This window comes from Periophthalmus magnuspinnatus, chromosome 24, assembly GCF_009829125.3.
Source record: "Periophthalmus magnuspinnatus isolate fPerMag1 chromosome 24, fPerMag1.2.pri, whole genome shotgun sequence".
Lineage (NCBI taxonomy): Eukaryota > Metazoa > Chordata > Actinopteri > Gobiiformes > Gobiidae > Periophthalmus > Periophthalmus magnuspinnatus.
In genome coordinates this window covers 676229-820407 of record NC_047149.1, presented here as the reverse complement: position 1 = coordinate 820407, position 144179 = coordinate 676229, and the positions used below count along the sequence as shown (strand labels likewise).

Genomic DNA, 144179 nt, shown 5'->3' with positions numbered 1-144179 from the left:
TTCCAGTACCTTGGAGCGGACAAGATCTGGAACGAAGAGTGTACGAGGTGGGCCATTATCTAGGTCAGGATGGGTGCGTTGGGCCTCCTGGACTAGGTGCAGGTGTCCGAGCGGACACCTGCGACAACACATGTAGGGGGAATGATGCATTCTGGAGCGGCGATGGGGTCCTCCTGGGAGAAGTGACGTGAAAGGGCATCTGGTTTGACATTACGGGATCTCGGGCGATAGGTGAGGATGAAATTGAATCTGCTAAAGAATAAAGACCAGCGGGCTTAATGGGAATTGAGGCATTTGGCAGTTTGGATGTAGGACAGGTTTTTATGGTCAGTCCAAACCAGAAAGAGATGCTCCTCCCCCTCCAACCAGTGACGCCATCCCTCCAGAGCGAGCTTGACGGCCAGCAGCTCCCGGTTCCCCACATCATAGTTGCTCTCCGCTGGGGACAGACAGGGAGAGAAAAAGGCACAGGGAAACAATCGGTTGTGAGGTTCAAACCTTTGGGAGAGGACAGCTCCAACACCGATGTCTGATGCGTCAACCTCCACGATGAAATTGGGTCTGGTGTAGGATTGGGCTAAGGTGAATAGGTCCTTCAACTTGTCGAAGGCGCACTGGGCTTCGGGGGTCCAGTTGAACAGTGTGGTGGGAGAAGTGAGTTTAATGAGAGGTGCAACAACATGCCTAAAGTCTTGGATGAACCACCTGTAAAAATCCAAATGACATGACTAGGTACTCGAAGTGTCCTAAGGGGGTCTTGAAAGCGGTCCTCCATTCGTCCCCCTCCCGTATGCACACCAGGTGATTACACTCGAGCAGGGTCCGGATAGTTTGTTTGTGTTGACTAATTAGTTTCCTGTGATGCAAAAATGCCCGGTGAAGTGTTTGATCCGGCCCCAAATCTGATTGGTCCATTGTGGCCAGTTTGTAACGACAGGCAAGGGGGACCAAAAAACAGAGCTCAGGAAATACTTTAACAGTGTTTATTTACAACAGAAGTGCAAAACGAAGGTAGATCAAACGTTGAATCAGGCAGAGTGCTGTGGTCCAAGGTGAGAGCGTGAGGAGCAGGGTCTGAGACAGGGCAGACAGTACCGGTGAGCAAGAGCAGGGTCAGAAACGGGAAGGCAGAGCAGGTCCAGGGAGCAGGATCTGGTGAGAACAGAGCAGGTCCAGGGAGCAGGATCTGGTGAGAGGGGAGCAAGTCCAGGGAGCAGGATTTGGTGAGGAGGAAGAATATCCAGGAAGTAAAATCCATAGAGCGCAAAAACAAGAACAGAGCCAAGCAAGGAGTACCACAAAGATGGGCGCTGGGTGTCGGGTCCTGGCTCCTCTTATCCTTCCCAGGTGTGGTTGATTGGTGATTAGCCCCAGGTGGGCACGGGAGGAGCCAAAAATCTCCGCCCAGCTTCAGGCTCAGACACAGGAGGGAGTGGGGAGGTGCAAAAAGGGGCAGGGCCGGCAAGGATCATGACATCAGCATTGTAACTGTTATCAGTAAAGCTTTATTTCATTTGTACATCTTTACTTCATATCTGGGGAGACAGTCAGGTCAACACGATTACCTCAAAAAAAAAGAAAAAAAAAAGGCTCATTTTGTGTCTGCTCTCTACCTGCTGACCAATGTAACATTCAAGTAGAGGTCACCACTGCACTGAGGCTTCATCTATACCCTGTTGTGTATATAATTGTATATAATTGTATACTGCAGCCTCTCTCAGCTGTGTGCTCTGATGTTACACAATAGTCCAGTCATGTCCGAGCCTTTGATTTGAATGGCTGAGTTGTGTGGTATGTCAAGCTCATTATTCCGAAGCGGGATGTCCTGGATGGAGACATCTCATTAAGGACAGGGGGCTTTTGGGGGAAAGGCGAACGGGTGCTATGTTTGGGGGCATCAATTGTTCCTAGCCTCATTACTGCACACAAAGGACGCAGAGACATCCTCGAGCAGGCAGTGTCCCCTGTGTCCCCAGCAAACTTTAGTGTGTAGGCAACAGTGAGAGCACACAGGAGCAGGAGACATGGACATGGAGACAGACGGTCTGAATACAGCACTGTCGAGGAGAGGAAGCTATGACGACGCAGTGGTGTCTCTGCGACCTGTAAGTATTCACCATCATAAAGGAACCCTATGTAACATTTGGATTTAAAATTTCGTAAATGTAGCCTGACTATGTCCCTAGATATAAGGTAAACATGTTTTACTCATAACAATCATAGTGCTGATTTATTCTTAATTACAAGATGACCATATTGTCTATATTATAATTTGGTGTATAAGTTCAAGATGATTATGTGATCAGAAACCAGAATGAGCCTCATTTGACTCTCATTTATGTTGCCAGTTTCAGCGCTGAAATCCAGTTGATTTAAACCTAAAATGCCTCTCTCTGATGTGAATGGTCACTACCTAAACCCACCTGCAGGCCATCAGGACTTTAAAGTGATGTGGGAAATATCAAAGCCAAATTGGCCAAATGCTTGTTCATTAAAAAAAATGACAGTCACAACAATGTTTGGAACTGGAAATTGTATGTATGTATGCATGCATGCATGCATGTATGTATGTATGTATGTATGTATGTATGTATGTATGTATGTATGTATGTATGTATGTATGTATGTATGTATGTATGTATGTATGTATGTATGTATGTATGTATGTATGTACGTACGTACGTACGTACGTACGTACGTACGTACGTACGTACGTACGTACGTACGTACGTACGTACGTACGTACGCACGCACGCACGCACGCACGCACGCACGCACGCACGCACGCACGCACGCACGCACGCACGCACGCACGCACGCACGCACGCACGTCCGTCCGTCCTGTGTCAGGGCAGGGCATTCCCTGTAGAATGTCTTTTCTTCTATATTTAGTGTAGAGAGTGTGGTTAGCAATGCTAGCTACATGCAGACTCCATGGATAGAGAAAACTACTTAGTTATTCAAAATCCCAAAATGTTAAGTTAAAAATTTAAGATAAGTTTAAATGTTTAAAAACTGCTCAGTGTGCCAGCCAGTCAGCCTCAAGAGCAGCCAACCACGAACATGGCAACCATGGAAAATGAGGGCAAAACATTTGAAATCAAATTGCCTTTAGCCTTTATGCTACTTTTAGTGGTTAAATGGTACAACAATGACATGATTGAGCATTGACAGGCTCGTACTTAAAAAAATACTTTAGCCGAGTCTTCTCAGAGACTCTCAAAGATCTGTATGTTATTTCCATCTGAAGAGTCTCTTTAGAGTATTCATACGATTATGACACACTCACTTTGTAGGTAATCCCATCAGAAAGAACTAACTTGTAACACAAGGTCATTCAGTGTGTCAGTAGTAGCCAACATGTATATTTTGTTAAATGCAGCACTCTTTGGACATAGTTTCATTCACTCGTTGAACACATCAATCCTCAACACCTCTTACATAATCATTGTACTTGAAAGGATGTAAAGTAACTAATTATAAATACTCATATTACTTTAATTGAGTAGATGTTTCAGGTAACTTTGAGATAACTGTACCTTTTTGATTAGATTTAAAATTTTATTTGTACTCAAGCAAGAATAATGTTAGCTCAAAAGTATTTCTCAGAGTTTGTATATATGAACTTGCCTCAAAGTCCATTCAGCTGACAATAATTTCACCTTTTAGTTTTACTGATAGAGAAGACATTGAACTTTGTTCCACATTTGTTTTTGGTTCGATAGGCCGTGCCATTATAAACATAGTTCTTTTAATATTCATTTTCTGTAATTGTGTGCTACTGCTCACACTGTTATTTAACTATTGGCTTTAAGGCATTGACCTGCTCTCACTGTACTATTATGTTGTCTAACTGTATTGTTTTTAGGTACACAATTTTAATGTCTGTCCAACAGATGAAAAATGATCTTTTGGCTAATTCTGGTACATTTACAGTATTGGTGATTAATGTGCACTATTCCCAACAAATAAATAAAATCAAATAAAAAATAATTACAGATAAGATAGATAAGAAGATAAGATATTAACCATACCCCAGGACAGGAGCATTTGCAGTCTGCTGTGATGCCATGTGCAGCTCACTCAGCACTCTTTAGAGGTGACGGACAATACATCTTTCTGTTTTTTTATTTTTTTGCAGCACTTTCGAAACTTGGTTCAGAGGCGGCGCTCGGCTCCATCTCTGGTCTTTGGGAAGACTTTGGGAATGTCCTGGTCCCCAATAAGGTTTGTGCATTATACTCTAAGCAAGAAGTGGAATCACATGTGGACTGTTCGTCTTCTGCTATAGCAGTGTTCAGTATCCACTGAGCTATAATAAGGGACTTGAGGAATTCTTGCCATGAAAACCTATAGTTCCTGCTGTGAGTGTAGAATTCTATTCAAGAAAGCATACAAACTAAGAGGGAGGTGGACTTTTAATTTGAATTTTTGCTTTATTACTTTAATAATTGGTCTTTGTTATATCTGCACTTCATCTATTGCCCACATTCTACCAAACCCAAATCTCAAAAAACAAAACAAAACAAAACCAACAACCAAAAAAACGTAGTTCATAAATCATTCTTTTATAGTAATGGGCATGAAGCAAACTATTATCATTGATTGTGTCCATATGGTGTACTGACACACAAACTAGTACACAAACTGACACAAACATTCTGCTTTCGAGTCACAAGATGGCCGGTGCATTTGCCTTGATAATAGAACCCCCAAGCTGCATGACAACCTAAAATCTGCTGACTATTGCTTGCTAGCTGTTCACTGTAATGTTATGGGAGAGCAGTGGTGGAAGGTGACAAACTACAAGTAGTAAAGTACAGATACCTGCTCTACTCCACTATATTTTTGAACAAGACTTAAAAGTAAAAAGTAGTGCAATGGATTAGTGTGACTGAGATGTTCTCACTGCACGAGTGAACACTTTAGCTGTAAAAAGAACTTTAATCTACCATTTTTATTTGCAGCTGATTGAGTCAGAAAATGAAATTATAATGTCACTCACAAATATAAGATTCAGTGCAGTCAGCTTCAGTCCAAGATGTGGAGACGCTGGTGTGGTCATCTTTTAAAAACATACATATTGTTTGTAATTTCACTGTTCTTATTTTTACCATGTTTGTGTCAAGATCCTGACTAAAGTTTTTAAGTTCAAGTTTTGACTTTTAGAAAATTTAAATAAATACACACAATTCGTGAGAAATTGATTTGTATTTCAACTGGTTACCAAACCAATCAATATCACATTTAACACTTTAATAAATGAACAACAATTGAATAAAAGACTTAAATACTACTTAGAAACTTTTACTTAAGTAGATTTTTTCATGTGATACTTTTACCTTTGCCTCTGTATCTATATCAAAACTGAGAACTGGTACTGTTCATCCACAACTGTTGTAGAGAGACTTGTTTAAGAGTACAAAATCAGTTGAACTGATGTAGTTCCAACTAAGTTAATTATTTATGGCCATAAAGCAGTGGTTCTTAACCTGGGTTCGATCGAACCCTAGGGGTTTGGTGAGTCAGTTTCAGGGGTTTGGCGGAGGTCAAGACACACACCTGACTCATATGATTCGTGGACTGCAAGCGCAAGACAAATGCACCCTTCTGTGTGCCTATCGAAGTACCTGCCCAACTTAAATGAGCCGTTCGAACGGCATAAAAACATAAAACGACATAAAAACGAAGAAAAGGAACAGACTTTGCTGTGAAAATGACATGAGAGTGGCCAAGGGGAAGCCATGTTCTGAACTGGTCTCTCAAAGGCAACAGCAGAAGTCACTGATTTGCAGTAAATATTCATTATTATTGTAGCGTGATGGAAATTAGGTGATGGGTGTGTGTTAAAATGTTAAAAATAATAAATAGCATAAATACAATAAGTTCATTATTGAAATACATAAGGTTAAAAATTAAAATGATTTCAGTGTGGTAGTATTAAAAAAGGTCCAGTGTTTGTGAAAAGGTGTGTATGTATTTGTTGTGAGTTCATGCATTGTACTGGTTTTATTCTTTGAACACAGTGATGTTAATGCATGGTTCATTTTGTGCACCAGTAAAACATACATGTGTCTTGAATTTGAAAAAAAATATATTTTATTTTTCAATAAACAAGGGTTTGGTGAATGTGCATATGAAACTTGTGGGGTTCAGTACCTCCAACAAGGTTAAGAACCACTGCCATAAAGTCTAACTTGAGCAGCAGGGCTTCAAACATAGCACTGCCTCCATCACACCCCTGGGTTGTAGGTTGTAGGCGGGGTTAAGCCTGCATCTCGATCACATCAGAACACGTGATCTTCTTAGAACCTGAGGATGACCTGTGCAAACAGTGCAGCCGATGGTCCAGATAAACAGTTTGACGTCTGAGTCAAACTATAGGGCATAAATGGTGCATAAATGGTGCATGCTGGCTCTCCATAGAAGCATATAATTATGTTGTTGGGTACATACTTCCCAGAAAGAGCACTCACTGCAATTCAGCTTCCCTTCATAGATTGCCTCAATATAGATTCAATAAAACATTTAGGTTTTCTGCCCTGCAGTTACTTTCAATATTCTTTTTATGTGAATCAGTCATTAAAGCAGACCAACCACAATGACAACAAACTAAAGGAATTATAGTATTTATTAGTATTTATTATTTGAAGAAAGAAAGATTACATTTATTACATTTATTATACACTCCAACTTCTTTTTCTGTTAAATAGAAGCCAACATATTATTCCACCATTTTTGGGTAGTTTTAGTATTTGTTTAATCTAAAAACCTCTTCTCTTAGCATGGTCCAAATCTTCACCAGTGAGCCTTGCTTGAATAAATGACACCAATATGAACAGTTTTGCATTTAATCGCTCATTTTCATATCATATCTTAAAATATGTTATAGTGTGTGTTTAATTAATTCCGATTATTTCACAAGTTACCAGTGAGTAAACATGTCTAATGTATTTAGGCTATCTTAATCCCACTAATGTCTAAATTCCGACATTTACTTTTTAAAAATAAACCTAAATAAACATGTTACTAAATTGCGTGTGCATGTAGCATGGGGGGCACACATGTTTCTGGCCCTATGCACCTCCCTTGTGGTGAAGGACCTTATCAGCCCCTCTCCCTCAGTGCTTAACTGGTTTAGATGACACTCCCCTTCGCAATAACGTGCAAAACCAACTGTTAGGGCATAAGGAAGAGAGAAGGGAGTCGTTTGGAAAAGGCCCCTCATCTCCGTCTCTGGATGCTCTAAGTAAAGTGTCCATGTCCTCTCTCTAAACGTATACACTGGTGTCTAAACATGACTCAATCTTCAATCAAAATGACCACGTCTGGTCAGCTGGTTGGAAATGTCAGAGCCAGTAGTGACACAGATTAAGACAATATGGAGCTGCAGGGGACTTTGGACGCTGTGGCTGACATTTCCCACAGAGGATTATGTGTATCAGAGGGTTGTGTCTGATGGACGAGCCACACTCACATACAACATACTTCAGAGAGCCCCTGCTTGTTTGCGTGTGTGTCCACTACAGTACAGGAAGAAAAGACATGCTTTAAGACCTTATTAGTGGTTCTCTAACTTCATTATTATATATATAATTGTCTAATGGGACCTAGGTTTGAACATGGAATGGTGATTCAAAATAAAATATGCATCATTCGTTTTGGTCTTGTAAATGGACTGGCTTGCATTGGAATATCTATATCAAGCATAATTAGTTACATAAGCAGAACAGATATGGTGGAAATATCTGCAGTCACATATGGGTAATCCCAGTTTCTCCAGTGAAATTACATTGTGTTCCACTTGTTAACACATTTTAAAGTGCTAGAATATTTGTGAAAGAATGTTACAATTTGTTTTGGACATGTTAAGATCTCCATTGTTTTAACAGACTCACGTTTGTGTACCCGCCACTATGATAGCGGCCAGCTAGAGGTATTGGATTGTATGTGAAGTTGGAGCCCTCTGACCATCTCCCGGGTTTGTGAGTAGAAATTACCAGTTCAAGCCATGAGCCATGTTTAACCCGGAGGTGTGAAATATCCCATTTACCATTTGCCTGGAACGTACTAAAAGTCCTTATTTCTTCCTTATGTTTGTGTCGATGCAACTCTGAACATTTGGACCTAAACAACTCAAACAACTTATGTGACCTTGCAAATAATTAAAATCAATTTGATTAGATATCGATGCATGGCAGTGTAGTCTCTGGTTGACCATCTGTGTGTGTTGCAGGGAGGAGTCATCTTGCTGGGTGACTACAGACCAGAGCCCCTTTGTCCTGGGTCTGATGGAGGAGAACGGGCCACTGCTTTTGGAGCAAAAGCTCCAGGTGACAGAAGGCTCCAAGACCAGGGAGCGACACCTCTTCCTCTTCAGAGATGTGCTTGTATTTGCCAAACTCAAGTAAGAAACGCACCAACAAAGAAGGACAAAACTTTAAACATGCTTTAGGTCATCTTAAGATATGTTTTTCACATTTTCTTACTTAAAATAATGTCTGCATCTGGAAAATATATAAACTACACCTCCAGTTCCAATGAGACATGTAGGTACTGGAGCTCACTCTGCAGTCAGCAACGGGAATGAACAATGGCAAATTAAACAAATGAAGTGCTTTTCCCACGTGAACGCTATGCCAATAGAGCTGTGTGTGCTGTGAACACAATTTGACTGTAAAATGAGTCTAGTGATGGTTTATGGTCTTAAAAACTGCATAGAGTTTTATCCGTGACACAATTAAATGGGCAAAATGTAAACTGAGCATTTTTGAGATCTCAGAGAAGACGATTTTGGATTAATTGATTAATGAAACTGTCAATGACACAAAAATACAACTCCAGGTTTTTTTTTGGATGAGGGTTTAACCAAGTATAACACGTTTAAACCTCAAAACAGTGAATTTTGCATAATATGTGTTTAAATTTAGAATCCCTTAGGGATATTATAGGGTGTTTCCATGGCCATGTTTTCACAAATTTCCAATATTTTGATATTGGATTGACCTCTCTCTTGACAATGAGCTCTGTATTCATCCAGTCCATGCTCCCCTGAAAACAGTGGATGAGGTAGTTTGTTGGGGGACCGGACGCTGTTCTGAGGTCATAAATGGACAAACCGTTTCTGTCATGGCAGCTCCAAACTGTGCAGTGATCGGCTGTCTGCAGGCAGCATGGAACCTGGGAGCACAAAAGTGCATTGTTTCTTAGGCCTTACACATTTATATCTACTCAAAAAGACTGCCCAAAAATATATAACTTTAAAGTCTGCCAGCAATTATTTATTTATGTATTTAGAATGGCTTTTAACACTTAGTGGCCCTGTGACACTTTCTTTATTTTAATGGTGTAATGTGCTCTGTTGATTTGTATGATGTTTATTGTTTTTATTCGTGTTTTTAATGTTGTACAGCACTTTGGTCAACTTTGGTTGTTGGAAGGTGCTATAGAAATAAAGTTTGATTGCTTGATTGAGCAATGCCCCGGAATAGCACAAGGTCTAAACATGAATTGGCTGTGGTTTTATCCTTCATTATTACTCCCAGACATAACGCCTATAGATGCACTTCAGTGTAAACCTGTTTTTTTTAATTGGAAACAAAAAGAGGAAGGCAAACTGAAAGCAGCTTAGTGACGGTTGAGGGGACCGCAGGGAATCTCCGGTTTCATTACACGTGACATATACTCAAAATGATCAAATGTTACTTTTTAGCCAACTATGGGTAAGGAGATTTAGGGAAATGACCACACGTACACTACACCCCTGAAAGTCTTTTAGGACCTGCTGTAGATTGTGACAAGAGCAGTCTGAGTGGTTTTCTGAAGAAGTGAGACCAAAAGAGCGTGGCTACTCGGGTTTAAAGGAGGGGATAGAGATTCCTTCCCGAAAGGAAGAAATGTGTTGAATTCAAGTTTAGACCATAGTCAATATGATGATTTTCAGACCTCTTTACTGTACTGCTTTGTGTATACATGTGTATGTGTGTGTATATATATATATATTTTATATATATATATATATATATATATATATACATATATATATATATATAGGTCAATTGTCCAATTCCAATAAACATTTAAACTGTTATGCAATAGAAAATGTAGCAAATCACTTTGTGGGACCCGTCTCGATGTACTCTGTTAATATCTAATGATGTTCAGAAAGCACATTTACACAGAAATGACCTTCTCCATGGGAGTAAATGCATTGCTAAGCTTTATGGCCCTAATGACTAATGAGACATGGCGTCACTGTTCTTACACAACGTGTCCACACTAATCTGAGCATTTATACTCACTATGTTACTTCCAAGAAAATCCTCTAAATTGCAGAGGATCCTCTAAATTGCAGAGGATCAAAACTCAGAGTGCACTAAACCAAATTCAAATTACCTTTGCCCCAAAACCACTCTTCTCCCAGTCTACAGCAGCTCAAAGAACTGAACAGGTGTGAACGGGAGACTATGAGACATTCAGGGGCGTCTAGTAATATAGCATTATCACTAAAACTTTGGTCAGCTATTGTTGCTAATAAAAGCACTAATATATATAAATATATAACCATACTTTTGTCAGAAGTAGATTTGCTCTCCACAACACAAATAAGATCACTGAAGCTTCTAGAATGTTTCATGTAAAACTATGAAGACAACATGTGCTAGTTCATGATGTAGGGACTGTAGTTTGTCATGGCTACTCAAGTGAACAAGTGAATACATGTCCAAAAGACATGTCTGATACTTTCCTGACTGTTTCTTATCTCGTGCAGTTGAAAGCCTCTCCTGGTGTGTCTAATTGGACTGCACTGTGACACGCAATGGGCATCCAAGTTTCGGCTCCTCCAGACAAGTTATTGGTATTGGCATCTGGGAGATTCAAACTACAGCTATACACACAGTACTCAGCCGTAGTTCCATGGTTTACATGCATTTTGATAAATCAGTTTAAATTAGACTAGGCCTCATCCGGTTTTCCTGCTGTTCATGTAAACAAAGTGACTGAGGAGACAACAATAGGTTTCATTTTCATATAGATCTGCCATCATTATGTGTGCTGGCAGATGAGTATACACTTGGGACTGGTCAAATTTTAATCAAGACTGAGATTCAGTAATTTCTAATTGCCAATGACATTCTTGGCTTTTCAAAAAATCGAGAGGTCTACAGCTAATCCTTTATCAGTAAAAGCATGTAGTTTGGAACAGAGTTCATACAAAAGTTTTGATAGCAATGATTAAAAAGCCTGTCAATATATATTTGTTTTATAGAATTGCTTTTTCAGGTCATAATGTTTTTCCCAAATTCTCATTGGTAGAGCTTAGCAGACCTATACATATTCCTCTCTGCACTCAGGTCGACAGCAAGTTACCGTCTGAAACACAGAGTGAACCTGGAGGAGGCGTGGCTGTTTGGCTTTGATTCAGAGCTGGAGGAGGAGCTTCCTTCAGACCTGGACTCAGACCTGGACTTGGGCCTGAGCCTGGTCCTGGCCTGGGACCTTGCCGTCTGCCTGCTGACCTTCGGGTGAGTGTGTCTCCTGAGTGAGCTGGTTTTGGTGAAGTCAGTGGTTGTGAAACACTACATCTAGCCCTCTATTGATCTTATCCAATATTGCCAACTTTAGTGTCTAAATACTACTAAAGCACACTTTGGTTGTGTTTTTTTATGTTTTGTGTTGAGATTGCAAGATTACTCAGACTTACATGGTTGACATTTAAAACATGGTAGAAAGAAATACACCCTCTAAAATTGACCTTTTATTTCATCAAGCACAACAAATCCTGCATACACTAGTGATCTTTAGAAACTGGAGCTGGAAGTTAGATATTGAGCGATAGCCTTGACTGATAAGCCTACCACTCAAATGTACAGAAACAACAACCATTTGTCTGCACTGTCTACAAATGTCATGATTCATGTTTTTATTTTGCCTCCTTATTTAAAATGAATGGCACAGAATGTTTATACCAGTATCCTGCTATGTTCACATTTCTAAACACGTCACTCTTGGAAGGGTTTATAGAGTTGTCGTTGACTCGACCAAATGTAAAAAAATCACCCTGACCTCTCTGTGACAAACAAGTAACTATCTCTTCTGTCATGATCTTGTGGTTATCATGTGCCTCTTTCACTTATTGATAGTAACATAGTTTTGTACATGTCATGTGATGTGTGTCGAAAAAAACACAAGTTCCTGAAAACAAAGACTATAGCAATAGAAAGAAGGCAGTTTTTTTTTATCTGATACCTCACATTGGTGAGATACCTGTCTCTACACATTTATAGACCTTTGCTCTAGATTTGCTTTCACAACAAAGATCATATCTATCTGAAACCAAGTCTAGTTTCCAGTGACCTACATTTTGCATTATATAACCTTGTGAGTTCTTGTGTGAACATTTTAGTTACTTTGTGGAGACATTTTGAACATTTAATCATCCCTCCAAAATATGTTGACAAAGAAACAAAATTGGCTAAACCAGCATGAGAAAGTATGTCTACTACTGGGTTTCAGATGACGTCACATCGTTCTATAGGCCAATAATATGAAATACCGATCATAGAATGTATAGTGAAGTGGACTAACAGAATGTGTAAATGAGCAAATGGCAAGCCTAACAGCAGCAGTTACTGAGAAAAGGGGGACTGTAGGCATGGCCTGTTCCTAATGCTAGAGAAACCTTGGAGAAAGTAAGCTCGTCATTGGTCATTGGTTATTAATGTTCATATCTTGATTTATAGACAAATTGGCCAAATAAAAATACCAGGATCATGTAGAGCGGGTTAATACAAACAAGAGCAAATGAGTCTGACAGCAGCAGTTACAGAGAGAGGGACCACAGTTTTTCAATAGAAAGTGAATTGAAGCTGAAGTCAGTGGGGTGATGATTTTATACTCCCATCTGGGAGTATAAAATCATCACATTGTACAGTGTGAAAACCACTGCTAACTCTGAGCTTTATTTAACATAATTTGACTCTAAAGACCTGACTTAGTTGAAATTACAACAGGTGAAAATGACATTGGTTGCTTCCAGTGACAAATATCACGTCTTTAGGGTTGAATAATGGCACCACTTTCTTAGAGTATTGTGAAAAAAGTTTGTTTTGTTTATTTATACTGATAGAAGATGTTGAACCTTGTGTCAGTTTTCATTTCATGTGGATAGGTTCAGTTTTGTTTCATTTTTAAGATCCCTGTTAGTGCTCAATAACTGGTTGCTATTCTTCTTCTTCTTCTTTTTAGTCAAAACACAAACACTTGTAACTACAGCGATATTAATTAAAAAAACAGGTCAATAAATCTGCAAATATCTGGTTTGAGAATCATGAAAAATTATATTAAAAGTTGCTCTATGAAGATTTTTTATTGCTCAAAAATCCATTCCTTAGACTGCATTACCATATTTTGGTACACTGGAATCAAGTCAAAATATGCATAATAATGAAGAAAAAAAACGGGGTTGTCAGTGTGTTTCTGTAACCAAGATGTGAAGTTATATATATAGTTATATATGCCACATATAAGTCACATAGAAGTCATTTGAGTACAAGTCGCACCCCCAGGCAAACTATGAAAAGAAAAAAAAAGTGTGAATTATAGTCTGGAAAGTACGATACTTATGTATAGGTTGTCAGATCTGACCTATGCCTTACATGCTTGTCTCTATGGAGATCCAATAGCCATACGGCGGTACATTCGGCAAAGCAATAATAATTCCATGAAGAAAAGCAGATAGTGGACCTTCCAGGAGAAAAGTTCCATAGTGCACCTTTAACATTATGTGTCATCAACTACCAATAGTTTGCAGCTGATGTCCTCAACAGTCCCTGGGAATGTGAGACTAACTAGAGGCTCTACTCTGCTTGAAGCTCTGTTAGACTTTAATCTTTTTTTTTACACAGTTTGATCAGGAAGAGTTGACTTAGTTTGATCTACAAAAGGTGTGCTGATTACTGCTGTTAAATGTCTCTCACACATTAAATACAGTCACAAGTTAGGTAGCATTTATCAACTTTTAGCTCACCTATTTTAGTGAAAATGAAACACTTAAACAGGACCATGAACGCTCGGATTGATCATAGGCTCTTGAAAATATGTTGTTTAAATACATTTTGTATTTTTCTTGTTCTTGTTTCTTGAGCGTCACCACGCTGCTGAACATTCCACCATAGACACACATTTAGAACACTCCCGTAATGTCACTGCAAGGCATCAATATTTTGGACTAAATCTGTATCTGACCAAAGCCAAAATGAGCCACTCTGATTGACGCGTACAGTAAGAGCATCTAAACGTCTCACTTTCCACTGACGGCGCACATGCTGAAACCAGGAAGTGGTTTGGGGCGTGCCGTGATGTCACTTCCTGTCCCCATGACTGAATGACACTTTCCTAAATGTTATGTAAAAGTGGGCTGGTGGAACACGTTCACTTGAAGCAGGTGGACGCGTTTTTACTGCTGTGGACTAACTCGGACCATGCTCTTGTTGCAGCTCACCTGATCACAAAAAACACTGGTCCAACACTCTCCACAGGTAAGAAGACAGATTCATGAATTTGAAAGTTAAAATTGCCGATAGAAAAGCAGTTTTAAGATAACTGATTTATATTTTAAGTGGAATACTTATTCCATTGGTAATGTTCTTAAAAGATAATTACACTGAATTTAAACTATTGTAACATTTAAGATTGCTGTGATTAGACACAATTATGACAGAATATATGGTGCTTTTCATAGTAGTAAATCTACATACAGCTTTTGAGAGGTAACAGTAGTAGTGCTAAAACCAGTAGTAGGAGCAGCATTAGAAGTAGTAGTAGTAGTAGTAGTAGTAGTAGTAGTAGTAGTAGTAGTAGTAGTAGTAGTAGTAGTAGTAGTAGTAGTAGTAGTAGTAGTAGTAGTAGTAGTAGTAGTAGTAGTAGTAGTAGAAACAGTAGTAGTAGTAGTAGTAGTAGTAGTAGTAGAAGAAACAGTAGTGTGATAGTAGAAGTAGTAGTAGTAGAAGCAGTTGATGATACCAGAAGCAGTAGTAGTAGTAGAAGCAGTTGATGATACCAGAAGCAGTAGTAGTAGTAGAAGCAGTTGATGATACCAGAAGCAGTAGTAGTAGTAGTAGAAGCAGTTGATGATACCAGAAGCAGTAGTAGTAGTAGTAGAAGCAGTTGATGATACCAGAAGCAGTAGTAGTAGTAGTAGAAGCAGTTGATGATACCAGAAGCAGTAGTAGTAGTAGAAGCAGTTGATGATACCAGAAGCAGTAGTAGTAGTAGAAGCAGTTGATGATACCAGAAGCAGTAGTAGTAGTAGAAGCAGTTGATGATACCAGAAGCAGTAGTAGTAGTAGAAGCAGTTGATGATACCAGAAGCAGTAGTAGTAGTAGAAGCAGTTGATGATACCAGAAGCAGTAGTAGCTGAAACAGCAGTCGAAGTAGTACTAGAAGCAGTAGCAAAGGCAGTATTCAAACCAGTAGTAGTAAATGTAGAACCAGTAGTAGTAGTAGAAGTAGAAGCAGTAATGTAATAGTAGAAATAGTAATAAAAGCAGTATTAGAAGCAGCAGTAGTAGGAGTCGAAGTAGTAGTAGCAGTGGAAGCAGCAGTAGTAGAAACCGTATCAGAAGCAGTAGTAGCAGCAGCAGCAGCAGCAGCAGCAGTAGTAATAGCAGTAGTAGTAGAAACAGTAGTGTAGCAGTAGTAGTAGTAGAAGCATTAGTAGTAGTAGTAGTAGAAACAGTGGAGTACTAGAAGCAGCAGTAGTAGCAGTAGTAGAAACAGTGGAGTACTACAAGCAGCAGTAGTAGCAGTAGTAGCAGTAGTAGTAGAGACAGCAGCAGTAATAGTAGTAGAAGCAGTAGTATAGTAGTACTTATAGTGTTTATTTTGAGACAGTTTGACAGTCTAAACTTGTGAAATGTAGTTTTTATTGGTACATGGTTGTGCGTTCACAGTGGTGGGTTATACATGACCTGTTGAGTGGGCCTGAAAGGGCAGGTGCTGAGCTGTGACTTGGTACGGTAAATTCCCCACTGCAGCATTTGTTTGTGAGGTGGTTTTCAGTGGGCTGCAGGTGACAGGCTGCAGGGGATTGGAAAGTACAAGGGCACACAACAAAGAGCAGCCAAACACCACTCATTTACACAGTGGGCTTAGGTGCAAGGTGAAATATTCAGTTATGTCAGAATTAACAGTAATAACTTTGACTCATCAATTTGGGTCACAAGGTTAATCCAAATCTTATCAAAATCATAATTGCAAAAGGCTGCAGTTTTTGAAGAACCACAGACAACAAACTCCACAAACAACGAAGTCTCTTGTCTTTTTTCTGCATAAAAACATCTAAACCTGTAGTTTAGATCTGTACAAACATGTTCTGAAAAGTGATTCTCGTATTAGTATGTCAGTCCAGATTTCAGTGGTTTTGCCAGTTCTTCTGTACATGTTTAAAATGTGAACTTTGAAGAGAATCCTATTATTACTGCTGGTCCAAAAAATCAAATTAGATATTTTTTCACAAATTGTTCAGCTCTATCATGAAGAATGTATAATAATTTGCCTCATAGCATAATAGCCTAAGTCATTTTTCAAAGTTTTTGGGAAATTCCAACTTACTCTTTCAATAAGATGACTGAGAACGGAGCCAATGACACCTGTAAATGTAGTACGGTCTGGAGAAGAGAATGTACTAACACTACTACTACTACCACTACTACCAATAATAATAATGCATTCAGTTTGTTTTGTGCATTTTGGACACTCAAAGAAATTATTTTATTTATTCATGAAACCAGCAAAACCAATGCTATTCATGTATTAGTTTTAAAAGCCTTTATTTGTCTAAGCTAAATCATAAGCACTAATGTCACAAACACTTTAGGGGCGAATTCTGCTCTTGACATAAACATTGTTGGTAGAGCGGTCTGATCCACTGACTTACAGGTTGGCGGTGTGATTCCAGCTCCCACAGATGAATGCTGTAGTTGTGTCCTTGGGCAAGACAGTTAACCCTCCATGCATGTGTGAATGTGTGTGTGAATTGGTGAGTGGTTCTTTGATATGAAGTGCTTTGAGTGCCTTGAACGTAGAAAAGCAATATATAAAAATGTGACAATGATCATAGGGTCATCTTGTCTAAAAGTGTTCTTTCACTGTTATTTCATTGTTATAGGAACATCTGTGACGCTAAAGCTCATGCTGGTGGAGAGTGCACTCTCTCAGACGGCCACATGAAGGTGTTGACAGGAAACATCGCAGTAAGTGATCACAATGCACTCTGTACAACCACAAGTAGCACCATGCACTCATGCACCCAACCAAGGAACCTTCCACATAAACAACCAACATCATCGTTCAACCACCCGCCCAAACACTAACATCAAGTAATTATATATTTTTTCTGTTTTTCTAATTACGTTGCTTGGTGTGATCTTGTCTATGGTAACTATTTGAAGAAAAGCTAAAAAAGAAAAGTTGAAAATTTCAAGAGTTCAAAAATGTCATCAACACACCATGTGATAACATGTCATCAACACACAAAACTCTTTCCAAAATGTTATTTTTGCTCAAACACACACTTTTGACAGTTTGAACCTTAATTCAACAAAATAAAGCTATTTTCCTATATTTTTATTTGTCAACTCATAATTATTGTATAAAAGAGATGAGCTTGATGGCTCTTGTTTACAGTATGGTTGCTAAGTAACAGTTACGCTCTACTTATGACACATCTGCTCGTCATGTCCAAACAGGAAGGACAATTATAACCAAATGAGTCAAAACTAGCAAGAATATTATCAAAATGTAAATGTAATCATGTTAACTATGTTTTGATAAAGATTTTAAGATGTTACGATTTGATGTTAAGATTTTACACAATATGCACCCTTTAAGATCACAAGTAGAAGGACAGAGTAGTGGTCCAAGAGCCTGGCACCTGGAGAGGAAAGGCCACGCAAAAGACAAAAATGAAATCATATCTAAGGGAGCGATTAACCAAATAATTTGTATATCTACAGGTAAAATCTCTAAGCGGAGGGGGCATGGAACATCTCATTGAACTACCAGTCAATGTAAGTGCCCTGGTGACCCCAGACACTGTGACCCTGGTGGAAATAGATTAAAGGTGTTTCACACATGATAGTACTCAGGTATACTCAGGTATGTTCAGGTATGTTCAGGTATACTCAGGTATGTTCAGGTATGTTCAGGTATGTTCAGGTATACTCAGGTATGTTCAGGTATGTTCAGGTATACTCAGGTATGTTCAGGTATACTCAGGTATACTCAGGTATGTTCAGGTATACTCAGGTATGTTCAGGTATACTCAGGTATACTCAGGTATACTCAGGTATACTCAGGTATGTTCAGGTATACTCAGGTATGTTCAGGAATACTCAGGTATGTTCAGGTATGTTGTTTAACATTTTGCTTAAACGCAGCAATAACCAATCAGAGAACTGTTACAGAACATGGTTACTGCACAACTGTTCAGTCCCGGAGTTTCATTAGACTCATACAGTGGTGGCACAGTAGCCAAAAATTGTCCTAAAGCAAAAATACTTAGTCCATCCATCCATTTTCTTCTGCGGGGGCAGCAGTCTAAGCAGGGACTCCCAAACTTCCCTCACCCCAGACATGTCCTCCAGCTCCTCCGGTGGGATCCCAAGGCGTTCCCAGGCCAGCTGAGAGACATAGTCCCTCCAGCGTGTCCTGGGTCTTCCCCGGGGCCTCCTCCTGGTGGGACATGCCCAGAACACCTCCCTAGGGAGGCGTCCAGGAGGCATCCTGAGCAGATGCCCGAGCCACCTCAACTGGTTCCTCTCAACGTGTAGGAGCAGTGGCTCTACTCCGAGCTCCTCCCGTGTGACTGAGCTCCTCACCCTATCCCTAAGGGTGCGCCCGGCCCCTCTGCGGAGGAAACCCATTTCGGCCGCTTGTATCCGCGACCTTGTCCTTTCGGTCATTACCCAGAGCTCATGACCATAGGTGAGGGTAGGAATGTAGATTGACCTTCTTCACCACAATGGACCGATACAGCGACCGCATCACTGCACCGATCCGCCTGTCAATCTCACGCTCCATCCTTCCCTCACTCGTGAACAAGACCCCGAGATACTTGAACTCCTCCACTTGGGACAGAGACTCACCACCCACCCGAAGAGGGCAAACCACCTTTTTCCGGTCGAGAACCATGGCCTCGGATTTGGAGGAGCTGATTCTCATCCCAGCCGCTTCACACTCGGCTGCAAACCGCCCCAGTGCCTGCTGCAGGTCCTGGCTCAATGAAGCCATCAGGACAACATCATCCGCAAATAGCAGAGATGAAATCCTGTGGTTCCCGAACCAGACCCCCTCCGGCCCCTGGCTGCACCTAGAAATTCTGTCCATAAATATAATGAACAGAACCGGTGACAAAGGGCAGCCCTGGCGGAGTCCAACATGCACCGGGAACAGGTCTGACTTACTGCCAGCAATGCGAACACAGCTCCTGCTCCGGTCATACAGGGACCGGACAGCCCTTAGCAAAGGGCCCCGGACCCCATACTCCCAGAGCACCCCCCAAAGGACACTACGAGGGACACGGTCGAATGCCTTCTCCAGATCCACAAAACACATGTGGACTGGTTGGGCATACTCCCATGAGCCCTCGAGGACCCGATGGTGAGTATATAGCTGGTCCAGTGTTCCACGACCAGGACGAAAACCACACTGCTCCTCCTGAATCCGAGGTTCGACTATCGGTTGGATTCTCCTCTCCAGTACCCTGGAATAGACCTTACTGGGAAGGCTGAAGAGTGTGATTCCCCTGTAATTGGAACACACCCTCCGGTCCCCCTTCTTATACAGAGGGACCACCACCCCGGTCTGCCATTCCAGTGGTACTGTCCCCGACTGCCACGCGATGTTGCAGAGACGTGTCAGCCAAGACAGTCCCACAACATCCAGAGACTTGAGGTACTCGGGACGGATCTCGTCCACCCCCGGAGCCTTGCCACCGAGGAGCTTGTTAACCACCTCGGTGACTTCAGCCAGGGTGATGGACGAGTCCGCCTCCGGGTCCCCAGTCTCTGCTTCCTCCTCGGAAGACATGACGGGGGGATTGAGGAGATCCTCAAAGTATTCCTTCCACCGCCCGACAACATCCCCAGTTGAGGTCAGCAGCCCTCCACCCGCACTGTAAACAGTGTTGGTGAAGCACTGCTTCCCCCTCCTGAGGCGTTGGACAGTTTGCCAGAATTTCTTTGAGGCCGTCCGATAGTCCTCCTCCATAGCCTCCCTGAACTCCTCCCAACCCCGAGATTTTGCCTCTGCAACCGCACGAGCCGCGGCACGCTTGGCCCGCCTGTACTCATCAGCTGCCTCAGGAGTCCCACGAGCCAACAAGGCTTGATAGGACTCCTTCTTCAGCTTGACGGCATCCCTTACTTCCGGTGTCCACCACCGGGTTCGGGGATTGCCGCAGCGACAAGCACCGCAGACCTTACGACCACAGCCACGAGCGGCCACATTTACAATAGAGGTGGAGAACATGGCCCACTCAGAGTCCATGTCTCCAACCTCCCCCGGGATCAGGGAGAAGCTCTCCCGGAGGTGTGAGTTGAAGACCCCTCTGACAGAAGGCCTTCATAACAGACCCTTACAATACGCTTGGGTCTGCCAGGTCCGTCCGGCTTCCTCCTCCGCCAGCGGATCCAACTCACCACCAGGTGGTGATCGGTTGACAGCTCAGCCCCTCTCTTCACCCGAGTGTCCAAGACACGCGGTCCGAGGTCAGATGACACGACAACAAAGTCGATCATTGACCTCCGACCTAGAGTGTCCCGGTGCCACGTGCACCGATGGACACCCTTGTGCTCGAACATGATGTTTGTTATGGACAAACTGTGACTAGCACAAAAGTCCAATAACAAAACACCACTCGGGTTCAGATCGGGGAGACCGTTCCTCCCAATCACGCCCCTCCAAGTGTCACTGTCATTACCCACATGGGCATTGAAGTCCCCGGTCGGTGCACTGTCTAGTACCCCTCCCAGGGTCTCCAAGAAGGCCGGGTACTCTGCACTGCTGTTTGGCCCGTAGGCCGACACAACAGTGAGAGACCTGTCCCTGACCCGAAGGTGCAGGGACGCGACCCTCTCGTTCACCGGAGTGAACCCCAACACAAAACGGCTGAGCTGTGGGGCAATGAGCAAGCCCACACCAGCTCGCCGCCGCTCCCCGCGGGCAACACCAGAGAAATGGAGAGTCCAACCCCTCTCAAGAAGTTGGGTTCCAGAGCCCAAACTGTGCGTGGAGGCGAGGCCGACTATATCTAGTCGGTAACGATCAACCTCCCGCACAAGCTCTGGCTCCTTCCCCCCCAGCGAGGTGACATTCCACGTCCCCAGAGCCAGTCTCCATGTCCATAGATCCGGTCGTCGAGGCCGCCGCCTTCGACTGCTGCCCAGATCTTCATGCACCGGCCCCTTACGGATCCTCTTGCAGGTGATGGGTCCACATGAGGACGGCCCCACGTCAGTCCTTCGGGCTAAGCCCGGCCGGGCCCCGTGAGGAAAGGCCCGGCCACCAGGTGCTCGCTGTCGAGCACCCACCCCAGGCCTGGCTCCAGAGTGGGGCAACGTAACTGGCCTTGATTTAATTTTCTTCATAAGGGGCTTCTGAACCGCTCTTCGTCTGTCCCGTCTCCCTGGACCTGTTTGCCATGGGTGACCCTACCAGGGGCATGAAGTCCCCGACAACATAACTCCCAGGATCATTCGGGCACTCAAACCCCTCCACCACGTTAAGGTGGCGGTTCAGGGAGAGGGAAAAAAAAAAAACTCAAAATAATTTTACTCAAGTATAAGTACAAAGTAGCGGCTCAACAAACTACTCAAGTAAGAGAAAAACGTATTTGGAAAACTACTACTCAAGAAGGAGTAACTTAAAGAGTAACTGTTAAAGAATGCACCAAAATGTGCTATTTTTAAAGGATGGACACACAAATAAGACAAACTAATTCACATCTGAAGGAGCCACAAATGCAAATGTTCAGATCACTTCATACTGTTACATGAAGCTTTTGTCGCTTGTAGATTTACTTACCATAGAGTCAGATCTGTGGAGAGGTGACCCTGCTCTCAATAAGGAGGCATATTTCATAAGTTAGGACTATTTTTGAGCAATATAATACTTCATTATAATTGTACTGCAGGTATAATGCTTAATGCCATGTAGAATATTCCAGGTGAAACAACAGTGGCGTAGAAAAAAAACACATCATTTTGAGAGGTTAAAAATATTCTCTACTTCTACTTGTGCTTGTGCAGTCCTTCTGAGCAGTTGTGCTTGTTGTCTTTGGTTTCCAGGGCACCACAGGCATCACAAAATTGGCGCCCAATGTGACAACAGAGGAGAAGCTGAATGGTGAGTGTCGGGGGTGGGGCGGCCCAGTGGCAAACGGAAATGCTTAGATCAGAGAGGGAACTGACTCTTCACACTTACAAATGCCATTTGAAAAACACTGTAGTACATGAAATACATCCAAATACATTGCACCTATTAGTTAAAGTGATAGTATGCAACTTTGTGGGGGTGGAAAGTCAACTGATTCCATAAAGTTAAAGTCATACCGCAAAACATTCTCCATGGAGACAGATACGTGTTAGACCACACTGTGCGATATTATAGCCAAATGAACATTTCCATGGCAACAAGCAGGAGGAGGCCCTTCTCCAGAACAAATAAGAGTCAAATTTGTGGAGATACAAGCCTGCTCAGAGAAAGGACGCATGTTTTTATATGATTTTTACTGCAACAAAAACATCCATCATGAGAAAAACATGCTTTTATTTTAGTCTATTTTTTTCACAAAAAAGTTACATACTGAGGCTTTAATGCCTCAAAATTCAGACCTCTGTGCAGCATCTATGAAATGAGAGTCACATGATTTATTCACAATACCATTTTCTGACACCATTTTATCTTTTTTTTTTCAGACTCATCTCTGGTAAATTAAACTGCAGTTTTTACATTTCTTACTGCTCCCAAAACACAGATAAGCCTTCACCTTAACTTTATCTCACCTGTGGGGACACACCCACCGTAACTGGCTGCAGGTGGATATGGGACAAAACAATTGTGATTAACGATAATATCATGATAATTGTTAAAGTTGCTAAAATGGATATGAACTGTTAGAGAATTGTACTTTGTTATAAGTGAAAACAACCAGGCCTGTCACGATCACATATTTTGACATTCGATATATTGCTGAAGTAAATATAGACAAAAACAGCTTAAATCTTATCATAGAGCCAAACAATCACCAAAAATGCCCCAGTAGTGTAAAGAAAATGTACACACGATATATATTGACCCCAAAATACTGAAGAAACTTCCATATATTGAATGATAAGTCGATATAGTAACTATTGTGACACGCCTAAAAACAGCAATGCTCCAGAAGAGATCATCAGGGAGAAATTGCTTTTTTCTGCACATTCTGGTGATATAATGGTGATTATCTTTGTTGCCAATCATCACAATTATATAAAATGTTCCCCAAAGGTTATGGATTATTGCCTGTCCTTATGGATTATTGCCTGTCCTTTTTATCATTATAAACTCTATTATTGTTTATTGTCCCATCATGAGGTGCAGGGAGAGTGCTTACCACCTGTGCCACTGTTCATGTGCTGTAGTCCAGTATTGATCTTTATTATATTAATGATCATTTTGGCTGCACAGAGAACCGCTGGAGGGGCGTGGTGAGGAGACTGAAGAGTGGCTCTAGCTTCATCTACAAAAAGAAACAGCTGTTTGGGAGACCTCTGAGTAAACTGTGCCCTGGAGAAGGCTGCCTACCCAAAGCCATACTGGTAAGTGTGCATGTGGGTGTACTGTAACTAACAGCGAGCATGACCAGTCTCTGTGACCAGAACTACCATTACGACTGCTATCTCTATCACAGGATATCTTGGTGTTGCTGAGAAAGCGAGGCCCATCCACTGAAGGTGCATTTCGAAAATCCTGCAACAACAAGAAGATGCAGGAGGTCCGGGAGCAGCTGGAGAGTGGGGCAGACGTGCTGCTGGGGGAGCAGCCTGTGGTCCTGCTCGTGGGCTTACTCAAAGTATGTCACAGAGGACACACAGAACAAGCCATGACTAATAAGAGCTATAACGCTGATCATGGCTTGAAACTTTTGAAAATGAAACATTTATAGTGTTATTTTAGTTATGACGACCAGTTTAGACATGTTTAATAAATAATAATAACAATACCTTAGCTGTAATACAATTTCAATGGGAGAGTTATAGTTTCACAGACTGTGGGAAAAAAAACAAAAAACAGGGCTGTTTTGGTGCCAGACAACCACAAAACACTCGTTAGAACATTACCATGTGTAGCACTGTTTTGTAGATTGTTAACGTTAGCGATTAGCAGAGAACCAAACATACAGCAGACAACCTTGCAATAAACATTTCTTAAATCTTATCTCAGGCTCAACAATAATGCATAATAATGCAATGCATAATGCAGAAATTTGTTTGACTACAAAAATGTTTGTTTTGTTTCATCAAACAAAAATCCTGCATGCATGAGTGAACTTAAAAACTATAGCTGGAAGTTAGATATTAGCTAGTATTACTCACAGGCAAATGTAACAAACATGTAAACAACAACAATTTTTCTAAGCTGTCACAAAGCTCAAAATGCATGTGTGTATATTTGAATGTCTTATTCAAGTAAACAGGACAGAATGCTCATATCAGCACCATGCTGTGTGACATGTACTGGAGGAGTGATAATGGAGGAGTAAAAAAATACTGTTCAGTGTATGTGGCCTTGTTACTGTTGTACTTAGCTTGTGTACCTTGTGTTGCAGAGCTTTCTGAAGGAGCTGCCGGGCAGCCTCCTGGACACTCAGCTGTATGAGAGGTGGATGAGATCCTTCAACCAGGAGGAGCCCCAGCAGAGAGCCGAGGAGCTCAAGAGGTCTGTCACTTCTCAGAAAACACACTGGAACTGAATATAGATCTAATCAAAAAGGCTATTCGTGTTTTTGCTACTAAATGGTGTAAAGTGTGTTTTATTCAGTTAGAAAAGAAATTCCTTGAAAAACATGCATTCTTACTGTGAGTGAGGTCAGCTCTACAAGTGTGACTGGAAACTTGGCCTGGAGTTGTCACCGGCTTGTCTTAGTGACGATAGATACATTAAATGACATACTGTGAAACCTTCCAGGCAAATTAATAAAATCTCAATTGGGCTGGTTGGAAAGTTACATAGGGCTGCTTTAAAGCATAATTTTGAAAATGTTTTACTTCCAAAAACAGCTTTCACAAATCTTACATTTTACCTGTACTTAACAGAACTCTCATGTGAAAAAAGTGTAAAATACAACAGCTTTACACTATAATATTATTATTAGGCCCGAGCCTGGGACAACGTCCTGCTGAGGGACTCATTAAAACCGCGTCCGAAACCCTGAAAATGGCAAAAATCAAGAAGTACACACGCCCCGACATGGCAGTGAGTGGTGTCAAAACTTAGAACTCGACGAGCTCTAATTGTCACAATAAGACCCCGAGAAAAAATAACGAAAGATGACTTGGTAGCGCCACCTCAAACTTTGATTTTCATGGGGCCAAAGGGAGCCCGACTCGGAAAAAGTCAGCGTAAAAATCTGAAACTCACATCAAAAAATAGAACATGTCGGGACATGACAAAAATTATATTATGGCCCCGCCCTAAAATGTACAGGAAGTTGGCCATATTGGATCAAAACCGGGGATTACAAAAGTGCACACCCTCGCATTCAGGTCATCTCCTCGCACAGTTTTCATCACAAACACTTCAAATTTGGCCAAATTCCACTAAACACATGTGTGATTAAAGATTATCAATTACATTTTGATTATGACTTTGGGTGTGGTCAGCGTGAATTTTCAACCAAATTGCAATTTCTGGAAAATTTCAATAAAATATTTCTCTTCCACACATTTTTTTTGGGAAAACGCTAATACAGCGTTTATGCACATTTATGAGCTGAACGCAATGATATGCAAATCAAGGCACTCTCTCACAAAATGGCTCTCTAGCGCCCTCTTCAAATTTAATTTTCAAAAATTCGTAGAAGACAATCGATTTGTCGTGGACGTGTGAAAAAATTCACAGGGGCCTTATTTGTGATGGGGCACAATGTGAGAAAGTCACATGACTGTAGCTGTTATGGTTTAGGAGAAAAATAATGGGTGGAAAAAAAAAAATCCATTATTATTCTTCTTATTATTATTTTGGTGGCCGGATTAAAGCCACTTTTGACCCACTGAATGTTAACGAAAAGTCAATTTTATTGCACCCAAAATTCAAGACTGGTGTAAATTATTTTTTTTACCTGTATTTGTTAAAATATTGAAAAATGACACAGACATTTGAAATTTGGCACATATATCATCCTTGACATACTGATCAAAAAAGTCAATGAGATCATACCTCTATGTGCAACTACATTACCGTGGTAACATAATAAATGTGTCATTGAAATGAATAGGGTTCAGAGGAATGGTCTTTGTTGTTGACTAAATAGATGTTCTACACTAATCCAACTATGGCCTAAAATTCAAGATTGGCAAAAAGTTTTGTATTTTCATGTGCTAAAAAATTAATGTTGCAAAATGAGTCAATACCATCACCTCAAAGATCAAAATACATTACGTCAATGAGAGATCTTTTTCATCGTAGACAAATGAAATGTGGTACAAACATAGAACATGTCAAGACAAGTAAAAAATTATATTATGACCCCACCCTAAACCCTACAGGAAGTCGGCCATTGTGGGCGGAACCCCATTTTTTCAAAATTTTAACTCTCACATTTGAATTTTTTGCGCCTCAGATTTTCATTCAAGAAACTTGCAAATTGGTCAAAATGAACTAGACTCATGTGGGAATATAGGCTACTCTCCTGAATTTTTTTAAGTCATAAAATGTGGATGTGGCCAGCCTTCAAAGAAAAAAGAAGTTTTTTGAAGTTTTAAATGACTCGGCATTAATATACGTTTTGTTCAAAATCTTGATCTGAGTGCATAGATATGCAATTTACATATGTCAAACTTTACATTACTCCACAGCGCCCCCTTGAACTTATTAATGGTACGCAAAAAAATTGCTTTCTCACAAACATTTGAAATTTGGCATGGGCATCCCTATTCCCATACTGAACAAAAAATCCAAAAAGAACATACCTCTATTTTCAAAGGTGTTGCCATGGCAACGTCTGACATTTCCCATTGAAATACATGGGTTTTGTTTAACTGGGATGAAAAATGATTACTTGTTTCATAGAGCATTGAAATTTAATTTTTTATATTCCGCTCATCATACTGAACAAAAAAGCCAATGAAGACATACCTCTATTTCCAACCGTGCAGGCGTGATAATGTCATAAATGGTCTCATTGGAATGAATGGAGTAGTATTACTGAGACACTGAGTTTGGGGGGAGGAGCGATGTAAGCGGGAACGAAACGCAGGATCTTCGCGGTGGCGTGTACCCAGCGGTCGCAAGGGGTGGCGAGGGCCTTTATCACTGTTTGCAGTTTTAATTATTATTATTATTATTATTATTATTATTACATTTATTTAAGATTTTTTTTTTTAATCTAAACAAAATCTTATACTGCTCCACATGTAAACAGAACACCAAATACTTTCCCCCTTTTGTTTTATGTTTAGCTTTTTGAATTCAGGGTACTTTCCCCTTGAGAAAATTTTTTCATTGTTCCACCCACTTGTTCTACCAAACAGAGGATTCATACTGACTTGATAATTGTGGCAGAAAATGTACTTTGACATTTCCGAAGTGCTCCATCTTTGCAGACTGACCATCACCACTTCTCCATCTGGTTTGCCCCAAAGAGGAAGTCGGAGTTTGCAGTAGGCTCATTTCTGTTCTGCTTTTTCCTTCCTCTTTTTTCAGAGTATTGGAAGATCTGCCCAGACCAAACGTTGTGCTGCTCCAGTACCTCCTCTGTGTCCTATACCACATCCAGCAGAACTCCCACTCAAACAAGATGAGCGCCCCCAACCTGGCCGTGTGCATAGGCCCCACACTGCTGTGGTCGGCTGGCACACCCCTGGATGAACAGCCAGACCGCATGAAGGAGGTAGAGAACATAATTTAGTAAAAAAAAAAAAAAAAAAAACACCAAGACATTTCAGCTCCCATCCAGAAGCTGTTTTCAGTTTAATGGTACTGGTTTGAAACACTAAGATTTATACTCCTCTGAGGCAGACCTATAACGGAAAATCGGCTTTTTGGAGCTTTTAACCCTGTTATAGTTGTTGTACTCACCCGAAGTTATATTTAGAGTGATTCGTGCAATCTTGAATCGCTTATTTTCAAGAAGCCATTTTGTTGATCAACTCCTGTTTTTTGTGCTTTCTTCGTTCTCCAATTTTATTTTAATCACTGTTACATGTAGGAGTCAGGATCATCACGTAGTTATTTTGGTACAAATGTGAGTGAGTTTTTATTACCTAAATACATGTATCAAAAATACATCGTCAAAATACTAATATCGAGGAGCTGTATTGCTTACTCTTTCACGTAGAACTACTTCAAAAGAATACACGGTGGTAGCCTTGATGATCTTGTAACTTTGGCTTCAAGTTACATAACGTTAGTGAGATCGTGAAAAGTGTGTACATGTACGATTTTTTGTTTTGTCTTTATATGTCAGGGGCTGTGTACAAATTAAGTGGTTTTACCAAAAGAAAAGGTGATCTGTACCAGATTTAGCTACTGCTACTTTCCATCTGAAGTCTCTGGGCACACTGAAAGTACACAATGGCACTAACTCAGTATTAACGGGCCATATTACACTGTTTTCTGATCTATGATCAAATATTTCCTCATCACAAACAGATCTGGAGTTGTGTTTTGTTTCATACACACATGTTTAACACACAAACCCTGTATGAGGGAACAGCATTAGAACATGGCTTGAAGCTCACAAGAATACATTTTGTGTAATATAGGACCTTCAAGATTAGCAATAAAATACAATAAATTCCTACAAATACCTGCTTTTTTATGGATGCTGGACTAGATAAGTTCCAATAAGTTACCTTTAAATGCATTCTTAAGCACATACAGAGAACAAAAGCAGTGGGGTTTAGGGGACTTAGACACTGCGGTTGACCTCAGGCACAGTTTCATAGAGAGGCAGCAAATCTCTGTTCAGATATGAGTGTGTGTGATGTGGATAAACACAACAACACTTGAGATACTTTGAGCACAGCAGGACATACATCTATACGAGTCAGAAGAATACTCTGCATTCATTTCTGAACAACAAACTAACAAATAAGGATATTTCTTACAAAAATAGCCAATGCCATGTTGTGGGACATTGCAGGCAAAGAAACAACACCCTGGATGCAGGCAGTCTCAGAGCCTTCATGAGAAAAGTGACATAGTGACCCTTTAATGATGAGTAGATTCCATGGGACTGACCTTCTGCTCTGCTCTTCTTTTGCTTCAGGTGGCAGATCTGACACAGTTCTTGATTGAGCACTGGGAGATTGTTGGAGACAACATTCCACATCTATTGGACACAGATGAAGGTATTTTGGATGTTTAACTGTAGTAATAAATGTGTGCATGCAATAAACAAAACAAACAAACAAAAAGTCTAATGCCATTCTGTGGAACATTCCTGGGAGACAAGCAGGTGGCAGATCCTTCTCCAAAAAAAAGTTACACACTGCACCTTTAAAGCAGACCTGTTCTGCAAATTTGACATTTCAGAGGTTTTAACCATTAACCAGCTTTTTACCATTTGCACTCTCAAAGCTTTATTTGGAGTGATTTGTGCACATTTGAGCAACCTTTAATCACTTATTTTTCAAGGCTTTTTTTTTTTTTTTTTAGAATATTGCGATTTAAAATGTCCAAATTATGATGAGTGTCATAGATTAAAACTATACAGTATAGCAAACATGAGCACAATGGGCCTTCTTTAAAATCTTCTTTAAAAATTGTCCCATTCCTTTCTGCATACACAGTCACTAATGTATTATAATGTTCCTCAGATTCTGCGTCCTCTCAACATCACGACTCGGCCTATGACAGCACAGACCCTGATGGAGACATAGAGCAGGCTGACAGTACCACAGGAGACAGTGAAAGCCCCCGGAACTTCTCCTCTCTCTCCAACATCACTCAGGAATCGTCCTCTCCTCTGACTTGCAAAGCATCCGTCACCCGCCGCTGCTCTGAACCCATCCTCTGCCTGTCTGCAGACTCACCCGGGCTCCGATGGCATGCCTGGAGTCGTGATGACTGCTCCATGGCCACTCGCTTCTTCCGTGAGCAACCACTGATAAAGCAATCCTCCGACGATGCCATTTTGAGCCGCAGGATAAACCCCTCTTTCTCCCAAGACAACATGGAAGCCTTGCTTTGCCATTCGACCAATCGCACCCGAGAGTGCTCCTGCTCCTCCCTGGACAGTGCCGCGTCCAACCAATCGGAAGGCTCAGTTTTTACAAGCTCGCCTATGGGGTCCCCGACTTGTCTGAGAAAACCAAGCTCCACACAATTCAACCAGGAAAAGCTAGAGGATAAAAAACGCTCCATGAAAGTCCTCCTCAGAGCCAGGAGTTTTAATCGGATCAGTCTGAAGAGGGCAGATCTGCAAAGCGAAAGTACGTACCCATGTGAGACACTCCAAGAGGACTTACAGAGTGAAGCTACATCCCCTAAACCTCGTCCACTCTCAGCCATAGAAGTATTCAAACACATAGACAGCCGTCTATTGTGCGAGCCCCCATCTTACCAACAAGCAGTTCAAAACATAGGGCTACCCCCCGAGTACAGAGCCATGACAGTTCAGGATGCCATTCAGCTGGACAGAAGGTCGCGCCCATCGTCGGTCAACTACGACTGGCCGACAGCCGGGCATGTGGTGAGGGAGAGGGTGGGCATGGACGTGGGACTGGAGAGGGTGGAGAGGGTGGAGAGGGTGGACAGGAGACCCAGAGCTATGTCAGAATCTGTACCAGCAGGGCGTTCAGATGCACTGCTCCGGAGATGCAGCCATCCCCTCTTCGAAGAATTTTCGTATGCAAAGGAGTCCTACGTTTGAGCAAAAGTTTGGACAGAATGTGAAATCAGCTGAAACAAATATGGAACATATTAGTTTTTTCTTGTGTCCAAATATTATTATTGCACTTCAGCTCAAATGAAGGCAGTGTCAGCTGTGGTACAAAGACTGAACTCTAGACCAAACTAGGACAGACCTAGACTGAATCCAGTCTAAACCAAGACTTAGCCAGGTCTAAACCATGGCTTAAGCTCACACATCCTTACACATTTTACTATTCCTTGCATTGTTCTGACAGACTGACAGATAAGTGCATACATTTGCTCTATGCTGCAAAAAAGAGAAATCTCTGTAAATTAAAATGTCTTAAAATCAGAATATTAATCAGGTGTTGAGTAGTTTTTAGAGATATAGATTGTATAAATAAGCTCTATGCACAGCAGCATGCTAGTAAGCCCACTGTGTCTCAAAGCTAACAGTCACTTTTATTAAAATAAAAAAAACATAAAATAAATCTATTAAAATTCAATTAATTAATGATTAATTAAAATAAAGATTGTACAATTATTGTTATATGTGGAATACTTCAGTTTGTGGTGCTGTTTTAATACTTATTTTCGTATTCACGTATTCACGTATTCATTTTATTTGTAAAGTGTTTCACATGTTGTCAGTGACCTGTCCACTGTCTGACCCTAATCCCCTAACCTCTGACCCCTGACCCCTAACCCACCTGCAGCTCCCTGTCCACTGTCTGACCCTAACCTCCTAACCTCTGACCCCTGACCCCTAGCCCACCTGCAGCTCCCTCTCCACTGCCTCATCTTTAAATATTTATTTATTTTAGCGTGACTCTACAAAAACCTCATAGAGATACAATCGGACAGGAAGTAGTGATGCTAACAGTGAGGTTAGCGGGCGCTGTGTGCAAAGAGCCTATTGATTGAGAATTATAGTAATGTGAAATCCTGTAAAATGTTCCTTTTTGCTCTGTTTTTGGACCTCATATGTCTTGTGTGGTCTCTAAGCTATGGCCATTATATGCTATTGTACAGTTTGTGTTTTCATTTCTTTGTAAATAGCACACTTTTTCTCCTCACTACACTCAGGCACTTTGACACATTTGTTTTGCCATGCTTGAATAAAGTCCAGTAGAAGTAACTATGCTTGTGTCATTTGTCATGCACATGCCATTCTGAACACGGGGAAGCAGGAAAAGAAAGCAATAAAACAGCTCCATTTTGCTGTGGGTTCAGGGCCGTGATGTGGAGTCAGTTTGAGTTGAGTGTTTTCAATTGCATGTGTTGCATAACAGCAGAGGGCCTATAGACAGCACACAGTGTTCTGACAGACAGACAGAGGAAACCAAATCACATGCTTTTTCTCTGAATTGCACTTCCTTCATGCCACCTCTCCTTCCTCTGTGCACAACGTTCACAGTCTCTTTCCTCTTTAAGAATGGCACGTCTTGATAAATCCAAATTGCATAAATAAATAAACTCTTATGCCCTGTAGGTCTGTCACAATAACACATTTTAAAAATTGATATATTGCTGAAGTAAATATAGATGATAAACGATAATATTGAAACAAATTTATGCCAGTGACACAAAAACCCAAGAGCAGATTTTTACCACACACCATTCTAAATGCACAGAATTGTTTAAAAAAACATTAGCTGCAATAAATAATAATGTAGTACTTTTTTACATCTGTAATTAGTTACTGAAGTTATTACTGTATTTTCCGGACTATAAGTCGCACTTCTTGTTCATAGTTTGTCCGAGGGTGCGACTTATACTCAGATGCGACTTATGTGTAAAATGATTAAAATATATAATTTCACATCATAGTTATTGCCACACTGACAACTGCGCGTGGGCACTCTAGGCTTGTGTACCAATATGACAGCCATGCAGAAGAGGGGCTTCATCTACTTCTGGAGCAGGGGGAGTTGTTCACAAGCAACACTGAGGATGAAGAATTCAATGGATTTAGTGATTTGGAGTGAGATCGAGAGTAAACTTGTTAGCTTGTTTTTATGCTTTAGTTATGTGATTAACTGTTAATATCTTACGTTACCATACCAGACCCGTATTCAGTTCTGTCTGTGCTTCATGTAGCTGAATAAATGTGTTATGTAACGGTTGATTATACATGTTACAGTTCACGTGTTTGAACAATAGATGGTGCTGGTGTTTTTATCACCAGTAAGAAAATTGACTTGACTCATTTTCTTTTGTACATTTTAAATCTAATTTCCCCTTATTTATTTCCCCTTCATTTATAAGACCATAAAGATAATATTTTTTCATTTGGAACAATATTGTAAATGTTTAATTTAAGGTCATGAAAACTACACTACCATTTCAGCCTTTACGCTAATGTAAAGTCTTACCTGACAGAGCACTATTTAAGAAACAATTAAAAAGGATAATATATAATTTTGGGTTCACCAGTTTGTTTACTACCAGGCCAAAGTGGTATGTATATTTTCCATGTGTTCATGTGCAGTTTTGTGTGTAGATATAATATGAGTCAGAGCTTATGTTATATTTGATGTTTTTGCTAGTTCTACAGTGTGAACTGTGATGAAGAAGTAAGACCACAGTAAACATCAGTGAAGAGACCTCTTGTGTGTCTCGTGTTTGTGGACAAGGCCACATATATTATGTTAGCATAGTTGTCTGATTAACTGTTAATATCTCACATAAACATACCGGACACGTGTTCAGTTCGTTATCTATGTTGTTATGTTAGCATGCTGTACTGCTTTTCAGCCTGTTGTTCTCTATTTTATGGTTATTATTAACTTGCATTTAAAATTAAAATGTCTGTTCTTGGTCTCGGATTTTGTAAAAATGAATTCTCCAAAAAATGTGACTTATATGTTTTTTTCTTCATTATTACACATTTTTATGCTGGTGCAACTTAGGCCGTAAAATACGGTAATTCAACCTTTTACGGTTCATTTATAACCAAATATTCCCCAACATATATGAAAACATATGCACGATAAATATTCACCTAAAAATATATTGTTCCACCTATCATATATAGATCGATAAGACAATATAGTGATAGTCGTGACAGGCCTCATGCCCTGCTGGGTCCTTTCACACCATTTCACACAAGTTTCAAGTTTCACACTTGAATTAGCCGACAATACTTAGAGATTTTTTTTAGGTATCTGTACTTAAGTCAGTTTTAAAGTGGATACTTTTTAATTTTACTTTACTAAATTTGAGAGCCGGTATCTGTATTTTGTACTCCAGTTCCACTGGACTAAAAACTTTTTTTTTTTTTTTTATTTTTTATATATTGCTGTTTGAGAGTTGCTGAAAAGGCTTTATTTTTTATCAACTTCATAATTTGAGCAAACAAAAATGTACAAAAAAAACAACAACCCAAAAAACAAACACCCAGAAAATGACAATGGACTCATGAACTAAATTCAGCACAAGTCACTACATTTGAATCTTTATTATAGATCTCAAAATCAGCAACAAATACTTTTGCTTTTTACTCTTTAAGCACATTTTCAATTTCCTTCTTTAATATTTTTACATAAATATTTTTCAAGTGATATCGTTACTTTTACTTGAGTATTTTTTGCTCTTGTATCCATACTTTTATCTAGGTAACAAAATCCACCACTGGCAGGTTTTATGTTTTTTTTTTTCCCTGCCAGATGGGTAGAAACCCCTTTGCTGGAACATATTATATTGTATATTACATTATGGTGTTGGGCATGGAGAAGCTGAAAAGACTGGTGCTTCTACTGCTGCAGTGACTTGAAATATAGCAAGACAAGTGAAGCTCTCAGAGAAGACATCCTGCACACATAAACAATGGTCAAAGCAAAACCAGATGAGATGAGGCCAGGTCGGGGAAAGGATATTGGCACCACAGTGACATTTAATATACTATACTAAATAATATAAAATCATTCACACAAGGAGGATAATCTTTTCACAATATGTGCCTCTTCTCACATCGATCTGTTGTTGACCAAAGACCTCAGTAATCATTTGTTGCTCTTAAAGTTACTTTAAGGCAGGGTTATTAAGCTGGGATCCTTCCATATCTTAGGGTTATGGAATGTCATTTCATAAACACAAAGTCAGGGGCACAAACACATTTTATTAGTCCAAAGAGGAGGCTGGCAATATATTTCTTCACAGTTCAATGATCTTTGCTATTGCAACACTCCTATATCCTGATAGAAATGCATGGATATTTGTGTTTTGGAGGATTTCTGTCAAAACCATAGACTGTTAATATAGATGGACATAGCCAATCTTTTAGCTGCCACATTCCAAATAGGAAGTGAGCATGGGTGTGCATCTGACTCCATCAACTCTGGCTCCAGTTCCCGTTACATTGAAAAGCTGTCACCCTTCTCTCCAAAACTGCTGCTGTCAGACTCGTTATTTTTACTCTACATGATCCTGCTGTTTTATTTAGCTATTGTGTCTGTAAATCAAGATATGAACATGAAAAACAGACAAATCAGGTGCCTTCTTGAAGTCCCTCCTGCTAGAAAGCAGAAAGTCTACAGGAGGTCCATCACCTAGGGAGATGTACCGAAATAAAGATATTATGATCCCATGAATTTTCTGATTAAATCAGTATCTAACTTCCAGATTTATTAAGCAAAATGGACCAAATTTAACCACATCATAGCTCTTTCCCTTCTCATTAACTCTGTCAAAGTTGTATTTGGAGTGATCCATGCATCTTTGAGCAATCTTTAATTGTATTTTCAAGACGCCATATTGCTGTTCAACTTCAGTTTTCACGGCTCTTATTTCGTTCTTTTTAATTTTCTTAATGAGTGAAACACGTAGAATTCAGCAGCATTGCTTAGTCATTGGAGATGTCGACTCTTTGTAGTGACTCTTTGTTAAAATATCAAAAGTCAGCACAAAAAATCCAAATTATAACATAATGGTCCATGGGTGTCATAGATCGTAACTATACAGCACACACACACAATAGGGCTGATTTAAAGTAGTATTAGTGATGAAATCCAGTTTTTGTGCTTCAGTATATTTTTATTGTTTATGTTATACAGTCACATGTCATACAGCCTGGACGCCTCCCTAGGGAGGTGTTCTGGGCATGTCCCACCGGGAGGAGGCCCCAGGGAAGACCCAGGACACGCTGGAGGGACTATGACTCTCGGCTGGCCTGGGAACGCCTTGGGGTACCACCGGAGGAGCTGGAGGACGTGTCCGGGGTGAGGGAAGTCTGGGAGTCCCTGCTTAGACTGCTGCCCCCGCGACCCGGCCACGGATAAGTGGAAGAAAATGGATGGATGGATGTTATACAGTGGGGCAAAAAAGTATTTAGTCAGCCACAAATTGTGCAAGTTCTCCCACCTAAAAAGATGAGAGAGGCCTGTAATTTTCAACTATGAGAGACAGAATGGGGGGAGAGAATCCAGGAAATCACATTGTCTGATTTTTAATGAATTAATTGGTAAATTCCTTGGTAAAAAATTATTTGGTCACCTACAAACAAGCAAGATTTCTGGCTCTAACAGACCTGTAACTTCTTCTTTAAGAGGCTCCTCGACTCATTACCTGTATTAATGGCACCTGTTTGAACTTGTTATCAGTATAAAAGACACCTGTCCACAACCTCAAACAGTCAGACTCCAAACTTCACTATGGACAAGACCAAAGAGCTGTCAAAGAAACCACAAACAAAACTGTAGACCTGCACCAGGCTGGAAAGACTGAATCTGCAATAGGTAAGCAGCCTGGTGTGAAGAAATTAACTGTGGGAGCAATTATTAGAAAATGGAAGACAAGACCCCTGATAATCTCCCTCAATCTGGGGCTCCACGCAAGATCTCACCCCATGGGGTCAAAATTATCACAAGAACAGTGAGAAAAAATCCCAGAACCACACGGGGTGAATGACCTGCAGAGAGCTGGGACCAAAATAACAAAAGCACCATCAGTAACACACTAGGCTGCCAGGGACCCAAATCCTGCAGTGCCTGACATGTCTCCCCACTCTAATGTAACATCTCTGTAAAGTGACTTAAGTATTGCACATACGTGTAGATGAATGACACATGTTCAGTGTTAACAGTGTTCATTGTACAGTCTGACAGCAGCAGGAAGGAAAGACCTGTGAAACCTCTCCTTCACACAGCGAGGGTGAATCAGTCTGTCACTGAAGCTGCTCTCCAGGGCAGACAGAGCGTCCTGCAGGGGGGTGAGACTCATGGCGGGATTTTTATTTTTTTTCTCATTCTGTCTCTCATAGTTGAAGTGTACCTATGATGAAAATTACAAGCCTCTCATCTTTTTAAGTAGACAACTTGCACAATTGGTGGCAGACTAAATACTTTTTTGTGCCACTGTATATGTTTATAATGTGGTCCTTAGCACTGAAGGGTATATCAAGTAATAAAGCTTCTTCTGCATATATATATATATATATATATATATATATATATATATATATATATATATATATATATATATATATAATCAAAACACTGAATTCATATTTTTGTTTAAATAAAGCTTGTCAGGTGCATTACATGTACATATGTTGGCTTAAACACGGTTTCAATACTTTAGCACTGAATTAATTTATTCCCTTTAAAGGCAGGATTGTGTGTTCTGAATAATGTGAGGTAGTTGGGTGCTTTGCAGAAACTCCTTTTTACAGAGATAACGCAGCTATAGGAGACTCAAGGCCAAAAAACAGACTGGTACAGTTGGGGATGTCTGAGAGAAGTGAACGAGGCCGGAAGGAGAAACCAAGGCGTCAACCTTTTTCAACATAATATTTGCATATTCATGTTGTATTTTAAATTTGGGTCAAGGGAAAGGTAGGCAGTCAGAGCACCTGGCTTAAGTCCTGCATACGTAGACTGTTAGGGACACCAGTCTGACCCCAGAGCTCTGTATTAGGATTGTATTTGTTAGGAGAATACATTTTTGTGATTTGAACCGATCGAATCCATGCGTAATTTTTGATAGAACATGCCTAACAGCATTTATACCAATTTCAGCACTAACTTTATCCCTTTGTTATTAGATTGTAATGTGTGAGCTACTGCATGCCCGGAACACCTCGCTAGGGAGGCATCCAGGAGGCATCCTGAACAGATGCACGAGCCACCTCAACTGGCTCCTCTTGACGTGTAGGAGTAGCAGCTCTACTCCGAGCTCCTCCTATGTGACCGAGCTCCTCACCCTATCCCTAATGGTGTGCCTGGCCACGCTACGGAGGAAACCCATTTCGGCCGCTTGTATCCGTGATCTTGTCCTTTCGGTCATTACCCAGAGTTCATGACCATAGGTGAGGGTAGGAACGTAGATTGACCGGTAAATCAAGAGCTTTGCCTTTCAACTCAGCTCCTTTTTTACCACAATGGACCGATACAGCGACCTTATCACTGCAGACACTGCATCCTTCCCTCACTCAAGACCCTGAGATACTTCAACTCCTCCACTTGAGGCAGAGACTCACCACCCACCCAAAGAGGGCAAGCCACCTTTTTCCGGTCGAGAACCATGGCCTCAGATTTGGAGGAGCTGATTCTCATCTCAGCCGCTTCACACTCGGCTGCAAACCGTGCCAGTGCCTGCAGCAGGTCCTGAAGCCATCATCGAGCCAGGACCTGCAAACAGCAGAGATGAAATCCTGTGGTTCCCAAACCAGACCCCCTCCAGTCCCTGGCTGAGCCTAGAAATTCTGTCCATAAATATAATGAACAGAACTGGTGACAAAGAGCAGCCCTGGTGGAATCCAACATGCACAGGGAACAGGTCTGACCCCATACTCAAAACATATGTGGACTGGTTGGGTAAACTCCCATGAACCCTCGAGGACCCGATGGAGAGTGTACAGCTGGTCCAGTGTTCCACGACCAGGATGAAAACCACACTGCTCCTCCTGAATCCGAGGTTGTGTTGTTGTTTTTTTTCTGTATATTTTGTTTGGTTCAAGCCAGGACTCAGAACCTTCAGGCAGGATGGATGCCACCATGAACATGTTTGTACTTTTTACTTTTTACTTTTCAGTCCAGTTAAAAATGTAGAGTAGAAAAACGGAGCACTGTTCTCAGATGTAGAGTAGTTATCTATTGTAACATTTGCTGAAGTAAAGTACAGGTACCACCTATAAACACATTTAAGTACAGTATGTTAGAGAAATTTCATTTCTGTGGTATATTGGTTTCTCTCACAGTACTTTTACTTTGGTACTTTGTTAATTTCTACCACTGTAGTCTGTGCAACCTCATCTGGAACTGATGTTAGCTCACTACCTACTGGCAGTAGTAGGAAATACCATGAAAAAACCCACAGCTCGACATTAAGCGATGTGGCCCAGCATGCTAATATAAGAACATACACTCACCTAAAGGATTATTAGGAACTCCTGTTCAATTTCTTCTTAATGCAATTATCTAATCAACCAATCACATGGCAGTTGTTTCAATGCATTTAGGGATATGGTCCTGGTCAAGACAATCTCCTGAACTCCAAACTGAATGTCAGAATGGGAAAGAAAGGTGATTTAAGCAATTTTGAGCATGGCATGGTTGTTGGTGCCAGACCTGAGTATTTCACAATCTGCTCAGTTACTGGGATTTTCACGCACAACCATTTCTAGGGTTTACAAAGAATGGTGTGAAAAGGGAAAAACATCCAGTATGCAGCAGTCCTGTGGGCGAAAAGGCCTTGTTGATGCTAGAGGTCAGAGGAGAATGGGCCGAGTGATTCAAACTGATAGAAGAGCAACTTTGACTGAAATAACCACTCGTTACAACCGAGGAATACAGCAAAGCATTTGTGAAGCCACAACATGCACAACCTTGAGGCGGATGGGCTACAACAGCAGAAGACCCCACCGGGTACCACTCATCTCCACTACAAATAGGAAAAAGAGGCTACAATTTTCACGAGCTCACCAAAATTGTACAGTTGAAGACTGGAAAAATGTTGCCTGGTCTGATGATTCTCGATTTCTGTTGAGACATTCAAATGGTAGAGTCAGAATTTGGCGCAAACAGAATGAGAACATGGATCCATCATGCCTTGTTACCACTGTGCAGGCTGGTGGTGGTGGTGTAAAGGTGTGGGAGATGTTTTCTTGGCACACTTTAGGTCCCTTAGTGCCAAATGGGCATCGTTTAAATGCCACGGGCTACCGGAACATTGTTTCTGACCATGTCCATCCCTTCATGACCACCATGTTCCCAACCTCTGATGCTTCCAGCAGGACCATGTCATAAAGCTTGAATCATTTCAAATTGGTTTCTTGAACATGACAATGAGTTCACTGTACTACAATGGCCCCCACAGTCACCAGATCTCAACCCGAAAGAGCATCTTTGGGATGTGGTGGAATGGGAGCTTCGTGCCCTGGATGTGCATCCCACAAATCTCCATCAACTGCAAGATGCTCCTATCAATATGGGCCAACAATTCTAAAGAATGAATCAGCACCTTGTTGAATCAATGCCATGTAGAATTAAGGCAGTTCTGAAGGCGAAAGGGGGTCAAAAACCGTAACAGTATGGTGTTCCTAATAATCCGTCAGGTGAGTGTATAATGGACTTAATTTAATGTTACAATCCTGGGAATCCTTAAAAAGGATTTATGAAAGGATTCTGTCAGCAGGATTCTCTCTCTGTCCTTTAGTCATTATTTTAGGTTCAATAAGGCAAGGCAAGGCAAGTTTATTTGTATAGCACAATTCGTACACAAGGTAATTCAAAGTGCTTTACAGAATAAGAAAGACATTAAAATCACATATCTGTCACGATGCCTGTTTTGCCTGTCCTCCTGTGTCCTCTCCCCCTCCCCTACCTGTCTGCCTGGAGCTGGGAGGAGTCCCTGACTCCTCCTGCACGCACCTGGAGCGCATCACCGCAATCACCGTCACCTGCTGTCGAGTATTTGAGGGCTCGGCAGACTACACTCGGAGCCAGATTGTCCGCGTGTAAACATGCCTGTTCTCCCGCTTGTTCCTGCTCCTGCCTCTGCGCGCCAGCTCCGGTAAAGTTTTTTTTATTTATTTATTTATTTATTTAAAAAAGGGGACAATGCACATTAATAAACATTACAAAAAAAAATAATGTAAATGTGCCCGAGTTAGCTGACTAGAGCTAATTTTCATCAGTTGTCCCCAGGCCAGATGTATCAAGGCAACCTACAATTAAGAAAACATTTCAACATTCAAAGATAAGAATTAAACATAATGAAAGACAATATAATGTGGACAAATTAAAAATATATACAATTACAAATACCTATTTACAATTAATGCTCACAGGACTGAGTTTCCACAAGCCATTTTTTGGCATTCTTTTTAAATGAAAAGAATGATGGAGACACTCTAATGGCTTCGGGCTCTGTGTTCCACTGCTGGGAGGCTTTGACTGAGAAAACCGCCTGACTAAAGGCTGATCTTCTGTGAGGAATAACACAGTCTGCCCTCGCTGCTCCTCTGGTCACTCGGCCCTCACTAGATCTAAACTTTACGAAATCACCCAGTGACGGTGGGGCAGTGCCATGTTTGATTTTATAGACCAAACAGATGTTTTTAAATTTAACCAAATGATTCCAATTTAGCAAATTGTATTTTTGTAGAATGTGACAGTGATGATATCTGTAATGTTTTTTATCCAATGCATACACTCACCTACGTTCACCCTTTGTCTTCGCCTCCTGTCCCGTCTGGGTTCCCGGCTCGTCTCCCGTCCTCTGCCTTGGCTCTCACCTGTTGGATTATTCCTGCTCGGCCTCTCCTGGTCCTGTTCCAGGTCCCGTCGTGTCCCGGTTCTGGCTATCTCCGCTCCTGCTCCGGTTCTGGTCTGTCCTACCTTGTCCCATCCTGCACCCGCCCGCTCTGCCTCCTGCACCTTGCCCCCAGTTGTGACTATTACTACTGACTTTGAATCCCGCACCTTGTAAATAAAACACTGTAAATCTGTCTCGAGATCTGCATCCTTTGGTCCGCACCTACACCCATCGTTACGACAAAATCAAAACATAAATAATCACCCAATCTGCAACTCTCTCACCCACTCGTTTGCACCCTTTAAAAACTCCCTCTCACACTCTTTAAACACTGTCTTGCTCAGTTTAAGAACTTTCCCATTACTATACAAAACTTTCCTGTCACTTCTCAAATACTTTCCTGTCACTTTACAATGTCTAATCAAAGTTCGTCAGTCCATGTTTCTTTTGTCATCATAAAATTACCATTAAAGGAGAAGAGTGCAGAATAAAAACCTTTCAGTCGTATGCACAGCTAAACAGAACCGTTTTGAGCCTGGATTTAAACATTGTCAAAGTAGAGGCCTGTCTCACATCTTCAGGAAGACTGTTCCAAGTTTTAGCTGCATAAAACTGAAACGCTGATTCCCCATGTTTAGTCCTGACTCTGGGCACCAAGCAGGAGGCCGGTCCCTGAAGTCCTCAAATTGCGAGATGGTTCATATGGCACCAAACATGTCAAAGATATACTTTGGACCTAGGCCATGGAGAGACTTATACACAAGCAGAGCTGCTTTAAAGTCTGTTCTTTGAGCTACAGGAAGCCAATGCAGAGACCTGAGCACAGGACTTATGTGCTCGTACTTCCTGGTTCTAGTCAGGACCCAAGCAGCAGCATTCTGGATGTACTGCAGCTGTGTTAAGGCTCGTTTGGAGAGGCCAGTGAGCAGGCTGTTACAGTAGTCTAACCTACTGGAGACAAATGCATGGACAAGTCTCTCTAAGTCTGGCTTTGACAGTATACCTTTGATTTTTGCAATGTTCTTTAGGTGGTAAAAAGTTGTTATTGATTTGATGTGGCTGTTAAAGTTTAAGTCTGAGTCCATTGTTACCCCTAGATTTCTAGCCTGATTTGAAGGTTTTAGAGAGAGAGACTGGAGGTGACTGCTGACACTTTCTCTATGTTTCTGTGGGCCAAAGATGATGACTTCAGTCTTGTCTGAGTTTAGCTGGAGAAAGTTGTTTTGCATCCACACACTGATCTGTTGGATGCAGTGGCAGAGTGAATCCACTGGTCCATATTCACCTGCTGCTAGTGAGACATAGATCTGAGTGTCATCTGCATAGTTGTGGTAAGACACATTATTGCTGCGTATTAACTGGCCTAACGGCAGCATGTAGAGATTGAACAGCAGGGGTCCCAGGATTGAACCCTGGGGCACCCCACAGGTCAGGGACATTTTATCTGATATACATTTTCCAATTTCAACAAAGTACTCCCTGTTTTCTAAATAGGACTTGAACCAGTTTAGTGCCGTACCAGAGATGCCCACCCAGTCCCCTAGTCTCTGTAAGAGGATCCCATGATCAACAGTGTCAAAAGCAGCACTCAGATCTAACAGGATCAAGACTGAGACTTTGCCTGCATCAGTGTTCAGGCGGATGTCATTTGTCACCTTGATAAGAGCAGTCTCAGTGCTGTGGTGGGGTCTAAAACCTGATTGGAAAACATCAAAGGAGTTGTTCATTTCGAGGAAGTTAATAAGCTGTTGGTAAACAACTTTTTCAAGGACTTTGCCTAAGAACGGCAGATTTGAGATCGGTCGATAATTGTTCAATATTGTGGCATCAAGACTGCTCTTCTTTAGGAGAGGCTTGATAACCGCAGTTTTCAAAGCACTTGGGAATGTTCCAGATTGAAGTGACATATTAACTATGTGAGTGAGTGGTGACAGCAAACTGTTGAGCACAGACTTTAAAAAATTTAGTGGGTAACACATCGAGGCAGCATGTAGATGAACTCAGACTGGTGACAATCTCTTGGACAGTTTTATCAGTTACAGGTGCAAAGTGAGTCAGCTCTAAGTGTCTAGGTGGGTGCAGGGTTGTTATTTGCGTTGTGGAATTTATGGCATTTTTAATACCCTGAACCTTGTCATTAAAGAATACTGCAAACTCATTGCACTTAGATGTAGAAATTAGTTCTAACGGCAGTGGAGCTGGGGGGTTTGTTAATCTGTTTACCGTTGCAAACAGGATACGAGAGTTGTTACTACAACTTCCAATAATGTCAGAAAAATACCTTTGCCTTGTTCTACATAAACTGTGGTTGTACATGTGCATCTTTTCTCTGTAAATTTCATAATGAACCTGGAGCTTTGACTTGTGCCATTCCCGCTCGGCCCTCCGGCACTCCCTTTTCTGTGCCCTGACCGAGTCATCATTCCTCCATGGCGCTTTCTGCTTATCTTTAACCATTTTAACCTTCATCGGGGCAATGGTGTCCAGAACATTCAAAACACTCGAAGTTACAGAGTTCAACAAATCATCAACATCAGAACATGAGGCATTTTCAAAGTGTATCATTTCCATGAACAGTACACCTGTTTTATCATTTATGTGTCGCCTTCGAACAACTGCAGGACCAGCCGCTGGTTTGGGAATAACAGACAGGTCAAAGAAGACACAGAAATGATCAGACAGAGCAACATCCACCACATTGACATTTGAAATATTTACTCCTTTTGTAATGAGCAGGTCCAGAGTGTGTCCTCTGTTGTGGGTGGGCTCACTGACATGCTGAGTCAGACCAAAGGTTTCAAGGACAGAACTGAGCTCTTTAGCGTTTCTGTCAAACACATTATCCACATGTACATTAAAATCACCTGTAATGACTAAACCATCAAAGTCAGTGCATACGACTGAAAGCATCTCAGTAAAATCATCAATAAAACTCAGACAGTGCTGGGGAGGTTTGTATATGACTAAGTAGAGTATGGAGGGGGATTGTTTTAGCTCCATTTTGAATGAAACATACTCAAAAGATGAAAACACTCCAAATGACAATCTGTGAGTAACTAAATTATCTCTAAAAAATGCACACACACCTCCACCCTTTTTGTTTACTCGTGTTTCAGATTCAAATTTGAAGTTGGGTGGAGTTGATTCCACTAGAATTGCATTACCTGTGTTTTTGTCAAGCCATGTTTCGGTTATAAACATAAAGTCAAGACTAAAAGAAGAAATAAAATCATGAATTAAAAAGGACTTGTTACATAAAGATCTGACATTGAGCACAGCAAGTTTCAGATTAGTTTCAGTAGGACTGGATGTTATCTTCTTACAGGGAATGTGAACTAAATGTCTCTGATTGGACAGTCTAACTGTCCTTCTGTTAATCAGTCTATGTGGTGTAACTGTAGATATAGCTCCATCACAGGGCCTCAGCATGATATTATCTTTATCATGACTGTATGTCCTGAGACAGCAGAGGCCCTGTGTGTCCTAGCTCTTGTTGATAACAGCTCTGGGGGAAGGCAGGGAAGGGCGAGGAGGGGGGAGTTTGGGTGAGGGACCAGGTGAATGAGCAGGGGGAGTTTGGGTGAGGGACCAGGTGAGGGCCGAGGAGGCAGAGCAGGGGGGAGTTTGAGTGAAAGACGAGGGGGGATAGGTGGGTATGGGGAAGAGTTCAACATAGTTGATACCAGAACTCTTGATCGCTCTATATTAGGTGTGAGAGGAGCCATCTTAATTCCTGATCTGATGAGACTTTCTAGATGGTTGGGAAGGGCCATAGGTGAAGGTGGGGAGGAAAAGGAGAGTGAGGAGTCCCTAGAGGGAGTAGATGTAGCAAAGGGGACCCAGGGCTGGTCTGTGGGCAGGGGAGGTGATGTGGGTGCTGTTGTGACTGAAACCTCTGCTGGGGCTGTCACAGACAGGTTCAAGGCCTGTGATGTGGGCCCTGAGGGAAGTGACGCTGGAGATGCATCCTTCACTTTTGAAGGTGGTGGTGATGCTGATTTGTTCTCTTGGGGAGGTGCTGCTGCTGCTGAATCCTTCGCTGGGGGAGATGGTTGTGCTGCTGGTGGTGACTCCTTCGCTGGGGGAGGTGGTGGTTGTAGTTGTGGTGCTGCTGGTGGTGCTGACACATTGGCTCGGTCTGTGGTTGGTGCAGCAGGAATGCTTCTCTCATTCCTCTTTTCTCTCACTGGCCCAGGACCCTGTCCAGGCCGGTTTCTCAGAGCGTGGAGGAGGTTATCCGTCAACACTCTTACTCCACCTCTGCTCAGGTGCGGGCCATTTCCCTTGAACAGGTCCTCTCGTTTCCAGAATAGATCAAAGTTCTCAATGTAGTGCAGTCCTCTGGCTGCACATTCGTTGAACAGCCATGTGTTCAGCTGAAGCAGCCGGGTAAATTTGTTTATCTTCCTTCTGTCTATGGTAGGAAGAGGTCCACTGATGAAAGTCTTAACCTCCACTTTATCAAGCTCCTCAAATAATTCAATGAAATGCTTTTTCAAGATTTCAGTCTCATTCATTCTGGTGTCAACTGCACCCACGTGCACAATCAGCTGTTTAGCTCCTTGGTGTGTTGACAAAACTTTTGGGAGGAGTTTTGTAATCTCAGAGACAGTGTGACTGGGGTACGAGCAAGTTTGGATTCCTCTGTGAGTCACATCTCTGATAGCACCGTCTCCTAGCAGCAGCGTATCTCTGACCTTGACGTTTGGCACAGACCGCCTGTCTGCCGTCGCTCTTTTGCCAACTTCATTGCTCTTGTTTTTCGACAAAAATCAATTTTCTGTTTGTATATTAACATCAACATCAGTCTGTGACAGTGGTAAAAATCTGTTTGTAAGTTGTATTTTGGGTGATGTAACTATATTAACATTGCCTCTTATCACTTGTCGCGTTGGCTTGAAATTCTTGTCTTTACAAAGTTTTGGAAAAGACACCGTATCACTCAGGTTTAAGTTGAAAGTATCAGTTTTTTCACTCTCTTCTCTGAAAGTAACTGTAGGCTGCTTACCACTGGAGGTCACAGGGAGTGTTCGGTGAAGTCCTTTTTCAGATTCTAAAACAAATATCCGTGCTTGTAGCTCAATAATTTGTTGTTGATAGTTCCGACAGCGTTCGCAGAAAGAATTTCTTTTGTTTCTTCCTGCGGACATGTTGGTGGCTCGTCAAAAATTTTGTTAAAAAAAAGTGAAAATGGTTTAAAAATCTTGGTTTACTTAAGAGAAAATCATAACTAAACAAATCTCCCAGCAATGGAAGAGGTAAAATTATTTAAAAAGCAAAGTAAGGAGGAAGCAGCAGGAGCAAGAAAGGTTTGCGTCTGCACTCTTCAGAAGCGGGACAAAATACCTAGACAACCACATTGCAAATAAAAAATAATAACCAGTGTCTAAGCCTAAAACGACACTCCAGTGTTAGGACTAGCCCCCCCCCCTTCCACGTTTTAAGTCTGGTCTTAGGCACGACAAGCTGGAGGTAAACAGGTAAACCTATGAAATGAATGTTAGTCAATCTAATGTTACAAAAGCAACTGTAACATTTATGTGAATTTCTTCTATGAATGGCACTGGATGTACTGTGGCTTGCAAAAGTATTCATTCCCCCTGGAACTTTTTCACATACTGTCACATCACAACCACAAATTTAAATACATTGTCTTAGCATTTTATGTGAATGAGCAACACAAAATGGCAAACAATTGTGAAGTGTAAGGAAATATTTTACAAGATTTCCAATTTTTAAAAAAATAAAAACTTTTTCTTGAATGCAAACAATTGTTTTTAGAAGTTGCCTGATGATTTTGGAAAGATAGAAGAAAGAAAAAGAAAGATTGAGTCCACCTGTGTGTAATCTTGTCTCAGTATAAATGCAGCTGTGCTGTGAAGGACACACAAGTTTGTTAAGAGAGTGTTGGGGAGCAAACCACAAAATGAAGTCAAAGGAGCACACCAAACAGATGGGAAGATGGATGGAGCTAAATACAGGGCAATCTTGGAAGAAAACCTGTTGGAGTCTGCAAAAGACTTGAGACTGGGGCAGAGGTTCACCTTCCAGCAGGACAACGGTCCTAAACATAAAAGTGACAATGGAATGGTTTAAAGCAAAACATATCCATGTGTTAGAATGACCCAGTCAATGTCTGGACCTAAATCCAATTGAGAATCTGTGGCAAGATCTGAAAACTGCAGTTCACAAACGGTCTCCATCGAATCTGACAGAGCTTGAACTGTTTTGCCAGGAAGAATGGGCAAAAATTTCAGTCTGTAGGTGTGCAAAGCTGGTGGAGACATACCCCAAAAGACTTGCAGCTGTAATTGCAGCAAAAGGCAGTTCCACAAAGTATTGACTTAGGGAGGCTGAATACTTTTGCACGCTGCACTTATTCAGCAAATGAAATGCTAATAAAAAAATATTTAAATGTGTGGTTGTGACTTGACTAAATTTGAAAATGTTCCAGGGGGATGAATACTTTTGCAAGCCACTATATCTATATAGTGAGAAAGTATGTGCGCGGAGTTCTGCATGTGTCTGTGAGCCACTCTGCGTTCCTCTTCACTCTGATCATGGGTTGCGGTGCCAAACTCATTGTTTTTGTTTAAACTGTCAGAAGGTATCACCACACACAAGCTCATTAGACTCATTCATGCTTACATAAGCCCTTTCCAACAATAGCTGTGTTCCCACAATCTTTTTTCGTGGCAGCCTGTGTGCAAGACAAATCTAATTTAAGACAAAAAAAATAAAATAAAAAATCTTGATTTGGTCCTGGTTTTCATCACCTAACCTAAGTCCTGGAGCATACAGGTCCTGGACAAATGGAAGGCTGCAGCAAAATGTCTGTGAAGATTTAATATTACTTAATATTACTTTCAAGACTGTTCCAAAGACTGACTCCCTTGATTGAAATACATCTTTCCTTTAGTTTTGTTCTAAACTCTGGCTTAGAAAATAAATCAGTTCCTCTTAATTGATATCTACTTTCTCTCTTAATAAATCTATTTTGCAACTTCTCTGGTAATACTTTTAGATGAGCTTTATACATGGTTTTGAGAATGCTATATTCCACCAATTCGTAAAATTTCAACATTTCTAACTGAATAAAAATTGGATTTGTATGTGCTCTATAACCACTTCCATTGATAATTCTAATAGCACGCTTCTGTAAAAGAAAAACTGGTTCAATGTATGTTTTACAAGCACTTCCCCACACTATGCAATATGTCAAATATGGAACAATCAATGTGTTATACAATAAGAACAATGCATCTTTGTTGAGAGACTCTTTCACCTTGTGTAATACAGCAATGGTTTGTGATACTTTTGATCTTACTTGCTCTATGTGGGATTTCCACGTCAGCTGCTCATCAATAATAACTCCTAAAAAATGAAATGTACTTGTTCTTTCTATCTCTAATCCTTGTGTGAATAATCTTACCTCTGGATCTATCTTTTTACCACTAAAGACCATAAATTTTGTTTTACTAATGTTTATAGATAATTTGTTAGCATTGAACCATTTTAATATTTTTTGAAACTCATCTTCTACATTTTTTATAACCTCATTTATGTTTTTTCCTGAGTAAAATAATGTGGTATCATCAGCAAACAAGATACAATTTAGTAATTTTGATACAGACATAATATCATTCACATAAAGGAGAAAAAGTACTGGCCCCAAGACCGAACCTTGGGGTACCCCACACGTTACTTGACGGTATTCTGATTTTATGTTGTTGATTTCTACAAATTGATAACGGTAACTTGTGACCCATTTGTGTGGTACACCTCGTATACCGTACTTATATCATTTCTGTAATATTATTTCATGATCTAGAGTATCAAATGCTTTTTGAAGATCGACAAAGATACTAACTAAATATTGTTTCTTGTCCATGGCATTGGTGATTTCTTCAGCCAGGTCCATTAATGCTGTGGCGGTTGAATGATTGGAATGAAATCCGTATTGGCTCTTACTTAAAATTTTGTATTTTTCAATAAATGTATTTAATCTGCTAACAAATAGTTTCTCTAAAATTTTTGAGAATTGCGAAAGCAGTGATACAGGTCTATAATTTGAGAAATCATTTTTATTTCCCTTTTTAAAAAGTGGAATAACTCTGGCCACTTTCATGTGATCTGGAAATATTCCTGTGCTGAATGAAAGATTACATATATATGTGAAAGGCTCAATAACAACGTTTATCACTTTCTTGATCAATAACATATTAATATCAGTATAATCATTAGATTTTTTATTTGGACAATTTTGAACACTTTTCAAGGCTTCATTTGCCTGCACGCTCTCCAAAAACATACTGTTTACGTTATCAGCTATGTTCACGACAATAATGCACCATTTATTAAGTGAAAAGGCTAGTGGTAGGCTTTGGTGTCTGGCCAGAATAGACTCACAATCAAAGAGTCTGAAGACCCCTGGCACCTCTTCCAGCACTATGGCACTGCACACCGTTTGGTCTGAGCTCCTCCTCCTACTTCGAATTGTTTGGAATTCGTGCAGCCTCTGCACCAGAACTGCACTGTGTGCAGTGTGAGCACAGGGTCAGCCTCTGTCTTTACCAGGTTATCAGGTGGACCATGGACGTCATACAATATGCATAAATGCCCAGGGGGCGGCATTCAGAACATCCATCCATCCATCCATTTTCTTCCGCTTATCCGGGGCCGGGTCGCGGGGGCAGCAGTCTAAGCAGGGACTCCCAGACTTCCCTCACCCCGGACACGTCCTCCAGCTCCTCCGGTGGGACCCGAAGGCGTTCCCAGGCCAGCCAAGAGACATAGTCCCTCCAGCGTGTCCTGGGTCTTCCCCGGGGCCTCCTCCCGGTGGGACATGCCCAGAACACCTCCCTAGGGAGGCGTCCAGGAGGCATCCTGAGCAGATGCCCGAGCCACCTCAGCTGGTTCCTCTCGACGTGTAGGAGCAGCGGCTCTACTCCGAGCTCCTCCCGTGTGACCGAGCTCCTCACCCTATCCCTAAGGGTGCGCCCGGCCACTCTGCGGAGGAAGCCCATTTCAGCCGCTTGTATCCGCGATCTTGTCCTTTCGGTCATTACCCAAAGCTCATGACCATAGGTGAGGGTAGGAACGTAGACTGACCGGTAAATCGAGAGCTTCGCCTTCCGGCTCAGCTCCTTCTTTACCACAACGGACCAATACAGCGACCGCATCACTGCAGACGCTGCACCGATCCGCCTGTCAATCTCCCGCTCCATCCTTCCCTCACTCGTGAACAAGACCCCGAGATACTTGAAGTCCTCCACTTGGGGCAGAGACTCACCACCCACCCGGAGAGAGCAAACCATCTTTTTCCGGTCGAGAACCATGGCCTCGGATTTGGAGGAGCTGATTCTCATCCCAGCCGCTTCACACTCGGCTGAAAACCGCCCCAGTGCCTGCTGCAGGTCCTGGCTCAAAGAAGCCATCAGGACAACATTATCTGCAAACAGCAGAGATGAAATCCTGTGGTTCCCAAACCAGGCCCCCTCCGGCCCCTGGCTGCGCCTAGAAATTCTGTCCATAAATATAATGAACAGAACCGGTGACAAAGGGCAGCCCTGGCGGAGTCCAACATGCACTGGGAACAGGTCTGACTTACTGCCGGCAATGCGAACACAGCTCCTGCTCCGGTCATACAGGGACCGGACAGCCCTTAGCAAAGAGCCCCAGATCCCATACTCCCAGAGCACCCCCCAAAGGACACCACGAGGGACACGGTTGAATGCCTTCTCCAGATCCACAAAACACATGTGGACTGGTTGGGCATACTCCCATGAGCCCTCGAGGACCCGATGGAGAGTGTAGAGCTGGTCCAGTGTTCCACGACCAGGACGAAAACCACACTGCTCCTCCTGAATCCGAGGTTCGACTATCGGTCGGATTCTCCTCTCCAGTACCCTGGAATAGACCTTACCGGGAAGGCTGAGGAGTGTGATTCCCCTGTAATTGGAACACACCCTCCGGTCCCCCTTCTTATACAGAGGGACCACCACCCCGGTCTGCCATTCCACAGGTACTGTCCCCGACTGTCAGAACATGGAAAAAAGAAACAGAGGACAGAATGTGAGAAGAGAACAGTAAAAATGTGCAAACAAAAAATAAAACACAAAGCTGAACAACAGCAACTCAAATCAGCCATTTCTGCCCATTGTAAAAGAGAGAACCCCATTCTGGACTGGGACGGAGCATCACAGGGACAGAGGACCACAAACAGCTGAATATTCTCTGAGACATGATGATACAATCCATCTATAATGGCTCTATAAAAGATATTATACAATTTTATTTTCCTCTGGAAATAACTTAGCCAAATAGTTTGCTGGTCCTGCCCAGATTTGCTAAAACTCATCTTACAGTTCAATCACATGTGGATTGATAGATCAGGTCCTAAGAGCACAGGCTACATACATCTCCTTTAAATTTTACATTTTTAGATCTGTCTGTCTCACATGAAGTTCATCTGTTAAAGATCCTATATCACACAAAACTGAACTTTTAGCCATGTTAGAATATTGTTTACAACAGAGTTGTGTTTTTTTATTCACACATGTTAGTAATCCTAACAGTATTAGTCCTGCAGTATTAGTTGCTTTGTTCCACCTTGTGATGTCATGAAGTGGCAGTTTTCAAGTGAACAGCTCCTTTTAGCTTTAGGTCAGTAGATTGGCAATTCCAGGGCTGAAATGAAATAATTTTTGTGATGTTATATAAAGTTTAAAAACACAGTGTAGCATTTCTTGTTTTACTAAACGACACCACAAGGAAGAACATTGTGTTTTAATTTGAGAGTAGAACTTTGTAGGGTTTATGTGTTAAATATGTATGAATAAAACAAGACAAAACTCCAGGTAGGTATTTGCTGAGGAAACAGCATTAGTGGTTGTATGATGGAAGTGACATGTTTGCGTCATGTGAGCTGTTCATGACAAATGGGTTCAAATGAGCCAGAATGTGCTCAATGTTGTGCAAAAGAACAGTTCTATTATTTGCATTGCGTGTATGTGCATGTACAGTGAGGCTGAGCATTGACGCTGTCTTCAGAGGCCAGACTGCAGCGATGCTATTTGCTGTATCTTGATCATATTATAAAGCGTCAGAACTGATTTTGTGTGGGTGACAAAGACATATAGGCTTTAGACCAGGTGTGTCAAACACATTTTCACCGAGGCCCACATCATTTTTTACTTTTTAATTAACTGTTTCTGTATTTTTTACTTATTCAAGTTACAAATATTAAATATGCATTTGCCTAGATGTTAAAAAATGGCTATGTAACTGGGAATCTCCTGATAAAATGACACTTTACGACGATCATACCTTTTAATTTACCCTCTCGAGGGCCACATAAAATGATGTGGAGGGCCACATTTGGCTCACGGGCCTTGAGTTTGACACATGTGCTTTAGACAGTAGCCTGAACACATGCAACATCTACACCCGGGGGAAAAACATCTTAACACCTAAAATTGTGTTTCAGTTGCTATGGAAGCAGTGTATCTAGTTTTTTTTTTTTTGTTTTTTTGTTTTTTTTACCTTGGTTTCAGAGTAATGAAGAATTAGCACCATTGCAATAGCAATTAGCAATACAAAACAAGATCTATTTTTTGCATTGTTTCCAAATGTACCCAAAATGTTGCCCATAATTGGAACCTGAAACGCATGAATATGAGCTGATAGGACGTTTTGTGTAGAGTTGAGTCTAGTTTATTGGAGCAAACAGACATTACTGCTAGGTTTAGGTTTTAGTTTGACCTAGACAGTCCCAGGTTTGACCCCTGTGTCCCCTGACCCAGACCCATCCAAAGGAAATTATTTGTCCCAGTTTTATACAAGAAATATCCCAGATGTCCCTATTTTTGACCAATCTGGTCCCACCAACAGTAAAATGAGTAATTGTAATTTGCTTAGCTAAATCACAGAAAACTGTGCATGAGCATTAGGCAAAAAAAATGCACAGATGTTCCTAAGGTTATACAGTGACCCACAAGTGAGTCGAGAATAGACAATGTCACGGCTCTTTTCACGGTTTTATTTAGACCAACCATCCAAACCCGGGGGTGTCCCAGAATAAAATTTTTAAAAACATATGATCATGGAAAATGTTTAGCTATAAATTGTTAATTATTAATATGGAAACAGTCCAAATGTCCACACAATGCCTGATGTGAAGACAGAGGTGCTACCCTGTGTCGGCCCAAGCTGCCAGCCTCTCTGCTATTTGATTTTCACTTGGGCAATTCTTTGGTTCGAACATCACAACAAATCATTTAGAGCAGTAATTTTGGACAAAGATTCAGGAAGTCTTAGTGAAGGCCATTGTGTGGGGAGAATCACTTCAAACTGTACTGCCTGATAAGTGGACACCATTTTGAGCACCAACAATTCAGAAAAGATTTGTGCTTATGTCACACTCTCAAAGCAAGGCTTGAAAGGAAAATAAAAAATAAATAAATTATGAAGCTGATTATTTTTGGTAACTCTATAATCATTATATTTCTCCAGCCACACCACTTAAGTGGCATACTGTGCTTTTGTCTGTTGTTACACTCTATGACACACAGGGATCATTGTGCTGTATTTGGGCATTTTGAATTGCAATAATTATCTTCCCCAGGGCCTCCTTCCGGTAGGACATGCCCAGAACCCTCCTTAGGGAGGCGTCCAGGAGGCATCCTGAGCAGATGCCCGAGCCACCTCAGCTGCCTCCTCTCGACGTATAGGAGCAGCGGCTCCACCTGTGTGACTGAGTTCCTCACCCTATCTCTAAGGGAGCACCCAGCCATTCTGAGGAGGAAATCCATTTTGGCCAATTGTATCTGCGATTTCGTCCTTTCGGTCATTACCCAGAGCTCATGACCATAGGTGAGGGTAGGAATGTAGATTGACCAGTAAACTGAGAGCTTTGCCTTTCGACTCAGCTCCTTCTTTACCACAACGGACCGATACAGCAACGGCATCACTGCAGACGCTGCACCGATCCACCTGTCAATCTCACACTCCATCCTTCCCTCACTCATGAACAAGACCCCGAGATACTTAAACTCCTCCACTTGAGACCGGGACTCACCACCCACCCGGAGAGGGCAAGCCACCTTTTTCCAATCAAGAACCATGGCCTCGGATTTGGAGGAGCTGATTCTCATCCCAGCCACTTCACACTCGGCTGCAAACCGCCCCAGTGCCTGCTGCAGGTCCTGGCTTGAAGAAGCCATCAGAACAACATCATCTGCAAACAGCAGAGATGAAATCCTGTGGTTCCCAAACCAGACCCCCTCCGACCCCTGGCTGCACCTAGAAATATTGTAAATATAATGAATGAACTGGTTACAAAGGGCAGTCCTGGCGGAGTCCAACATGCACCGGGAACAGGTCTGACTTACTACCGGCAATGCGAACACAGCTTCTGCGCCAGTCATACAGGGACCGGACAGCCCTTAGCAAAGAGCCCCGGACCCCATACTCCTGGAGCACGCCCCAAAAGACCCCAGGAGGGACACGGTCGATTGCCTTCTCCAGATCCACAAAACACATGTGAACTGGTTGAGCAAACTCCCATGAGCCCTCGAGCACCCGATGGAGATTATAGAGCTGGTCCAGTGTTCCATGACCAGGACGAAAACCACACTGCTCCTCCTGGATCCGAAGTTTGACTATTGGTCGGATTCTCCTCTCCAGTACCCTGGAATAGACCTTACTGGGAAGGCTGAGGAGTGTGATTCCCCTATAATTGGAACACACCCTCTGATCCCCCTTCTTATACACAGGGACCACCACCCCGGTCTGCCAGTCCAGAGGTAAAGTCCCCGACTGCCAAGCGATGTTGTAGAGATGTGTCAGCCAAGACAGCCCCACAACATCCAGAGACTTGAGATACTCATCCACCCCTGGACCCTTGCCACCAAGGAGCTTGCTAACCACCTCGGTGACATCAGCCAGGTTGAAGGACGAGTCCGCCCCTGGGTTCACAGTCTCTGCTTCCTCCTTGGAAGACGTGACAGTGGTATTGAGAAAATCCTCAAAGTATTCCTTCCGACGCCCGACAACATCCCCAGTCGAAGTCAGCAGCTCTCCACCCGCACTGTAAACAGTGCTGGTGAAGCATTGCTTCCCCCTCCTAAGACGTCGGACGGTTTGTCAGAATTTCTTTGAGGCCGTCCGATAGTCCTCCTCCATGGCCTCCCCAAACTCCTCCTCACGAGTTTTTGCCTCTGTAACAGCACGAGCCGTGGCATACTTGGCCCACTAGTACTCATCAGCTGCCTCAGGAGTCCCACAAGCCAACAGTGTTCAATAGAACTTCTTCAGCCTCACGGCATCCCTTACTTCTGGTATCCACCACCGGGTTCGGGGATTGCCGCCACGACAAGCACCGCAGACCTTACGACCACCATATCCCCAGCCTCCCCTGGGATCAGGGAGAAGCTCAGAGGGCTCCATCAGACATTCCCAGCAGACCGTCAGGATAGTCTTGGGCCTCCCAGGTCTATCGAGCTTCGTCCTCCGACAGCGGTTCCAACTCACAACCAGGTGGTGATTGGTTGACAGCTCTGCCCCTCTCACATTCAACCGAGTGTCAAAGACAGGAGGCAGGAGGCAGGAGGCAGGAGGTCAAATGACACGACAACAAAGTCAATCATCGACCTCCGACCTGTCCGCCCTGGTGCCACGTGCACTGATGAACACCCTTGTGCTCGAACATGGTGTTTGTTATGGACAAACTGTGACTAGCACTGAAGTCCAATAACAAAACACCGCTCGGGTTCAGATCAGGGAGGCCATTCTTCCCAATCACGCCCCTCCAGGTCACTGTCATTACCCACATGGGCATTGAAGTCCCCGGTCGGGGACTACCTCTCCCAGGGACTCCAAGAAGGCCTGTGGGGCAGTGAGCCCACACCAGCTCGCCGACTCTCCCCGTGGGCAATGCCAGAGAAATGGAGAGTCCAGCCACTCTCAAGGAGTTGGGTTCCAGAGCCCAAGCTGTGCGTGGAGGTGAGGCGCTCAACCTCCCGCACAGGCTCATTCCCCCCAGCAAGGTGACATTCCATGTCCTCAGAGCTTGTCTCCATGTCCGAAGATCCGGTCGTCGAGACCCCCGCCTTCGACTGCTGCCCAGATCTCTCTGCACCTTACGGATCCTCCCACGGGTGGTGGGTCCACGTGAGGACAGCTCCACGTCACTCCTTCGGGCTGGGCCCCATGGGGAAAAGCCTGGCCACCAAGCGCTCACTCTCAAACACCCACTCCAGCCCTGGCTCCAGGGTGGGGCCAGGGTGGGGCCAGGGCGGGGCCAGGGTGGGGCCCCGGTGATGCCGGTCCGGGCGACATAACAAACCTTGTTTTTCTCATCATAAAGGACTTCTGAATTGCTCTTAGTCTGACCCATCTCCTTGGACCTATTTGCCATGGGTGACCCTACCAGGGGCATGAAGCCCCTGACAACCTAGCTTCCAAGATCATTCGAGTGCTCAAACCCCTCCACCATGTTCAGGTGGTTCTCCTATTTTAAGAAATTAAAATAGGAGAACAAAGTATATTAAGAGCAATAGGCGTGAACCGTGATGGTGAAAATGGGGGTAGATCAGAGCAATGACATCTTGAACACGGGAGAATAAAGAATAGAAATAACACTCCAATAAAATGTGAAGGGCAAACAACTCTAGAAAGGATAAAAGCTGTAAAAAGACAACTCTGCAAAATAGGTCTCTTTTATCTATATTGAACAATACAACCCAATAGAACTTTATGATGTGATTTGAAACTTAGTCCTTCACCTCCTAGAACTTACCACACAATACTGCACAGAAAATACTACAATATAATACATTACTACAAGCTAATAAGAAAACATGACATATTCTTTAATGTGAAATCTGGGAACTCTGGGAATGGTTACATTACATAATACCTGTTCAATAGACGTCAGCTCACTAAGATATCTGATTTAGGCTTTATATATTCAGGAAAAGGCTGGATGGTGACTTTGTAGAATACAAGTATTTAAAAATACAGTTCAGAATAAAAAGGCTATTTTGAAAAAAAGCAAGGAGGTCTGGAAAAACCCCCAAAACAAACCAAAAATACTGTATGCAAAGTAGACTTTTTGTACTTTTAACTATGTTATTAGGCCCGAGCCTGGGACTCCGTCCCGGCGAGGGACTCATTAAAACCGCGTCCGGAGCATGGAAAATGGCAAAAATCAAGTAGTAAACACGCCCCGACATGGCAGTGAGTGGTGTTAAAAATTAGAACTCGACGAGCTCTAATTGTCACAAAAGACCCCGAGAAAAAATATCGAAAGACGACTCGGTAGCGCCACCTCAAACTTTGATTTTCATGGGGCCAATGGGAGCCCGACTCAGAAAAAAGTCAACTTAAAAATCTGAAACTCACATTAAAAAATAGTACATGTCGGGACATGACAAAAAATGATATTATGGCCCCACCCTAAAATGTACAGGAAGTCGGCCATATTGGATCAAACCCGGGAACGACAAAAGTGCACACCCTCACATTCAGGACATTTTCTCGCACAGTTTTCATCAGAAACACTTCAAATTTGGCCAAATCCCACTAAACCCATGTGTGATTAAAGATTATCAATTACATTTTGATTATGACTTTGGGTGTGGTCAGGGTGAATTTTCAACAAAATCGCAAATTTTGGAATATTTCCAAAAAATATTTCTCTTTCACACATTTTTTGTTGGGAAAATGCTAATACAGCATTTATGCACATTTATGAGCTGAACGCAATGATATGCAAATCAAGGCACTCTCTCACAAAATGGCTCTCTAGCGCCCTCTTCAAATTTCATTTTCAAAAATTCATAGAAGACAATCGATTTGTAGTGGACGTGTGAAAAAATTCACAGGGGCCTTATTTGTGACGGGGCACAATGTGAGAAAGTGACATGACTGTAGCTGTTATGGTTTGGGTGGAAAATGCGTTCCATTATTATTATTATTTTGCTCGCGACATTAAATTCACTTTTGACCCCCTGAACGTTAACGAAAAGTCAATTTTATTGGACCAAAAATTCAAGGTCGGTGAAAAATTTATTATTTTTGTGTTCAAAAAAATTAATGTTTCAAAATAACTCAATAGCGCCACCTCAAAATTTGAAATACATTGCGGCAATGAGAGACCTTTTTCATCGTAGACAAATGAAATTTGGTACAAACATAGAACATGTCAAGACAAGTATAAAATTATATTATGACCCCACCCTAAACCCTACAGGAAGTCGGCCATTGTGGGCGGAACCCCATTTTTTCAAAATTTTACCTCTCACATTTGGATTTTTTGCGCCGTGGATTTTCATTCAAGAAACTTGCAAATTGGTCAAAATGAACTAGACCCATGTGGGATTATAGGGAACTGACTTGAATTTTTCTACATCATAAAATGTGGGTGTGGCCAGCCTGCAAAGAAAAAAGAAATATTTTGACGTGTTAAAGTGAGCATAACTCACACATGCAGTATCCTATTTCCCGGCATTAATATACATTTTGTTTAAAATCTTTATCTGAGTGAATAGATATGCAATTTACAGATATCAAATATTACATTGCTCCACAGCGCCCCCTTGAAAATTTTAAATGTCATGTAAAAAAATTACTTTGACACAAACATTTGAAATTTGGCATGAACATCCCAATTCCTATACTGAACAAAAAAGTCAATGACACCATACCTCTATTTTCAAAGGTGTTGCCATGGCAACGTCTGACATTTCTCATTGAAATACATGGGCTTTGGTTAACTGGGATGAAAAATAATTAATTTGTCATAGACTATTGAAATTTGGTACACATATTCCTCTCATCATACTGAACAAAAAAGCCAAGGAAGACATACCTTTATTTCCAACCGTACAGGCGTGACAATGTCATAAATGCTCTCATTGGAATGAATGGAGTAGTATTACTCAGTCGCTGATTTTTGGGGGAGGAGCGATGTAAGTGGGAACGAAAGGCAGGATCTCCGCGGTGGTGTGTACCCCGCGGTCGCAAGGGGTGGCGAGGGCCTTTATCACTGCTTGCAGTTTTAATTATTATTATTATTATTACCCGAATCACACAGCCAGGATAACCAAGGAGTGGCTCCGTAAGAAGTATATCAAGGTTCTGGAATGGCCTAGCCGGTCTCCAGACCTAAACCCAATAGAAAATCTTTGGAGGGAGCTCAAACTTCGTGTTTCTCAGCGACAGCCCAGAAACCTGACTGATCTAGAAAAGATCTGTGTGGAGGAGTGCGCCAAAATCCCTCCTGCAGTGTGTGCAAACCTGGTGAAAAACTACAGCAAATGTTTGACCTCTGTAATTTCAAACAAAGGCTACTATACCAAATATTAACATTGATTTTCTCAGATGCTCAAATACTTGTTTGCAGCAGTAACATACAAATAAATTATTTTAAAAATGTGATTTTTTTTTAGATTATGTCTCTCACAGTGGACATGCACCTAAGATGAAAAATTTAGACCCCTCCATCACAGGGTGTTCAAATACTTATTTGCCTCACTGTATGCAAAATAGACTTTTTGGACTTTTTAACTTTTAATGCTATTATTATTATTATTATTATTATTATTATTATTATTATTATTATTATTATTAGTATTATTATTATTATTTCATGGCAGTTATACAACTGCCAAATCTGTATCAACAGTACCACATTTCCCAAGACTGATGGCCTCTGAGATCCCGTACAGCTGAAGCTGAGCTGAACAGGGTCTGTGCTGCCAGATAAGAAAGTATCCCTCAGCTTTTGAGAGGTGTTCCCTTTACTTTAAGGAATGACAAGTTGTTTGTGTTTGCTGTGCTATAGTTTTTTGGACTGCACTCTAAGACACAAACAGATGATGCCTTTAACATAGAAGGTCTCCTTTTTCCAGAAAGTGCTTCTTTACTCTTATGTATATTCTGAAAAGTTGAAGGCAATTGGTGCTTTTTAATATGGTTACACTGACACCTACTGTATGATATAGGTAATGCATACCTCAATTTGGAATGATTTTTTTTTTTTTTTTCCTGAAACAAGTGCTAAAGTTGTGAGGACACTGGAGACTGGCTCTTGTTCTGGAGCTGATGTGGCTTTGTATTTGGTGCAGAATAATTTGCATATGGCATCACACAGTAAACAGTTCATTGAGACAACTGTAGAGGTAAATTTAGAAGTGTTTTGCATATCCCTAAGGCTGTTTAGAGGCTGTGAATTATGAAAGAGATGTAATAGCCCTACTCCCATGGTCAATGACATTCCAGCCTCTCTATGATGTCATTTTAGCAGATTTGAACCTACTCTAGGACAATCTTTTGGATAATATTCTTTAAAAAATGGACTCTTCTGAATGTTAAACCATGTTCTAATGCTGTTCTTCCTCAAAAACAGACCTGGAGATGTATTTCATTCACACATGTTTGAGTAACACTTAATTATTAGTCTGTCTACATCTCAAAGCTCAAAATGATCTGTTCCACCTTGTGATGTCATCAAGTGGTAGTTTTCAAGTTAACGGCTCCTTTTACCTTTACTTCAGTAGATTTCCAGGGCTGAAATGATCCAAATGATTCTAGTGAAGGTGTGTGGAGTTTAAAACACAGAGGAGTACCATGTGTGAATGAAAGAAAAACACAACACCAGGTCTGTTTGTGACACGGAAACTACATTAAAACATAGATCAGAGAAGAGTGTAATATGGGCCCTTCTTAGTTCTTAGTTCTGCTGTTTGAGTCTGTAGAAATGTGACGCTACTATTAACTATCCCATACAAACATTCGGTGATATTTAACCCAGAGAGCATTTTTTTGTGTTACATAATGAGTTAAAATTCCACAGATATAACTCCATGTCCTCTTGCTCTGATATGCCCTTCATACTGCACCTCAGATTGTTACTGTTTAATATAAAAGTGCCTCAGGATGTGGAGCAGTCCCCACCTTGTGATGTCATGAAGTGGTAGTTTTCAATTTAACAGGCCTTTTATCTTTAGTTCAGTAGAGATCGGTAATTCTAAGGCTGAAATTATCCAAATGATTCTAGTGAAAGTTTGTGGAGTTTAAAAACACAGTGGAGCACTTCCTGTATTACCACATGATGACATCACAAGGAACAGAGTGTTTTCCTTTTAAGAGCCTAAATCTGCAGAGTTTGTATGTTAAACATGTGTGAATGGAACAAAACCCAACTCAAGGTCTGTTTGTGATGAGGAAACAACATTAGAACAGATCAGAAAACAGTGGGATATGGGCCCTTTAAATAAATACATATAAATTGTAATAAATTGTAAATTGTAATTATGATTCTAGATTTTCTCTTTTGTGGCTTTTTGGTGGTGCATTTTACATTACATTTTTATAATATTAATCCTGTAATAGTCACACAACTTTTGAAATAAATAGAAGTATTCATATTGCTGTTTCAATCTGTTAATACTGAGTGAGAAGGACAAAACTCATGCAGTGGCCAGTCAGTCATTACACACATTAACCATCTGCATTTTCACATGTTCTCACCTGCCTTCACTTGAGCTGTCTCACCTTTAAGCAGATTACAATCTCATGACATCACATGAAACGTTTTTGTGTCTGTATCTCATGTGATGTGGAGAGTGACAGTGGAACTTTTACACCGGGCTGTTGGATTGTCGCGGTGGCACGGTAGCGCTCCCTTTGAGGTCCGTACCTCTCATATATACGGCTCTATTTTAATCCCTTCCCTCCTATTGGCCAGTGGCACCTCAGGACCCACCCATTGGGATTCAAACTTCCTCTTCATACTGGACACATGTGGCACGTCCCATCCCCGCTCGCCTCCGCAATCCTCCACTTCTCTGTTGCCAGTCACATCCAAGACAGCGACACGGCTCGTTCTTACTGTCTCTGTCCTCAGATCAGCGCGCACCTCTGTCATTACGCGCCCTCAGTGCGCTGGGGGAGGACACACACTGATGTTTAAGTGTTTACACAAGTGCACTCATGAAATACACTGTAGACTAGTGCATTTAGAGTCACGGGACAATTACACAGCGCATGGATCACTGAGGAGTAAAACGTGAACAAGCCTGTTGCTCTTCACTGAAATGACAGTGCGGGATGTCCTACAATCATACAGTCATGAATATGGAGGGCTGTCTGTTCCACAGCATTCACACAGGACAGACATGTGTCTAAGAGTTGTTTTGTTTCAGTGGAAAGGAGGAGAATGCCTGTTTGCTGCTGTCTATGACCCGCGCTCACAGAAGGATTCTGTCCGAATACAGTCATCATTTCGGTATTGAGTTTGAAACGCATATGCTGGGGTGATGGGACCCTCCTCCATTTTAGCCCTGACCCGTTAAAACAGCGCCCCCGGGTGAGCACGCAGCGCACTGGCCGCGGGCTCTGCGCCATGTTGGGCTGTAAAGAGGGAGGGGGATGTGCGTGTAGAGCGTCTCTGTCACATCACACGAAGTCTCCGGAGTCCGGTAAGACACACACCTGCTCTGCACACCAACTTTAAGTTTAAGTGAACAGCACAGACTTTACGCGGACTTTTAGATGAAAAGGGGGAGGCAAATGTCTCAACAGGTGTCTCTGAGATTAGGATGGAGAAGCGCACGGACAGAGGGGCTGAAGCGCCGCTAAAGATGTACCTGAACAAGTGTTGTGTCTATATATGGCGCTCTTAGGTTTGTCCAGAGACACAGTGGAAGAACTGGTTTGTTGGATGACAGTTCCTGCCGCTGTGGGCGTGGAGCCGCGCCAGAAGTGCGTAAAAAGCGGTTATTATTTCTTCACAGGAAAATATAAGGAATTGACGTCCATTATTAAAAACATGAAGTCATATTGCGCTTTTAGTCAGTCAGTGGTAATTGTTCTGCAGAGGGCAAAGACTCTCAGTAAAGTGGCTGTGGGTGTGGGTTTGTTTGCAGATAAAGGCGTATGTGGAGAGTCTGAGACAGTGGAGGGTGTAGCACAGGGTGAGGTGCCGTTTCTAACCTGCTGCACGTCTGTGGATGGTGACTGGATCCAAGCAACAGCGCGAGCCTTATAAACATACAGCACTTCCTCTCTGGGATTTCAGCTTAAAATAGTTTTAATTTATTTACTGTCAAAATATGGATACCCGGATATCAATCAAAGTATCTGAACAAGATATCCTTTTCATTTGAACAAGGATGGAACAAGATGATTTTGGCTGTTTAATTATAGAATACTCTCGAGCAATATCAGAACTAGTATAAGATGACAGGATTATATGAAAGAAACTACTATAAAACAGACAAAAACTACATTCTAAATAGTCTAAAAGTGTTTTTAAATTTTTGGTACTGCATCAAAATCAATATGGAGTATCAAGCTTTTCACTTTAAAATGTTAGTATTGTGACAACACTAGTAGCCACAGCTGCCCAGTGGTACAAATACCTACATGTGGCTGCCCATAGCCGTGTGCAGGATAAGCCCGGATCTGGTCAAATCCGATGGAACATGGTGCACCCTTATTACACGGAGGGATCGGAAAGCTCATGAGATACAACTGAGTAGGTCGCTGGGAGCAACAACAATGGCTGTGACAGTGGCCTTAGATTATGTGAAAGAGCCCACCTGAGAGCAGTGAACACAGCAGTGAACACAGCAGTGAACACAGCAGTGAACACAGCAGTGAACACAGCAGTGAACACAGCAGTGAACACAGCAGTGAACACAGCAGTGAACACAGCAGTGAACACGCAGGTGACTGATCTGAGTCCTGCTGTGATCAGAAATGTGCTCGGCTGCTGCATCCTCCTCCCATCTCCTCAAAGTGCAGGTCTGCTTTAGATCTGTACAAAGTCAAGTCCAATATAGACGTCTATTAGTACATGAATAACATAGCTCTTTGCACAACTTTTGCTAGTTGTTGGCATTACCCTGATGACAAAACTCCGCTCTGCTGTCTGAAAGCTGTGAAAAGTGCTTATAAACTCATTGGGGTGAATAATTAGGTTCTTTGTTAAAGGGCCCATATTACGCTGTTTTCTGATCCATGTTATAATGTTGTTTCCTCATCACAAACAGACATGGATGTTTTCTTAAACTGAAAACACTCTGTTCTACCTTATGATGTCATCATGTGGTAATATAGGAAGTGCTCCACTGTGTTTTTAAACTCTGTACACCTTCACTAGAATCATTTGGATGATCAGCCCTGGAATTGCCAATTTCTACTAAACTAAAGGTAAAAGGAACTTGAAAACTACCACTTGATGACATCGCAAGGTGCAACAGAGCATTCTGAGCTTTGGCGATGTAGACAAACTAATAATAAAAGATTGCTCAAACATGTGTGAATGAAACAAAACACAACTTCAGGTCTGTTTTTGAGGAGATGATAACATTATAACATGGATTAAAGCTCACAACAGTCCATTCTGTGTAATATAGAACCTGTATGGTCCAGTAAATATTTTTATTGATTAACTAAATAATTTTTACATCCCTGCCCAAATATGATGTATCTTGCTGCTTTTACACATCTCTATCAATTTTTCTAACACATTCACAAGTTTGATAGCCAACCTTCTACTGCTGCAAGATTAATCACAATTGAGTCAAAATGGGAATTTGAATCAAAATCGCAATTTGAATCGATGCAGTTATCAAACTGCTAATGTTGCTGTTTTTTAAGTACCATCATTTACTCCACAAACAACAAAATGATTCTGCACCCTGTAGTTAAGCTCTGTAGAAACATCTTCTTGTATTAGTTTGTCAGTTCATTTTTTTCTCAATTCTTCTGGTTTAAAATGCAAACTTTGAACAAAACCCTATGATTAAAACAGATCACAAATCTAATCACAATCACAATACTTGTCAGAAACATCACAATTAGATCTTTTCCCCCCCAAATCATTCAGACCTACAGCCTTCTCTTTTTCAGTTTGGGCTTTTATTTTGAAGGCGCCCTGCTCTCTCTTCTGGTTTGCTCTTGCTCAGTCAGTGGTGATTCATCCCAGTGACTCCTCTTGTGGTTGACTTTAAGTGCAGGCGCAGTGGCTGAAACTCGTTTCTCTTCTTTATGTGAGCACAGGAGGAGCAGAGAACGCACCGCTCTCACCTCACCCGAAACTCCACCGCTCCCCAACCACAGCCAGGGCCAGGACAAATACAAAATGCCCAAACCCGTAAGTCCACTTAAGTCCATCTCCTTTCTTAAAATGTTCAATTCTTGTGTGTGTGTGTGTATGTTTTAAATAGATCTACTTTTTGTGTATGTGATTTAATTCAGATTATAATTATAAGTCATTTCTTCTGTTAAAATCATCACAGAAGTTCAAAATCAGAGATAGTCAATATGTGTGAGAAACAGCAATGTTTATAAAACAGAAGATGTGAGTAAATATTATGAAATTTTGTATTTAGGGATCTTTGGAACAGTCTCTTCTACTGTAAAAAAAAAGCATAACACTGAGCAGTCATGAACCTTAAGTTTTAATTTGTTTGCCATTGAACATCAGTTACTGTACGTGTGGGGGTTGTCAAAAGTATTGAAATTGAAAACTAGATAGTCATTTGGGCAGGTATTGATACTAAAAAAGTCCTATTCACAGGACAGAAACAAACCTCTCTGTATGTTTCACAAGTACAAGACACATAGACTAGTATTCACCCATGAACCTACTGCACACTGAGGGATTACACACATATAACACACATGCCAACATAAAAGAAAGTCATATTATTTCAAAACTGAAACTTATTATCATTGTGGTATTGAAATCGATATTGAGTATCAAGTTTCCTTAATATTGAAATTTTAGTATTGTTCCAACACAAGTTGTATGAATAATAACTGCTTTCAAAATGACATTTTGACAGTGAGGATAGGCTTGAAAAGCATAGAACTTCAGACTACACCTTTTTGGCTTCCTGCATGTCAAATATGATTGTTTATTGAATAATATACCGATGACCCAAATAAACTAAATGAATCAAAGCATACACTGGCGTTGTCATGATACTAAAACTTCAAACTCAATGTTGATACTAAGGAATACTCTCAATAATGATTCCGATACCACGATGATAATAAAAAAGACTATTTTGATGATAGAATGTGATTTTCCACATTAAAACTGTGTAATCCCTGAGTGTCCAGTAGATTCATAGTGGTGCATGGGTTTATACTAGTCTATATGTCTTATACTTGTGAAAGATACAACTCAGATAAGGTTCATTTCTGTCCAGTGAATGTGACTTTTTTAGTAGTGATATCTCAATGAGTATCTAGGACTGATTAGTATCTCCTACTTTTGACAACCCTAGTAGATTCTGTCAAATATTAGACAAGAAGATAATAACTATGGAGATAAGCCACTATGATTTTTCCAAACTAGCTATATACACTGAACATTACAAAAAGTAAGCTAAATATTACTTCATTTCCCCTTCTGTTCTCTTCTGTTCTCCTCTGCTCTCTTATGTTCTCCACTGTTCTCCTCTGTTCTCTGCCCTCTTCTGTTCTCCTCTGTTCTCCTGTGCTCCCCTCCGCTCTGCTCTGTTCTCCTCTGCTCTCTTCTGTTCTCCTCTGTTCTCTGCTCTCCTCTGTTCTCTGTTCCCCTCTGCCCTCCTCTGTTCTCCTCTGTTTCCCTCTGCTCTCCTCTGTTCTCCTCTGTTCTCCTGTGCTCCCCTCTGCCCTCCTCTGTTCTCTTATGTTTACCTCTGTTCTCCTTTTGTTCTCCTCTGCTCTGTTCTCCTCTGTTCTCCTGTGTTCCTCTCTGCTCTCCTCTGTTCTCCTCTGTTTCCCTCTGCTCTCTGTTCTCCTTTGTTCTCCTCTGCTCTCCTCTGTTCTCTTCTGTTTCCCCCGTTCTCCTCTGTTTCCCTCTGTTCTCCTTTGTTCTCCTCTGCTCTGCTTGTTCTCCGCTGTTCTCCTCTGTTTCCCTCTGCTCTCCTCTGTTCTCCTTTGTTCTCCTCTGTTCTCTTCTGTTTCCCCCTGTTCCCCTCTGCCCTCCTCTGTTCCCCTCTGCCCTCCTCTGTTCCCCTCTGCCCTCCTCTGTTCCCCTCTGCCCTCCTCTGTTCTCCTCTGTTCCTCTCTGCCCTCCTCTGTTCCCCTCTGGTCTCCTCTGTTCTCCTCTGTTCCTCTCTGCCCTCCTCTGTTCCCCTCTGGTCTCCTCTGTTCTCCTCTGTTCCCCTCTGGTCTCCTCTGTTCTCCTCTGTTCTCCTTTGTTCTCCTCTGTTTCCCTCTGTTCTCCTCCATTTCCTTCTTTGACAGATTCTTCAGAGCAGTGATTTAGCCTGTCTCATTACACAACTACAGCACTTCTTATAATTTTATATTGTGCCTCCATTTTGAAGCTTTTTTTTTGCAATTTTCTCCCAGTAAATGGATTTTCCCAATAAAGTTAGGCTTAGATGATTAGGTTAGGCTATAACTTTCTAAAATGCCAATTAGTGGGTTTTGCCACAAAACATCCAAAAGGTAAATGAACCAGATCACCTATAGACTAGACCCAAGAACTCACTGTGTTCCAAAAAAAATCAGCTTCCATCCATCCATTTTCTTCCGCTTATCTGGGGCTGGGTTCGCGGGGGCAGCAGTCTAAGCAGGGACTCCCAGATTTCCCTTACTCCAGACACGTCCTCCAGCTCCTCCAGTGGCACCTCAAGGGGTTCCCAGGCCAGCCGAGAGACATAATCCCTCCAGCGTATCCTGGGTCTTACCTGGGGCCTCCTTCCGGTGGGACATGCCCAGATGCTCCCTATGGAGGCGTCCAGGAGACATACTGAACAGATGCCCGAGCCACTTCAGCTGGCTACTCTTGAAGTGTAGCAGCAGCTCTACTGTGAGCTCCTCCCGTGTGACCAAGCTACTCACCTTATCTCTGAGGAAGCACCCAGCCACCCTGTGGAGGAAGCCCATTTCGGCTGCATGTATCCATGATCTTGTCTTTCGGTCATTACCAAAACCTCATGACCATAGGTCCCTCACTTGTGAACAAAGAACTGAGATACTTGAACTCCTCCTTTCATTTTAAATGCCTCCTATCTGTATTAAATAATACTGACCTAAAGAATATTGTGATGTCATCTGAAAGCCTACAGTAGGTTGTTTTTATGTTAAATTCCAGATGGAGGGCAGGTGACTGTATAAGTCTGTGGGAGATTCACTGTTTCAACTGGAAACATGGCACCACTTTGTGAACATATTGTGGAAAAAAATATCTTTTGATAATTTGTGCTGATAGAGAAGATAGTGAACTTTGTATCAGTTTTTGTTTCATGTGAATAGGCCCAGTAATTATAGAGATATTAATGATGTACCAAACAAATCTACATCTGACAGAACAGATTCTACTGTATAATTCTCAAGGCTTTATGAATAAGGCTTAAGGAAGGATACTCTTAATAATATCACCATTAATGTGTTATTTATAATGTATTATTTAGCTTTAACATGTGTGAAATATCTGTGTTGATATTTCACACATGCTTTGTAAGACCTTACATCTCTGGTGCAGGTGCATAGGTGATTCCCTGTGTGATCTAAAAACATGCACATTTTGCTAAAGGAGAAGCAGGTGATGCCACGAGGCCTTGTTACAGATCTGTGGAGAGGTGATCACAGATTTGTAATTGAATAAATGCATGATATATACTTCACATGCATTTTTATGGTAGAGGGTCTGCCACCTCCTGTCTGTTATTGCTTAGCCTGGTGTTAGGTGTTTTAATTGCACTAAAAATACAAATGTCCTTTCACCAAAACCTACAAGTGACTTTAAAATATCCCATTGACAGAAAATCATCTCAAAGTCAATCTTGAATTGAGAATTCTGTGTGGCCAGAGAAGTTATACATTTGTAATTGCCTCTTGCCCTTTAAGAGGCAACATTGTATCTTTTTCTGTTTTCTGCTGTTTTCTGCTCATGTTTATTCCAAGGAGATGGATTTGGTTTGCCTACAGTGTTCCACAGTGTGGCATTTCACTTAGCATGTCTTTATTTCCTTGTAGGTGTTTTTATTGGTCAGAAATACCTTGGAAAAACATACAATCTTACTATGTTGCCCCTCCATAGATCTGACCTGGAAATTACAGGCAGTAGCACTGAGTTGAACTGATGATTGTGTAAATTAATTTTTGGCCCTTGATAACTTTATGGTTGCAAGGTAAAAGTTATGGAATTACCTCTACATAAATGTTTGCTGCTGCATGTGCAACCACAAAGTAAACAGAAGCTTCATCAAAACTGTCAAACTATAGGAAGGTCCAAAACGTAAAGGGGGTATTATGCAAAATAGATTTTTTTTTTTTTTTTTTTTTTTTTAAGCTTTTCTCTCATCAAAAACATGCCTGAAGAGGATTTAGATGTCATTCATTTCAATCTCTCTCAGTCCCTATTCAAACCGTACTTGAGGTTAAGATGTAAGGTTCTGTGTAATGCTCTGCCCACAAGCCTACCTCACTATGCTCCCACATGACCATTCTCTATACAGAAGCATGATACAACAACAACTTGAGCTGAGGTGATGTGCAGTATGTTCGTTAGTGAGATGCAGCTGATTGTGTTGCTGTGAGGGGGGAGTAACTTTGTGTGGGGATCAAAGAGAGGGGGACTCAAAGCGTCAAAAATGAAAGTGAAATTTACAAAACATGTTAATATATTATTTTCTGCGAATATAGCATTTTCAAAAAAATTTTTAACTATTTTTGAAAACAATTTGAACTGTGTTTAGTGAAATGAGTAGGTTTATGGACTTTCATCCAGATGTTAATGTCACAAGCAGTAAGTAAGTCTACTCCATGAGTCCATCAGTGATCATTTTTTTTTGTTCATTCAAGTAAAGCTGAAGACACAAGATGTGAGGAAAATGGATTGACTTGCCAAAGGACACTAAGGCAGTATTCACAAGCCAGAGCTGGGATTGTACCCCCAGCATTTGTATTGGTAGGATTCTTCTGACTGCACACTGCAGTTCCTCCAGGGAACAATAAAATGCAGTATCCAGTTCAAAGGATTCCTATTGTCCGGAGGAAAGTACATGCTAAAGCTCCAAGTACACAATGGCCTGTGTTTGTCTGTTTGCTGTTATCTGTACCTTTATGGTGCGACGTAGCGACTCCTTGGAGTTAAATATTCAATGGTGTTCAGTGTTAAACCATCAGGACTCATTCTCACAACTTCCACGTGAGTTCCTTCAAACCACAGGTCTGGATCACATGCAGCTATTAAATTGCGTTCTCAACAGAGTTAGATGTCATAATCTTAGATGGAGAACAGATATGCAGCTGGGTTTCAGATCAACACATCACAACATTCTATAGGCCAATACAGTTTTAATACAAATGTAAATTTAGTTTTAATACAAATGTAAATTGAATATTGTTAAAATTTCTGTTGTAGTAAAGCACCTTTTTGGTCATTAATGGAAATGATCAGGTTCACCATTTGTGACTTTACCATTTAGATATTTCATGGCAAAGTACAATGTCATCAATGGAAAATGGTTCCCCCATCTGGGAGTATGCCATCACCACTATCTAGAATCTGAAAACCACCAGTTAATGGGTTTCAGTTTCTTAATTAATGGTTACGTTTTTAAGACTTTTGACCACCTAAAGATGTATTTAGTTTTGATTTGTTAAGTGCTATGGCAATGGCATTCACTTTTCATCACTTTAAAACCCATAGGTATAACTCCCTTCATAAAGAAATAACCAAACATTTTAACAAATTGCCACTTGACACCAACTAATTGGAATTAGATCCACAAATTTACAATGCTAATCTTTTAACTTCAAGTCCTTTCAACTGGCAACATGTCTTTGGGGCTCAGTAATTGACACCATTTTCTGAAACCACTTTTCATTCATGCTGATGATGAGATGTTTAACCAGATCAAAACATCCACCATCGGGCAGTCAAAACTGCAAATTTTTGTTTTATATGTTGCCCATGTATGTTTGAGTAATCTAGCGATCTCTGCTGGGTCCTGCTCAAACCCTCCTTACAGCACAAGCCTTATGCCTCTTGTACAAGCCTACAGAACTCATGCACTCAAGCTACATAATCCCACACAACAATTTTCCATAAATATATATAAAAGCCTGATACAAAGCAATACACTACAACTTGACAAATCTGATGTGATGTGCAGTAGTTCATTAGAAGGATGCAGCTGATTGTGTTGTGATAGTGCTCTGACTGGGGAGTAACTTAGCACAGAGAGCAAAGAGAGGGGGAATCAAAAATGAAACTGAAACTAGTAGTACCAACAATAAAAGGTGACATGGTGATCTAAATTTGTTAAGTGTGTATGTGTTAGCTGTTAAGTGTTAAGTGTAATACTCCCTTTTAAAAACAGAGAATAGAACGCTGTAATGTAACATGAATACAATCAATGCTTAGGTGCTTGATTTTAGAGTGATGAAACATTAGGACTGTTGCCATAGCTATTAACAATTCAAGACATATTTTATCTATTCAATCTTTTGAATAAAAAAAAAAAGTCCTTAAAAAGTTGCATATACAGGAGGCTGAGGCACATGAATAGCTTGAGAATCATGATTTCAGATGCAGACAGGGGCTGATATAACTCTACGGAAGACTGATTGTTTTGTAAAATGTGGCATGTTAAAGGAGACGTATAAGCCAAAGTAATGTCAGGCCTTTTATCATGTCATGTTTGTTTTTCCGTTGGAGACTGTCTGCGTTTGTACATTCAATGCAATGGATAGGAGATGAGCGATGTGTCTACTGCTTTTCAATCACTTCCGCCAATACTCGGGGGGGTGGGGAGGGGGACAAAAAACAAAAAACATTTCTGTACATTATGGTGCCATTTGATATGAGGTATGTGAAATCAATTTTGAGACTATAGGGACTGCACAATTCTCTTAAATGTAGGATTTGCAAATGATGTACTGATTATATAATATAAAGATCCACAATGAATACTTGATTTAAGTCTGATTATTGGCTGAAATGTTAGTGTAACTTTAACTAATGTAGATACCCTACATTTACTGCATTTGCTGTGTAGGCTGTAGACCTAGCTAAAAGAGCATTAAATCACTTTTCTGGTGGAGCATCTTCCACCTGCTGTTTCATTGAGGCTGTTCCAGCACATGCCATTTAACTATCTCCATCAATCAGTGACTTATTTGTCCCAGAGGGGCAATTTAAAAACTTTGAGCAGTAAAATACAACAATAATAAAAAGTTCAAATTAAAGTCTCAGCTGAACAGATTCTGTGTCAGAGCAGTTTAAGGTGAGTAATAGTCCTCAGGACAAAGATATCCCTCCTCTTTGTCCTGCAGCATCATAGCCACCTCCAGCGGATCCAGGTGAACTCTGGAGGAAAGCCTTTTCTAAGCCTCACTCTCACCCTGCTCGGTTGTTTTGGTCAGTGTTGATATGGGACATTCCCTCTGGAATGTCTTCTGCCATACAGTGGCTTGCAATAGTATTCATCCCCCTGGAATCTTTTCGAATTTTGTCACAAAGGCAATTATACATAATTTCCAGATTTAAAAAAGAGTACAAAACTACAAAGTGCAGCGTGCAAAAGTATTCAGCCTCCCTAAGTCAGTACTTTGTGGAACTGCCTTTTGCTGCAATTACAGCTGCAAGTCTTTTGGGGTATGTCTCCACCAGCTTTGCACACCTACAGACTGAAATTTTTGCCCATTCTTCCTGGCAAAACAGTTCAAGCTCAGTCAGATTCGATGGAGACCGTTTGTGAACTGCAGTTTTCAGATCTTGCCACAGATTCCCAATTTGATTTAGGTCCAGACTTTGACTGGGCCATTCTAACACATGAATATGTTTTTCTTTAAACCATTCCATTGTCACTTTTATGTTTAGGACCGTTGTCCTGCTGGAAGGTGAACCTCTGCCCCAGTCTCAAGTCTTTTGCAGACTCCAACAGGTTTTCTTCCAATATTGCACTGTATTTAGCTCCATCCATCTTCCCATCAACTCTGACCAGCTTCCCTGTTCCAGCTGAAGAAAAGCCCAGCATCATGCTGTGGGGGGCTGTGATTTTCCACTGTGTTTGACTGTGGGGATGGTGTGTTCAGAGTGATGTGCAGTGTTAGTTTTCCTCCACACGTAGCATTTTGCTTTTAGGCCAAAAAATGATTTTGGTCTCATCAGACCAGAGCACCTTCTGCCACATGTTTGCTGTGTCCTCCAAATGACTTCAAGCGAGCTGTAAATGAGACTTCTTATGGATGGTTTTCAACAATGGCTTTCTTCTTGCCACTCACTTGTGCGCTACACCAGATTTGTGTAGTGTACGACTAATAGTTGTCCTGTGAACAGATTCCCCCACTTGAGCTGTGGATCTCCAGCCTCCTGGCTGCATCTCTGATGAGTGTCTTCTTGTTTGTTCTGTAAGTTTTGGTGGACGGCCATGTCTGGGTAGGTTTGCAGTTGTGCCATACTCTTTCCATTTCTGGATGATGGATTGAACAGTGCTCCTTGAGATGTTCAACATTTGGGAAATCTTTTTAGATCCAAGCTCTGCTTTAAACTTCACCATAACATTTTCTCTGACCTGTTTGGTGTGCTCCTTTGACTTCATTTTGTGGTTTGCTCCCCAACACTCTCTTAACAAACTTGTGTGGCCTTCACAGCACAGCTGCATTTATACTGAGACAAGATTACACACAGGTTGACTCTTTTTAGTCATTAGGTCAACATTCAGTCTTTTCCAAAATGTTTTTAAATTAGTGGTTGTGACGTGACAATATGTGAAAAGTTCCATGGGAATGAATACTTGCCACTGCATTTGATGTAGAAAGTCATTGCATTGTGGTAAAAAATCTGTAGTATTTTAGAGATGATTAGCATAGTGACGTCCACGAAGGGTTGCCATAGATACAGGAAAAACAAACTGCTCAAATCTTACAATCCAATAGTCTTTGGACTGCACATACTGCACTTCTTGGTTGGTCAAAGTTTTAACTTGACATTTTGGAATTTTAAGATAAAACGAGCAGCCAACCACAACCATGGCAACCACAGAATCCCATAGAGAGAAAGTGGCACCACCCGGCCAAGGTATACACAGGCTCACCTGTAATTGGATAAACACAAGGGAGATAAGTTACTACCCTAATGTGAGCAGACACGCAGGTAGGGTTGTAGGCCTGTAGTCATTTAGTCCATTAACCAGTCTTAGTCCAGTGGTTCTTAACCTTTTCTGTCTCGCGTACCCCCTAAGCCTTGTCTCACACTTAATACTACCTATTAATGGTACTGGTGTTTCTTTAGTAATTATAAATCTGTTTAGTAGTACACTGCCAATTATTACTATAATATTTTCTTGTTTTAATATTTATGGCAGAATTATTATACAAAAGAATTATTAAGGATATAAAATGTTCAACAAAGAATATTTCACATTCAGTTACCAACACAATATCAATGCAACCTTTTTTTTTTTTTTTTATCTGAAATCTTTTCAAGTACCCACTGGCAAGTGCTCGGACCCCATACCCCTGGTTGGGAAACACTGTTTTAGTCAATCAAAATTTGCATTAGTCGACTAATCATTTTATTTAGAGTTTAAGGATTCATTAGAAACAACAGCAGATAGGAGAATGTATGGCGTGGGTTAGCTGATTTGGGAGCATAGACAGTATATATAAATGGACATCGCTAACCTGCTAGCCACAGCATTCCAAACAGGAAGTGATCATGGGTGCGCTTCCAGCTCCATCAACTCCAGTTCTTTTTATTACAAAACTGTTTCCCCTTTCTTTGTAACTGCTGCTGTCAGGTTTGTCCTTTTAGTATTAAAAGTTTGTATTAACGCTCTACATGATCCTGGCATTTTTATTTCGCTATTGTGTCTGGAAATCAAGATATGAACATTAATAACAGATAAATCAGGTGCCTTCTTAGCCTGATTTGTCAGAATCAGATCCACTGATCCATAGGTTGGCGGTGCTTGAAGGTAGAAAAGCGCTATAGAAAAATGTGACCATTTACCATTCTTTCCCCGAGGTCGCTCTTGCCAATGTTAGCAAAAGGTTTGAATGACAGTGCTGCTAAACCAGTGGTTTGGATGGCAAGGAGTATTACCTTCCACAGCCTCGCTCCACATTGGCTCTTTGGTTGCTATGATACTCATGGTCGGAATTCTAAATATGTAACTTAGTGCCAAATTGGCCCCATAACTGCTAACCTCAATGAGCTGCATTTAACTGGAGCTGAACTCTGTGGATGACGTCACACTCTCTTAGTACTCTTGTTCATACGTTCTATGTTTGGGGGTTAATCTATATTTTAAAACATAAATACATCATTTCAAGCTGTAGTCTTGTGAGAGCTGGTTTGGTACATGGACAGTTGAAACTACACAGAATGTGACCACAAAACAGCAATTGAAATGAACTTTACAGCATGACAAGTGTTTTCCATAGATTTCGCTCCAAGCCAGCAGCCTGTACTGCCTGGACTGTCTTTGTTGCCTGATTCTTATACTTCAAACCAATATGGAGAAATTGAGGACAGAGTTGACGTCAATTGCGGCCATTGTCATGAGTGCTGTAGTTATTCTGCTGGTGCATGATTGTGAAATTATGTATTAATCACTGGGGCGGCTCCACGTTTGTAAACATGAAAGCCTCTCCCTTTCTGTGCTTTGAACAGTGATTCACACAGACATAATAGGTTTGGGTTCCATGGGAGTGAATGGATGTCGTTGGGCTCTGGAGATAAGCCAGAGCAGGTAATCACTGTTGCCATAAGTGTGCAAGAAGGTTTTCATTTAAGAACACAGGACTTATCAATCATAGTTTTACATACACAAAGTAGCAGTTTGTGAGAAAAGTTGACAAAAAACTGCAAGCAGTGATAAAGGGCCTTCACAACCCTTGCGACCGCAGAAGGAAACGCTACAGTGGCAGAGCTGCATATCAACCTTAGCTTGAAATGTGATTCATTATTTACAGTGTGATGTTGGGGATAAATGTTTATGGCCCATTGTAACTTTGCAGGTAGCGCTGGAGAGATATTTTTAAAGATAGAATTTTAATCCACACATCATTTTGTCCAGCTCATCAAAATACACAGACGCTACATTGGGTTTGTCTGAATGTTTGCAAAAGTTACCAGAATTTTGTGCTTTCAAAATGGCAGCTTCATTAAGAGCTCGTTATGATCCCATTCCTGACACCTATGTAAATTCTTTAACAACTTTTGATCCCAGATATGTCCTGATGATGCTGCCTCAGTTTGGAGTCTGTTGGATAAAAACCCTAGGACAGGTTTGTTAAAATATGAGAGATAGATTTTGGACGTCTGTATAATTAGACTCAAACTGGCCGCCTTCACATCAGTGTTAGGGTGTGGTCCCCATAGACTTTTTTGCTCAGGGTCACATGAAGAGTGTGTGTTCCAAACTTAATTAGTCTACGACAAAAATTTTCTGCCCCATTACAACTTTGCAGGGGGCGCTGGAGAGCTATTTTTAAAGATAGAAGTGTAAGTAGCATATCATTATGTCTAAGCCATTAAAATACACAAACACCACATTGGGAAGTTTGAATCTGAACTTTACTTTCAAAATGGTCGGTCATAACGGCTCGTTATGACTACACCCTGAGACTTCCATCCATCCATCAAAAAATAAACAAAAAAACAAAAAAAAAACCCAAAAAAGCAAACAAACTCCTACAACAAGTTTGTTAAAGTACGAGGTCTAGATTTTGTACATCTGCGTATTTTGATTCAAAATGTTGGGGATAGGGTGTAGTTTGTGCTCACTGTCACATAAACAATGAGTGTACCAAATTTCATTGGATAATTACAAACTATTTTTTGTCACTTCCCATTGACTTTTTTGAGGTGTGGCTGTGCGAATGTGGATGTAGACAGGGCGTGGTCTTCATTGGCATTTTTGCTCACAATTCTATCAAGAGTTTGTGTACCAAAATTTATCCATCCCATTGTAACTTTGCAGGGGGCACTGGAGAGACATTTTTAAAGATACAAGTTTAATTCACACATCATTTTGTCCAGATCATCAAAATACGCAAACACTACATTGGGTCCAGATCTGACAATTGTTGCAAGACTTACAGGGATTTTGAAGCTTGCAAAGTGGCCGCTTCGTTAAGAGACGTCTCAGATTTGACCCAAGATGGTTGACATCCTGTGTGGTTTAGGGCGGGGCCATAATATACTTTTTTTGGCTATCTCGACTATTCTATTCTATGAACCTGCCAAGTTTTGTGTGCCCACAATGAAAAAATAGCCTCCCTCCAATCTTGCAGTGTATTTTAGGGCGCCACTGAGCCATCCTGCAACATAGATTCTTGGCAGCGTTATGTAATAATATTGATCTTTTTTTTCTTCTTCCATTTTTTATACCTAAACGATAACATTTAGGATGATGGGACTTTGTCACAATGTTCCCCATTATGAAGAGCCTCTCTGTAAATTATTTCACAAGTCAAATAAATTGGCTTTTATGAATTTTTTATTTTTTTTATTTATTTAACCTTTATTTAACCAGGAAGGTCCCATTGAGATTAAAAACCTCTTTTTCAAGGGAGTCCTGGCCAAGAGGCAGCACATTACAAAAACAAGTACATACAAACAAACAATGTTAAAATTGCATAGGTCATGAAAAACAGTTGCACATAATCGAGGCAGTCTGTAAGGCTTTGAGCTTTGTTCATAATCAAACTTGAAGGGGGTGGGGGGTGGGGGGGTCTATAGAGCCATCTTAAAAGATAGAGCCCTAATTTGCATGTTATTATGTCCAGCTCAGAAATGTGCACACACGGTTCATTATCTGACAATGTTTCTGAAAGATATATATATATATTTTTAATTTTTCCAAAAATTGACATTTTGATGAAAAATCAATTGATATACTTTTATTGCACATGGGTTTTGTGTCTATTGGCCAAGTTTGAAGTGTTTTTGATGAAAAATGTTGGAAGAGATGTTAAAAGACAGGTCGTGTTGGGGCTCTGTTACAAGAGGTAGCTCTGATTTCTGACATAACGTGTGTTTCTTGCAACGCTCCTTCATGTGATTTCATGGTTTAGTTTTCAGTAGACCTTGTTTCTGTGTAGACTCTGCACACCTGACTGGGTGACAGGTGCAACAGAGGCGAAGTACTTGGTCTGAAAAGTTAAGAAAACTCTTTCTCACTCTTGATGCACTTTTATTCTCACAACGTTTTGGTTAGTCTGACCTTCCTCAGGTAGCCCCTTCTACTCCCCTTACATAAAGACAGCCCCTTCTGCTCCCCTTATATAAGTTAAGGTACCGCCCCCTTCAGTTTAATCAACCAATTGCAACAGTGAAAAAACATATATTTGCAATTAGACCCCAATATACCTGCAAAATTCACTTTATCTAAGTCTTATGTGAGTCAAAACGCATGGATAATGACTAGAAAAATATAAAGATTGTTATTACACTTAAAAGGTGGCAGTTATATAATAAATTTGACATATTTCAACAAAATAAGTGACACCCCCAATAAATTGACATAAACCTCCGTCATAGCTCAGAGAGCTAGTTTTCAGTAGACCTGCCACATAACATATTTAAAGAAGCACAAAGAAGTGAAATAAATCCATAAAAAACAAATAATAAACCAGAATTAGTTTTGTGTTTATGCTCGCTTCAGCCATATCTCACAGTGCCACAAACTTTTGTAATGTTTGGGTGACATCAGTGTCTCTCGTAGCAGAGCAGAGCCCCTGGACTGAGGCAGTGAGACGAGCTCTGAGCGGGCTCTCGCTTCTAGTGTCAAGCTCCGGGGACAGTGGCAGGTGGGGAGTTATAATTCACTTGCAGACGACTTGATTCCGCCTCCGAGGCGACTCTGAGGTGGCTCCGAGGCGGCCCCCAAGTGAACCGTGCTAGTGGAAAGAGGCTGTTTTGTATTGAAGTGTATTGAAATGGCTGTGTTTGACATGCCCAGCCCCCACTGCCCCACACTCTTTACTGTGACTTCAGTGGCTGTGTGCTTCAGTTGGCTCTGTGCGGGCCTCCGTGTTTACAGTGCAAACACGCTAGCACAGTGGCGTGCTTTACATCCACACTGTTTTATTGGGGAATTATGGATCAGGTATTTGAAGTAGAATGCTCAGTAGTTGGATTCACAACATTCTACAACAAGACATCATCATTTCGGATTCCTCCATGGTACTTTTGAATCCATAGTATCCATAGTTTGAAGCTTTTATTTACCACATAATTTTTAAACAGATGTTTGTGTTCAACTATGGACAGATAGAATGTAATTGTAACACTCAATGGAAGAATGATTTGAGCACTTAACGGAGCACTTTTTTCTAATAATTTGACCATAATCCCTCAGTTGCAACTACAGCTGAGCTAATTTGTCTTGTCAAATAGTCTAACCTTAATAACCTTAAAGTCACAATTCATTGTTAGCTTTCACTTAAAGCTCCTATATGACACATGACCCTGTGAGCTTTCAGCCATGTTCCAATGCTGCTCCCTCCTCAAAAACAGACCTGAAGTTGTGTTTTGTTTCATTCATGCATGTTTGAGTAATTATTGAGTGGTTATTAGTCTGTCTACATCTCCATCAACAGCTCATTTTAGCTTTAGTTCAGTAGAGATTGTCAACTCCAGGTCTGAAATTATCGAAATGATTGACAAAAGTGATAGTGAAGTTTAAAATTCCAGTGGACACTTCTTGTTTGAGAGACCTGGATGTAATTGTGTGTTAAATAAAAACACAAACTCCAGGTCAGTTTGTGATGAGGGATTATGACATAGGACCTTTAGTGACACTCTTTTATCTTTTATGTTGAGAAACAAACACGTTGCATGGATCACATGCTCCATAAAATATGACGTTTATTACATTTTGTATTTCATTCCATGAAACACAAATTCCATTCCATTGTATCCATTTTGAGTTGTCAGACCATCTGAAACAGCTATGTTTCCCTGTGTGGATATGGTGTCACCATGGGAAAAGTCATGTGACTGAAAACTGTGTAATTTGTTCCAAATGAGAGAAATACAAGCCTGTCACTGGCACTAGCTTAGATTTAGCTGTTGCCCTCTGACTCTCATCTGTTCTCCTGTTGATTCTTGTCCTGTTTTGGCTCCACAGGTCAACGTTCGCGTCACCACAGTGGACGCAGAGCTGGAGTTTGCCATCCAGCCCAGCACCACCGGCAAACAGCTTTTTGACCAGGTATGAGAAGCACCTCCTCTGCAATGTCCACAGCCTGCATCATTCATCCAAACCATGTCATAGGTTGGGGATTTGTATACACATGGGGTTGAGAAATGCTTCATTAGAACACCAAGTATATGTCAGTATAAATAATAATAATAATAATAATAATAATAATAATAATAATAATAATAATAATAATAATAATACAATTCTATCATGTTTTTTTTTTTTTTTTAAAGGTGCACAGTGCAAGTGGGATGAGCTTTATGTTATTGCTTTGCCTGGAATGTTCCACAGTATGGCATTTAGTTTATCTTTCATTTCTTCAATATTCAGTTATGATCACACCCTGAGACTTCAGTACATTTTTACACAGCCTCCTCTCCAAAGATCTGACATCACTTTATTGCTGCTCCATTGAGATAGACAAGTTAAATGCCATACTGTGGAACATGCCATGTGAAGCAATAAGATCTCCATGGAGATAAGTGGACCCTCCCCCTAAAAAGTTACAGTGAACTTTTAAAATAAGTGGTTATTACTCAGTTAAATTTACTTGGTAACTCCTTCTTGTTTACTAGTTTACTTCTACTTAAGTCATATTTTTATTGAAGTAACAGTACTCTTACTTCCAAGTTTTGGTTCATCGTCCCACTATGTGTAAGTCTGCAAGTGGCAAAAGCTTTATGTGACAATATGAAATGATTTGAACATTTGTGTTTTTTGCACCGCTTCTTCAGATATGATTTAGTTTGTCTCATTTGTGTGGTATATTCTTTGAAAATATCACATTTTGAGCATATTTTGTCCTTCAAATTATAAAAAACATGTTATAACATGCTCAGTTACTCTTATTTGACTACTGGTTGAGTATTAATTAAATAATTTGTTGGACAATTACTTTGTACTTCTATTTGAGTAATAATATTCTGAAGTAACTCTGCTCTTACTTGAGTGCACTTTTGGCTGCTCTACCTCTGATAACCTGTAAATATTCAGCCGTTTCTTTTTGCTTGACTGCTCGTGTGGTTGACTGGACGCACCCTCTTCCCTTCACACTCTGACTCGAGCACAGATTTAGAGGACATGTTACCTCCTCAAGCACCAGTGCTAGGGAATACTTTGTTTTTGCCTTCTTCCTGTAGAACTCGTTTTTCAATAGCTCCAACATAATGAGTCTACAATCTCTGAGCTGAGAATGTGTGGCCTTGACAGGGAACACCAAGCCTTCAACAAAACTGAATAAAAGCAGTGGGATTATCTTAAGCAATGTGGTTCGAGCACAGATCTATAGTTACACAGTTAATGTGTACAACTGTATATATGTATATATATGCACATCTGTGTATCTGTATATATGCTTTTTGGTTTCAGGGCCTTTTAACACTTGCCCAGAGACAGCAGATGAAAAAAATAAAAAATAAAAAAAAATAAATAATAATAATAATAAATCAATAAATATAAATATAAATATAAATATAAATATAAATATATATATATATATATATATATATATATATATATATATATATATATATATATATATATATATATATATATATATATATATATATATATATGATGGATGGATGGATGGATGGATGGATGGATGGATGGATGGATGGATGGATGGATAGATAGATAGATAGATAGATAGATAGATAGATAGATAGATAGATAGATAGATAGATAGATAGATAGATCAGACTAGACTAGATAGATAGACTAGATCAGACTAGACAGACAGACAGACAGACAGACAGACAGACAGACAGACAGACAGACAGACAGACAGACAGACAGACAGACAGACAGACAGACAGACAGACAGACAGACAGACAGACAGACAGACAGACAGACAGACAGACAGAATAGATTCTACTAGCCAAGGACAGCTCACACATACACACACACGTGCACTCCAAAACCACAAAAAAATAAAAAATAAATAAAACTAAACAAAAACAAGCCATTGTATTTAGAATATGGCTTTGAAAACCAGGCTCCTGCAGTACAAGAGCCACTGTCGTTTGGCACTTGTATTTTCCACAGATGCCTGGGGAAGCTCGTACTGACTGGAGAATGGAAAGGCTGAGTAACGTGTGTGAGCTCACTGCCTAAGCCTGGCTTGATGCTGTGGTCTGCAGTGGTGGTGAGGACTGTTCTGAACTGGAGTCCTGGTAACAGCTCCTCACGCTCTGTTGTCATGTACGGCAAAGTGCTTTAACTGCTGTGTCTAAGACGAGTGAAATGACTTATACATGTCTAGCACAACTGTATTTAATGTAGTACTGCCACAATACTAACTTTTCAAGCTCGATTTTAATACTAAGGAATAGACTTGATACTCATTACCATTCTGATACTCTTTATTTAGACAACAGGACGTCACGTTCTTCATTAAATGGTAGTACTTTGTGTTTTATTCCCATGTGTGTTATATGTGTGTAATCCTCAGTGTGCAGTAGGTCCATGGGTCTATGTGTCTGTGAAACATACAGAGACATTATTATAAAGAGATTCAGGAAAGGCTCATTTCTGTCCTGTCAATGTGACTTTTTTAGTATTGATACCTTCTCAAATGACTATCTAGTTTTGATACTCATTTTAGTATCAATTAGTACCTGATTTTTGATTAATTGAATGTAATTTCATAAAATGTATTAAATACATTAAATTGGCTTTTATGAAATTTTTAAAATAGAATTTGAAGGGGGCACTTTAGAGCCATCTTAAAAGATATTTTTATGTATTTATTTATTTATTTATTTGACTGGGACAATGCATATTGATGAACAGACATGATTAAACATGATTGTAAATACACCAGATTATAGCCAAAGGCTAATTTATATCTGTTGTCCCAGTGAGATAGAGCACTAATTTGCATGTCTTTATGTCCAGCTCAGAAATGTGCACATACGCTTCATTGGGTCCATAGTTCCATTGTCCACTGGGTCCAGTGTTTATGAAAGATGGATTTTTTTTTTATTCCAAAAATTGACATTTTGTAGAAAAATCACTCTGACGATGCCCAACATTTAATGTAAAAGTTAACTGATATACTTTTATTGCACATGGATTTTGTTTGAAGTGTTTTTGATGAAAACTGTTGGAGGAGATGTCAAAAGTTTACGATGAGTGATTTTGTCAATCCGAGGTTTGATCCAATATGGCCGATTTCCTGTAGGGTTTAGGGCGGGGTCATAATATAATTTTTTACATGCCCTGATGTGACCTATTTCTGATGCTAAGTTTCATTTGTCTACGATGACATTTTTCTGGGGTGTCCTCCCATTGGTCCAATGTAAATCGATTTTTGAGGTGGCGCTACTGAGCCGTCTTTCAACATTTTTTCTCAAGGTCTTCACTCAAAATTAGAGCTCACTGAACTCTAATTTTCAATACCACTTATTGTCTATACATTATTGTTTACTGCTTGATTTTTGCAATTTTCCACAAAATTGTATAAATACAATAGGGCTAACTCGCTTTCCTCGCACATTTGTGCTTACGCCTTATTAACAAAAAAATATAATATGGCTGATTATTATTCTTGCTCAAATTACTAAAGAAACCAAACCACATGGAAACCTGCCACCTATGACCCAATATAGTTGTACTTTCAATCCAAATTTCATGTTGAAGGTAATTTGGAGATGTATTAAGTGCACTATTTATATACTTTTCCATATCTTTATACTTTTCCATATTGAATTTTTCTTCAACTTTGACACTAACATTTGTTGCAAATTCCAAACTTTCCCCGTGATTATTGGACCACATACTAGTCTATGCTGTTTTTGTGTTGATACCTGCTCAAATAAGTTTATAATTTTGATACTAGTTTTAGTATCAATTACTATCTGATTTTTGATACTTTTGAGAACCCTAATTGTAATTGTAGGGTTCTGTAATTTTAGGCTATTTCAAAATATGTATTTCTGTCAAGCTGTTGAATTGTGCTCTTGTGCTCTTCCCTGTCCCACGTCGAATGCTGCCCACCCAGAGGCAGGACAGAGGGGCCCTCAGGACACACAGGACAAGGAGCAAAAATGACCATATATATATATATATTTTTTTTGAAATACCATTAAACTAAATGAAGATGTGTCTTGATGTGTGCAGGTGGTGAAAACCATTGGCCTGCGTGAAGTGTGGTACTTTGGACTTCAGTACATGGATGGTAAAGGATATCCCACATGGCTAAAACTGAACAAAAAGGTAAGTTAATATTTTAACAATATTCAAAACACTTGACTGGACAAATGTGAACCTTGCTGTCAGAACTAAATAATGTTCTTTTCATGTGTTTTGATATAAAACTGAAAATATGAGCTTTCTCAATTATAGGTGTAATTAAGAGTATGACAGAAGAAGTCATCTGGGATAAATACTGTAATCTACTGAAATCTTAAGTAGATTCAGCCGAAGATGATCTTTTATGGTACAAATCAGGTTAGGCTACTGTCCCACTTACAAAACAAACTTTGTTTGTTGTTTGTTATAGTAATAGCAGTATACTTCTTCATGATTTAGAGGAAATAAACATTTAATGAGGCAGGATATCTATCAATCAAACCTGTAGCTAACGATAGCGGGAGCCGACCTCGGGGAAAAAAGGCACCTGTTATTGTTCTTATCTTGATTTATGACAAGAGCACAATAAAAGCACCAGGATCATGTGTGGTGGTTTAAAATGAACATTTCAAGGATGACGAGCCTGACAGCAGCAGGTACTGATCGAGGGGCCATCATGTTTCAGTACAGATGAATTGGAACCAAACTCGGAGTGAACTGTTTCATGCTCACTTCCTATTTGCAGCGCAGCCACTATGTCCATTATACAGTCTATGAACTAAGTATTGCGTTATTTTATCGAACATTCCAGACAAAGATTGAAGGTTTCCGAATCTTACCCACCTCCACCTTACATAGTGCCCCTTTAAGTTCTACTGTGTTCCTTCATATTCTGTGTTTAACGGTGAATCTGTGTGTGATCTTCTCTTCTCGAAGGTCACGTCTCAGGATGTAAAGAAGGAGAACCCTCTGCAATTTAAGTTCCTGGCAAAGTTCTTCCCTGAGGACGTATCTGAGGACCTGATCCAGGACATCACACAGAAACTCTTCTTTCTCCAAATCAAAGAAGGCATTCTCAGTGACCAGATCTACTGCCCTCCGGAGACCGCCGTGCTGCTGGCCTCCTACTCGGTCCAGGCCAAGTTTGGAGACTACACCAAAGAAATGCACAAGCCGGGCTACCTGCTGAGCGAGCGCCTGCTGCCACACAGGTCAGATTGTCGCTGCTGACTTTGGGATCTCAATTTCAGCATGTGCTCTTTTGATAGTGTTAAAGGTCCTATAATGCATAAAATTAACTTGAGTGAGCTTTTAGCCATGTAAGATTGTTGTTGTTACTTTCGCAGAAACAGACCTGGAGTTGTGTTTTGTTTCATTCACACATGTTTGAGTAACACTTTATTATTAGTCTGTCTACATCTCCAAAGCTTAAAATGCTCAGTTCCACCTTGTGATGTCATGAAGTGACAGTTCTTAAGTTAACTGTTTTACCTTTAAGGTTCTGTAGAAATCGGCAATTTCATGGCTAAAATTATCCAAATGATTCCAGCAAAGGTGTATGGGGTTTAAAAACACTGTGGAGCAACTCCACATGACATCACAAGGTGGACCAAAGTATTTTCAGTTTGCGAGAAGGGTGGAAATATGCAGGGTTTGTGTGTTAAACATGTGTGAATGAAGCAAAACAACTCCAGGTCTGTTTGTGATGAGGAAACATTACATCATAGATCAGAAAATAGAATAATATAGGCCCTTTATATAGGCCCTGGTGCAAGGTCAGTCGCATTATGCTACTGGTCATCCAAACTGTGGCATTCAACTTATTTATCTTCTAAACTAAAACAAAACAAAAACCTCTCCACAAATCTGCCATGTAACTAGGCCTTGTGGCACCACCTGGACAGACCCTCCACTAGAAAAGTGACTTAAGTCTTAGTGCACCTTTAAAACAACAATGTCACTTCTGAGGGGTAAAGGGGGTGTATCAGGCCTGTCGGCAGAGTGCATGAATTTTGTCTTTGTCCAGCCCACTTGAAGCATCTCTGCCTCTTCATTGTAAATGTCCCTCTCAGCTGACTGTAGGATGTCAGTCACATGGTAGTCACCAAAGGATACTCCAGGGACCCACTTGCAGACTCTAAGCATCAGGTGGTCATTGATGTAGATGAAGGGATCTGGAGAAGCAACACAGCCTTAGGGAACACCACTGCAGATGGGGAAACCAGCCAGAGTCTGTACTAATGACAGAGACACAGATAGATATGTTAAATGTGATACAGTGTAACATTCAAAGTAAAGCAGTAACTTCACAGGAGAGACAAGCACGTGGCAGACTCTCCACCAGGAATGTACAACTTTAGCTTTGTTCTGAGTGCATGGCTTGTGTTTCTTATTTTTCAGAGTGATGGAGCAGCACAAACTGTCCAAAGATCAGTGGGAGGAGAGGATTCAGGTGTGGCATGAGGAGCACCGCTGCATGCTTAAGTCAGTGGATCCAAGCAACAGTACTTACATAATACATGATTTCAAATGGAGTGATTGCTAGAAAGTCTGAAGGAGCAATAGACATGAATATGATAGCACTGCAGTAAATGTAAAAGCACATGACATCTGATTTATGTAATTGGAATGACAAAACACGATATATCTCACGATATCTGGGATTTTCAAAGGACAAATTACAAAATAAGAAAAAAATTAAATATTTGTGTGTCGGTATCAGTGCATCCCTACTTTGCATTATTATGAAGTTTTAAAAACCTATTACTCCCAATGTTGGACAATGTTATTAGCTAAATATGGTTGATAAAATAAGTCTGACCGCTTCTGCTAATTACATTTCTTCAGGGAAGATGCCATGTTGGAGTACCTGAAGATTGCTCAGGATTTAGAGATGTATGGTGTCAACTACTTTGACATAAAGAATAAGAAAGGTACTGAGCTGTGGCTGGGAGTTGACGCTCTGGGACTGAACATCTATGAGAAAGACGACAGGTTTGTTCTGGCTTGTGTCAAGATTGATTGATTGTATCAAGATGATTTTATTGTTGTAATGAGCAGTGTTGGGGGTAATATTTTGAGTAATAAGGAGCTTACTTAGTTGATTTTTCAAATCAGTAAAATGTTTATTTTAGTAAGATCCTGTTCATCATGACTAAAGTGCAGGCAGCAGCAGGAGCCTGTTCATGTAGGGCCACATGTGCACAGCTGCAACAGCCTGCTCCCCATGGAACCATCCTGGTATCTGTCATTACCTAACTTGGCAGCGGTCAGATGTGATAATAATTATATGTTTTTAGTAAATTGTTAACCTTGGTCTTGTAATTGTGAGTAATTCTACCTATGGAATTGTATTTAGTTACATTTAAAATCAAACAAGTTACTGAGTACTGCAGTCCCAAACGTCTCCTGCAGGCTCAGCTCGTCTCTATGCCTCTTTGTTTAAAAGATTTATCTAAAATTGTTTTAAAATCGTGCTAAAAAGCAACTACTACTTTGACTAGTTAGACTTTTTAATGCTTCATTTTTATTTTTACTTTTTGGCAGCAGTATTGAGAATTTTTTGTAGAAATTTTCATTACTCTTTCCACCACTGTGCCCTACACTGGTTATGAGAATACACAACAGAACATATTTTCAGCAGCAGAGTGTAAAGTTGTCTTATTTATAGGAGGATGCCGTCTGAAGTGAACTCAAGTTTTCTGAGATTAATGAACTCCAGGACAGTGTGTGTAAGAATGTGTGTAAGAGGGTCATTCAGATTAACCTAATTCCTTCAAATCCATGTTTTTACACTATACTAAAATGTAGCTCAATGTGACGGTATTCCAAGTATGCAGAATAGAGACTGATTGCCCCATGCAACTGAATACATTACAAAATACATGTGCAGGTATTAATTATATTTTCAATGTATTCCTCTCAACACTGCTGACTCCCCAGTTTAAAGCTGCCCTCGTGTGACAGGGCAATGTCCTGACAGTCAAAGGGTCACTCCAAATCCAAAAACTACTCATATCATTCATCACAGTGATGCTACCACATGGTGCTTCAACACTCACATTCACTTTGACCAACTTTGTTATAGCTACGACTGATCATGTGGACCATGCAATTTCAAATCATGTCTTAATGTAGGAAAAACAAACAAACAAAAAAACACATTGTGTTTTTTAAATATTGTAGCATCTCACATTGTGAATACATATTTGAGATTCCTGCCTCCTCTCGCCTACGTACATTTCTCTGTCATTCCTGGGGCATGTGTCAGGGTCACTAGTGTTCTTCCAGTTTAGGCAGTGCAGTTTCACTTCACTGCTCTCCATTACAACACTCTCAGCCTTTCAGTGTGAAGCTTCTCCTCACCTGGAACTATCTGGCAACACCACACCCCTTTAACAAGCCACGTTGCATAGTTTCAATGTAATTGCTACCATTACAGTCCTACTACTATGATTTCACAATCTGAATTATGTTTAATGCCATTGTTAGTGAACTGTCAATGAGTTTCAAAGACTAAAACTTTGAAAATTGTTTTAGGTGAATCAGAGCAAACATACAACACAAAGTAATAATAGCATGTACTAAATATATACTACTACTACAAGAATAGTATACTGCCAATCGTAAGAGCTGATTGAAAATTAAAGTAATAAAAAAGAACAACTAAACAAACAACTAAACAAAAAAACAACATAAAGAGGTGTAGATTTATTGTACAATCTTACAATATAATCACAACTAAAAGTGTGAATTTCAGAAAGAAAAAAAAATAAGTAATCTAATTTAATACCTAAAATTATTCATAAAGCAGGTCATATACCAGAGGAATGGAAATCTGTTTAGACAATCAAACGCACTATTCACAGATGTTAATATGTGAATAGATGGAGCTTTGACTGCCTCTCTGCTCATATAACATTTATATATTTGTCTTCCTCACTTCTTCAGGTTAACTCCAAAGATTGGATTTCCCTGGAGTGAGATCAGAAATATTTCCTTCAACGACAAGAAGTTCATTATCAAACCCATTGACAAAAAGTCTCCAGTGAGTAATATCATCTCCCTAATCCTATAAACCTAAGAGTTATTAAAATACAAATGATGCCATTGGATGTGTGTGACAGTTGATGCACACATTAGCCAACCTAATATACTCTCGAACAGGGGTCTCCAAACTTTTTCCTCCAGTGAGCTACCTTTACAAAACCACAGTGCCAGAGAGCTACTAATTTTAGGGCATGCAAGAAACTGAGTAAATATTAGTGCCATAGGCCAGAAGCCTGTTTATGTTTTATTGGCATCTAACTGTAGCCCATCTGGCATAAAAAATGATACATCTACATTGGTAATTAATCAGATTATTTCTTATTTAGTACAATACATATAATTCAGAAATCCTTTGTCGAGCTACTTGGAAGGGGCTGGAGACCTACACGTTGGAGACCTACACATTGGAGACCCCTGCTCTAGAACTGTTTAGTCCTGATTTGATGATTGGCAGGACTCTCCCTGATGCAGTGTACTGGCACCTTTAGAGTCCATGGGAACAACGATCATACTACTTGATTTCAATACTAAGGAAGAGACTTGACACGCAATACCAATAACACTCTTTATTTAGACAATAGAATGTGATTTTCAACAGTAAATCATATTACTTTCTTTTCTATTCCCATATGTGTTATATCTGTGTAATCCCTCAGTGTCCCTTGGTGTATACTAGTCTATGTAGTCTGCTCTGACAGTTGTAGCTGTTCATGAAAGGTTCATTTCTGTCTTTTGAATGTAACTTTTTAGTATTGCTACCTGCTCAAATGAGTATCTAGGTGTGATAATGAATACTTTTGACAGCCCTACTTCATAAATGTTTTAACTGTGTCAACTTGTATTTTGCAGGACTTTGTTTTCTTTGCCCCACGTCTGCGCATAAACAAGCGCATTCTGCAGCTCTGTATGGGAAACCACGAGCTGTACATGAGGAGGAGGAAGCCAGACAGCATCGAAGTGCAGCAAATGAAAGCCCAGGCGCGTGAGGAAAAGCAGCAGAAGCAGCTGGAGAGGTTGGGCCTTTTCCTCTTAAAGAAACAAAAAAAAAAAAAAAAAAATCAAGCCAATGGAAAAGCAGTCCATCCACCTTTTGAAGGGCAGCTCCTGTGCCCTAGTTTCAGCTTGGGGAATACATGTTTTTCACAGCTGTTGGTGAAGTGTCTCTTTCAGCTGTTCAGACCGATGGCAGAAGAGCAATAGCCTATTCATTCAACCTTAAAGGAGACATATCATGTAAAATCAATTTATAATTTTTATCTACATAATCAAGCCACAAGTCATGAATTTTATGCATGTATTCCTATATTGTTCTGCATTTTCACTTCTCATTTGCATTTGCCCTGAAAATTACGACTGCAAATCTATCATGCTTTATGCTGCTATGAATGCGGTGCTGGCTTATGTAAAAGAACAAACTATTTTCATTCAGCAAATTATAGTGTTCCCTCGTTTATCGCGGGGGTTACGTTCTAAAAATAACCCGCAATAGGCAAAAACCACAAAGTAGTCAACTTTATTTTTTAAAATTATTATATATGTTTTGCAGCTGTAAAATTCAATTCAGTTCAATTCAATTTATTTTTGTAATGCCCAAAATCACAACAACAGTTGTCTTGAAGGGCGATCATGTTTTGGTTGATGGGGGAAACCGGAGTACCCGGAGGAAACCCATCCAGACATGAGGAGAAACATGAAAAACTCCACACAGAAAGGCCTGGGCGACCCAGGGATCAAACCAAACCTTCTTGCTGTGAGACATGAGTGTTGCCACTCAGCCACTGTGCTGCCTACACACCTCACCACACACTTTATACACTTTTCTCAAACAGGCATTAACATTTTCTCACATTTCTCTCTTGTTTAATTAATTGATAGTGACTCAGGTGTATTTCACAGTTCCTCTGACTGTGCCTCTTCGTCCTCGGGCCGTTCTGCTGTACTGTCGATCAAGCATTAATGTAAACTTGGCTGAACACATTCTGTACTGTACAGGGGACATGGCACGGAGGAGACTGATGGACAATGGTCTACAGTCCCTTAGCCAATCAGGACGCAGAACACAATGCACGATCATACACTGTAAAAAAGCATGTAAAATTGCACACAAAAAATCCGCAAAACAGCAAGACCGCAAAAGGTGAACCGCAATTTAGCGAGGGACAACTGTAAAACTAAATGCCTGAGGAAAGTGAACGCATGTCTTCTAGGGTTTGTTTTTTGTAGAAGTTTTGCAGACTGTCACACCAACTACGGTGTACTGCGGTACATATCTTAGTACAACTACGATGTACTGTGGTACATCCAGTGTCTGAGTACAGGAGCAAGGGTTCTCGTGGATAACCCAGAGAAGTACTCTAATAACCCAGAGAAGTACTCAGAGAAGTACTCTAATCACGCTGCAGTGTTGGGAAAAAATAGTCTATTACCAGGCAGGTACCTTACATCATCGTCTTTTAAAAATAAATTCATGAAATAATGATTTCAACATTTCTAATTATAGTAATTATTGTCTTGTAATCCTGAATATATCCATTATATAACTATAAGACTATGAGAACAAAAACAACAACAAAAAACATGGCAATTTTAGTTTTTTCTCTTATTACAGATTTAATTTGATAACAATTGTTGATCTAGCCCTAATTTCAGACTCATTTACTCATTCACTCATGTTTTTTTCATACACTTTCTGCTAAAATGTGATATTCATAAGAATCTAGACTAAACATTTGCATTTTGGAGCTGTGCTGTCATGGGGGGGTGGGGAGGGTGGGGGGTCATACATTTGCTCCAGCCTTTATGGCGGCTGGAGGACTGTGTGTGGAGATATCTTTGTGTATGACTTGATTGCACTCCACGTCCCTGTGTGCCATTGTGTCCACTGTTTCTTGCCTGTGATATTTATGTAGCCCTTTGTTGTGTGACTACAGTCTGTGTGTTATCTCCAGAACTCAGTTTGAGAACGAGAAGAAAAAACGTGAGAACATTGAGAGGGAGAAGGAGCAGATGGAAAGAGAGAAACAACAGCTGGAGATGAGGCTGTACCAGGTGGAGGAGAAGACCAAGAAGGCAGAGAAAGGTGACAAAAACCCTGGCAACATCCAGAACTCACCACATTTAAACGCTCTCAAATTACACTTGTCCAACAGTGAATTGACAGCTGTGAACGTTGAGTTCTTGGTGATAACGCTTATTCTCAATATGTCATTTCATTAGGTAAAGAGAAAAGCTTTAAAATGTTTTTTTGGTTGTGGGGGGTGGGACATTGGCCAATCTACTTCTGACTTTCAAAAATGGACATCAAAACTATTACATTTCAGGTTTGCATGTAAGATAAACAATAAAAAATATGATCAAATATTACACTACCCATCCATCCATTGTCTTCCGTTTATCCGGGGCCAGGTCACAAGGGGCAGCAGTCTAAGCTGTTAAAGTAGGGATTTCCAGACTTCCTGCACCCCAGACATATCCTCCTTGATGATCGACTTTGTTATTGATTATCAGCCTTCAGCCTAGAATGTCCTGTAAACCAAAACACTTGGTAGTTATCGCTATTGCATTTAAACTTCCAACCATTTCTAATGTCCCATCTTTTAATTAACCACCGAGAGGTCAAAATCATGTTGTAGTTGTAGCTGGAGAAGCTGGTGAAGTGTCTTGCCCAGTAACTCAGTTCCAGTAACAGTGCAGGTTGTAGGCATCAATCTGCTGACCTGCTGATAGAAGCTGAAAAGGTCCTATGCTGAGCATTGCTGCACCAAAACTGAATCAAGACCTAATCTTCTAATTCAGATGAATATCGCCAGTATATATTCACAATATATTGTGTTTTACATTTTAGCAAATTTTCACAACCCTATAATTCCAATAATCCTGTTGTAAACTATGGTCAGTCCTATGCAAGACCTGTGCATCTTTAGACAAGTTAGAAAACCTGTTTCCTCTACTGCAGCTCAAATTAATATGAAAGTGAAAGTAGTTTTTACTATTCACATTGAATGCAGTAGATCAAAACAACGAAAAACAAGGTAATCCAAGGTGGAGGGACCATCAATCATGTACTTAAATCTTCTGGTGTGCCTCTGGCTGAGTAAATTTATGCTGTACACTGTACATTCATTTTTTTCAGTTGTGCTACTTTAATGAGAGAAATTGGGGTTCTCAATTTACATGGAGAAATTCAGGCCTATTCCAGTTACTTGGAATAGGCCAGTAGCTCAGCTTCCTGGTGTGCATGTAACTGTAGTGAAGCCAGTCCTGTCATTTATTCCACACCATTCCTTCTACTGGTTTTCTACTTTATTTAGAGCCTGAGCATGAATGCGCGAGAGCCCTATTATATTTGTACAATTTTGTGGAAACTCACAAAAATCAAGCAGTAAACAATAATGTATAGACAAGTAAGTGATATTGAAAATTAGAGTTCAGTTAGCTCTAATTTTGAGTGAAGACCCCAAGAAAAAATATTGAAAGACGCTCAATAGTCCCACCTCAAAAATAGATTTACATTGCACCAATGGGACCCCAGAACAGAAAAATGTCATCGTAGACAAATGAAACTTAGCATCAAAAATAGGTCACGTCAGGACATGTAAAAAATTATATTATGGCCCCGCCCTAAACCCTACAGGAAGTCGCCCATATTGGATCAAACCTGGGATCGATAAAGTCCCAGCATGCTAACTTTTATCATTTAGGCATAAAAAAATGAAAAAAGTCTATGGGGACCACACAATAACATTGATGTGAAGGTGGCTATTTTGAAAGCATAAAAAAATCCTGTAACTTTTGCAAACATCATCGGATTCAGACAAACCCAAGGTAATGTCTTTGTATTTTGATGAGCTCGAAAAAATTTAAAATGGCTCTCCAGCCACTACAATGTTACAATGGACCGTAAACATTTATCTCTAGCAATCAACTGAGGTTGATATGCAGCTCCGCCACTGTGTTGTGTCCTTCCACGGCCACAAGGGTTGCAACGGCCCTTTATCACTGCTTGCAGTTTTAATTCAGTTTGGAACTGGAAAAAAGTTTGGCTCAAAGATGCTGAAAAAGTTCTTGTGTGTGTGTGTTTCAGACCTCCAGGACCAGATGCAGCGGGCTATGGCCCTTGAGCAGGAGCGCAGGAGGGTTGAGGAAGAGGCAGCACGATTGGAGAGCGAACGACAGGCTGCGCTGCTGGCCAAAGAGGAGCTGGCCCGACAGGCAGCGGACCAACAGAAGAGCCAAGAACAACTGGTGAGTGAGAAACAGCTACAGAGTCAAACTCCTCCTGCTTTGTTTTTAATGCACCAATAGTTTATTGGTCATATCTAATCCTCAACCCAACCAACCATAGAGCAAGCAGGGGGAAACCAGCAGGCCCAAAACCCTAACACACCACCAATATATCCTACGACACATACAATACCACAACACATTCAAAATAAAATAAAATAAAGTTACCCCACTACTACTCCACTTATCAGACAGTAAGAAATCCTAAACAGTGGTCCCTCGCTATATCACGGTTCATCGTTTGTGGTCTCGCTGTTTTGCAGATATTAAGAACAATTTTGTATGCTTTTTTACAGCTTATGAACGTGCATTGTGTTCTGCATCCTGATTGGCTAAGGGACTGTAGACCATTATGTTCCGCGTCCTGATTGGCTAAGGGACTGTAGACCATTGTCCATCAGTCTCCTCTGTGCCGTGTCTCCTGTACAGTACAGAATGTGTTCAGACAAATTTACATAAATGTTCGATTGCAGCGTGACTCTGAAGTGCTGTATGTTTTCTCCCCAACAAAACCCACAATGTGAATGAAACATTCTGCATCGACAAATTTCAGAAATTCTTTGGACTTAAAAAGACCTAATGCAGTGAACTAATTTATTGGCTAAGTCTAATAGACATTTAAAATGAACTGGGAGTTTGCGTCTTTCCCATCACATCCCCCTTTCTCTCTCTCTCTCTTTCCCTGGCTTACTCCTGAACTGTGTCACACCAGTGCGTCCATCGACACAACTCATATTCACTGAGAAGTTATGTGGAGATGTGAGATGGTAGTCAGTCTTTCATACTCAATTCAATCAAAAGACACCCATGCATCACTAGTGGGTGGGTGTTGGAGTACCTGGGTGCGAGTGCCGTGGAAAGGTAGGGCATGGTCAAACCACAGTCCGAGAGCACAGGTTTGGAGGAGATCAGGTGCTGGAGCGACAGCAGGAGTGATCTGTTCTGGTGCTGCTAATGACCCCTCCTGCCTCATCTTTCTGCTTTATTTGTTTATAGTTTGAGATAAAATCCTGTCTTTAAAAAAAACTGCAAAGGTTTCAGCACATCTGCACTTTTCAACATGGAAGCTCCCGTGTTTACCACGTACATAAAGGGCTTTAATGTGAAAAGGCTGGACAGGAGGCAATGTACTAATGAAAGGGGGCAGTCACAGTGGACAGTAAAAGTGTCAATCAACTCATGAGTACAGATATAGATTTATAAAAGGGTAAAATAAGAAGAAATATCATGGGCTTTTTTGGTATAAAACTACACATTGCACCTTTACCAACAACAATGCATCTCCAGACCATTCTGCTGTTCCACACTCGAGAAGCCTTTCTCACTCTTCTATAGCTTCTGAGGCACACCACTTTCACACAGTTGCTTTATTGTTGGGCTGTTGTAATTGAAATGAAGCATATGTAAAAGTGTGGTTTGTTCAGTTTGAAGAAAACAAGTTGTTCACATTGTTGTGGTTCTCAGAGGATGGCCCCACACAGACTAGAAAGGCTTAAAGTACTATTATACTATTACAAGTATCTACGTACAATATATTTTGAATTGTTTTAAAATGGTAAACAAACACAGATATTTTTGAATTGTATTGGCTATAGTCCCTTACTCAATCCACTCTCATCTTCTCCAAGAATCAATTATAAGAACTATTAACCATTATGAACCAAAGTTTATAGACTTTAGATTGCTATTTGGGTTAAAGAAAACAATATGTAAAACCAACAAATTATTGCTAAATGCAACAGAACACATAATGTCTTTGAACTAAAACAGCATTTGCATTTGACAGGCTGCTGAGCTGGCAGAGCGCACAGCCAAGATTAGACTCCTGGAAGAGGCCAAGAGACTCAAAGAAGAGGAGGTCAGCTCATGGCAACTCAAGGTGAGAAGTGACCACCATGACAGTCCCTTTACATGTATTTTTTTTTTTTTTTTTTTTTTTTTTATAGAGACAGTGTATATTAATGAACCTTGGTAATTATTGTGTAAATCTGCCAGATTATATCACAGATGCTAGTTTTTATCTGTTTTCCAAAGGCAGATACATTACACTTACAGTACACTTACAAAAATGACAACACAGACCAATAAAAGGACAGTTAAAAGTGCTCACCAGCTTGGCAATGGATATGCATACCTCTGTGACCTCTGGACTCACTCCGTGTTAGGGATGTGATGTTCATCGACTCTTTTCAATGGTTCCTTAATGTGAATGGTTGGAACTGGATGGCATTTTTTAAAAAGACGGAATCTTTTTCTTTCAAATTTTGATGCATTTCTTTTTATCCAAATTAACACTGAGCCATCACAAGAATAAGCTCAGAAGCAGAGCAGGCAGCACGTGTGAGAGCTTTGTGTACAGTTTTAGTTAGATAATGCATTAATTGAAAGGGTCAAACAGATCCGAACCTTGTTCAGTTCTCTCTATGATGAGTTTGTTGATAAAATGAGTTCTCACTTTGACTTCAGTCTTATAAATAAATAGTAAAAGAGCCAGAGTCTTTTGAAGGGTTTAGAAACATTCCCTACACTGTTAACAAAACCAATGTCCAAATAATGAAAACTGAAATAATAAATCCATGTGCCTGTTTATTAAGCCACGCTGTGACAACATCCTGGCGAGGGACTAATTAAAACCGCGTCCGGAGCCTGGAAAATGGCAAAAAAAAAAGTAGTAAACAAGCTCCGACATGCATGTGACGGTGTCCCATGTTAGAACTCGATGAGCTCTGTCATCGAAGACCCCATATACAAAACATTATTATTTTATATATGCAGTGTCCTACTGCCAGGCATTAATATACATTTTGTTCAAAACAATGATCTGAACACATTGATATACAATTTACATAGCTGAGACAATACATTGGTCCACAGCATCCCGCTGAAATTTTGAATGGGACCCAAAAAATGACTTTGTCACAAACATTTGAAATTTTACATGAACATTTGTCTTTACATACTGAACAAAAAAGTAAATGAGAACATATCTCTATTTGCAAGTGTGTTGCCATGGCAACGTCCATCATTTGTCATAGAAATACATGGGTTTTGGATGAAAAACATTAGTTTGTCATAGACCCAACCCAATGAGGACATACCTCTATCTCCAACCGTGCAGGTGTGTCAATGTCAGAAATGGTCTTGTTAGAATGAAAGGAGTAGTAACATGTTGATGTTGATTTTATTAGGGATGATGTGACCGGGGTCGTGGTGGGGTGTATCCCACAATCACAAGGGGTGGCAGGGGCCTTTATCGCCGTGTGCGGCTTTAATGAGTTATTTGTATTTAAAGTAAAAAATAAAAAAAGTATCCATAGAATGATACTGATACACTACACATTTATTTCCTATGTATTTGCTTGATTAAATTTCTAACAAGAAATAGGGAAATGCTTTTGAATATATAATGTTCAGTATATTTGGTGGAGGCTCCGGCCTCTGCTTGTCTCCATGGAGAGGTGCTCCTGTATTCCAGGCCAAGGTACAGGTCAGATCTGTCAGATCAAATAGAATAAAACATTCAGTATCTACATATTGTATTATATTATTGTCCGATAACTGAAGTAATCAGATAATAATTAAATCTGATTCTTTTGGGTTTACATTTCCTCCTCGTAATGATCTATTGCGTTATTATTGAACTAGTTTCCTAATATGTTGTGGACAGGCCAGAGCTGCGCAGGACGACCTGATGAAGACGAGAGAGGAGCTGCATATGGTGATGGTGACTCCACCCCCTCCCCCTCCTCCTCCTATGTACGACCACCTGGATGACAACAGTGACAATGAGGACTCCCACAGTGCGCAACTGCACAATGATGGCATTGAGCAGCACCGTAATGAAGAGGAGCGGCTTACTGAGGCCGAGAAGAACCAGAGGGTTCAGGAGCAGCTAAAAGTAAGCACACCTCCAGAAACACATTCAGACAATATCATTATTATGACATAAACAAAGTACAAGGCTGCAGTGAGCACTCTTCACTGTAGTCTTAAACTCAACTGGGGCCAAAATGATAAAATATATAATATAATATATTAAATTATATATATTAAGTAATACATATTCATTAGGATACAATTTATTCTAATTGAATATTACACTATATTATTATATAATGCAAGACAGAAGCCCTCTTGGGGAAAATTTATTAAAGTTTAATAAAAGTAATATTTGTGAATTATTACAGGCTTTTAAACTTTTAATTTATTTGTAAATCCTACAAGTGTGTCTGTCTGGCTTTCAGTGTGCCATATTTTCAACCAGAGCTCCAGGGTAAATCATTACTTCTGCAAAGAAACTTAACTGGCCATTAAGCTTTGAGTCTATGTAAATCCATGTTATATACAGAGCGATGGTCTTTTTCCTACAGCTCCTTTATACATTCCTTTAGCTCCTCTAGCTTCTGTTCTCAGATGTGTCTTCTTTTCTTTTCTTGCTTGGAGTAAGTTTTAAACTCTCTGTAGAAGGTCTGCGCTGCTCACTCTGTTGCGCTGTTTGTTTTCTACCACTGCTGCAGCGGGGGAGGGACTGAATCAGCGCTATAGGTAGCAATGCATTAGGGGAAGTGTAGCTCAAATGATCTTCGTAGTCTTATTTGGCCCAGAGGCCACACGTTTGAGAAACCTGTTATAGAGTAAGCAATTCTGTAGACTGCTATTGTCTTTTACAACCCCAATTCCAATGAAGCTGGGACACTGTATAAAACAACAACAACAACAAAAAAATACACAATACAATGATTTGCAAATCCTTTTCAACCTACATGGAACTAAATAAAATATAAAGACATGATATTTAATGTTCAAACTGATAAACTTTATTGTTTTTATGCAAATATTCACTCATTTTCAATTTGATGCCTGCAACACGTTCCAATAAAGCTTGGACAGAGGCAACAAAAGAATGGGAAAGTTGAGGAATGCTTAAAATCCACCTGTTTGGAACATTCCACAGGTGAACAGGTTAATTGGAAACAGGTGAGTGTCACGATTGGGTATAAAAGGAGCATCCCTGTTCAGTCATTCACAAGCAAGGATGAGATGAGTTTCACCACTTTGTGAACAACTGTGTGAGCAAATAGCCCAACAATCTAAGAACAACGTTTCTCAGCATACAAATGCAAGGAATTTAGGGATTTCATTATCTACGTTCCATAATATCTTAAAATTCAGAGAATTTGGAAAAATCTCTGCACGTAAGCAGCAACACCGAAAACCATTGAATGTCTGTGACCTTCAATCCCTCAGACGGTACTGTATGAAAAACAGACATGAATGTGTAAAGGATATTACCACATGGGCTCAGGAACACTTCAGAAGACCATTGTCAGTTAGCATAGTTTGTCGCTCCATCTCCAAGTTCAAGTTAAAACTGTACCATGCAAAGTGAAAGTCATAGATCAACAACACCTAGAAACACCGCCGGCTTTTCTGGGCCCGACCTCACCTGAGATGCACTGATGCAAAGTGGAAAAGTGTGCTGTGATCTGACGAGTCCATATTTCAAATTGTTTTTGGAAATTATGGACATCGTGGCCTGCGAGCCTAAGAGGAAAAGGACCATCCAGATTGTTATCAGCACAAAGTTCAGAAGCCAGCATCTGTGATAGTATGGGGATGTGTTAGTGCCCATGGCATGGGTAACTTGCACATCTGTGAAGGCACCATTAATACTGAAAGGTACATACAGGTTTTGGAGCAACATATGCTGCGATCCAAGCAACGTATTTTTCAGAGGCGTCCCTGCTTATTTCTGCAAGACAATGCCAAGCCACATTCTGCACATTTTACAACAGCGTGGCTTCATAGTAAAAGAGTGCGAGTACTAGACTGGCCTGCCTGCAGTCCAGACCTTTCTCCCATTGAAAATGCATGGTGCATTATGAAGCACAAAATACGACAATGGAGACCCTGGACTGCCGAGCAACTGAAGTTGCACGTTCAGCAAGAATGGGAAAGGATTCTTCCCTCAAAGTGTCCTCAGTTCCCAAACGGTTACTGATTGTTATTAAAAGGAAAGGTGATGCAACACAGTGGTAAACATGTCCCTGTCCCAGTTTTATTGGAACATGTTGCAGGCATCAAATTGAAAATGAAATTGAATGAAAATGAAAGTGAATATTTGCATAAAAAAAATCAAGTTTATCAGTTTGAACATTAAATATCATGTCTTCGTAGTTTATTCAGTTCAATATAGGTTGAAAAGGATTTGCAAATCATTGAAGTCTGTATTGTTTTTAGTGTTACACAGCGTGTACTACATTACTACTGCTACTACTACAAACAACTATTCAATTACTATACATTTTTATTAAGTATTTATATTTGTATTTCTTAATTTATGTTCTGTTCAGTCCTTGACCTCACACTGTGGGTGTGATCTGCAACCCAAAATGAGTTTGATAGCCCTGGCATGAGTATCATAGTAAACTTGCATGTTTTTTGCAGGCCCTGACCTCGGAGTTGGCACAGGCTCGAGATGAATCCAAGAAAACGGCAAACGACATCCTGCACAGCCAGAACGTGCGAGAGGGACGGGACAAGTACAAGACGCTGCGGCAGATCCGACAAGGCAACACCAAGCAGAGAATCGACGAGTTTGAGGCCTTATAATCTTGTGACTGCATCTCTTTTTCTAACAGACTCATGCAACCAGAGCAGAATAAAGCACAGCAGGAGGTGTGGTAAACAATCTAGTGCCAAACAGTTTTTTTCTTTGTCCAATTATCTTATTCATTATTCATCTTATTATTCAAATGATCTTTTTTGGTACATTAAAAAAACATTTCTGGTGAGGGGTCCGTAACTTGATTGATTCATTGAAATGTTATTGCTTTACCTGGAATGATCCACAGTATGGCATTAAAGTGCATATGGCAGGTTTTGCATGTTTTTCCATGTTTTATTACTTGGTTTTGTGGGGCTGTACCTGTGGTAAATATTTATAGTAGTAGTCAATCAAGTGACAGTTTATGAAAAAAAGTACAAAAATAGACAATGTAGCAGTGAATATCTCTACCTCAACACAGCAAGCTCCATCTAAAACGCAGGGAAAATGTACACTCAAGCAACACATTTTTCTGTCAGTTTAAACACTGATTGCACAAAATATAATTGTTGTCATCTATTTTTGTCTAATCATAAATATTGTGCAATTTAGATTTGATAGATAGTTTTGGCCCTTGTTGGTAATGAGTATGGAATTACGTCTGCATATGTCATATCTGATGCCCACGTACAACAAGTAAAACAAGAAACTATGTAACACAGACACACACACACACACACACACATATATATGGGCAAAATATGAAATATAATGATGTTAGCTATGTTTTTTTGACATTTACATTTGAACCTGTTATATGCACTTCAAGCTACTCTTCTATCTTGCTCTCTTCAATTCCATGTGTCAAAAAGGAAAAGCATGCACTCAGATTGTAATGTGGTTCATAACCTGCTTGTCTTAATGGAAAGAGATACGTTAAATGCCACGCTAAGGAACATTTCAGGCAAACCAGATGGTGGACCCTCAACCAGAAAAGTGCAGTCCCTATACAATGCTTTATTATTATTATTATTATTTTTATTTTTATTTTTTGCACACGTTTTGCTCTATATAAAGATGTACAATTGCAGACAATATTTTGGAGCAACGGCTGTGATTGGTTGATTGCATATTAGGGCAGGACTTAGAAGATGTTTATTTTTTAGTGTTTGAAAAAAAAAAAAAATTGCTATTTGAATACTTAATTTACACCATATGTTGCTATAGTTTAAAATCATGCTTGAGTTACTTATTTATATTATATATGGGATGTGGATTAAAAAAAAAAAAAAAAAAAAAAAAAAACAACTTTGATTTATATATTTTGCTCCCAACTTATGACATATACATATGGTTTATTGGAAAATAACTGTGTATTAGAAAATAAAGACATTTTATTGTACATTCACTCATTGTTCCTAAGGTATTTTGGATCACATTTGATTCATGTATGAAAGAGGTCATGCCTGCTGTTGATGCACAGATTAACTGAAGTAACCTTTTTTTCTTTTTACATGATTTACCATTTAAAAACCCTCAGTACTATTTAGTTACTGTAATGCATTAGAAAGAGAAGTAAAAACACTAAGCTGGAGGCCATGCCAACATGAAACCAAAACTGGCACAAAGTTCAACAAACTCTATATGAACTAAAGTGATATTTTTAAAGGGTGGCATTATTACAAATTCCTATAGAATATTTTGATTAATACAACTTGTCTTCCTTTAAAACAGGTCGAGAGAGTAGAGAGTAGAGTGATTGAATGAGGACTTTTCAGCTGCTGTACAAAGAGCCCATTGTAGACTGGGGAAAGTCAGAGAGTCAGAGTCACTGCTCAGAGAGAGGAGAGGGAGTAAACTACTCTCTACACAGTAAAGTTCAGTGCTACGAGTGCACCCAGGGGTCGCAATTTCAACAGACTATTACATATTCATGGGTTTCAACCATCTTCCGTGGTCATAGCAATTAAGCAAAAAAATATCAAAATATTATATGTTTTGAATGGGGAAAGGTCCTTCAAATCAGGAAGGAATTAGTTGTCTGAAAGTTCCACTCATAGCTGTACATATTTTGTAAACAGGAAATAATGAACCTATTTGTTTTTAAATGCTTCTATTATTCTACAAAGACAATGAGTTATTAGATAGTTACCCTACAATTTGTTTTTCTTAGAATTATATAGTTCCATACTGGAGTGATGGAGGACCAGTAAAACATAATTGATCCTCAAAGCAGGAAATTCAGATGTTCATCAGTAGCAGATACAAATAGTAATTGATTTGGTGGTTACATTTACAATCTTCAGCCTGTCTTTGACATGCTTTGCCCTAATACAGTAACCTTTTGAAATGAGCTGATGAAAAATCAGGACATGTGGATGGAGGTGAGTCATCCTGGTGGAGATGTGGGGTGGGGTCATCAATGTGAAATGTCTTGACTTGTGCAGTGATCAAAGTGAACAGTGAGGTTCAGATGTTCCAGACAAGGTGGTCACCCAGTAGTCCAGTCATCAGACTTCTAAACAGAAATAAAGGGATACTTACTGTTATGTGCATTATTAAATATATATATATATATATATATATATATATATATATATATATATATATATATATATATATATATATATATATATATATATATATATATATATATGAGGAAAGTATGACCCCTAGTGGTGTAAATAAAATCTACTACTCATGTCAAATGAAAATGAATTTGAAACAAGAAAAGCTTGGCAATGAGATAAACAATGGTATCTAAAATTGCATCAAATACAAAATAAATGTATGTACTGTGCCAAATGCCAATGAAAAAGATGTGTTCCCTTAGTAGTAGGGCTCAAAGGGTTTGGGACTGTTGAAATCCATGCTTGTGGTAGTACAACTATGTGCATGCAGCACAAACTTGGTAAATGATGCAGCACTGATTTGAACAAATGTTTTTGTTTCCATGACTGGGTTTCAATTTCAAACTTGATACTTTCGATACTAAGGAATACCTTTAATACTCAATACTGATTTCAGTACCACAATGATAATAAAAAAACACTCCTTGTTTTGACAGTAGAATATCATTTTCAACATAAACATAATAATAGTACTTTTTATATTATTATGAGGTCTTATATCTGTGTAATCCCCACGTACTAAGATCATTCTAAAGCTATTCAGTAAAGGTTCATTTCTGTCCTGCTGATGTGACTTTTTTGGTATTGATAGTTGAAGTTATTAAACTTCAGAGAATTTTAAGACAGTATGAAATTGTGGTCTATTTTTGTGGTCTATCTACAAACACTTTAAGACAAAAAGTGTTTCATCCAAAAGACAAAACCCAGAGCCATAAACAAAGTAATGTGGTCTACTCCATTCAGTGTAGTGAAGAGTGCAGTGAGCGTTGCACTGGAGAAACTAAATGGCCACTCCATAAGAGGATGTACCAACACCGCTGAGATAGCTCCTCTGGACCCCGAGAAAACTAGTAGTTTGCACTAAAACTGTCAAAAAGAGGACTGGGAACTGTAAACTGTGCTAATACAACACCATGATCACATTTTTCTAGCAAAAAAGTGGATTTAGTTTTCCACTTTATAGTATACCTTTATATTACTACTAAACCTTGAGTTGGACAAAATGTCATCTGATATGGCCATAAGAATGAGTACAAGAATGAGTCAGTTTACCTTTGCACACAGGGGATACCAGTGGAAGGTCTCAATGGGTCTGTTCGAAGCCCACCCATCCAGAGGAATGAGGGCTTCCCCCAAGAACACTTTCCTCCTCAGGCTCCCAGAGTTGAAAACACAGGCCTGCAAATGCTTCCCAATCAACATGGAGCGTTTTATGTGATGCTGTAAACAAACACAAAGAAATTAATAAAGAAAATCCGATCCAGATAAAGATATAGACATATGCTCAAAGTTGGACCTTTAAAACCTCTTTGTAGACTAAATTAGCTGTAAGTTTCTTCACTGTTGTTTTCAGCTTAGCATGCTCCTCGGGGCGGATGTACACCTGGACATACCTGTGAATTAATAGTGCACAAAATATAATAATTATTATTATTATTGTTATTAGCCCCAAGCAGCAGGGCCTGTTAGTATTGTAAGGCCACATAAGTGCACTGACTAGAAGTGACGTGCCCGTCAGTGACCGGGGACTCTCACCTTGATACAGGAAAGAGCGAGTGCTTTCTGAAAATGTATAGTTTATCATATAAAAAAGGGAATATTTTTCTTGCATCAGAATATTATTTATTATTATTATTTATTATTATTATTATTATTAGGCCCAAGCAAAGGGACGAGAAATATCCTGGTGAGGGACTAATTCATTATTTAATTCCGAGCACTGAAAATTGCAAAAATCTGAACTTGTTTACTACTTACCATGCCAATGAGAGCCTAGCCCCCCAAAAAATCAACATAGAAAAACAGAACTTGTCATGGAAGATACAACATGTCAGAACATGCAAAGAATGATATTATGATGGCTGACAAAAGCACACACCATCAAACGCTTATCATGTCCTTGAACAAAATACATAAATAAAACCCATGTGTGATTAAATATTCTCAATTAGGTTTTTGATACGATTTTGGACATGGTCAATTTTTAACAAAATTGTAAATTTTGCTAAAGTTTAAAAAAAAACCCAAAATCTATATCTCTCATAAACATTGCCGGATTTATAAGCAGAACGCAACAACATGCAAATATTAAAATGGCTTTCCGGTGCCCTCTCATTTATGATGTACAGTGTAAGTCATATGACTCTAGCTATTGCCCAAACCAGTTACAAAGTCTAGATCTCGTTCTAACCTACGGTATTGAGATTAATGATCTAATTGTCCTTCCTCAAAACCCTATACTCTCTGACCATTTCTTAATTACCTTTCAATTTATACTAAAAGACTATCCAGTCCTGCAGAAAAAAACAATAATGAAAAGAACATTATCAGATAAATCGGTTACAGAGTTTAAAGAAATTATTGAGCCATTACTAAAAAATATGTCATGTGACAATGAGAATAATTTTGTCACTGATCAATTGGTTGACAGAACAATGCTCACCTTAAAATCTGCTCTCGATGTTGTAGCTCCGCTAAAACAGAAAAGCATTAAACCAAGACCTCCGGCTCCATGGTACACGTTACAGCTCAGGACACTCAAACAACATGTGAGACGCACAGAGAAGCTTTGGCGCCGCTCGCGCTCTGAGCAGTCTCTCAAGGCATGGAAGCTCTGCCTGCTCACTTATAAGGCCACTCTGCGGAAAGCCCGAACTAGATACTATTCAAATCTAATAGAAGTAAACAAAAATAACCACAGATTTCTGTTCAGCACTGTAGCCAGACTGACAAACTCCCACACTGCTAATGAGTCTCTTATCCCCTCCAACATTAGTTGTGATGACTTTCTTCAATTCTTCAATTACAAAATTACAACCATTAGAGACAAAATCAACAAAGCTACACCAAAAATCAGCTCTGAGCTAATCCAGTCTGTAATGCCAATATCCCACATGGATCCTCTAATAATATTAGATAAATTTACTCCTGTTGATGAGGTGGAGATTACCTCAGCCATCATGTCGTCCAAACCATCAACCTGTATGCTCGACCCTATTCCAATCAGACTCCTCAAAGAAGCCCTCCCCCTAATAATAGATTCCAGTGACGTGCGGTGAGGTTCATGGTTGGTGAGGCACTGACTCCTTTAGTGTCAGATTTACAAATATATAAACCAAAAAGGGTCGCTTATTGAATTGGCTGCTGGGTATTTCATATCTCATCAGCATTCTTCACAAAAATTCTTGACTTTGTATAATGTAGTGAATAAGAATTGGTCAAAGAGATTCTCTGTCGGACCAGATAATCTCACTCGACAATGTGAGTATAGCTTCTAGCCCTACTGTAAAAAATCTTGGAGTCCTATTTGATCAAAATCTCTCATTCACAGCCCATGTAAACCTAGCTTGTAAAACCGCATACTTTCACCTGCGAAATATAACTAAAATTAGAAATATTTTACCTAAAAACGATGCTGAAAAACTCATCCATGCATTTGTTACTTCCAGACTTGATTACTGTAATTCCCTGCTTGCCGCCTGCCCCAAAAGTACTATAAGGAGCCTCCAGTTGGTCTAAAATGCAGCGGCCAGAGTCTTAACAGGAACTAAAAGAAGAGACCACATCAGTCCTGTACTAAAATATCTGCACTGGCTTCCTGTCGAGCTTAGAATCAAATTCAAAGTCCTCCTCCTGACATACAAAGCCCTAAACGGTATGGCCCCATCCTATCTGCAAGATGCTATTGTCCCGTACCAGCCAAACAGAGCACTCCGCTCTCAGAATGCAGGACTATTAGTGGTTCCTAGAGTGTCCAAAAGTACAGTGGGAGGGAGAGCATTCAGTTACCAAGCTCCTGTGCTATGGAATCAACTCCCTGCTGATGTTAAACAGGCCCCCACAGTCTCTGTATTTAAGACCAGGCTTAAAACCTTCCTCTTCGGTATAGCATATGACCAGGTTACTTAGTGAGGGAGTTAGGGTTATTAAAACCCGGGATAAGATAAGCTGCAGTAGGAGTAACTAGCTGGGGGAAGTATGGCAACCTGAGCACTATCCTCTACTTTGTCCTATTTTCTCATCAGCAATGCTATTCACATGTTGTCCCCTGTCCCACTCCCCCTGTGGAGTGTATCTCTTTCAGATGCCCCGATGACAGCTGGACCTCCTCCTTGCCTGGCTCTCCTCCTCCTCGCCTGGCTCTCCTCCTCCTCGTCTGGTCTTCCTCCTCCTCGCCTGGCCGATTTCTTATGTTGTCTGATTTTTCCTGTTGTGTCTGATTTTTCCTGTTGTGTCTGATTTTTCCTGTTGTGTCTGATTTTTCCTGTTGTGTCTGATTTTTCCTGTTGTGTCTGATTTTTCCTGTTGTTTTGTTTTTTGTGTCTTGGCGGCACGGTGACTGAGTGGCATCACTCATGTCTCACAGCAAGAAGGTTGGTTCGATCCCCGGGTCACCAGGCCTTTCTGTGTGGAGTTTTTCATGTTTCTCCTCGTGTCTGGATGGGTTTCCTCCGGGTACTCCGGTTTCCCCCATCAACCAAAACATGAACGCCCTTCGAGACAACTGTTGTTGTGATTTTGGGCGTTACAAAAATAAATGAATTGAAATTGAATTAAGAGTCAGAGTTGATGAGGGGCAGATATTATAAGCTTTTGCTTCCTTCTGTGCCCTTTCATTCACTTAACAAAATTGTACAAAAGCCGTAATACTGTATGCAGTTATGCGGATTGTTTTGTTTTAATGAATGAAATAAAATATTAAATTGAAAAATTGAATTGAATCAAAACACGCACGCACACACACGGTACATATTACAGATATGTAAAGGTAAAAAAACGTGCATTTGCTCTACACCCTCCCTGTGTTGTAGTGATGCTCGGGTCAGGATATTTTCAACCCGCGGGGCCCCGCATGTACGGCAAAATATTACCCGCCCCGCGCGGCTGCCTCTATTTTTCGAACCCGCCTCGACACGATGCACAGAAATAATATTCATAATAAGCAACATTATTTCAACCTGCATTTCGTGGGAAAAAAACTGATCAGCCCCAACCTGAACCGAGATCAAATGAGAATTGAGAATTTCAACATAAATGAGACGTATAGAGTGGTGTACAAAACCACAGACGTCAATCACAGACACCAAATTTGACCCCGTGGGTTCTCCAGAGTCAAATATTCTATTCTATTTTTCTTAGTCTAACGTCTTTTTTATAAGATTGAAATGAAAACTGTTTGTGTCTTACCTTTATTTGTAGATGAAGTCCATGCACCTGTCCTTCGCCACGAAAACCTCCGTTACTTTGTTGTAAAAGTCCTCCGTATTTTCCTTTAGTTTTAAAAGTCTCTCCGCCTCAATGGAGATGATAGCCAGGGAGGAAAGTCGTCCTGAATCGGTCCTATTCCAATTGTATGTTTTCAGTCTTTTCAACGCAGAGTTGGGTGGGTCAATGCAGGGTTTTCCTTTACCTTGGCATTGTGGATGCTAACGTTGAACCTCCGCTGTTCGTTTAAAGCCAAATCGATCCTTGAGTTTCCAAAAGTTTTTAAAGCAATTTGGCTTTGGATGTGAGTGGTCGATCTCTCATGTTTGCTGAGGCTTCGTGGTAAATTTTTCATGTCACAATATCCCGTGTTAGTCCAGACATTGTCACAAGTTGAGAACAGAAGGCAGGGGAAGCAGTAAAGACGTTTTGTCGAAGGACAGCCACACAGCCACTCTTTTCGGGTGTACCACTCCGTTTGAAAAGAGCGCGTTATCTTCTGTCCCGAAGTTTGAAGCAAACCTTTAAGCTCCGGTGTTGGTCTACCCGTGTTAATCACGTCCACTTTTGACTGAAAGTCCAGTTTTGAGAAATTTTTAAGCTTCGATATATAATCCTCTTCCATTTTGGCAGTCCGGCGTAGCTAGCAAATAAAACCGATCGCACTTGACTCGCCTGGGCCTGGCGCCTCTGCGTAGAAGAACAGCACACGTACCCGTTGGCTCACGTACGCCCTCTTCAGTGCGGCAGAGAACTATCTGCCTCACCCTGCGCCTTTTCACCGCGGTTTTATTTTCCATCAGCAAAACCAAATATGTCACTAACAAACATTAAACTTTAATGGTTAATAAAGACATTAGCCAGAGTGGAAACTCAGGTCAAATAAACGTATCTGCAAACATTATATTGGAAACATGCAGATATATGGCAAGCAGCACGGGCCAATTGCATGTATCAACCCAGTTTGTAATGGATGGCGCATTCAGAGGTGAGGCTTGACTCGTTGCTGCCGCACCTCTCGTTTCATCCCTGTATTTAAACAGGTAATAGGGAAATTCGTCGATTTTGACAATAAAAAATGTTCGAAATGAGTTGTACATAAAAATCAGTGGACAAATATTAATATAAATTTGATGTTATAATTATTTATTTTTTTTACTTGTCATGATGACAGGTGAGGCTCTGCCTCCCCTGCCTCCCCTGAACGCACGTCCCTGATAGATTCCATCCATAACATAATAAATATGTCGTTAGAAAATGACTACGTTCCTCAGTCCTTTAAGTATGCTGTGATTAAACCCCTTTTGAAAAAACCTAACCTAAATCCTGATGAACTAGCCAACTACAGACCTATCTCTAATCTTCCTTTCCTCTCAAAAATTCTAGAACGAGTGGTGGTGAAACAGCTCTGCTGCCACCTGCAGGACAATAATATATTTGAAAAATTTCAATCTGGATTCAGAGCTCACCACAGCGCGGAGACTGCACTGCTTAAAGTAACAAATGACTTACTACTAGCTGCTGATAACGGGCTGGCTTCAGTCCTGGTCCTACTGGACCTCAGTGCAGCGTTTGACACCATTGATCACAACATTCTACTGCAGAGGTTAGAATGTGACATTGGAATCAGAGGGACCGCCCTCAAATGGTTTAAATCCTATCTATCAGATAGGTACCAGTTTGTTAGTATAAACCAGAGCACCTCTCCCTGTTCTAAAGTAGCCTGTGGTGTTCCACAAGGATCTGTGCTTGGTCCAATCCTATTTACTCTGTATATGTTGCCATTGGGTAACATTAAGAGATTCTCTGTCGGACCAGATAATCTCACTCGACAATGTGTAGCTTCTAGCCCTACTGTAAAAAATCTTGGAGTCCTATTTGATCAAAATCTCTCATTCACAGCCCATATAAACCTAGCTTGTAAAACCGCATACTTTCACCTTCGAAATATAACTAAAATTAGAAATATTTTACCTAAAAACGATGCTGAAAAACTCATCCATGCATTTGTTACTTCTAGACTTGATTACTGTAATTCTCTGCTCGCCGCCTGCCCCAAAAGTACTATAAGGAGCCTCCAGTTGGTCCAAAATGCAGCGGCCAGAGTCCTAACAGGAACTAAAAGAAGAGACCACATCAGTCCTGTACTAAAATATCTGCACTGGCTTCCTGTCGAGCTTAGAATCAAATTCAAAGTCCTCCTCCTGACATACAAAGCCCTAAACGGTATGGCCCCATCCTATCTGCAAGATGCTATTGTCCCGTACCAGCCCAACAGAGTACTCCGCTCTCAGAATGCAGGACTATTAGTGGTTCCTAGAGTGTCCAAAAGTACAGTGGGAGGGAGAGCATTCAGTTACCAAGCTCCTGTGCTATGGAATCAACTCCCTGCTGATGTTAAACAGGCCCCCACAGTCTCTGTATTTAAGACCAGGCTTAAAACCTTCCTCTTCGGTATAGACCAGGTTACATAGTGAGGGAGTTAGGGACATTAAAACCCGGGATAAGATAGGCTGCAGTAGGAGGTAACTAGCTGGGGGAAGTATGGCAACCTGAGCACTATCCTCTGCTTTGTCCTATTTTCTCATCAGCAATGCTATTCACATGTTGTCCCCTGTCCCACTCCCCCTGTGGAGTGTAACTCTTTCAGATGCCCTGATGACAGCTGGACCCTCTCCTCCTCCTCGCCTGGCCCTCCTCCACCCGCCTCCCTCTCCTCCTCGCCTGGCTCTCTTCCTCCTCCTCACCTGGCCCTCCTCCGCCCCCCTCCCTCCTCCTCTTGTTTTCTCTGATTTTTCCTGTTTGTTTTTGTGTGTAGGCAGCACGGTGGCTGAGTGGCAATCTTCATGCCGCACAACAAGAAGGTTTGGTTGGATCCCCGGGTCACCCAGGCCTTTCTGTGTGGAGTTTTTCATGTTTCTCCCCGTGTCTGGATGGGTTTCCTCCGGGTACTCCGGTTTCCCCCATCAACCAAAACATGAACGCCCTTCGAGACAACTGTTGTTGTGATTTTGGGCATTCCAAAAATAAAATGAATTGAAAATGAATTGAATTTTTGAATTTTGTCAGTTCAGTAAAAATGTATTTACACAGCACATTTAAAAAAAAAAACTTCAGCTGACCAAAGTGCTTCACAGAAAAGCAAAATAAATAAATAAATAAATAAATAAATAAATGTGACCACAGAGTACCTGCCACTGTGAAGTTCGTGCCGCTCTTCCCAGTTTACATGACCCATAATTTTTTTTCATATCAGTGAACCAAAACCAATGTATTTCTATAACAAATGGACATTGCCATGATGGTTGAAAATAGAGGTAAGTTCTCATTGGCTTTTTTGTTCAGTATGGTATTAGTATTGTTAAGTATATGCCAAATTTCAAATGCCTGTAACAAAGACATTTTTTTGGGTCCCATTCAAGGTCCAATATGGCCGACTAACCCTAATCCCTGTACAGTTTGGGACAGGGCCATAATATTATTTTTGCCAAGTCCTGACATTGATTTGACATCTGATTTTTACATAGATCGACAAAATCGTCATAATCTTTTGACATCTCCTCCAACAGTTTTCATCAAAAATACTTACATGGCCAAAAGACACAAGACTCATGTGCAATAAAAGGATATCAATTAACTTTTTAAATAAAACGTTGGTCGTGGTCATGGTGATTTTTCAACAAAATGTCAAAAAAAAAATAATAATGAAAACACGATAGCGCCCCCTTCAAGTTATATATATATATATATATATATATATATATATATATATATATATATATATATATATATATATATATATATTTATTTATTTATTTATTTATTTATTTATTTATTTATTTATTTATTTATTTATTTATTTATTTATTTTTTAATCGTAAAAGCCAATCTATTATCGTGGACTTGTGAAACAATTTACAAAGAGAGTCTTCATAATGGAGAACAATGTGATAAAGTCCCATCATGCTAACTTTTACTGTTTAGGCATAAAAAATTGAGGAAAAAAAAGTTAAAAAAAAAGTTACAAAAAAAAAAAAAATAAATAAAAAAAAAAAATATATATATATATATATATATATATATATATATATATATATATATATATATATATATATATATATATATATATATATATATTAGTGTTATTAGGACAACGTCCCAGTGAGGTACTATCAATCAAGCACTAAACAAACCCGGACATGCCACCAGCTGTTATCAAAAATTAGAACTCAATAATCTCTCATTTATGTGAAGACCCTGAGGAAAAAGATAATGAAAGATGACTCTGTAGCGTCACCTCACACTTTGATTGTCATAGGGCCAATGGGAGAAAAAAAATCTACATAAAAATCTGAAAATAGGCCATACACATGGAAAGTGTACGTACACGTTACATTTCTTCTTTTTGGTGTCTCCACAAGTGAGATTTCGACAGGCGCCCACAGTAATCTCCAAACAGGATGTTGTGTTGTTGTAGGTTACAGCCAGCTCTAGTTCGCCTGCTACAGTGAGGGCATCCATGGCTCCACAGTCCGTGCTCACGCTGCCACAGTTGCCCTGAAGCAACCAAGGAAAACAAATGTGTGAGGTGTAACTTTAAAAGGTTGCTAGGGGCTAATCAGCTATATGACTAATGAGACACATCATTTCATTTACTATATATTTTTGTTATTTCTATGTTTTTGTAATGAAATTACATAATGTATATCAGTCACCACAGAGCTGTAATTCAAATATGAAAAAGTCTATGGGACCATTACTAACAACAAATGTAAATGCCTATGAAAACTTTAATTTACTTAAATACTTGTAACCTAAACAGTCACAAAATTCAGATTACAGACTTTTAGAGGGCCCCTTTATTACATTTGGTCTTGGGTAAATAAGTTTCCATTACCCCTCAACCAAGATATTTGATAGTGTTTGTGGCATCACATTTACTGATTAATCTGTTCAGCTAGTCATTAAATTTTTTATGATTTAGTTAGCATTGCCATGATTTTTTGACACTTTTACTTCCTCGTTGGACATGGGCTGCAGATATGACATACGTAGAGGTAACTGTTACCTATCAATACTGCAAACAAGCTTGTTTAATTTAAAAAATAGTAATGATTCAACAAGTAAAAAAAAAAGTTAGCCTTAACTTAGTTAAATTATAATTTGAAAATCAAGATTTAGAATATATATATATATATATATATATATATATATATATATATATATATATATATATATATATATATATATATATATATATATATATATATATATATATATATAGTAGTATTAATAAATATTTATCAAAATTGCAATTACAATCATATTAAGTAGTAATTTGCCTTTTCATTTGTACTTTCTACAGAAACCGTTGACTGATCTTTAAACTGTGTTGCAACAGTCCTGTCACTGGTTCAAATCTTTCATCTTTCTTGTGTAACGTGACAGGAAGTCAGAATGTTCTCAAACCCACTGAAGTGAAAGAGGCGTTGTCCTCTCCTCCTGTGGACGAACTCTCTGTGTCGCTCTCTCTGCTTTTCTTAAACACATTTGGAAGACTGGGCACTTTGAAAAGCTGAAAAAAATGTATGTAGTGAGCCCATACAATTATTCAAAGTAACAAAGAAATGTTCAGTTCAATTGTATATTTTGAATCTATAGAGTGATGTAAGAGTGAAATGTAGAAATGGTAGGTTTTTATAAGATGAAGCTAACTCATGATTTTGAAAATCTATGATTGAAATGTGTGTTTGTATATGTGTGATGATGCATAATAATGTATCCCACAGATGGAAACTAGCTATAGCTTTTTTTTTTTTTTTTATTTAGCTATAATTCAATATGGAACATCTCAGTTTTTTATGAGCTTAATGTCTCTGTACATTGTTTGTTTCTGTACATTCTCAGTGTACTTCACTGAGCTAGTAAGTCAAATTCCAACATTCATCACACTTGTTCTGATGATCAACTTTCGGTTGCCACAGGTTTTGTTTTAGCACATTTCTGGAACATTGCTAAGAACTTGGAGCTTGATATGTTTATGGGAGGAGGGGTGTGAAAAAAACAACTAAAAATCAAAAGGAAATTCAGATTGTAGGTCTTATCAAATCCTCTGCATCTGTCATAAACCTGTTATTGTATAGTCTCATGGCAGTTGGGAAGAAGGAGTTCTTGTGATGTTCTGTCCTGCAACTCACTGATCTCAGACTCAAACTGTCTGTTCTCTTTTGTTCAGAAGCTGAATTCAGGGGAAGGTCCATGTGGTTCAGTATAACATTTATCCTGGTGAGTGTTCGCTGCTCCACTACCTCACCTCACTACCAGAGTCTCTAAACTACTTCCTGTAGTTGTACCTAAGATCTCTTTTTTTTTAAACTGCAGCATAAAAAACAGAGTTAGCCATTACTGCCTGATAAAACATATGCAGTAAGTATGCATAAGTTTTTTGTTTACTAAAAGACCTTAGCTTTCTTAGAAAATATAGCCAGCTTTGGCCTTTCATATAAAGTGCATCTGTATTTGTGGACCAGTCCAGCTTGTTGTCCAGATGCATCCCAGGGTATTTATAGGTGGACACTATTTTAATATCTTCCCCACTGATGGTCAAAGTTTGAGGTGAGGGTGTGTCACGGCTTAAGTCATTGACTATCTTATGACATATCTTTTGTTTTCGAAGTGTTTAGGATGAGATGTTTTCTTGGCTCCATTTATAAAAGTTCTCTATAAGACTTTTATTTATTTTATTTTTCAAGAGGCTTTTGAATGACAATCTTAATGCTCCAGGGAGCTGGTGCAGGATTGTCAAGAAAAGGGTGGCAGTGACAACACTGTGGAGGTGGTAGTCCCAGCCCAGTCACTTTGGAAACTGCCGACAGCCGTTGGGCTAAGGCAGTACAAAGACTCTGGGAGGCAGAGAGAGCCTCCTGTTGGATTTCGAATAGGAGTGAGTAGGAGAGCTGGCAGCCAGGAGGGAGTGCCTAGTGGCTAATGCTACTACAGCTGATGCACAAACAGAAGAGTGTTATGATGAAGGGTTAAGACACTATTATTATTATTGTTTGCAAGATGACTGAAGGAGAAACATCCCTGGATGCATGTTATTGCAGTTCTTTTGTGTGATTTAAAAAAAAATTGTTTGTCATATCGGTTAGAATTCAAGATTCAAGATTTCCTTATTTGTCTCCCTTAGGAGAAATTTTTCTTGGACCAATGGGCTGCTCACACCACAAAAAACAAACAAAACCATACCCAGGGTGCAGTACATCTCTCTCAACACACACACTCATTTCTACATCATTTATCATTTAGCAGTTCCACCGAAACAGGCACAAATGAATGTCTATATCTGTTGTATCTCCACCGTGGTACCCTGTACCTCCTCCCTGAACTCAACAGTTCATACTCAGGGTACAACACATGTGTCGGGTCAGAGAGAATGCTCCTGGTCTGTCTCCTCATGGCCTGTTTGTAAATTTCTTGAGGGCTCAGAGGGACAGCACACCCCATAATTTTCCCTGCTGTCCTCACCAGATTTAAAATTTGGGTTTTTGATTTGACCAGCAAGTTTCCAAACCAGCTGGTGATTCCATATCTTAGCACCGACTCAATGGTAGCTCTGTAGAAAATGAGCATAATATTACTACTGACACCAAATAATCTGAGCCTGCGCAGAAAATGGAGGAATACTTCTTATAAGTTCACACAATTTTTGATTCTTACCCTCACTTGACACAGCTCTCACACTGAAACATACACTTTCATTGAATTCACTTCAATGCAGTTCTTCACATTGTACACTATGGTGTCCCATAATCTGTTACTTTGTAATATAGAAACACAAACATGTCACACAAATCAACAATTTATGAGTAGCCAAAATCTAAATCTCTAAGTAAATGGCTTTTGTTTCACAATTTCACAGAATTCATCTTCATGATAAATACAACAGCAAAAATACTGTCCAGTCCAAAGAAATCTGGAAAAATCCTGCACTCTTTGTAAAACTTCTCAAAAGACAAAACAATTCAGAATGTTTGAAAAACACAAAGTACACTAAGCCATTTGCTAAATTACGATTATGTGTGAGCCTGTTGTGAGCACATGATTTACCATTCAAGCCTCTTATTCCTAACACAATTCTATGATGTAAATGGGAGTTTAGAGTCTGAGCAGAAGGACTGCATTGTTCATGCTCTGTATGTACACGCACAGGCCTACAGAATATGATGACTTTGAATTATGTGCTCACTTATGCCTCTTTCTGCCATAGCATTTTCTTCATTCAATACAATTAAAACTAGCTTCAGTTTCCCCTTTTTTAATCATGAGATTTACATTGTAAATCAATTGGTACGGCGATGTCCACCACAACGGCTTTGCTCTGTTGTTTATTTACCACCACAATGTCTGGTTGGTTCACCATCACCATTCTGTCAGTCTGTATCTGGAAGTCCTACAGGATCTTGGCTCGATGATTCTCCATTGCCTTTGAAGGTGTTTCCCACCTTGACCTTGGGGTTTACAGTCCTTACTCTACACAGACTGTGTCTATTGCTCTGGTGCTCAAGGCTTGCTTCTATGTAGCCATGATGAGTGCCTCTGTGCTGTCCTTCAGTCCAGCTTTCTCAAGCCATTGGTAGGATTTCTTGATATCAGCCACTTCAGTTATGTTCCGGTGGTACATCCCATACAGGGGCTTGTCCTTCCATGATGGTTCCTCCAGCACCTCTTCCTCTGCACTCCACTGTCACGGAGCACATCATCTGTTGGGGCCTTGTCCTTCATGTACTTATGGATCTTGGATGTTTCATCCTGGACTGTGGCTCTCACACTCACTAGTCCTCGGCCTCCTCTCTTAGGGCTTGCATACTGTCTCAGGGTGCTGAATTTGGGTTTTTGGGTCTTAACATCTGTGGTCTGTACGTCCTCTCCTTTGGCCAGCTTATGATTCCTGCTGGGTATCGGATTACTGGCAGGGGGTAGCTGTTTATTGCCTGGATCTTGTTCTTACCATTCAGCTGTCTGAGGTATTTGGCCATGTCTGCTTTCCTTGTTTCCTCTTCAAGGTTGCCATTTGCTGGTGGAATACCAAGGTACTTGTAGCTGTCTTCAATGCTATTGTTTGTTCTAGGAGAGAGACCCCTTCTGTGTGGATTACCTTCCCTCTCCAAGATTCTGTGGGACTTCCACAAAAAGTACCAACTGAACATTGTGGTGGTGGATAAACAACAGAGCACATAAGGAAACATTCAGATTGATTGAGAGGGGAACTGTATGGAATGCACTGCACCAATCAATTCAGAGGAGTGAAAAGGCTAAAATGGTGTCAGTAAATGATATTGCAATCCATTACAAACCCTGTTTCGTCTTAAGTACATATTTCCAACACAAGCCTCACATGTTTGGCCTGTGCATAATATGAAAACATGGGGAAATACTTCATTTTTTAAAATGAACTAAAGATTTTGAGCAAGTTATCAGATTTTGCAATACATACAGTAGATTTTGATATTTGTATGAATTGTTTTGACAAATGCATTTTGAGTGTGGCATACGCTGTAAATATGTGTCAAATATCATTCAACAATTAGTATCTGAACAAATACTTGAACTCAAGTCTCTAAATGTAAACCTAGTTGACACAGGTTTTCAGGTTTGATAAAAGTGCAGTATTTATTTAGACAGACTATAGTATGTACAAAGAGAGTGTTGCACTTGTTATCTGTGTTTAAATAGTTGATCACTGTGTTTTAGATACTGATATCAAAAGCAGTTTTGATATCATGAAGATGGATTAAAGTTGTGTTTTTCAAGGAAAGTAGGGATTTGGACCAGTCCTTTGGTGCACATATCTACATTTTAATGTAGCAAGAGTTATTTTATGTGGGACTGTAAAGTTGTTGAAAATAAGCAAAAGTTTCAAATGTTCTGAATTCTTGAAGATATTCTCCAGAAAAAAAGGTGTAGTGTTCCAGCATTTACAATCACCACTCCCTAATGTTGTCAGACTTAATGCAATGCCATATTTCCTTACTTTGAGACTTCTTCTGATGTCCGTGTCAGATAAACTTTTCTGAACAGTCAGATGGAATGATTTCTTGAAGTTTTCCACTTTAAGGTGATCATGCCTCACATCATTTTCTGATATTGACTTCTCTGCAGTACATAAATACAATGTCATAAAACAATGTCAGTTAAAAAAGTAAATACTTAAGGACTGTATAATCACTACAAGTGGAATTTATCACTGATAACTGTAACTGCGAGTCTTTGTTATCAATGTAAAATCTGATGACTTATATGCAGATGAGAGAATTATTGTCAGTAGATTTGAATGGTGTATGTTACTGTGGCCAAGATAAAAATGTCAGTTTACCCACAAAATAATGCCCTAAAATACACTGCCTGGCCAAAAAAAAAAAGTTGCCACCTGGATATAACTAAGCAAATAGGTATGAGCCTCCTCCAGGTCTAGGTTCAGTAACAGTATGTGCTTAAAGAATGAGGTCAGCTGACTACCTGAATATACTGAATGACCAGGTTATTCCATCAATGGATTTTTTTCTTCCCTGATGGCACGGGCATATTCCAAGATGACAATGCCAGGATTCGCTGGGCTCAAATTGTAAAAGAGTGGATCAGGGAGCATGAGACATCATTTTCACACATGGATTGGCCACCACCGAGTCCAGACCTTAACCCCATAGAGAATCTTTGGGATGTGCTGGAGAAGGCTTTGTGCAGAGGTCAGACTCTAGCATCATCAATGCAACATCTTGGTGAAAAATATATGCAACACTGGATGGAAATAAATCTTGTAACATTGCAGAAGCTCATCGAAACAATGCCACAGTGAATGCGTGTCATAATCTAAGCTAAAGGTGGTCCAACCAAATATAAGAGTGTGACCTGTTATTTTGGTGGTGGCATTTTTGTTTTTGTTTTTTGTGTTTGCCAGACAGTGTAAAAGCTCAATTACTCATCGATTACATATTGAATATTACTAGAAATACTTTTTGAAGTGCAAGGCTTGTGTAAAATGTACTTACTCTTTGTATGACTGGAGACAGAAAGCATCAAATCCTCCATGGAGCTTCTCAAAGGTTTCCCGTTTTTTAAGCTCTGCCAACAGAATGTATCATACTTGGCCTTATACAAATTGTTTTGCATTGCAATGATAAATTATGCAGTTAATTATAATTGTTAAATAATATTTACATACACCAGACTTGCTGAGAAAAGCACAATCCAAATGAGGAGGAGGTGTTGGTGGCACAACGGCTATATGACTGTAAAACCGCACAAGAGAAAATCATAACCACAAAATGAACTCAAATGAGACATAAAGACTCCAGGATTACCTCAGCACACCATAGGTCTTCAGCAGCCTCTCTCCTATGCTCTCATTTTTGCCTGCAGGTAAAGAAAACTGTGGAATATTGCAATGCCAAGAAAATGTTATTCTGTCAACTGAAACATTTATTTGACTTAATGGTAGTCAAATCATTTAGAACATTTCTCACTTCACATAGATAGTAGTCTCAAAACACTGCTTATTACTAATTATTGATTAAATTACTAATCTGCTTTGTGTTGTCTTTGCTAGGATAGGATTCATGTTCATATCTTAGGATAGTTTAATTGAATGAACTTACTGTAAACCATTAGGGTGTGTTAGTTTCAGTTAGCTCTGCCCCTCAGAAAGATATTTAGGGCGTTAACTTACGAGAGCCTTATGAGAATTGGATAAGGTACTCTCAAAATTTTTGTCCTGTTGACATAATACATTTTTTTGCAATGTATCCTTTCGGGAGGGATTACTGACATTGCAATGCAACAGAAAGCCTACAATAATAAAACTGTTATCTAATCAACATTTTGGCTATTTAAAAAAAATAAAATTATATATATATATATATATATATATATATATATATATATATATATATATATATATATATATATATATATATATATATATATATATATATATATATATATATATATATATATATATATATATATATATATATATATATATATATATACACACACACACACACATACAATTGCAAGAAAAAGTATGTGAACACTTTGGGATTATGTGGTTTCATGACTGGTTATAAAATGTGCTCTGAACTTCATCTAAGTCACAACAATAGAACAGACACACAGTCTGCTTACAATAATACTACACAAACAATGTATGTTTTTGTGTTTTTATTGAACATAACATGTAAACATTCACAGTGCAAGGTAGAAAAAGTATGTGAACCCCTAACCTATTGACTTCTCCAAGAGCTAATTGGAGCCAGGAGTGAGCCAACCTTGAGTCCAATCAGTGTGATGATACTGGATGTGTTGCTGAACATTGTCCTGCCCTTTAAAAACATACACCAGTTTTGGGTTTAACTTTGTGCATGCCCTTATTTGTATTTATTCAGTGTGTTTATGTTGCACTTTTTCACCGAAGCAAGTTCCTAGTTTGTGAACTGTGTTCACAGACTATGGCAATAAAAGTCTTCTGATTCTGATTCTGATTCATGAAGCACTGCCTGATGTGAACCATGCCTCGCAGAAAAGAGCTCTCAGAAGACATACAATCAAGAATTGTTGACTTGCATGAAGCTGGAAAAGGGTTACAAAAGTATCTCCAAAAGCCTTGATGTTCATGTGTCCACGGTAAGACAGACTACGTCTACGAATGGAAAAGTTCAGCACTCTCCCTAGGCGTGGTCGTCCTGTAAAGATGTCTGCAAGAGCACTTACAGAAATCTCTGGCACATGCTAACATTTTTATTGACACATCTACAAAAAGGAAAACCTTAAACAAGAATGGAGTACATGAGAGGAGACCATGGAGGAAGTCATTACTGTTCAAAAAAATATTGCAGCATGTTTGAAGTTAGAAAAAGAGCATCTGGATGTTCCACAGCACTACTGGCAAAATATTCGGTGGACAGATGAAACCAAAATTAAGTTGTTTGGAAAAAATACACAACACTATGTGTGGAGAAAAAAGGCACAGTACACCAACATGAAAACCTCATCCCCACTGTAAAACATGACGGAGGGAGCATCAAGGTTTGTTGCTGCTTTGTTGCCTCAGGACCTGGACGGATTGTTGTCACTGATGGTAAAGTGAATTCCACAGTTTATCAAGACATTTTGCAAGAAAACATTAGACCATCTGTCCACCAACTGAAGCTCCGGAGAGGATGGGTGATGCAACAGGACAATGACCCTGTAATTCCACCAAAGAATGGCTTCAACAGAACAAAATACGCCTTCTGGAGTGGCCCAGTCAGAGTCCTGACCTCAACCCGATTGAAATGCTGTGGCATGACCTGAAAAGAGCGATTCACCCCAGACATCCCAAGAATATTGCTACATTGAAACACTTTTGTGAAGAGGAGTGGTCCAAAATTACACCAGATCGTTGTGCAGGTCTGATCTGCAACTACAGGAAATGTTTGGTTGAGGTTATTGCTGCCAAAGGAGGGTCGATCAGTTATTAAGTCCAAAGGTTCACATACTTTATCCACCCTGCACTGTGAATGTTTACATGTTATGTTCAATAAATGCATAAAAACATATACTGTTTGTGTAGTATTATTAAGCAGACTGTGTTTTTCTATTGTGACTTTGAAGTTCAGAGCACATTTTATGACCAATTCATGCAAAACTCCACATAATCCCAAATGGTTCAGTTTTTCTTGCATATATATATATATATATATATATATATATATATATATATATATATATATATATATATATATATATATATATATATATATATATATATAAATGATTAAAATTGCATATGCAACATGATTAAGAATAAAGATAGATTTTTATTTAAAATTTTAGCAAAATGACCTGTGGTAGGGAATTTCTTTGACCTTTCCTCCAAGAACCACTCTCCAGATTGGAATTTGACATTTCTGCAAATGAGAATTTAGGAGAATTACAGCAAGTATATGTCCGTCTCCTCACAAAGCATATACATCTGTTTACTTGTATGCACAACACAGTCTGCACCGCACACACACATACACACACGCACGCCCGCGTGCACACACATGCACACACACACACACACATTTTAACAAAGTGACCTTGTTTATATAGAATGCCTGCCTGACCCCGCTCTATCCAAGCCTACACAAGGATCTCATGAAGAACAACTCTGTACAAGTTTCATGAGAACAGTCAGTGCGGTTCCAGGTCTGAGTGAGCTCTTTTTCTTGCTTGCTTTTGTGGTTTGTGGCTGGATTCTGAGAACACTGTCTCATGATAAGAATGTTCCTAGTTACCTGTAAGCAAAGCATACACTGCATCTCCAGCCTATGGTGGTGACAGTGATGCGGCACTTTGAGCAGATTCGATGACTGCAGCCGTGGCACACTGCTCCGCTGTTCCAGAGCTTCCCCAGTGACCTCTGGCACCGCGCACATGTCCTTTCGCCATACTGCCAACCAGAGATTTTGGCATCTTTTCTACATACCTCCTGCAAGTCCTGCTTCAGCAGTCTGCAATCATGGAAAACTTGCCACATTATAATAACAATAAGTATTTGAAGATATGTAGATATTTTTGAAGAACATATGGTGTATTTTTGATGGCTCATGTCTGAATGCATCATCTTTTTGCTTTGTAGTGGATTCTTCTTTACTGCTCAGAAGACTATTTTTTAGCACATTACAGGATAATTTGGGTAAACAGAGTTTATTGCAGCAACCAGACATATACTGAATTGACTGAGATTCCAACTTCATTGTGGTCAGTAACCACATAACCCACTGACCCACAAAGACATATTACAAAATTAAATATTAAAATATTATTATAGAATGTATTTCTATGCATTCCTTTCTTTTAAATTACACAAAACCTTTAACTTGATAAATTCAAGTGCTCTGGACAAAAATTGACTATGGATGCTATCAAATAATGCAGGTACCTGATTCTGTCTTCTTCTATGACTCGGAGCTGCTTATCTCTACGAAGGACCCCCAGCACTTGCTCACACTCCAGCACTTGCAGTAAACTTAGTTCCATGTTGATATCAGGTCTTGTTGTGGTCTGCCTCTGCTCTGAGCTTGTGCGTTATGACACTTGTCTGCCCCTCCCACCTTCTACATCCTGCCTCTTTGGGCGGAGTCTTTATTTTGCATTGAAGAACAATATTCTATGATATGAAGAATTTACCTGTCATGCATAAAGCAATTTTGTATTAACAGGATTATGCAGTTTCATACTTCAGAAATAGACAGATAGATAGCACAAGCACAAGCACATTTAATTTTTTTTTTTTTTTTTTTTTTTTCAAATTTGGCAAAAAAATAAATAAAAGTGTCAATGTTGAGGGATCTTCTGGGTTTGTGAGAACAATAAAAGTGATCTTCCTAAGGAAAACAAAACAGAAAACAATGGTCACATAGTGGTCACATAGTTCTTTACTTTCAAGCACTTTTGCCTGTCCACCCATTGGACATGATATTTACTACATTGTGGTTCTCCCGAGGATTTCTCTTTACCCAGTTTTCTCAGTAATAATGATTGATAAGGACAGAGGACACACTTGGATAGTTTTCCATTGGCAACAACACAAATCCATTTAAAAATGACACCATTGTAACTTCTATTGTGTCCCACTTACTTTTCCTTCACCCTCTCCTTATCCATGGAAGTCCACATTCATCTTCACAAAAATAAGCAGTAGATGCTGTGTTTCCATTGAACTGCTTACAACATAGTATTTCCAACTGCCTGCATTTGGAAATACCCTTTTTCATCTGTCTGAGTGGTAACAGATCTAGTGTCAGAGTCACAAAACCACAAAATTCAGTTTAGAGCATCAGATACAGCACAATAATAATAATAATAATTATTATTATTATTAAAAATATTATATTGTAATGCATTAATATTGCCACACCACATTGTTTTCTGTTGTATGGTGAAAAGAATAGTGCATTGTATAGTTTATTTTTTAAATAGTGTTGTTCTGTGTTTGCCAAGTGTATTTCTTGAAGAAAGCATATATCTGTTTTTAACTTAGCAAGATGATTCATAATTGTTGTTCTTTTTTGTACAGTACACATGCCTCGTGCATTCCAGGTTGTGAAGTTGAGTATGTGCATAATTTGGGAGGGCTAGTGTCTTTTATTTTCAATGGTATGTAAGCATTACTTAATATAAGTTTAAGGGATGCTAGGAGAAAGTTGGGGAGGGGATTGTTTTCCTCAATGCACAGTAGCAGGGAAATACCAATGATACAGATCAAACATACATTTACATTCATGTAGTTATGTATGTAAATGTATGCAAACATACATTTACATACATAACTACATGAATAGCTTTTGGGGTCCAGATGGAGCAGTCTTTCCATGTCACATACATATGGGTATGCTTAAGAGTTTCGGATTAAAGGCTCAGATTCATGTGGCCCATGCGGGCTATGCATTAAGCAGCATTAGTTTGGGGTGTGAGAACTTAAAACAGCCATGGGGTTACATTGGATTTTCTGAACAGTTGTCCATCAATGTATAACTTATCCACAACCAGTGTAGCTCATTTATTGTTTCTCCTGTGTTCTTTAAGAATAGGATACAGTATTTTCCATCTTTCGTTTATTTCAGTTGGAAATTGGTCGTTCATTCCAAACGTGGTGCCCTCAGTTCCTTTCCCTTTATCAGTTCTTTGTGTTTAAAATATTCAATGCAGGATACAATGGGTCTAGGTTTGTTGTCCAAGTAGTTTCCAAAGCGATTAACTCAATGAAAAGTATTTTTTTGCTCAGCGTCAAGTGGGATTTTAAGATGTGCAGATATAAAGTTTGTGTCTTCTTTTATACTTTCATAAAAAAAAAAAAAAAAAAAAAAAAAAAACATATGTAAGAGAAATCCAACAAGCAGCTGGAGCATATGAACATTTTGTCTGGACACAGAGGAACTAAAAAAGATGAAGATGTACTATGGAGAAACCATGAAGTACCACTTTTACAGATGCTATTTGATGAATATCATGGAATAATACACAGAATGCTATTACTGCTATACTATGAAGCTGTCGTGATCCCTGTTTTGCTGTCCTTGTGTTCTCACTTCCCCCTCCCTCATCTGCCTGTCTCTGGGCGGAGTCCTGACTCCTCCTGCGCGCACCTGTTTCCCATCTACACAATCAACGGTCCAGGAAATGGGCGGACGACACAACGAGGTCCCTGGATGGAAAGCTGTGTCCAGCGGAGCTGCGAGGGTCCCACCGAGGGGGCAGAGGATACGAAGAGGTCCCTGGACGGAGAATGATGTCCAGCGGAGCTGCGAGTGTCCTGAAGAGGGGCAGATGACACGAGGAGGTCCCTGGACGGGAAACAGGCTGGGCGCTGCTGGATCACAGACAGGCACTGGAAGAGGAAGCCCCAGCAGAGGCCTGGCTGACCTGCATATGGGTCCGGATCGGTGCTCCTTGACTCCGGAGGACAGGGCGGTAGAACAGATCCCGCGGTGAGCAGCGTGGTGACCTGGTTTTCCAGCTGCGACACCCGCTGCACGAGGGACTGATTGTGCTCCAACAGGGTCCGGATGGTTTGCTCGTGCTGTCCGAGCATGTCGCCGTGGTGAGTAAACGCCTGTTGAAGCGTAGGGTCAGGTCTAGAGTCCGCTTGGTCCATTTCGGGCCGGAACGTTCTGTCGTAACCAGTGAGGCGTAGGGACCAAAGGTGCGAGACTCACGAAGTTTAACAATGTCTTTATTCACACTTTGTGTGAATAAAGACATCCGGAGCTGGTTCTCGGGCGGATATGTGAATCACGTGGGCGTTCCAGCACCGAGTGACTGGTCCTGACTCCTCTTATCCACGGCAGGTGGCGTTGATTGCGTAGATGGGAAACAGGTGCGCGCAGGAGGAGTCCAGACTCCGCCCAGTTTCGGAGACAGGCAGTGAGGGAGGGGGAAGCGAGGACACAAGGACAGAAAAAACAGGGATCACGACAGAAGCACTTCTGAAACATAAATGACCTTTGGCGGCACCCACACATGAAATCGCTTTTGCTATATTAGATTGACACTTGTCACACCTGCCAAACCATGAACCCCGAGAAGACCTGTAAACCCCCACCTGGCACTTTTACACTTCCAACTAAACCTTTTTAGAAGATTGTGATGGATTTTACAAATATGGGCCCTGACATGCACGTTTGCGGATTTTGTTATTTTTTAGTGATTCTGTGTGAGTACACGAAATGGGTAGAAGCATTTCCATGCAAAACAGAGTTTGGTAAAGAATTTGTTAAACATTTAGTGCAGAAGGTAATCGCTGGATTTGGTGTCCCTTTTCAGGTAATAGAACTCATTTCACAGCTAAGGTAGTTCGCAACACATTAAAGGCCTTAAACATTTCTCAGCATTTCAGTTGTATCTACCATCCTTCAAGCCAGGGTCAAGTTGAACATGTGAATGCTACTATTAAGAGAAAACTAGCTAAGGTTTGGCAAACTTGCAAAATAGATTGGGTCACAGCTATTCCTGTTGTCTTGATGGACATCAGGAACAGTGTAAACAGAACCACATGTTTTACACCTCACATGCTTTTGACTGGACAAGAAATGTGCAAACCAATTGGACCTTTCAATGAGGACTCTCTTTTCCTTGACTGAGACAACCAACATTATGACTATGTCCAGATGCTGCAGAAAATAGTCTCTGAAATGCACAAATGCAGAGAAAGGACTCACACTGTTCAAACGACTCCAGATGCTGACAGTGACCTGGCCCCTGGTTCCTGGGTCTACATTAAAGTACATAAACACAATAACTGGACTCAACCCTATCAAACTGCACCCTACAAAATCACTCAGTCAACCGGAAGATCCCACTCAACGCACCCTTGCCGAGGGTGTGTTGAGTGGGGTCCACTGGACGCACCCTTGCGAGGTTCGTGCTGATGTCAACACAGCTCCAGAACCAGTTGGGGAGGGACCAAGTACACCCATCCCCAAGGCTCCGGTGGAGGAAGAAGAGAGAGAAAAAAATATTTTTCTTAATCATTTCTATTTTTCTTGTTTTAGCTTGGTGGTATCTACACAATAATGAGATGAAAGAGGACCTCGGACAGCCAACAAGCTCAACCACAAACTCGACAAATATAACAAGCGTCATGCACCCTCCGGCTGGAGAGGAGGGTGCATGAGGTTTTCATTATATGTACATCCACGCCCACCACCACGAAGCACTAGCATTGTTAAGTATTTTGAAGAACTATTTATGTCCCAAGTAATCTCTCTAGAGACAGGTGCAGATATTGGAGCAAACTTATGGTTAAAATGGGTTCAATATACTATTAAAACTAACTCACCAGATGACCCTGGCTTTGAAACTTAGTTTAAATTTCATTATATTCTTGGTGTTTCCTTCAGTAGCTGTTCTTTGTTTCATCCATGCTGTCTGAACGTCATACATTTGATCAATCTGAGTGTTACATATTTTATACGATATTTTATGGTTTGAAGCTCTGCTGATATTTTATGAAATTGTCCACTTGATATCTTGATTTTTTTTATATATATATCTTTATGTTTTAGCTAAAACTTATGATTTCATTTTCATTTATTTTTGTTGAAAGGTAGCAACTGGCGCCTTTCTTTTAGTGATCACATGTGTATGTGATTAAAAGGGGGAATTGTGAACAATGTACAAATATATTACATTGCTTACAAAATTTTTGATTTCCCATATAACAGTGTCATTTCTTGTAATCAGAGAAACATTACATTTTGCCCAAGGTCACATTTCGCACTTTTTCACAATAGCTTCTTTCATACAGGGTGCATGACACCCACTCTATGAGGATTTAAAACACTGGTGTAACCTCAGATTGTTAGACTCTAGACTTTGAATTTGATTCTGCTTTGAATTTTGCTGTACATTGCCTTTAAACTGACTGTACAATAAAGATCTGTATATAGATGTGAATATATATATATATTCAATACAATTCATTTATTTTTGTAACGCCCGAAATCACAACAGTTGTCTCGAAGCGCGTTCATGTTTTGGTTGATGGGGGAAACCGGAGTACCCGGAGGAAACCCATCCAGACACGGGAAGAAACATGAAAAGCTCCACACAGAAAGGCCTGGGCGACCAGGGGATCCAACCAAACCTTCTTGCTGTGAGGCATGAGTATTGCCACTCAGCCACTGTGAGATATATATATATATATATATATATATATATATATATATATATATATATATATATATATATATATATATATATATATATATATATATGCAGTTGAGCATTTCCCTTAAAGTTTGCAGTTATTTATTAGTTATTATCATTGTGTTATTTCTGTTGTAAATGGCATGCAAATAGTGTGGTTCTTGCGCTTTAGTGTTAAACGAACAAAAAAACAAATAAAATGTTAGGGATCAGATATTTTGTCTTCTGCTCCCCCTCTTCTTGTGTGGTGATGAGGGCTCCTTCTGCAGCAGACCAGACCAAGCTCCCTAATGCAGATATCAATAGATAGATGATAGATACAGATACAACCCCAATTCCAATGAAGTTGGAATGCTGTGTAAATACAGAATACAATCATTTGCATATCCTTTTCAGCCTATATTGAACTAACTAAAAACTACAAAGACATTTAATGTTCAAACTGATACACTTTGATGTTTTTATACAAATATTCACTCATTTTCAATTTGATGCCTTCCAATAAAGCTGGGGCAGGGACATGTTTACCACTGTATTGCATCATCTTTCCTTAACAAACATAACAACAATCAATAAGCGTTTGGGAACCAAGGACACTAATTGTTGAAGCTTTGCAGGAGGATTCCTTTCCCATCATTGCTGAATGTACAACTTCATTTGCTCAGTAGTCCGGGGTCTTCGTTGTCATATTTTGAGCTTTATAATGTGACACATTTTCAGTGTGAGACAGGTCTGGACTGCAGGCAGGCCAGTCTAGAACCCACACTGTTTTACTACGAAGCCAGTAAAAGAGTGGAATATGGAGCCAGTATCTTACAGCACTGGTTTTAAACATCATGTACTTACATTGTAGAAACAGTCTTTATAAGATGTTTTAAGTAAATAAAATACATCACTTTCGAATTAAAATGTAGTAAAATAAAATAGTGTAGGGAGTGTCCAAATTTAACTTCATGAAAATGTTTTTTTTTTTGTTTTTTTTTCCCCACACTCTCCCCTCAAAATGAAATGTCGACTCGACATCATAAAACTTCCAAAGTACCACACATTACTCCACACTTTGTAACAATGTGTCACATGTAGGTAGGTTACCACTAAGCAGGAGTCAGGAGGTAATTAATACAGTCCTTGACCAAAGTCTTGTCCATTCTGTAGAAACAAAAGCTTATAACCTGACTTTAAATTAATCGATTGGTTTTAGAAATGTCTCATATGAAAGCTAAAACTCTCCCAAATTATGCTCAATATACTCGAATAAAGTTCCTGCACTGAAGAAAGATTGATCATTTAATGAACACAGAAAGGTCAGATTTTGGCAAGGCAAAAGTCTTGTCGCCTTGTCATATGATGCACCCAATCCTAGATTACAGCCTCACCTGTGATCAGTTACTGATCAATCAATTAGTGGGTGTGTATAAAAAGAACCCCAGCACACCAGACCTCCACATTAACTGCAACTTGACCTCTGACAGCATGCCTAAGATCCACCCTGAGACCAAAGCGTTAATTATCAAGAGGCTGAAGACCAGATCCACTGCTGAGGTGGCTGACACCTTCAATGTGTCTCAGCGTCAAGTACAAAGAATAAGAAAAAGATCTGAAAAGACTGGAGATGTTTTTGACAAGCCCAGGTCCGGCAGACCCCGCAAGACAACTGCTCGGGAGGACCGTTTGTTGATTCGAAAATCCAAGGCCAGCCCCTTTTCCACTGCAGCAGAGCTCCACCAGGCCTGGTCACCTCAAGTCCCTGTGTCAACCAGAACAGTTTGGAGAATTCTGTCTCGAAATGGCCTCCATGGTCGAATCAGTGCACAGAAACCAGCACTAAACAAAAGGCAATTAAAAAAACGTGTGGCATTTGCCAAGGCCCACAGCCTGCTAAAAGGATGGACACTGGAAAAGTGGCAGAAGGTGGATTTCTCAGATGAATCCTCGGTTGAATTACATCACAGCAGCCGCAAATATTGCAGGAGACCTACTGGAGCCCACATGGATCCAAGACTCACCCAGCAAACAGTTAAGTTTGGTGGCGGAAAAATCATGGTCTGGGGTTACATCCAGTATGGGGGTGTGCGAGACATTTGCAGGGTGGAAGGCAATATCAATAGCCTAAAATATCAAGAAGTATTAGCTACCTCTTACATTCCCAACCATAAAAGGGGTCAAATTTTGCAGCAGGATGGTGCTCCATCGCATACTTCTATCTCTACATCAAAATTTCTCAAGGCGAAGAAGATCAAGGTGCTCCAGGACTGGCCCAGTCACCAGACATGAACATCATTGAGCATGTCTGGGGTAGAATGAAAGAGGAAGCATGGAAGGCAAAACCAAATAATTTAGGTTTCATATGAGACAGGTTTTAGCTTTCATATGAGACATTTCTAAGACCAATCAATTAATTTAAAGTCAGGTTATAAGCTTTTGTTTCTACAAAATGCATAAGCGACAAGACTTTTGTCAGGGACTGTAGTCCAGAAAGATACAAAACTGGTTACAGTCCACAGTACAGTATGTATGTCCTTTTTTTATGCTACACGTCTGCAGAAGATGTCTGCACTATCCACCATAGTGAGTATCTGCATCTGTACTCAACATAGTCATAGCCTAACAAATAACCAAGATACTTTAGAGCACTCCGCTCTCAGAATGCAGGACTATTAGTGGTTCCTAGAGTGTCCAAAAGTACAGTGGGAGGGAGAGCATTCAGTTACCAAGCTCCTGTGCTATGGAATCAACTCCCTGCTGATGTTAAACAGGCCCCCACAGTCTCTGTATTTAAGACCAGGCTTAAAACCTTCCTCTTCGGTATAGCGTATGACCAGGTTACATAGTGAGGGAGTTAGGGACATTAAAACCCGGGATAAGATAGGCTGCAGTAGGAGATAACTAGCTGGGGGAAGTATGGCAACCTGAGCACTATCCTCTGCTTTGTCCTATTTTCTCATCAGCAATGCTATTCACATGTTGTCCCCTGTCCCACTCCCCCTGTGGAGTGTAACTCTTTCAGATGCCCCGATGACAGCTGGACACTCTCCTCCTCCCCGCCTGGCCCTCCTCCTTGCCTGGCTCTCATCCTCCTCGCCTGGCTCTCATCCTCCTCGCCCGGCTCTCCTCCTCCTCGCCTCGTTTTCCTCCTCCTCGCCTGGCCGATTTTTCTTGTTTTGTCTGATTTTTCCTGTTGTTTTGTTTTTGTGTGTAGGCAGCACGGTGGCTGACTGGCAACACTCATGCCTCACAGCAAGAGGGTTTGGTTGGATCCCCGGGTCGCCCAGGCCTTTCTGTGTGGAGTTTTTCATGTTTCTCCTCGTGTCTGGATGGGTTTCCTCCGGGTACCCCGGTTTCCCCCATCAACCAAAACATGAACGCCCTTCGAGACAACTGTTGTTGTGATTTTGGGCATTACAAAAATAAATGAATTGAAATTGAATTGAAATGTGATGCAGCTGCCAAAATAACACAATGAAATCTTTTTTTTTTTTTTTTTACATATCTATAACAATAGTGGTAACAAAATGAATTTAAGTTTACCAACGCCCACCCATTTAGTTATCAAAGATAAGCTTTAAACAAGAATTATTGCCAGTTTTACACTTTTTTCTCTAAACCTTTGAAGTGCTAGGCTGGCCTAACTTATCAGAAGTAGATATCACACTTTGTTTTCTTAGTCTGAAAGGATACTGTTTAGCTGGGATGTGGGCCGGACCCTCATGGTCACTGGAGACAGACTCAGACAACATGTAACCCTGGCCCTCATCTCTCTGTTGGGTCCTCTGGCTCCCCCATGTCAGCGATTTCTAGTGCCAGCTCTGCTCCTGTGCAGTCATCTGTGTCGTGGTCCTCACTCTGATCAGGTGCTTCAGCTGTCAGCTGAGTGTCCCATTGAGTGTTATTTCTAGCTTGCAGTCTGATTATGATATGCCAGTCATCTTACTTTACTTTATTTTATTTAAAGGACAATGTGCAGTTACATTAAAAGATGGCTGCACCAGATTTAGCATAATGCTACTTTCCATCTGTAGTCCTAAAACAACAACTAATATAACAGTTAAACAGAAATTAAAACAACAATTAACACATACAATGTAAAAACAATACAGTACAGATCAGATCTTAATTGGCTGTGCTCTCTGGTGTGTCCACATGAATTGGTTTCCTATTGTCTCTTTTCTTTTTCTTTGTGCATTTATGGGGAGAAAGTCACATGGCGTCAGTAGATTCCTGTACATTATCGGAATGCGTCGCTATTTTCTGGTTTGATTTCATACACTGGGCTGTCTTGATGCTTCCTCTGAGTGAACATACACATGATCTTCCCAGAATGATCTTTGTTTTTCCTGGCCCACCTTACTCTATTAAGTACTCTCGGCCCAGGGAGTAACTCAGTTCCATGAATCTTTTTATCATGGAGGGCTTTACTCCTCATGTCCTCTTTGCAGGCTGATTGTGAGGCCAGTTTGTAAGCTTCAGTCATTTTTGCCCTCCATTTTTCAGCATAGTCCTGATGATATGAACTCTTTTGTCTCAAATATTAGATCAATTGGCAGCTTTGGGCCAAACAGCAGAAAATATGGCGCATACCCTGTTACTATAGGAATGGACCACCTCGGTGAGAATGGACTTCCAGTCGCTCTTTGCTGCTTCAGGCAAGTTTCGGAGCATACCTAACAAAGTACGATTAAACCATTCCGCCCCCCATCGTTTCCTTGGGGGTATTACGGTGTTGTTTGTGACCCATGAACCTCATTGTATTCCTGCAACTTTGCAGACAGATTATTTTGGAACTCTTTTCCTGGTCATGGTGAAGACAGTCGGACAAACCAAACTTGAGAGCAAAGTCCCCAAAGATCTTTTCGACGGCAGTGTGGGCAGCTTTGTTGCGGCAGGGGTAGGCCTGAGCAAAACAGGTGAAGTGGTCCATTATAACTAGAATATACTCATATCTGCCTTTACATCTTTCTAGGTGTAGAAAATCAATAGGCACTAGTTCAAATGGGTAGGTAGTGACAATGTTTGTTAGTGGTGCCCTTGTGGGCCTGTTGGGATGCTTATTTTTCAAACTCGAGACTCAACATCTCGATGCATATGAGCCCAATAAAAGCTATCCCTAATCAGATGCATTACTCGCTCCACCCCCAAATGGCCTATGTTCTCATGGAGCTCTTCATAAACTAACTTGTGGAACTTTTGGGGCAAGAGTAGATGGTTGCGGGATGCAGTTTTTCTATACAGCAGTCCATCATCCCCTACTTGCAGCTTGTGTTTTTCCCTGACTAGGGCTGCAACTTTACTGTTGAGCTGCTTTACCCTTTTTGGTCATCACCCATCACTGTATCCTCTCCTTGTGCTTTTTCACAACAGTCTTTGGTATTTCAGCAATTAAATGGATTTCCTGATCTGTCTCACTAATGAGAGTGGAAATGGTCATTGGGCAAAGCCATGGCTCATTTTCTTGTGACTTTAAGATGGCTGCCTGAGCTACACATTGCATTATTTCAGAATGAACATCTTGTGTGCATTTGCTCATGTACTGCTCCATATCTAAGGGCATACATGAGAGGCCATCAGCGTCCCTATTGGCATACCCTGGGCAGTACTTAATCCCAACTGGAAATCTGCTAATTTTGCCACCCACCTCTGTGTTGTGACATTTAACTTTGCAGTGGTGAGCACATATGTAAGAGGATTATTATTGGTATATACCATGAATGGCGGGGAGTAGTACAGAAAATCACAAAACCTCTCACATATGGCCCACTTCAGGGCAAGGAACTCCAGCTTCCCTGAATAAAGGTGGTCGTTTTTCTCGTGGTTTGTGAATGTCCTGCAGCTGTAAGCAATCACCACCAGTTTGCAGTTTTGTCAGTGGTACAGCACCACCTCAAGCCCTTCCTGTGAACCATCACGATGCAAAATAAAGGACTCCTCAAAGTTCGGGTTACCTAGCACTGGGGGCTGGGAGAGAGTCAGTGAGTTGGCACAACACTGTATGATGCTCAGGAGACCATTTAATCTTATGGGATGAGGGCAGTTGGCCTCCTCCACCCTGTTTCTTTTTAGTTGATCTTTTTGGGATTTGTTTTGCTAGGTCTGTTCTGTCATCAGCAAAGAGGTCATAAAGAGGCTTTTCTATACGAGAGAAGTTCAGTAAGTAGCTATGATAGTATGAGACAAAGCCTAAGTTTTCTTAACTCTCCTCCCGTGGCTGGCTGGTTCTGTTTTAGGGCCTGCACTGGGGAAATGTCAGAAGAGTCCATAGTGTAGCCCTCCTCTGTGACTAATTTGCCAAGGAAACATACCTGCCACTTGAATAGTTAACATTTACGTGGAGTCAGCTTTACTCCGTGGGTTTTGTAATGGTGCAGGACGTTTCTCAAGTCAAGCAGGTGGTCTTCAAATGTCTGTGAATGAACAAGGTTATCATTGAGGCAGACAAATATCATCCCTCAACCCCCACAAACACTCCTCCGTAGATCTCTGGAATGCTGCCGGGTCCTGAGGACAAACCAAATGGAATTCTTACCCATTCGAAGAGACCCCAGGGGGTGATAATCGCAGTAAGGGGCCGGCTTGACTCTTCCAGAAAGCCCTGGTGATACGCCTTCCCTTGGTCGAGGACTGAAAACCAGGAACTTCCCTTCAACATGTCCTGTATGTGGGGAATTGAGTGACAGTCTGGTATTGACTTTTTATTGAGCTCCCTAAAGTCACAGCACAAGTGAAGGCACCATCTTTCTTTCGCACACAGACAATGGGACTAGACAAGGATGACTTAGATTTCGTTATCCAGCCCCTGTTTAACAAATCCTCCAGATATTCTTTCACTTCTTTATGAAGTAGCCTGGGAATTGAGATGTATGTCTTTAACAGGAATAGGATCATTCAGTCTTATTTTTGCAGAGAGGAAATTTTCCCAACATCATACTGATCCCGTGCAAATGCATGTCTTTCATCCCTCAATAGCTGTCTAACTTTTTCCTGTGCTGTTTGAGGGAGATGGTCGAGGGCAACTGGGGGCTCCCAAATGTCCATAGGATCAATAACAGCAGTGTCTATTTCTTTTGTTTCACTATTAACCATTTAAGTTTTTTGTTTTTTCATGTCTAGGTCTGTCAGTACCTGGCTGACAGAAGTGGGTCTCATATCTGCAGGATAGTTTTGGCTCTCTGTGTCTGTCCCAAAACTGTTTTAGCTTGCAGAATGTCATGACTGGTACAGTTTGTAATGGGAATGGTGGGCCTGGAGCAGCTCCCCTTCTTTAACTGCACTACCCCATTCTCCATCTGTAGCCCATCTGGTAGTTGAGTGTACTGGTTTGGCTCAAACAGTACGTCCTGCGTGTTTGTGAGTGTACCTGCCCTGACGGAACAGTTAACTGCTAGTGCACCGCTGTGTGTAATGGACCTAGTACAGCAAGTAAAGCCAAGCAGCGGGACTACAAGGGACATATGCAAAAGTTTGGAAATTTTCTGACTGAAGATGTCCACAGGACAGCATTACCTGTCACTACAGATGAAGGCGCACAGGGACACGTAGCTCAAGGTTCAACATTATGGTCAAGCAGAGAAGCTGCGTGAAACATGGTCTTTATGAGCGTCTGGACAATTTTGTGAATGAGTAGGAGTAGTGGATATTAATTACATGTCGCCAACGACGAGGGCGCACTTGAATGTGGCGTGATTTGATTATTTTGATTAGGACTTTACCTGGGCATGGAGGACAGAGCTGCATATACAGGAACCTGGAAATGCGTGTGGGCAAAAGGGGGTAAAGAGAAAGTGAGCCCTATCCCGCGCCGCGGGATCCAGATAAGCGCACCTGCAGCACAGGCCTCAACAGCCGTCTGACCACACATGGAAATGGTCATGTGGAAATAATGCCCCTTCACATTTAATGGTGGTCAAGGGGGCATATGTTAAAGTCAATATCACTTTTTAACAGCATAGTGTTATGGCATCAACACACAGCCTGGTTTTAATCAACTGCTGCACTGTCCTCATGTGTGTGTTACTGCTGACGACACCTGTGACCTCCTGAGCCCAAAACATCCATGTCACTGTTGACCACATCTGTGACCTCCTGAGCCTGGATGTCCTGGATGTCCACCAGCGTAGTCTGCTCTACAACATCACAAGCAGCATATGAGCGCCCACAGTTTATTGCAGAAATTATTCAAATTCTTCTTCACAATTCACATTCTTATCTGTTACAAATAGATATAGTTTTGCTCAGAGCAGATCCAGCAACCAGTGGGCCTTCTTGGTACCTGATCCTTGAGCAGGGAGTGCTATTGCCCCGCGGTTATTGCGGGGCTGATAGGGCAGTCATAACACTTTTGGTGGCCTTTGGTGCTCTTTTATTGATGCATTCACATTTTCAGGCGCTGAACAGCTCCTTTTCTAAGTTAGCGTGTGGAGGGCACTCATATGACATGGCAGTATTCAATGCAATTTCCCACAGGCACACAGAGCTTAAAGGGTGAAACTGTGAAGAAAAAAACAAAAAACAAAAAAAATATACTAGAGATAACAACCCAATTCTTGCTGTGCAAAATACACCGTGGGGATTTAGTTTGGCTCTATCACCTTGCAAACTAAAGTTATAGTTGTTTTCAGTTTTTATTGCCTTAAATGCATTTTCCTGCAAATGCAGCTTCCTCCTCGGAAAACGTGACAGTGGGATTTAGGAGATTCTCAAAGTATTCTTTCCACCGCCCATCAACGTTCCCAATTGAGGTCAGCAGCTCTCCGCTTGTACTGTAAACAGTGTTGGTGGCACTGCTCCCCCCTCCTGAGACAGACGGTTTGCCAGAATTTCTTCAAGGCCGACCGTTAGTCCTCCTCCATGGCTTCCCCAAACTCCTCCCAGCCCTGAGTTTTTGCCTCTGCAACTGCACGGGCTGCGGTACCTGTCGGCTGCTTCAGGAGTCCCACAAGCCAGCAGGGCCTGATAGGACTCCTTCTTCAGCCTGATGGCATCCCTTACTTCCGGTGTCCACCACTGGGTTTGGGGATTGCCACCGTGACAGGCACCCGAGATCTTGGGACCACAGCTACATGCAGCCACATTGACAATGGAGGAGGTGAACTTGGCCCACTCAGACTCCATGTCTCCAACCTCTCCTGGGATATGGGAGAAGCTCTCCCGGATGCGTGAGTTGAAGACCCTGGTGACAGATTGTTCCACCAGACGTTCCCAACAGACCCTCACGATACGCTTGGGTCTGCCAGGTCTGTCCGACTTCCTCCTCTGCCAGTGGATCCAACTCACAACCAGGTGGTGATCAGTTTACAGCTCTGCCCCTCTCTTCAGGTCAGATAACATGACAACAAAGTCGATCATCAACCTCCAACCTAGGGTGTCCTGGTGCCATATGCACTGATGGACACCCTTGTGTTCGAACATGGTGTTTGTTATGGACAAACTGTGACTAGCACAGAAGTCCAATAAAAAAAACACTGTCGCTGGCCTTGTCGTTGACGTGGGCATTGAAGTCTCCCAGTAGAACAATGGAGTCCCCAGTAGCTAGTCTCCCAGTCTAGTAACCCTCCCAGGGACTCCAAGAAGGCAGGGTACTCTGCACTACTGTTTGGCCCGTAGGCCATCCACTACCCATCCCCGAGACCTGTCCCCGACCCGAAGGCGCAGGGACACCACCCTCTCGTTCACCAGGGTGAACTCCAACACGTGACAGCTGAGTTGTGGGGCAATGAGCAAGCCCACACCAGCTTGCTGCCTCTCCCCATGGGCAACGCCAGAGAAGTGGAGGGTTCAACCCCTCTTGAGAAGTTGGGTACCAGAGCCCAAGCTATGCATAGAGGTGAGCCCGACTATACCTAGCCGGTACCTCTCAACCTCCTGCACAAGCTCAGGCTCCTTACCCCCCCAGCGAGGGGCATCTACAGCCAGATGCTGTGTCTGTGGACTGGGTCACCGAGACACCTGTCCATGACCACTGTCCAGTCCTCTACGCACCCGACCTCTATGAGACCCTTGGCGGGTGGTGAGCCTACAGGAGGGCAGACCTCCGTCATCCTTTCGGGCTGAGCCCTGTGGGCAAAGGCACTCACATTCGAGCCCCAACCCCAGGCCTGGTTCCAGAGTGGGGCCCCAGCTGCGCCATACCAGGCAACGTCACGATCCTTGTTTTAATTCTCATCATAAGGGTATTGTGAACTGCTCTTAGTCTGTTTGCCATGGGAGACCCAACCAGGGGCATAAAGCCCCGGGCAATATAGCTTCTAGGATCATTTGGGTACACAAACTCCCCCACCACAAAAAGATGGCAGTTCAAGGGGGAGAAAATAGTGCAATATGGCCCTTTAAAGACAACGTCAATCATAACTATAGCAGACAAAAGCATAAGGACACATAATTCACTGATCTAAAACAGCTTAACAGAAACAATTGATTTCTGTCTGCCCCTTTACAGTGTAATTGCAATTCATCACTACCATGCTGATGGTATGGTATGGTATGCTTTTACATAGACAGGGGATAGTGCACAACATTACATTGACTTTAAAAAACAGGAAAGTTGTCTGGTGCCAGGTTATAGCATAAATACTAATTTCCACCTGTAGTCTCTGGACAGGCTGATGTTAAGTAAGAAGAACAGTTTGGTGTAGGTGGATGAAAGACCTCTATGCCTAAGGTACATACATCAAAATACAACACAACTCACCCCTCAAATACACAATTTCTAAAAACATTTAGTTCTCACACACACACACACACACACACACACATACCAATTTATTCACACGTAATCAGTCAATTTCAGATTCTCTCTCTCTCTCTCATATATATATATATTATATATTATATACAGTATATATATATATATATATATATATATATATATATACAGATATATATATATATACATATATATATATACAGATATATATATATACAGATATATATATATATATATATATATATATATATATATATACATATATATATATATATATATATATATATATATGTATATATATGTTGACAGCTGGATATCTTCCTGTGGGACCCCAAAAACAGGTGGTCAGTGGGCGACCTGTACCTGGACTTCCATCTCTCCATCACCACCACATTAGCTACAGGCTACTACATCTGACCACTATAAACTTTAGTGCTGACTTCTGTTTGGTCAGGAGTGGAGTTCACATGTGAACTCTACTCTTTTGTTACTCTTTAAAGTAGACATACTGTGCTTGTGTCTGCTATAAAGTTACAATCCATGACACTCGTGGATCATGGTGATATAATTTGGACATTTTAAATCGCAATATTTATCTATCTATTAGAAAACTACGGTACCCAATGGGATCTGAAGTGGCTGTGAACATCACAACAAAGCGAAGTTGCCTTCATCTCTGATGGATAGCTGCAGATCAAGCTAGGGAGTAGTTTTTCATTTGTGTCAAAATGGTACTGCTGAATCTTACATACATCACTGATTAAAAAAACAAGTGGCCATATACCGGTGGCAGTGAAAGCGGAAAGTAGTCTTGAAAATAAGCAATCACGTCGTCACCTTTTGTTTTGAAAATGCTATATTCGCCAAAAACACATTGTTTTATAAGTTTCACTTTAATTTTTGACACTCTCGATCATACAGCCTAGTCAGTCAGTCACAGGCACACAGAAAGAAGTTTTATGTCTAGGAAAACTCAATTGATTAAAACCATCCATCTGTCTTACAGACATGTCAGATTCGTCCTACCTGTAGTCCTCCAGAAGCTCAGATGTGTGAACTAAACTAAAGGGGAGGGTGAGGAGGGAGGAGGAGCAGGGTTTGAAGGTGCTCACCTGCTCCTACTAAAGGGAAGACTGAGGAAGGGGGAGGAGGGCTGGGGGTCTAGCTTGACTTGCACTTCACACTCTGCCCCTGCAGGTGGTGTCACTGCACTCTGAGGCTTTGTGACTGAAATTTCAACCTCAATTGACAGCACATAAAAGTTTAGTTTAAAAGAAGTTGATTTGGTGTTTAGTCCCTCTTTAAAGGCTGTATGCTCACCATGTTTACCAAAAGCAGTCCAGTTCCATTATGTTACCCAGAGTTTGAATGTGTGTGTGAGGACCACTATCTGGCTCAGCTCCTCCATGTGCAGAAGGATTCCAGTGTGCAGATCCCTGTTCATGTCAAACGCTTCTCCATCAAGATGTTCACCTTCACACGACAGGACCAGGTTCTGCAGAAGCAGGTGAGATGTTCACCTTCACACGAGAGGACCAGGTGAGATGTTCACCTTCACACGAGAGGCCCAGGTTCTCGAGGAGCAGGTGAGATCTTCTTGTGAGATCCCAGATTTGCAAATATTTGAAAAAATCTTATCTATATTAAATTTTTGTGTTAATTGATCAAATGTTTTGTTAATGAACAGGTCTGCTATAGAGTGAATCCCCTTGAGATCCCACTGTAAGAATGTTTTATCAGACAGTAATTTTTGCCATTTTTTTTTTTTAGCGACAGACACTATTGGGTTCTGGCATTTCAATTTAGAAGGATCTGAAGTGTAGTATAATAGTGATCTCAAAGAATTTGGGGAAAAAAGCTTGACCCTGCATCTGTTCCCCGTCAGGTTTATGGCTTCCACCCCAAAAGGACATGCAGATTACAACATCAGTAATAAATACGAAAGTTTGGCAATCCCATACACTCCAAGAGTTTGGGATGAAATTGTCAGATGTAGGGCTTTGGGCAGGGCATCAAAAACATTTGGCTGACCAAATGAGCGTCGTTTCTACTAAAATGATCAGAATAGGCCCTCATAGTTCGAGTTACCTTTACTATTTGTGTCATGGAAGCAACTTTCACTCCAGTCCATATGCCTCAGCTTTGTTCCTTTTGATAAAATGTGGTGAAAAGGAGCAAAAATATTTAAATGGAGAACTGAGGGGTATAAAATGAAGCTTGTTGGACATAGCCAGGCTTTAATTCAGTGAGATGGCTTATAAAAACCTGAAGCTCATCTCAAAGGTAACGATTGTCATGAAGTCAGTTAGTCATGGAATTTGTAAAGCCAAAATTTGCGCTCCAGTCTCAAACTTTGGTTCAGGGGCATATGCTGTGTCATTGGACCAGTTTTACGCACAGAATGGGCCATTGGATTAATATTTTATAATCAGCTGTTGTGTTTTAAATTTAAAATCTTTTAAAAACCTATTTCTGTAAATTGAGCTGTATATAGCAGATTTGAAGGAATTTCATTTTTCTTCACATGTTTTAACAGGTTCCATTTAATGAAGTGTACCCTATAAACACATCAAAAAAAGACCACCATTCCGGTCCAGGAGGGTGAGTGGTTGCACATACAATAGAATATAAAACTTCTGAATCTGGAGATGGACTTTCTGAGGACGATAGAAACCGATCTGGTAAAGGACTGAAGAACTGTGCGTAATAGCACCACTAGTGAACGCATTTGAGCCTCTGAAACCTCTGTCTGAACGCTTGTTTCTTATACAATGTATAACCACTGCCAATATGTACAGAAAGATTAGATCTGTTGCTCTTTGAACAAGTCTAAATCTAGTCAGGAGCAGGTCAAGAGCCTAAGTTCAGTTTAGCCCTGCAGCTGTGTTACTATAGTGACATAACCACACTAAAAAGTGAGCTGCCTTCAGGAATTCCGGTTTTGAACTTGACTAACCTAGCTTAGCCACCCATCTCGCTTTGTAGTACAGTATACCCCTCTGCTAGAGCAACAGCATCTCCTTGGAGACAAGCAGGTGGTGGACCCTCCACCAAACAAAGGTAATACAGGTTTGCTCAATTATGTTTGCAATTAAAAATAAGGAAGCTGAATAGGGAATACACTTGCTTTAATCTGTTGTAAAGTTTGGTTTTGTTATCTGGAAAAAGGGGTCAATAGATGACACAAGATGCTAACAAAGTTAAAGTTGGACTGGAACTTTTCTAGTGGTGGGATCACTTTGTCTCCATGCAGATGTAATTTCTTTGCCTGGAATGTTCCGCATGGTAACTTCAGTTACATGTTTTTCTTGCACAATACCTGGAAACATGGATGCTGAGAAGGGTCCCCTCTCCACACAGCTGACCTTTAACTTTGACTGTTGGCATCACCAGCTTGACACCAAA

The 144179-nt window shown here is 40.5% G+C and overlaps 3 protein-coding genes across 3 annotated transcripts; 2 read left to right on the top strand and 1 right to left on the bottom strand.

The window, feature by feature from the left end:
- Window positions 1-2024: 2024 nt before the first annotated feature.
- tagapb (T cell activation RhoGTPase activating protein b) lies at window positions 2025-32246 on the top strand. The gene is made up of 14 exons (XM_033991346.2): window positions 2025-2105; window positions 4142-4227; window positions 8237-8407; window positions 11355-11525; window positions 14499-14540; window positions 17172-17256; window positions 18019-18072; window positions 22351-22408; window positions 23732-23862; window positions 23955-24116; window positions 24873-24982; window positions 27968-28154; window positions 29535-29616; window positions 30085-32246. Exons 1-14 carry the CDS (start codon window positions 2025-2027, stop codon window positions 31137-31139), a joined length of 2475 nt encoding a protein of 824 aa, XP_033847237.1. The 3' UTR covers window positions 31140-32246.
- Window positions 32247-65889: 33643 nt separating this feature from the next.
- ezrb (ezrin b) lies at window positions 65890-103413 on the top strand. Its single transcript, XM_033990960.2, has 13 exons — window positions 65890-66041; window positions 80983-81066; window positions 85181-85276; window positions 86069-86343; window positions 87533-87616; window positions 87980-88126; window positions 90083-90179; window positions 91031-91194; window positions 93130-93260; window positions 95265-95425; window positions 97251-97343; window positions 99132-99362; window positions 101912-103413. Exons 1-13 carry the CDS (start codon window positions 66030-66032, stop codon window positions 102074-102076), a joined length of 1740 nt encoding a protein of 579 aa, XP_033846851.1. The 5' UTR covers window positions 65890-66029; the 3' UTR covers window positions 102077-103413.
- On the bottom strand, window positions 103338-124952 carry sytl3 (synaptotagmin-like 3). The gene is made up of 12 exons (XM_033990924.2): window positions 124812-124952; window positions 124165-124380; window positions 123728-123792; window positions 121207-121258; window positions 121068-121134; window positions 120895-120967; window positions 119880-120001; window positions 115320-115421; window positions 114234-114403; window positions 105939-106035; window positions 105695-105862; window positions 103338-104529 (listed from the first exon to the last, which is right to left on the bottom strand). The coding sequence occupies exons 1-12, from the start codon at window positions 124907-124909 to the stop codon at window positions 104503-104505; spliced, it is 1257 nt and encodes a 418-aa protein (XP_033846815.1). The 5' UTR covers window positions 124910-124952; the 3' UTR covers window positions 103338-104502.
- Between the last annotated feature and the right edge of the window lie 19227 nt (window positions 124953-144179).

Bases quoted from the DNA above. Each gene is read 5' to 3' on its own strand.
- tagapb (XM_033991346.2), top strand. From the start codon at position 2,025: ATGGACATGGAGACAGACGGTCTGAATACAGCACTGTCGAGGAGAGGA. The intron at 4,228-8,236 runs GTTTGTGCATTA...TGTGTGTTGCAG, and splicing joins ATGTCCTGGTCCCCAATAAG to GGAGGAGTCATCTTGCTGGG. The intron at 24,983-27,967 runs GTCTGTCACTTC...CTCTTTTTTCAG, and splicing joins AGAGCCGAGGAGCTCAAGAG to AGTATTGGAAGATCTGCCCA.
- ezrb (XM_033990960.2), top strand. The intron at 87,617-87,979 runs GTCAGTGGATCC...ACATTTCTTCAG, and splicing joins GAGCACCGCTGCATGCTTAA to GGAAGATGCCATGTTGGAGT. The intron at 93,261-95,264 runs GTGACAAAAACC...TGTGTGTTTCAG, and splicing joins GACCAAGAAGGCAGAGAAAG to ACCTCCAGGACCAGATGCAG.
- sytl3 (XM_033990924.2), bottom strand. From the start codon at position 124,909: ATGGAACTAAGTTTACTGCAAGTGCTGGAGTGTGAGCAAGTGCTGGGG. The intron at 121,135-121,206 runs GTAATCCTGGAG...GCGGTTTTACAG, and splicing joins AAGACCTATGGTGTGCTGAG to TCATATAGCCGTTGTGCCAC. The intron at 105,863-105,938 runs GTCCAACTTTGA...GTTTGTTTACAG, and splicing joins TCTACAAAGAGGTTTTAAAG to CATCACATAAAACGCTCCAT.